Source organism: Eschscholzia californica, unplaced genomic scaffold (assembly GCF_041429995.1).
Source record: "Eschscholzia californica isolate CP2 unplaced genomic scaffold, dmEscCali1.0.p SCAF_3, whole genome shotgun sequence".
NCBI lineage: Eukaryota > Viridiplantae > Streptophyta > Magnoliopsida > Ranunculales > Papaveraceae > Eschscholzia > Eschscholzia californica.
In genome coordinates this window covers 33,409,681-33,537,158 of record NW_028238420.1, presented here as the reverse complement: position 1 = coordinate 33,537,158, position 127,478 = coordinate 33,409,681, and the positions used below count along the sequence as shown (strand labels likewise).

The window sequence follows — 127,478 nt, the reverse complement described above, 5'->3', positions numbered from 1 at the left end:
AAACGCCTTAGGATTATCTCTATGCAATATCACATGGTTTAGTATGAGACACAAATTGTCTTTTTTTCCCAATCGATGATAATTAGGAGGTGGAACACAATAATTAGAAGGAGGTGGAGACCGGTGTATGGAAGGCGGTGGAGACAGGTCGGTGGGCTCCCTCATGGTCGATGCATGTCCTTGGACGTGTGCATGGCCGCACCGTAACGGGTCGGGTCCAATACCTCTAATACTCCCCCTCAAGTTGGAGAGGGAAGGGGAACGACACCCAACTTGCAAGTAATCTTCTTAAAAGCATTTGTGCCAAGCGGTTTGGTGAATATGTCAGCAAGTTGTTCGTGGGATGGCGTGAAACAAGGTGCAATTAACTTGGTCCTAATCTTCTCGCGAACCAAATGACAGTTGATCTCAATATGTTTGGTGCGTTCATGAAACACAAGATTGTCAACAATATGGAGGGCAACACGATTATCGCAATTAACTGCCATAGGAGTATGGTGAAGGACACCGAAATCTTTAAGGAGATAGTGAAGCCGTTGGAGTTCACAAGTCAATGAAGCCAATGCTCTATATTCAGCTTCAGCGGAAGAACGAGCGACGGTAGTTTGTTTCTTGGATTTCCAAGAGAGAGAGATGGACCCTAGAAAAGTAATATAGCTCGTAGTGGAGCGACGGGAAGACGGGTAACCGACCCAATTAGTACCGAAAAAGTAATATCCGGTCGAGTCATCGTGAGATAGAGAAGACGACCGATAAGGCGGCGATAAATAGATGGATCAGGAATGGGGTCTCCAGTGGAATTGTGAAGGTTCAGCTTCTGTTTTATGGGAAATGGAGAGGGTTTGGAACCAATGAGGCCAGAATTGGCGATGATGTCAAAGGTATATTTTCGTTTACTTAAAAAAATTCCTTGAGAGGAGCGTGAAACTTCAATACCTACAAAATATTGTAGGCGACATAGATCTTTAAGGGAGAATGTCTTATGAAGAAAAGACTTTAATCTGGAAATAGCTAAATCATCAGTACCTGTGATGATTATGTCATCAACATACACAAGAACATAGAAAGACACATTGTTAGATGTGTAGGTGAATAAAGAATAATCTGCAAGGGATTGGATGAATCCATGTTGTATAAGTGTGGAAGAAAATTTCGCGAACCACTGACGGGAGGCTTGCTTTAGACCATAAAGGGATTTGTTTAACCGACAAACAAGTTGTTCCCTCTTTCGCGAAAATTCCGGAGGTTTCATAAGAACTTCTTCATCGAGATCGCCTTGGAGAAAGGCGTTGTTAACATCCAATTGATGTAGAGACCATCCCTTAATGGAGGCAAGAGAGAGAAGAACACGGACAATGACCAATTTAGCGACCGAAGCAAAAGTGTCATGATAATCAACCCCTCGACCTGACTGTACCCTTTGGCAACGAGGCGGGCTTTATAACGTTCAACAGATCTGTCGGAACAATACTTAATCTTATACACCCATTTGGAGCAAATGGGGCGTTTGCCTGGTGGTAAGGGAACGAGAGACTGTGTATTATTTGACTCCAAAGCCTAGATTTCGGCTTCCATGGCGTCACGCCAATGGGGAGATTCTATAGCCTTGGCGAAGGAGGATGGTACAGTATGAGAAATAACTGAACTAATGTAAGACCTATGAGTCGGAGAGAGACGATCCAGAGAAATGTAATCACAGAGAGGGAACCGGGCTGTGGAGTCAGTCGAAGAGGTGCAAATATAATCCGAAAGGTGTTTCAGAGGAAGGCGATTTTTGGTCCGACGACCTTGATGATTCGCAGTATGGTGACCGGCGTAGAAGAAGTGGGGTTGCCAGCAGAAAAGTCCGAACAACTAGTGTTGTTGTGCTCGTTAGGGGCACTCATGGATGGATGCTGTGAAGAAGCGAGGGTGCCCGCAGAAGATCCCGAACAGCTGGTGTTGTTGGGCTCGTTAGGGGCACTTACGGACGAATGTTCTAATCAACCAAGAGCAAGATGAGTATGAGAAACTGAAGCTAACCAAGAGGAGATATTAAGATACAATCAACTTTACTTATTTATATTGGTTTATAATGTGAGTATATATAGAAATACATGAGTCCTCAATATATTACAATTAGAAACTCAAATGCAAATAATTAGAAGGAGGTGGAATACAATAATTAGAAGGAGGTGGAGACCGGTGTATGGAAGGCGGTGGAGACCGGTCGGTGAGCTCCCTCATGGTCGGTGCATGGCCTTGGACGTGTGCATGGCCGGACCCTAACGGGTCGGGACCAATACCTTTAATACTTCCCTTCAAGTGGGAGAGGGAAGGGGAACGAGACCCAACTTGCAAGTAATCTTCTTAAAAGAATCTGCACCAAGCGGTTTGGTGAATGTCTCAGCAAGTTGTACGTCAGATGGCGTGAAACGAGACACAATTAACTTGGTCTTAATCTTCTCGCGAACCAAGTGATAGTCGATCTCAATATATTTGGTGTATTCATGAAACACCGGATTGTCAGCATATGGAGGGCAACACAATTATCACAATGAACTGCCATAGGAGTAGGGCGAGGGACACTGAAACCCTTAAGGAGATATTGAAGCCATTGGAGTTCACAAGTCAATGAAACCAATGCTCTATATTCAGCTTCAGCAGAAGAACGAGCGACGGTAGTTTTTTCTTGGATTTCCAAGAGATAGGGTTGGACCCTAAAAAAGTAATATAACTCGTAGTGGAACGACGAGAAGACGAGCAACCGGCCCAATCAGAATTGCAGAACCCAGCAACTACTGTCGGACTGTTGGTAGAGAGGAAAGACCATAGTCAAGGGAACCTTTGAGATAACGAAGGACCCTATGAGCAGCATTCAAATGCGAGGAAATTGGTGACTGTAAAAACTGGCTCAAATAATTTACCGAAAAAGTAATATCCGACCGAGTCATCGTGAGATAGAGAAGACGGCGATAAATAGATGGATCAAGAATGGGGTACCCAGTGGAATTGTGAAGGTTCATCTTCTGTTCCATGGGGGAAGGGCGAAGGTTTGGAACCAATGAGGCCAGGTTCAGCGATAATGTCAAGGGTAAATTTTCGTTAAAATTCCTTGAAAGGAGCGTGAATCTTCCATACTTAAAAATATTGTAGGCGACCTAGATATTTGAGGGAGAATGTCTTATGAAGAAAAGACTTTAATATGAAAATAGCTAAATCATCAGTACCTGTGATGATTATGTCATCAACATACACAAGAACATATAAAGACACATTGTTAGATGTATAGGTGAATAAAGCATAATCTGCAAGGGATTGGATGAATCCATGTTGTATAAGTGTGGAAGAAAATTTCGCGAACCACTGACGGGAGGCTTGCTTTAGGCCATAAAGGGATTTGTTTAACCGACAAACAAGTTGTTCCCCCTTTCGCGAAAATTCCGGAGGTTTCATAAGAACTTCTTCATCGAGATCGCCTTGGAGAAAGGCGTTGTTAACATCCAATTGATGTAGAGACCATCCCTTAATGGAGGCAAGAGAGAGAAGAACACGGACAATGACCAATTTAGCGACCGAAGCAAAAGTGTCATGATAATCAACCCCTCGACCTGACTGTACCCTTTAGCAACGAGGCGGGCTTTATAACGTTCAACAGATCTGTCGGAACAATACTTAATCTTATACACCCATTTGGAGCCAATGGGGCGTTTGCCTGGTGGTAAGGGAACGAGAGACTGTGTATTATTTGACTCCAAAGCCTAGATTTCGGCTTCCATGGCGTCACGCCAATGGGGAGATTCTATAGCCTTGGCGAAGGAGGATGGTACAGTATGAGAAATAACTGAACTAATGAAAGACCTATGAGTCGGAGAGAGACGATCCAGAGAAATGTAATCACAGAGAGGGAACCGGACTGTGGAGTCAGTCGAAGAGGTGCAAATATAATCCGAAAGGTGTTTCAGAGGAAGGCGATTTTTGGTCCGACGACCTTGATGATTCGCAGGTATGGTGACCGGCAAGAGAGAGAAGAACCATCCCTTAATGGAGGCAAGAGAGAGAAGAACACAGACAATGACCAATTTAGCGACCGGAGCAAAAGTGTCATGATAATCAACGCCTCGATCTGAGTGTACCCTTTGGCAACGAAGCGGACTTTATAACGTTCAACAGATCCGTCGGAACGATACTAAATCTTATACACCCATTGGAGCCAATGTGGCGTTTGCCTGGTGGTAAGGGAACAAGAGACCATGTATTATTTGACTCTAGAGCCTTGATTTTGGCTGCCACGACGTCACGCAAATGGGGAGATTCCATAGCCCCGGCGAAGGAGGAGGGTTCAGTATGAGAAAGAACTGAACCAATGAAAAACCTATAAGTCGGAGAGAGACGATCCAGAGAAATTTAATCATAGAGCGGGAACCTGACTGTGGAGTCAGTCGAAGAGGTGCAAATTTAATCCGAAAGGTGTTTCTGAGGCGATTTCTGGTCGGACGACCTTGATGATCCGCTGGTATGGTGACCGACGTAGAAGAAGCGAGGTTGCCCGCAGAAGAGTCCGAACAGCTGGTGTTGTTGGGCTCGTTAGGGGAACCCACAGATGGATGCTGTGAAGAAGCGCGGGCGCCTGTAGAAGATCTCCAACAACTGGTGTTGTTGGGCTCGTTAGGGGCACCTACGGAGAATATTCTAATCAACCAAGAGAAAGATGAGAACGAGATGTCTGAAACGAGGTCGATTTAGTAGAAGATGGAGCGGGAAAGAAATCAATGGGCTAGGGAAAGAAAGCAATTGGGTAGAGAACTTAATTTAGACTATACATTGATGGGTTAGGGAAATAAATCAATTGGGTAAGGAAAGAAATTTTTGATGGGTTAGGGAAAGAAATTTTTGATGGGCTAGAGAAAGAAATCACTTGGGTAGGGATAAAAATTTATTTAATCTAGACCGTTGGTCAAAACTTTTTACTTGCTTCAGTTTCATTAGGAATTATTGTATCTTTCGCGCTTTTATGGTGAACTCATCATCGGAAGGCATCACTGAATGTGTATCTTTAACAATGTAGACAAAGTTTTTCCTTATATTATTCCAAATCTCAGCATTTCCATCATCTGAGTAAACCAAATAAGAATTCAACGTTGCTAATAAAATATCTTTTTGCAATTGAAATTATCAGGAAATTGCATCTTGAATCATGATTAGCCTCACAAACATCATAATAAAAACCGAATAGAATTAGAAGATATTCGTCTATAATCGAATCAAGCAAAAAAGATAAACACAAAAAAGATATGCACTCTTACATAAGAATCTACAACTTCTGAACGATTAAGTTTTTTTGAGCTCTTTGTTTATTACGCCATGATTAAAATTTCATGATTAAAATATATAAATTATCCATCAATGAACTTGTAAGGTTAATGAATAACTAAATGGATATAATGATTTTGAAATAAGAAACAGAGATTGGGAGCATTCCAATGCAAATTAAAATATATAAATTGGCCTAACATATTGTTATGGTAAAAAAAATGTAGACACTAAGTAAACATATAATCTTAGAGAAAATGACGTCTGAAATGAAAATTAAATACATTGATAAGATTCATGTTATAATGAAGGTATAATTTTATCATGTATTCCGAAGGTAATGTAGAAGAAGAAGCTCAACGTAATCATTGTGCAAAAAACGTTTAATTTATTTTCCATGTCACATAGTTTAACAGTTTTGTCAAAAAAAAAAAAATGATTGCAGTTGCTGCAAGAAACGCACAACTTAATCCCTCAGAAGAGATAAAAATGGTGTAGATCGTATATCCTTTTTCAGTTTTTCTTTTTATTTTGAGTGACTCTACCCTGCAACAACGAAACCAAACAGAACCCATATTCAAAATTACGAAACTAATAATCATCAAACATCTTAAACGATATAAATACCTCTTTTGCTTATCAAATTGAAATTTCAACTCAAAAGAGAATGCAACTGACATCAACCATGTATTACCAAGAATTGCAACCATAGTTTTCTAGGAGTCAATATCTCCCATAGTATCCCATGTGTGGTTTATACCTGTTACTGGTTTAGGAAGTTCGGCATGCCCATATTCATCTCCTCCTTAACTTTCCATGTTTTACCGGGCAAGCGCCTTAAAGATATAGTTGGTTTGTCTCGGTCAAAAAATTATGAACACCCCCTAAATTTTCTTGAATTAAACAAATTCACAAAGAAACTAAATGAGAAAAGTGAAATCAAAACTTTTGGAAGATAACTTGAGAGAGATGATAACACATGGTCAAATTCATGCTAAGAACAAAAACAAACAAAATATTAACATTACAATGGAAAGAACAGAGAAAAGAGGAACTATCAAAAGGATTCTTAAAGATCCGACAAATTTATATATTTTAATCATCTAACATCCAAAATTAACTTATCAAACTTCATCACTAAATTGAAATCTTAGCTATAAAAGAAATTAAATATTAGATACGGAAGATTAGTGAGAAAAAACTTACGCAAGAAGAGAGATTGAAGAAAACTCTAAAATTTCAGATGAGAAAGAGAGTGTGCGAGTTCCTACAAAGAAGTTGAAGCAAAATAAGAAAGGGCAAGACGAATGAGAGAAAGCTGACTCCAAAGAAGATAGAAAGATTAAATAAAATCATAAGAGAGAGTATGTTACATGTAAAGATTGGGAGGAACATAAGAGAATTAGCCGAGAAAAAGGAACGGGGAAGATGAAATTTAAATGGCTAAGGAATTCCGAGAGGGTGGACAGAGAGAGGCATAATGGGCTAGAGGAACAATTGTTGGACAGTAGAAATTAAGAGGGGAAGATTAATTGCCTAATGACTTTCAAAAAAGATTAATTGCCTAAATTACACTTGTTGCCTAAAAAGATTTATTATATGCTTAATAAAGAACTTAAGAGGGAATGAGGGAAAGATTAATTGATATAATCTAATGACGACGAATAGATCTGACCCGAGACGAACATTCTAATTTGTATAATAGACATTCCAGATCGTTAAAATAAAAAGACTCCATTGTAAAAACCAAAGTACCTCTAGACAAAATCCCTAATTAAATAAAGAGGTTTGTCCCAGTCAGCATTTTCTCTTCTGTTTTATATAATAGATAATAGATGTTATGTTACATTAACATATTCAACAATAAATGAAAGTGAATCTTTGTTTTGGAGTTACAACTATGGATTATATTAACGAACCCAATAGAGTTGGCATTTGTCTTTTTGTAATAAGATTTTTTAAAAAAATCTTTTTAAAGCTCCGACACTTGAAAATTAGATCAAATTTTAAATTTAAATATTATATTTTGAACGAATAATTTATAGTTAGAAAAATTGAATCAAAATTTGAGATATGTATGTCACACATGTACATAACAAATAGAATTTGGATTAGGAGTACATCATTAGGGAGCCTATTTTGAAATTGAAAAATTTAGATACTCCCAAAACAAGATGAGAACCCATATGTAAGAGCCCCATGTCACTATTGAGTTTGTTGTAAAAGTATCACTATCTAATTTACCCCATTCATCTTCATATAAAATACTATTAAAAAAATGATCTACATAATTAAAAAAAATTAGAAAAGGGCAACAACTATTGTATATGACATTAAACCTAGAATGCAAATGTATAAAGAGAAAAGTTATTAAATTATTAATGGAAAGTACAATGAGAAGAAAGAGTTTTAGTGAGAGAAAAGAAAAAGTCTAGAGAGATGTAAAGAGAGGGAGAGAGAGAGAGAGTATGAAGTGACACTTTTCAACAAAAATATGAAGTGACGTTTTTAAGGAAATTAGAGGGAAAGGGATTCGAACACATGACGTGTATGTCCGACGTCAACCCCGTGAACGCTTCCCGAGAAAGCCAAATGTAGAAGCCACAAACTGTGTAAAGCTGCTTTTCCACAGCTTTTAAGCTAAACCAAACGCGACCTAAGGAGTTGCAGAAACAAGTTCAAGAGCTAATCGATCGAGGGTATGCAAGGGAGAACACGAGTCCATATTATGTTCCAGCTTTGCTTGTACCAAAGAAAGATGGTTCGCTGAGGGTATGTGTAGACAACCGAGCTATTAACAAGATAACCATCAAGTGTCGTTATCTTATACCCAGATTGGATGACATGTTAGATGAGTTGAATGGATCAACAATGCTAAATGGAAGACTACACTCAAAATGAATAGCGGATTGTTTGAATGGCTAGTCATGTCGTTTGGATTATCAAATGCACCCAACACTTTCATGAGACTTATCAATCAGGTTCTGCGTGGTTTCATAGGAAAATTTGTGGTGGTTTATTTTGATGATATTCTTATCCAAAACAAGAACGAAGAAGAACATGTTCCACACCTACAGGAATTTTTTAAGGCGTTAAGAAGAAACCAACTATATGTTAAATCAGAGAAGTGCGAGTTCTTCACTTTTAGCATTGTGTTTCTTGGTTATATCGTCTCAGATAAGGGAATTTCAGTTGATGAAAGCAAAGTTGAAGCTATAATGAGTTGGCCAGTTCCAACAACACAATCTGATGTAAGAAGCTTTCATGGACTTGCATCATTCTATAGACGCTTTGTGAAGAATTATAGCAATACCATGGCTCCAATAACTGAGTGCTCGAAGAAGGATACGTTTGAATAGAGCATGCACAAAAGGCGTTTGAAATGGTAAAACAGAAATTGTGTGAAACACCTTTTTTAACACTTCTAGATTTTAATCAGGTGCTTGAAGTTGAATGTGATGCTAGTGGAGTTGGGATAGGGGTTGTTCTTATCCAGGGACAACGTCCAATTGCTTATTTCAGTGAGAGACTTACAGGAGCACATAAACTCTACTCAACGTATGATAAAGAGTTTTATGCAATCGTGAGAGCTCTAACTCATTGGGAGCATTATTTGAGGCCAGGGCAGTTCATTTTGCATTCCAACCATGAGGCGCTGAAGTTCATAAATAACCAGCCCAAGTTGAACAACAAATATGCTAAAAAATTTCTACTATTTTTCTCATTTGTGTCAAAGTACATGGCTGAAAAACGAATATTGTTGCAGATGCACTCTCAAGGAGGTATGCTTTAATCTCTATTCAAGATTCTCGGATTATGGGATTTGATATGCTGAAGAATCTATATGATGGAGACTAAGAATTTCCTGAAGTAAATAATGAGTGAAAAAATGGAGTTACAAATCAGTACCAGTTGCAGGATGAATTTCTTTTTAAAGGAAACAAACTGTGTGTTTCAAGAAGTACATGGAGGAGGCCTATCTGGTCATTTTGGAATAAATAAAACGTTGGATATGCTTCAAGAGCATGCATTTCTTTTGGCCAAAGATGGGAAGAGATGTTCATACAATCGTAGAAAGATGTGCAACATGTCAAAGGATGAAAATTCATTTCCAAACAGGTCTTTACAATCCTTTACCTGTTCCAATACAACCATGGGATGATGTGGGCATGAATTTTATTGTGGGACTACCAAGAACTCAGAGGGGAAAATATTCTATCATGGTTGTAGTTGATAGATTCAGCAAAATGACACATTTTATTCCTTGCCTTAAGTCTGATGATGCTAGTATGGTTGCAGACTTGTATTTTAAGGAAGTTGTGCGCCTTCATGGGATTCCAAAAACCTTTGTGTCTGATCACGATCCAAAGTTTCTAACCTAATTCTGAAAAACTTTGTGGAGATTACTTGGTACTAAGCTCCTTTTTAGTACTTCTTGTCATCCACAAACTGATGGTCAAACAGAGGTAACAAATAGAACGTTGACTACTCTTTTGTGAGGGTTGATAAGGAAAAACTTGAAGGAATGGGATCTGAATCTAGCTCAGATTGAGTTTGGTTACAATCGATCAATAAGCTACACTACAAGACGTTCACCTTTTGAGGTAGTGTATGGTCTTAATCCACTTACTCCCATTGATCTGATTTCTTTACCTTTGGAGTTTAGAGGAGATTTCAAAGCAAAAGAAAGGGTAAACACAATGAAGAAGTTGCATGAGAATGTCTGGGCAGAGATTGAAAGGACGAATGAGAGGTACAAGAAAAAGGTTAACAAAAATAGACGTTCTAAGTCTTTTGAACCAGGGGACCTGGTCTGGTTACATCAGAGAAAGAAGAGGTTTCCAAGCAAGCACAAGTCAAAGCTGATGCCAAGGGCAGAGGGTCCTTATAAGATACTTGAGAAGTTTTGGTGATAACGCTTACAAACTTAAGCTTCCAAATGACTATAGTGTTTCAGGTACATTCTAAGTAGGTGATATTTCTCTATATATTGAAGATGAGGAGTTGGCAGATTTGAGGACAAATCCTTTCCAACCCGGAGAGTCTGATGCGGGAGCAAGGGTGTTGGAACAGGAAAACACTCCTACCAATTGGCTCAGTGTTACTTTTGAAGGAGATGTCCTTCGACCAAAGGTGCAATGCGAGCAATTTGTCGGATATGACAATTGATGAAGAAGATCATCAAGTCCGGACGATTTAGGAGTCGAAGTGTTTAGCTAGAAACCAACTACAATCGTCAAATTATGAAGTAATTCGCGGCTAATTTCGACCGAATCCTACATCGGGTTACACATAAGAATGTCTATTTGATTGGATGATATGACTAGTGGGATGAGACATATAATCATGGGAGAGCCCCATAAACATGTCTCATAGGTCTAAAAGAAGTTTAGGCAAAGATAATACAAAAGGCCCAATAGAAGGGATTTGGGGCCGGTGCACCAAAAGGGTGTTTTAGGCCAAGAGGAAGGCCGACCATGCATAATAGGGTGCCCATAAGGGGTCGGCCAGATATGAATAAGATCCCTTGCATGGGACGACCACAATAGATGAAATAAGGAAAATAGAAACTAGTTTTTATTTGCGACTATTTCCTTAATCTTATTCAAAAGAGACTTTTTAGGAATCTAATTAGGGTTGGACTCTAACTTAGAACTTGAATAAGGTGAGAAATTTCTCAAGAAGCTTTCTTACTCTACAACATCAAGTAGAGAAGAGAAAGTGAGCTTATTCCCAAACTATCTAACTAGTCAATAAAAAAAGGTGTTCTTCATATCAAACCACCATTGGAGTTCTAGCTACCTACAAGGTGGTCGGGTGTCTTGAGTAGAGGAACAACACGTGGTGCTCTTGGTCTTCGCATTCGATTGGAAAGGTTCAAGGGCAAACTAGCGATTAAGGTAATCTCTAACTCTTAGCTAATTATAGCTTATGCATGATGATCTTGGGCCCTACTAGTGTTAGACACGAGATGTCTGAGATCCCTCTTTAGAACACTAAGAGACACCACAACCCTACAGTGGCGTCAGAGCCTCTTGTAAATAGATAATTTTTGCTAAGTTTCAGACTAATCCATGATTGATTAGATAGATAGTTATGTCTAAAAGTGTTTTAGGCTTCAATTTGATGATTTTGAATGTGATTTAAAAGTTCTCAAATTGATTTTCAAAGTTGATGATTGAAAAGAGTTTTAAAAGATTCGATTTTGATTGATTTCGGTATGAAAAAGTGTTTTCAAAATAATTGTTCTTCATTGATTTTAGAAATTGTTGAAAAACAAGTTTTGGGGGTTTTAGAATTACTAAAAAAGGTTAGACAACAGCTTTAGAAGCAAAGAAAAAAAAACTTTTGGAAGTTGCATGGAGGAGCAACTTTTAGAAGTTGTTAAATCGGGATGGGACGCCTCGAGGACGCGTCCGGCCAGTCGCGTGCACGTCTCGACCGAGCTGGCAGAGGCCGCTCCAGATTTAGAGCGTGGAACGTGCAGACGCGGTTTCTTGTCGCGCCTGGGATGCGACCAGGTCAACCGAGACCGTCTCGGACTTGATGCGAGACCGTCTCGGACTTGATGCGAGACCGTCTCGGACTTGATCCGAGACGGTGAACACGCGCCCAGAATAACCGACAGACGCTTCTAGGTGCTTCTGGTAACTCGGGTATGTCTCACACTCGGTACGAGACACTTATAGCTTCCACCAGACGCATAAGAATGCGTCTGGGTACATTAGGCATCTCGGTCTAGGACCAAGATGGCCCAGGGGCTTCGGCCATAGGCCAGACACATTTAGGATGCGTGTGGGACGGCCTAGGGAGTCTCGGACTTAGTCTGAGACATCCCAAAGGCTCGTCCTTAGGCCAGAAGCGACTGGGCCATAGGCCAGCATCCTGACCCAGTGTCAGTATGCGCCCTTAGCATAGGCCGAGACCGAGATGCGTCTAGACGCGTCTAGCCTCGGCCAAAACGTGTTGGACTCGACCCAATGCACTCAACCTTGAGCCAAACCGAGCATGGGCCGGACCTAAGCACCACCCGAGTCTCTTTTGGGCCGGACCATCATGATTGGGCCTTGACCTTAGGGTCTTGGGGCTTGACCCATGGTTGTCCCGGGCTTTTCCGAATTTGACTTAGGTCCCTGGGCCGAAGTTTTACGGGTCTTGACCCGAGTGGGAGTTTTTCTAACGAAAGTCTAAATTTTTCTCCTGATCCCACCCAAATATTACCGAAATTATTTTGGTCCACCCGAAGGCCCAAAACTGTTTTTTCTTAAAATTGATTTTGGAAATCATTAAGAATCAAACCATATTTTTTCGAAATTGACCCGGGCTCTTCAAAAGCCCAAACAGAGTTTTTCTTGAACTTGATTTTGAAATCATAAAAAATAAAACCTTTGAATTACTTGATGTCCATAATGTGACATAGAGATGTCGACAAAAGTATCTCCCGAGTTATCATGCATATATAATTGTTAGTCTTGAATATTATATGAATGCAGGTGATGTGAATGCGAGAACTGGTATGGCCATAGAAAGTTATTTCTTTCATTCTCGTTTTAAGCACAGATGGGTGCAATTTGTAATAATTAATTTCAAGTTTATACGATCTGCGTCTAGGCGAGCCAAATGACGAAACAAGAAGAAAACCAAAGGAGATTAGATCTTCTAGGTTAGGGGCCATACTAGGATTCATGTGTGCTTGATTTATTTTCTCGCGCGCATTTACTGATTTATTTACGCTTTATGTCGTGGATGTTAGTTAGGCTTAGTACTTCACTATAACGCATACCAGGCTAAACGTAAAAGTCCCTAAAAGTAATTTTGAGAAAAATGCCTACCCAGGCTAAAACACCCTTTGCGCTCTTATTCGTGATGATAGGTCTGCCTCAGCAGGGTGCCATTTCTACATTAGGACAATGGGATAGACCTATGGCAGAGGTTTACGCGTCTAAATGGTTTTTCTCAACGAGATTAGCAAAAGAGTTTTGGATACTCGAGGCAAAAAGATAGATTAAGCATTCATTAATGCAATCTATCAACCATGAGTCATAAGAGTATGATCAGTGAAGTAGTTCGCTCACATAGGACGACGGAGTTGAGGGCATAACTTCGAAAAACTAAGATACTGGAATCACGTTATTTAATCAGGGACAGTTTTATGTCGAATAATGTGGGAAAACTGAATTTTTCCAAAAAACGATAAAGAGTTTTAAAAGTTTGCAATTCTTTCATGTAGTTTTAAGATGACGCAAAATAACGAATTCAACATTAGATCACACCTAAGGGAGGTGCTGAACAACTCTATCCATGACGGAAGGAATAAAGAGATACTTAACACACTGGATCACGGGTTTGGAAACGGGCTTGATGTCTCGGACAATCCAATTTTAGAATTGGACGCTATTTCGACTACTGAAGAAGTATAGCATGAAGAGTATAATCGCAAGAAGGCAGAACCAGAACCAGTAAAATCTTGGATTCAGGCAGCCATGGAGGCTACTCTTATGGAGAAACCCTCCAACATGGAGAGCCGCACCATTGGTCGAGAATCTGAGGAGTCACTCCGAAGAAAGTCGAGAACTGAAAGGTTTGAAATCACCAATAAATTACTGAGTCTGCGCCTTGAAGAAGGAAAACCAGTTGGCCCTCATGTTCGGCAAATGATTGAACTCATTGCGAAATTAGAAGAGTTAGGTTTTCCAATTAGCCTAGAAGCAGGTAACGATATCATCCTTTGTTCACTTCATAAAGGGTTCAATTTGCTCTAGATGAACTATGACATGAATGGATGGAATAAGCCCTTAGAGGAGCTTGATGCAATGCTTCAGGCAGCAAAGCGATTTGTAGTAGTGTTGGAGCCAGAGAATGAGATTCTTGTGGTTCAAGAGAATAAAAGACTGAAGAAGAAACCAATGTCCAAAGGGAAAGGAAAAAATGCTAAACCTAAAGACAAAGATTATGCTTCCAACGGTAGATGTTTCTACTGTGATGGCAAGAGCCATTGGAAGAGAAACTGCCCTAAGTTCTTGGAAGACACGAAGAATGAAACAGTAACTTCCACTTCAAGGATTGGCGATTCATTTATCAAATAATGAAAATTTCTCAAATTGGTATGAGATATCTAATGCCCTATCATTATGAATGTACAAGACCAGCTGGGAACTAAGTATTTTGCTAAAGGAGAAAAGATCCAAGAGGGAGCAGAAGCCAAGACGGCTAAGGATGCTGAAAGGGATCAGAATCTTCTTTAGGCACTAGTCTAGATTAAATTGTTTTTCTAGTTAGACATCATCTCTGTACTAAGTATTACGGAGAATTAATAAAAGAGTTAAATTCTCAATTTGAGATGTGTTAAAAGTGCTAAATTAACGATTTACACCGAAAGATTCTAAACTTGGTTATACCTGTAAAAGAGACGCATCAAGATGTGACTCATAAAAGCGGATCATCCCAACGATAAAGGGATGAGGAAAGAGTTTCTGACATAACCAAGAAAGCTTAAGAAGTGAAGAATCAAATTGAAAAGAAAGAAGGTCTTGAGTCAAAAATAGAAATTGATCGTCACTTCTAACCTATACGATTTGGAACGTCCAAAGGATATAAATTGAAGAGAACAAATCAAGCTTTGTCCTCCGATAAAACACTATGTCTAGACACAACTTCCCACACATAACCGAAATCCGTCTACAAACTAAAAGGGCCAAGTACAAGGAATATAAGGCATAAATTAGCAAATCTGACGCAATTTTTTTAGAAGAAATTTGGACTTCACACAACCAATCAAGAGAACAAAGTGTTTGTTGTTCATGATGGTATCTTCCTAATAATTATCTCCGAAAGGAATAATTAGTTATAGAGGATAAGTGGGAGGAAAAGTCCAATGGTTCGACCAAGAGCAACAAAACTATTATACAACAGTGGGGGGAAAAGATCTAAGCACCTACCTCGCCTAGACGAATAGAGATTCATCAAAGAACTATCAAGTAGTTGAAAGTTACTCAAAATGAGATATATCAAGTGTTGAGAAGTATCAAGTTGCTCATAAGCCCTGAAGGTTATTATTACTTATCTAAACAAGCTCAGAAGATTGAAATCTTACTGATAAAAGATATGAGCATAGACCTGCGCAGAGACGGAAACCAACTCTACTATTGGCTAAGAGTTAATAAATTATGGAATCCTTCTCATCAAGATCCAAAACTTGATAATCTAGTCAATGAAAGCGAAACCATTAGAGGAAAATTAGTTTTGAAGGAAGAAAACTGAAAAGGATGGAAATATTAGAGTTTCCCAAAACTAGATGAAGAAGATCGAGAATTCATACCAAGAGACTATGAACGAGAACTCACATCTGTCTATGTATAAGTCCATAACTAAAAACAAAAGAAGTCAGAACCGTAGCTGTTGCCGACTTTGGTTTAGTAAACTAGCATGCTTTGGAGATCCGTCATCGGAATGAAGCAAGCGAGAGTTGGAATCTTCGATTCAAAAGAGAAAATCAAAGACGTTTGATTCTTGAAGGAATGAAGAAAATCTTGAATCTAAGGATTTCAAGAAGGTTAGTGGGAGTAACACTTTTCAGGTCCGGTGCGCAGTGTACACACCAGATTGAGAACAACATAGAGATGTTGGAATCAGTTAATGATGGACTACAATGGATGAAATGCTTTGGGCATCATAAGGTTTATGAAAATAGATCAAAATGATGATAGGACTGGAAGGAAACTTGGGATTCTTAAAAGTCCAAATACAAAAGAGTCTGAAAGAGATATTCGACCCAAGCCTCATGACACATAGCTCGACAACACTCAGAGTCGGGGGACCCTGATGAGTAAGCACGCATGAGGAAGATGGTTATGCTATAGGCATAAGATCGATCACGTGGGACATGATTTAGCATTTGCCTAAGACATCTCGAATACTGGAGTATTGAGAAGTGTTTACATCCGAACTCAGACGAAACAATCTGAAACAACACTGACATCCTAAAAGGCTTGTAAAATCGCTAGGATGAGTTAGAACGGAGAAAGTTGAACATGGCAATGCAAACTTCCAGACATGAAAGGAAAGTAGGCTGAAAGTGTTTCGAGCTGGGAACTATTGCAGACCCTACAAACGAAGAAGGGAAGCCTTAGTTCTAGTAAAGGGTTACTAGGAAAACATCAAAAGAAAATCGATGGAAGCGACGTTCGTTGATATAGGAAAAATTTAATCGGACTACATCTGTAGTCAACTAAACTGTTACCTAAGACAAAGTATGAGAATCATACATAAGTCTAAGGCATAAGGTATATTCTGAGAATAACCTTGACTAGTAAATTGAGTATGTAAACGGAGTTTTACGGAAGATGCTCAAATTTTTAAACTCTCGTTATCGGAAATAAATTAGTTATTTCACAGTCGTCAAAATTTGGTCTAGTATTTAAACGACAGTCCATGGATAATAAAACATTCGAAATAGGTTTGTCAGATACGTGATCTGATGAATGAAACCCTATTAAGTGAACTTAGAATATTTCATTATCATCTCTCTAGTCCAGGTTATTACATGGACAACAATGACTCAGGAAGACTAGCACGTAGGTCGACGAGATAATGCAGTTTCATGGACTATAGGAATAGTGTATTCAATTCGACTATGTGAGTGTATAATAGGGATTATGTACTGGATAACCCTCAAATGAGAAGCACATCATTCGTGATGAAAGTCAAACGCTTCTCATTGACAAGATTGAAGAGGTTCCTCAAAACATGAGTGTTCCGCCCATCTTATGTAATGAATGTTCGACTTTGGTTCCGCAAAATGTCGCGCTGTATAAGGAGGTTACAAAAATAGATACTGAGAAAGACATGATAGAGATGAAGCTGAGTGGGAGTACAAAAATGGATTGTGACATCCTAATTACATTAAGAAAAAGTGTCTCAAGGCCGCTTGATGAGTAGCAACTGAAAATGCGTGGCCGCGCTCAAATGGATTAAAAGTTAATTATTTGTCTTTGACAGTTGAGCTCGGTATCAAGAAAGTCTAAATGACGTGACGTATCAAATGGGATACAAATTGACACGGGAATCGAGCATTGCACTTGTTCTAAGTACAATTGGGAGTCTGAAGGAGATGTCCTTCGACCAAAGATGCAATTCGAGCAATTTTTCGGATAGGATAATTGATGAAGAAGATCATCAAGTCCGGACGATTTAAGGGTCGTAGTGTTTAGCTAGAAACCAACTACGATCGTCAAATTACGAAGTAATTCGCGGCTAACTTCGATCGGATCCTACATCGGGTTACACATAGAAATGTCTATTTGATCGGATGATATGACTAGTGGGATGAGACATATAATCATGGGAGAGCCCTGTAAACATGTCTCATAGGCCTAAAAGAAGTTTAGGCAAAGATAGCACAAAAGACCCAAAAGAAGGGATTTTGGGTCGGGGCACCAAAAGGGTGTTTTGGGCCAAGAGGAGGCCGACCATGCATAATAAGGTGCCCACAAGGGTCGGCCAGATCTGAATAAGATCCCTTGCATGGGACGTCCACAATAGAGGAAATAAGGAAAATAGAAACTAGTTTCTATTTTCGACTATTTCCTTAATCTTATCCAAAATGGATTTTTTAGGAATCTAATTAGGGTTGGACTCTAACTTAGAACTCTATATAAGGTCTCTTAGGGACTTGAATAAGGTGTGAAATTTCTCAAGAAGATTTCTTACTCTACAACATCAAGTAGAGAAGAGAAAGTGAGTTAATTCCCAAGCTATCTAATTATTCAATAAAGAAGAAGGTGTTCTTCATATCAAACCATCATTAGAGTTCTAGCTAGCTACAAGGTGGGAGATTAAATTGATGATTCGGACGTCTTGAGTAGAGGATCAACACGTGGGGCTGTTGGTCTTCGCATTCGATTGGAAAGGTTTGAGGAAAAATTAGCGATTAAGGTAATCTCTAACTCTTAGATAATTATTAGCTTACGCATGATGATCTTGGGACCTACTAGTCTTAGACATGAGATGTCTGAGATTCCGCTTTAGAACACTAGGAGACACCACAACCCTACAACTTTGTTGAAGATAGATCAAATAAGTGAATAAATATGGGATATAGGTCTCTACAAAGTGGATTTTCATAAACCTGAAGACATGGGTTTTTTCATTAGGCCCAAAATTAAATAAGAAGTGAAGAGACATTTGGAGAGACTTGAAGAGTCATTATCGTTTTTTATTCAAAACTGCATTAAGTTTGGTCTTTTTTTCTACATTCATGCATTCAACTAAGTTATTTCCAATGTATCTAGTTGTTATGCATGTAGACTAGCTTTTATGACCCTTTTTATTGTATTTCTTTTATATAATGAGGCTTATTACCAATGGAATGATCAGAATTTGAGAAATTAAAGAGTCTTTTGTAACTTTGTGATCGGTTTAGATCTTTTCCTTTATCCTCTGGTTATGAGAAGCGTCATTGGTGGTGGATTCAAGCATCATTATCATCTGGTGGTGGCAACTTTATCAAAGTGTGGTGATCCGAATCTTCCTATCTATCTTGTTACGATCATTACATTCACTTCATACTCACGCTTCTGGTGTAACGCATCATCTCTGCCCTTTTTTTTTTCAATGTTTTGGCTTCCATTCTTTCACTCTCTCTAAAAATGACATAGACATTAATGAAAAGATTTGTTATTTATTCTTGTAATTTTTTTATCTCTTGTGAATGAAACTACCAAATAATTAAATGGTGTAGAAATCTCATGATGTTTTTAACAGTGAAGAAATCAGATATGTTTTTTGAGTAATGATAGGGAACAAGAAAAACTAGACAGACTCTGGACATACATCCTATGCGGCTTTCCGTGATTCGTTGTTTAGTAGATTAGAATCATCAAAAACACGAATCACATCAAGCCACATAGGATGTATGTTCAGAGTCTGTCTAGTTTTTCTTGTTCTCTATAATTTTTCATGTTTTTTTAATGGTGAAAAAATCATATCTGGTTTGTTTTTTTTTTTTTAATACGGTGAAACAATCAGATCTGGTGCAAAGAACACATGCATTTTATTAAAGATTCAAAAAAATTATGATATTTTAATAAAAATTTGAAAAAGTCTCAAAAATTGGAAAGAGAAAGCAGAAATTAGAGAGAATGTAGGTACTGAAGAGGAAAATTAGGAGTTGAAAGTGAAGGTAGAAAATGGAGTATGAAAAAATATTTTGAGGGAGAACGTAATAACTCTGGAAGATGAAAATAAAATAATTGAGCTATGAGAAAATAAAATTGAGAGGGAAGTGGAAATTGGAGAGAAGAAGTAGAAAATGAGGAAAAAAATCTATAATAATTGAGATAAAAGAAAGATCTAAAATTTCAAAAAACATTAGAAATTAGAAAGAATAAGTCGAAATTGAAGAAAAGGTAGACGTTGGAGAGAAAAAAAATCCTAAACATAATTTTAGAGAAAGAGAGTAATTCAGTTAGGAGAAAGGGGAAAAGGAAAGAGAAAGAAAATCACGTGTCATTATTCTAGTGAATGACACATATGTAATTTTTTAGCAAGCAACTTCTAGACGCTATTTTTTTTATTTGAACGAGTTTTTTTTCAATGACAAATCCGTAACATCGTGTAAAGTACACCCTAGATTTGTAATTTCCGTTTGTTTGCTGTTAGAAATTAACTTTGTGGATTTGCAACTTATTTATTTTTTTTGTAGGAGACTCAGGCCTTAATTCCCAAAAATGATTTGGTCTCTGGCCCAATCACTTTACCTGAAACCTAAAGCTAGTTTAGGTGAAACCTAACGCTTCAAACTGAAAGAACTATAAACTATATCTAAATAAAAGTTCTAAACCTATAACTTATACCTTAAATTCAAAACCTAGAAGCATCTCAAAAGTGCACCATCATAATTGACCTAATCCTACATATGGCATTTGAGGTTTGTGCTAAAAGGGACAAAAAAGTCATCTTTAAAATTCAGACTCAGTGAATTCTTTCTTTAAAATTAAAAGACACTTCACTTCCTTGAGCGCCAAACATCTTTTTTCTGTTTTGGAGGCTTGGTCACTTGAAATTTAACTGTAATTTGAGAAAGAGTTCATTACATGATCGGAAAGCTTCATCACCAGAAAGATAATCGAAGAAACTACTTTTCAACATCATCAGTAGTCGTGGTGCGAAAAAAAAAGAGGAAAGATAAATTAATGGAAGTTCACCGGCAATGACAAATCTAACTTTATAACCCTCCCCCGTTAGCCGGCGGCCGGCGCACATGGAAGAAGAGGGGTTGGGAGCATCCAAAATTTTCCTACCCAAATCTTGGATGATCGCAAGCCTGTCAATGGATATACGAATATTCGTCATTCGATCTGTAACCGTATTGAATTTTTAAGAAAATATTCGAAAGTTTAGATCTCGGATATGGTTTCGGATATTCCTTATCGGATATCGGATACGGTTATATCAATATCCGATCCGATAAATATCTGTATCCAGTAAGTAATATAAAAAAATAATAAAAATAAAATTTTATTATTAATAATATATAAAATGTATGGTTGAGATTTATTATTTAGATCTAATGTTTAAAAATTTAAACTTAACTAAAATTTTGTTTTTGTTTCAGATATTATCCGATATCAGTTAAAATTATCGAATTCGAATTCAGATTCAGATATTAATTTATAATATTCGTCAGATAAATATCGGATATAGGAATACATATATGCATACATCTGATCTGATAAACTACCGTTTAAAGGCCTAGATGATCGAGAGATTATTTTGGAAAAGGCCCAAACCGACGAAGGCGTGGGGCCTTTACAAAATCATTCGACCAAACGGAACCTAACGTTGTTTAACCCGTTACTACCATTTTGACTAGGAAGGAATGTTTTTCCTTTGTTCCGTAATCCCCACCTTTTGAAAACGTCTTTACGTAAATCCCCACTTTTTTTTAATACAGTAATAATAATTACATTTTTCACGACTTTCTGTTATTAGGTTAGTTCAAGTGTAAAGACAGATTTCCCCATTTGCTAAAGGGAAAATGACTTTTTGAGTTGAAAATATTATTATAATAACTAAAAAAGCCTGCATATTTCTCTATTAACTAAAAGTTCCCGGAATATCATGGGTAATGATATAGAAAGTTCAAAATAATATACATAATTATCAATCAGGTCATTTTTTAATTTTTTCCTTCCTAAATTACCCTTACCCATTAAACTTTCTCACTCTAGAAAAACCAGAAATATTAGGGCTTTTACAACTTTTTCTCTATTCTTCTTCTTCTTCGATGCATCTTCTTCTTCTTCTTCATCAATCATTGATTTTTTGTTTTTAAGATGAAAGTTATAATTTAGAAAGAAGATAATCAGAATCATGGACGTTTTTACCGATCATAACTCTTCAGTGAAATCGATTTATTGGGTTCCTCATCACCTCATGAACTCGTTCTCTGTTCACCATCAGTGAAATAAGTTTCTCTCTCTACTGCTCACCTTTCAGTTTCAATCTCCCCAGCTTCTCCTACATTCCCACTAGGTTAGTAAACTGTAGAGCACACCTTCTCTCTGGAAAAAAGCAAACATTTTGCCCTATTTACATATCAATTTTATGCTTGTTTCAGTTTTTGTGGTAGAGGTGATAATAGTTTAATGTGATCTTGATGGATCAAGAGACAAAGGCAACAAAGAAGAACAAGAAATAGACTTGCAGAAGTTATACTTACATATTTCACTGTTGTGCTACTACTGATGATAAAGGAAATTTTGAATTGTTACTTGTTAAAGATTTAGTTTTTTTGAAGTGAAATTGATGCTTTGTGATGATAGGGATTTTACTTTTTTTGGAAAAAATTCCTTTTATCTTGCTTGACTTATGGATTTATAGTTGGAGGGGAGGGTTCAGGGGAGTAGAATCCCCATTCTCACCATTATTGATTATACCACCTGTTTTCATTAAGTTGTTACCTTTATCACTCTTAGATATATCTTTGATCCTTGGGCTATGTTCCTTATTGTGGAATTCAGTTTTCAATTGAAGTATGTCTTTAGGAATTGAGATTTTCTTCTACGAAAGGTCGAATGAACGAGAGAAAATTTTATTAATAGAACACACTTTTTTTTTTTTCTGATTGTCTTTGATGTTCTACTTCTTAGTCTTCTTCGAATCTTCTTCTTATTCGATTTTTCTTCTTCTTCTCCAATAACATTTTAGAACCAGATCCAAATTGCAGTTATAAACTTGTGCAAGTTCAGTTTGCAAAACGCAAGTTGAAACTGAGTTCGCAATATTGCAATTGCAAATTCGGGTTGCAAAAGAAATAATGCAAACTCAGTTTGCAGAAGAAAAATTGCAAATTTAGTTTCCAGAACGCGAGTTCAGTTTGCAGAACGCAAGTTCAGTTTGCAAAATGCAAATTCGAGTTGCAGAAGAAATAATGCAAACTCAGTTTGCAGAAGAAAAATTGCAAATTTAGTTTACAGAAGAAAATTGCAAATTGTAATTGTAAAAAAAAGTGCAAACCCAATTTGCAGAAAAACGGTCAGAAAAAAGCGCCGATTTTTCTGATTTTTTTTCGAAAAAAGGTATCGAATGCGAATCTCGTTAGAAAGCGAATGAAAAATCCTTTCTAAATATATAAGTTTCATAGAAATCCGACATCTCAAGAAAAAGTTATATAAATTTAAAATTTAAAGAAAAAAAATAAAAAATTAGTCACACAAAATGACAACGGGGTATTTTTGACTGTATGTTTTTTGACTTCAATATTTTTGGACCTAAGTGTGGTAGGGAAAGATTAAGAAGATGATGAAATTCAAACCACGGGAAGACGAGGCAAGTGTGTTATAATGCCATGTCTCAAAAATTGGATATATCTAGATGTTCATTAAACATTTGATCTGAAAGTAGAAAACAATAAGAATTTTGAAGGTATGCTCTTAAAGTCGACCACATAATCTCTTCATGAGATTTATACGATGAATGATGAAATCAATTCTAAACTCAAGATTTCTTAAACACATACTCTTAGTTTTATATTTTCGATTTGCAAATCCAGTTTGCAAGATATGCAACTCAAGATTATATTCTACAAAACTTGGAAATTAAGTTTGGGAATATTGTCTGCAGTTTTACATTATGCAAATATATATTTGCAGATATACATTATGCAAACACATGTTTGCAGTTTACATTATGCAAACACATGTTTGCAGTTTACATTATGCAAACACATGTTTGCAGATCAGATTGATGCAAACACGTTTGCAGAATATATTGATGCAAACACGTTTGCAGAACATATTGTTGCAAACACGTTTGCAGAACAAATTGTTGCAAACACGTTTGCATAACAACTTGTTGCAAACACGTTTGCAGAAAAACGTAAAGGAAAAAAATACCGTTTTTTTTCTAGGTTTTTTAAAAAAAAAAAGTATTGAAAATGGATCTTGTTAGAAAGCCAATGAAAAATCATTTCTAAATATATAATTTTTTATAGAAATCCGACATCTCAAACAAAAGTTATATCGATTTAAAGTTTAAAGAAAAATAAAAGAATTTAGTTACACAAAATGACAAAAATGGTATTTTAGTATTTAGACACTTTTTGACCTGAATAATAATTTTCAAATGTTTTGTGCTTTTATACTCATTTTCAATATTATCTTTACCTTTTTAGAAATTACCCCTTTGCTAAATAAACATTTAAATCAGAAGTGTCCCACACCGGGCGCCTTGATGAGAAGGAGGGGCGTTTATAACCTCCTCCCTCCTCAAAATCGGATTATCAAAAGAACGAACAGAAATCTCCTATGGTTCCTCTTCCTCATCGTTCTATACTTTTGATTGTGTTCATGTCGTTCGAACTACATTAGGGTTTCTCTCTCTCTCTCTCTCTCGCCAGGTACTCTAGGGCTAATTTCTCTAATTTCTTCTGGTGTTAATTATCTGGTTCCGATTTATATAGTTCTGTTCTAATGCTATGGGAATCATCAGATCATCCTATGAATTCTCACTGGAATTTTTATTCTTGATAATAAGTCTTGTTTCAATGGGTGGATCTTGCTTGTTTCTGTTGGTTAAATGTGATCTCATGGCCTCACGGGTTGCAAATGAGATAGAATTATAAGGGGGTTTTGTGTGAGGATTGAAACCCTAGCAATTGTAGAACGAGAATGGTCGATTTGTTATGCATTTTGAAGTACGGGTTATTCTGTTCTTAGACCAATAAACTCTTGTTTACAGTTTATGTAGTGAATATGTGATTTCTTGCATTTTGGAGCACTAGACTTTCCCTTGTTATTTTTGTATCTTCACATGAGGCTGAACTTAACCCCGGAAATACGGGTATATTAAGTGCTAGATACAATTCTATGTGATTTTGAAATGATACTGAGGAATGTACGATTCCCTTTTTGGGTCAATTTTGCTTGTTACTTTTTGTGCATGAAACCCAACATTTTGTAGGGCCTAACATAGTAAGCTTCTTTCTGGACATGTAATCTCCCCTTGTGCAAATGTTGTAAAGTGGGAGTGAATGTATCCAAGAGCAAAAAATCAGAATTTTTGACAGGTAATGTAATACATATTCGGTAATTTTTGACACGAGGATAAATAAAGATGATGATCTTCTGGTTATTTGAATGTTAGAACATCTCTTGATCAACTACTCGTTTGTTTTATATGTTTTGACTGTCGAAATGTTAATTGCAGGAACTTGGGATTGTGACAAGTACTCATGGATAGACTTACCGCCCCTGCACGTCTAATGATAGTTTCTGATCTTGATCATACAATGGTACGTCTCGTAACAAACTCAATGTTTTAAAAAGCGGTCGAGGCGTACGCATCAAGGTGCGCTTCGCCTCGATGCGGACACACTTCGAGTCGATATGTATGCATTCTGAGTTGATGCATTACATTCATTTTTAAAGAGAAAAACTCTTGTGTTTTTTGGTTTTAGATGTTGGACAACATGGCTTTGGTTTACTTTACTTTTAAGTGTTAGGTTTTGAGAGTTGGACAACATGACTTTATATTATGGTAGTAAAACTATGTTATGTTATGTTATGTTATGTTATGTTATGTTATGTTTTTACACTCTTTAAAGTTATTTTTCTAAATATATATATATATATATATATATATATATATATATATATATATATATATATATATATATATATATATATTACGTATTTTACGCATCGAAGCATACGCCTCACTGCTTCGCTTTTTGAGACCCCACCGCCTCAAGGCTTAAAAACGTATTTTAAAATATTGACTGTTTTAAGTACTGATTCTAATCTTCAACCTGTTGTTTTTATTTGTAGGTTGATCACCATGATGAAGATAACATCTCGTTACTTAGATTTAATGCCTTGTGGGAATCCAATTACCGCCACGATTCTCTGCTAGTTTTCTCAACTGGGCGTTCGCCTACTCTTTACAAGCAATTGAGGAAAGAAAAACCAATGTTAACCCCAGATATAACCATAATGTCTGTAGGTAGCGAGATAACATATGGTGAAGAAATGGTGCCTGACAATGGTTGGGAACAATATCTGAACCAAAAGTGGGATAGGAACATCGTTACAGAGGAAACCGCCAAGTTTCCTCAATTGACCCTACAGGTATGCTTTTGTGGGTTCTAGACCTCTCTGTTGCTTGCTCTTTGTATTTGACGATGTTTGTCTGGTTGAAGGGAAGTGCCATAAAAAAATGCAAGTCCATTTTGTTTTCGTCTAATTTGGAGTCTGGGTGTCGTTCTAATTGCGTTTACTGCAGGCAGAGACAGAGCAACGACCACACAAAGTTAGCTTTTCTGTAGAGAAGGATAAGGCAAAGGAGGTGACAAACGAACTATCAGACCGTCTTGCAAAACGTGGGGTATGACGAAAACATGGACTAAAATTTTCCTGATCGAGAACCTAAATAGTCGGTGTAGATCTTTGTTATTCTTTTATTAAAGATAATCTAAACTATGAACAAAAATATCGCGCTTGGTATGGTCTATATTATCTCCTTACATTTTAGTTCTATTCTTATTTTTCTCTTTTTTGTTTACCAGATAGACGCAAAAATTATTTACAGTGGAGGTATGGATCTGGATATTTTAGCACAAGGTGCTGGCAAAGGACAAGCTCTTGCTTACTTGCTTAAGAAATTTAAAAGTGCTGGGAAACTACCGATTAACACTCTTGCATGTGGTGATTCTGGTAATGATGCTGAACTCTTCAGTATACCAGAAGTATATGGTGTCATGGTTAGTAGTTCAACCTCCTATGTTTTGATTATGCTTGTCGAATGTTCGCATTGTTCAAAATATTTTTAAATGTATAATTTTTTTTTTCTTTTACGCGTCTTTGTGATATTTAGGTCAGCAACGCCCAAGAAGAACTTTTGCAGTGGCATGCTGAAAATGCAAAAGACAACCCTAATGTAATCCATGCCACTGAGAGGTGTGCAGCTGGAATAATACAGGCCATTGGTCACTTCAAGCTAGGTCCAAATGTATCACCGAGAGATGTCACAGATTTCTCAAAATGCAGCCTTGAAAATGTTCATCCTGGTCATGAAGTAGTGAAGTTCTATTTGGCCTATGAGCGTTGGAGGCGTGGAGAAGTCGAAAACTCTGAGCAGTATATTTTAGATTTGAAAGCAGTCTTTGTAAGTCAAACGCTAGTTTTCAACTTCGTATTCTATATAGCTCCTTCTTTATAGCTGGTAGGACTGAAAACAGTTTTGGAATCTAATTTTAGTTGATAAGAAGTCAAAAGCGTCAATTTTATTGTGGGTCTAAACGCTGAAATCTCTAATAATTGCGTAACGTATTTATACAGCACCCATCTGGTACCATCGCCCATCCATTTGGTTTAGAAATCTCTCTTCACAAATGCTTGGATGCGATGAAAAAGTGTTATGGAGACAAACAAGGAAAGCAGTTCCGAATATGGGTTGATCAAGTTGCCGTTTCGGATACAGGTTCAGGCAATTGGGCAGTGAAGTTCAACAAGTTGGAATTATCTGGTACGATCTACTTTATAGAAAGTAATGGCTTTCTTAGTTTCCCTACATCCTTTCCATCATATGTTCTTTTCAAATGTCTAATTATGCTTCTTTATTTCACATAATTGTAATGGACCCCTGGCAAGCTGCCCTTACGTGAAAACACCGAGTTATACATATTTGACATTACTTTAGGACTTCCATGCAAGGTTTAAAGTCAGTTGTAGGCAGAAAACTTGGCCCGACCTTTACCCCAACTCCAATAATAGTAAGGTCATTGAACTCTATGAATCTCCTACTCCACATTCATTTTTTTTCCTATCATGGAGGATAGCTTTGTCTTCTCAGCTTTCCAGATAAAAATGACTAGCAAAATAATCTAATAGCTCTTTAACAATCTCGTCAGCGTTTCTTTACTCTTACTCTAACGGCCCGGCTATTTCCTTGTAGATGAAGGAACCAATAATTGTCAAGTGACGGCTTTTCTAAGTTCTAAGGTAAGAGTAAAATTCTAGTTCGTCTTTTGTATTTCATAATAGAATGAATCTTTTGTTGTTGGATTCGAATTTGTTTTTGGTTTTGAATGATTATTCAATGGTTTTTCAGCAGGATGGATCAGCGAAAGATGGGTATGTGTGGATGAAGGTGCACCAGACATGGATGGATTCTGAATCCGGAGGGAAGGTCGATCAGAGTTCGTGGTTATTCTAGATCATCAAGCCTTCAGCAACTTCTCTCTATCTCTTTCTCTCTGTCTCCCTGACATTCCAAAGAGTAATCTTTAATACTTCACTTGTTATTAGAATAAATAAACTGAAGGAGCTGTTTTTGTACAAGCCACAATCAGTAAAGCATTACTATTGCTTCTGATCGAATAAAATGTTTACCGAACATCCAAATATGATTTGACCCATCTAGGTTATTTTGTATTGGACACTTTTGTGTTAGGGGTATCCAAGGGTCAATTCGAGATTGGATATACTAGTATAGAACATAAATGTGTGTTCGTATATGTTCTATTCAATTGATTTAGAACCAAATTTTAATGTCAAATGTATAAAGAAGAAAGCTCTCTCTAGTGGTGTTTATCGTGCCGGGCTTCATCTAGGGCCTACAATGCTTCATCTAGGAACCCTTGTAAATGAATATTGAGTTACCAAGGCTTTTGGCTGACGGGTGCAAAATCTTCCCGCCGCGATTTGATGCTGGAAGTTATCGTATCAGATTTCATAATAATCTTGTATTCTGAACTGTGTGATTAGTTGATGATGCTGAGTTGATAAGAAACTTCTCCATTTCTGGATTTGCCCATTAATCATCATGTAAGCTTCTGACATTAGACTTATATTCTTCTCCTTTTATATTGAATGTATTTTACATGTTGAATTGAAAATTGAGTCAGGTTGAGGATTTCGTTTTTATTGAAGATAGTGGATGAATATACAGAGCTCACAGTAACCATGGCATCTTGCTTATCATATTGGCATGCTTCTATTGTTTATTTTTTTGCTGTTTTGTTACTGTTGTGTCTCGAGTGGTTCAATACTGTTGATGTAGATGGTCGGAAGTCGGCCAAACCTATAGGGATGTCAGAAACTAGAAACTATGAAAACCCTCAAATATTTGTCTAGAAAGCCATAGTCTGGTGTTTGCAGGACTCCTGTGATTTCTCTGTAAATTTCCATTAAACATATCTCCTTCATAGTTTGAAGACATCTTATTCCATTAGCAACTGTTTAGGAAAATTTTCCGTTCAGGAATTTGGTATGTGGTATGTGGTATGGGTAATGATACGCGATAAGCTACTGACTATCGGTTACACCGTACACTAGAGATATGCTCCTTCGCTAAGCTATCTTCTATTGCGATACACAGTGGAGTATTTTCCTATACAGTGTGTACTATCTGATGCATATCATGATATATGCACCTACTCTCAGATTTTCATGTCCTTAAAACTTAGTCTTAAAGTAAACTTGAAGTTAACCGTCCAACTAGTCAAGTTTATAGGTTTTTACGAAGGAAAATTAGTTAATTAAGACAGAAGATTTGGGTACGCCAAATTTGGAGTACCAAATCACGAACAACACGAAAAAGGTTACGTGTATCCTGTGAAAAAGATAGCCCTAGCCGACTACTGGTAGCCCTAGTCTGTTTTAACTTCATATGTTGATTTGCTTTTGGTCTTTTTTATGTTAAAAATGAATCAGTTTATCGAGCAGATTGAAATTTCTTAATTTGTTGATCTTCAAACATCATGACTTTCTTTTCTCTTCTGATTATCCTTCTCTTTATTTCTTTTTCTACTTGAAAACTTTTGAACAATATGATCACTTCTAGTAAAGACAGTCAATGTTTCTGCCCTAACTTTCACAAACACTCTAGTTTATATTTTGTTGTTCAACCTTTCTAATTTAGCACCTTCTTGAAAGGTGATATAAGCTATAAGCATTTTCTTAAAAGATGGAACATTTCCTTCATATTTCAATTGAGTCTACTAATTTTATCATATATAACGTATATCAAATAGCCATATTTATATAACATAAGGTGTATAACTAAATTATCGATATAACATACACGACCTCTTTTGCCACCCAAAGTCGGCCCATGACAGCAATTCAAACAAGCAGAACAAAAACAAAAATTCTTAAATCTTATTCGAGACAATTCAGATCTCGAGTCAGATTTCATGTCAACTTTTAAAGAAAAAACAAACAGAACCTACTTACAGCAAATAGAGAGATGAACAATTCCCTATCTCTTCTGGTATTAACCCACTCATGGAGTTACCATCAAGTTGCAGAATAGCTAGATTTTTAAATTCACACAACCCAGGGATAGACCCGTATATTTCATTGTACCGAAGATCCAATATTGATAAGTTCTGAAAGTAACCAAGTTCCATTGGCAACTCCGATCGAAGATTATTCCAAGACAAATTCAAGTACTGTAAATGAGAAGAAAGACCCATTTCAGCCGGAATTATCCCTGTGAGATTGTTTTCTGATAGATCCAGTTCTCGAATAGACTCGAACATTCTACTTGAAGCAGGTGGAATTGAACCAATAAATCCATTCAACGATAAGTCGAGTACCTCTAATCCCATATCGAACAAACTCTTCGGTATACTCCCATTAAAGTTATTCCCTTTCAACTGAATGAAGAACAACTTAGAACAGTAAACTAATGACATGGGTAATGTTCCACTCATTTGATTATCAGATAAACTCAAGAAATTTAGTGATTTAAGATCATCCAACGATTCGGGTAGGTTTCCAATGAATTCATTGCTAGAAAGATCCAGAGAACTGATTTCCTTGCAAATGAAGTTCTTTAAAGTAATGAAGAGAAGATAACCCTTTTGAAATCGGACCCTAAATTCATTATTTGAAAGATGTAATTTAGAGATAAACAATTTTGAAACAGAGAATCAGGGATTGGTCCAGAGATTAAATTATTAGAAAAATCAAGAACTTTAATTGAACTCAAATTAAAATCAATGGGTATAATTCCTGATAAATGATTATGACTAAGATTAAGACTTTTGAGATTCTTATTGAGAAAGAATTGAGGAATGATATTAACACTGAAATTGTTAGGGAGATTTGCTGTTTGGACCCCCTTTCGTATAATTGACTTGCCATTTGGACCCCTTTTTTCCAGTGTTGCAATTTGGACTCCCTTTTTCACAAAAAAAGTTAAATATAACAGTCCAAAAACAAATAAAAGATGAATATACTATTTTACCCTAACCAGAGCCCAGAAATGATCTAAACCCAAGTATTGACCCGCACCTGACCCGTGAGTGAATGAAATGGAGAACGATTCTTCTTCACTCTCAATGGCAGAAGAAATACAAGGACGATGAAGAGAGTTGGAAAAATTGTCCGAATGGAAAAAACAAAACTTGATTCTCTTCACTTCCAATGGTGGATGACCTAGAAGAAAGGTCATGAGGTTTGGAGAAGTTTTTTGAAAGAGAGGAGATGAAGATTGATTTACCTAATTTTGGAGAAGATGACTGTTATGATTATTTACCTGATTTTGAAGAAGATGATTGTTATGATCTTCTAGGTTAACTTATATTTTCAATCTTCTTCATCATTTACCTGAGTTTGAACTGTTATTTGATCTCACCTGATTTACCAACTTGTTCGTTTTCTAGGGTTACTCACAGTACTAATGCTTCCGAGATCAAGAAGCTTTATTTGAAACAGTAAATTTCAAATCAGGTGAGATCACGGAACATTTTTTTTGTAAAAATTGCCACTGCTTATGAGGTACAAATCTTGTCCTTAAACTGTTAATTCCTCAATTATTCCCTTTAAGACTGAAATTTTTGCTTAATTTGGTTTCTCTGAAACCAGTTAGCATATTAATTTGCATACATGTTCTTAGAAGGATTAGTTTTTGGGTGTTTCTTAGGAAAATATGTTAGTTTAGATTGGCAATACCATCAAGTTCTTTTAATGCTCCAACTAAAGTTCACTCATGGAGTCACCTCACAAATCATATAACTTTAAATCCTCTTTCATTTGTTGTTCTTGTTGTAACAAATAAACAACCTTTTCCTAATTGCAGATTCTGAGATGGAAGGAATGAAGGCTGATTTGACCTCTTCACATCCAGTTGAAGTAGTATTTCCCGTTGAAGATGTTATAGAGACTTTACTTGATTATCTTGTTGAGCCAATGCTACACCTCAATTCTGCATCTCCGATAGCTTGTGATGAGTTGCTTTTGATGAGTTGTTAAATGGGAGCAGGAGACGAGTTAAATATAATAAGAAGAAGATGATGAGTTAAATAGAAGAAGGCCCCCAAAATGCAATATTTTTTATATAAGGACAAAGTAGGAATTTTTTAAAATATAACTTTAGAAATGGAATATTCTCGTGTGATTCTGTCAAAAGGGAGTCCAAAATGCAACTTTGGAAAAAGGGAGTCCAAACAGCAAGTCAATTATACGAAAGGGAGTCCAAACAGCAAATCTCCCAAATTGTTATGAGCTAGGGGACAGAAACTGCAAATTCTGCAACTTTTATAAACCTCTATTCATCTTCCCTGATAAACCCAAACCTTGTAATGAAACTTGAGAGACCAATAAACCCATGAATATAGTGCCTTTATTGTTTCTGAGAAGAGTTTTGATTATTTTTTGTTTTGAAAAAATATGTAAGAGTGAGTGAGTGAGCCTTTTCAGATTGTTCATAATTTGTATAAAAAAACATACCTTTTCATTTGTTGTAGGCAGAAAACTATTAGACGAACTATATGTATGAATATTGTGAAAAGGAGGTTAAGGTCCTGACATAACACATACCTGCAAATGGTCACCAAAAAGCTTAAGCTGAGAAGTTGATTCGTTATCTCTGACTTCAATAAATGCTTCAAATGTAGCCTAGCAATATGTCGTGCAACAATTAAGTTCCATACTAAATAAATATGCACTCTAATCAGGTCAGAATGATTGAAACAACGGTAAAACGTTTGTAGCTAAAAAGACCGAAACGTTTGAAGCATGGAGATTTAAAGCCTTAAAACTTTAGCACTTTAAATAGCTATGTTACATCATCGGTTTCCAAGAGTAGAAAGTTCCTTAGATATTATTTTTCGTTTGTCAAAACCAAAAGAAGTAGTTGAAACTTATCATTTAGAACCAACATCTAAGATTAAGATTGTTTTAGTTTGAATGAACCTTCGTAACCTTACTTAGTATCATGTTTGTTGCAAAGAAAATAAACTTTGGTAAGAACTCTGTTTTGATCTCGGAATAACAGAGGGAGGTCTGCAGAAGTCATCTTAACACCATAAAACCTACTCTACGTAGAGGCAAGAGGGAGTGTGGATCGGAGTCAGCTTTGCAATTTGCGCCCTGTTTTGGTCAAGGACACAAATTAGAGAGACCAACTAGAGTAAGCTCGACCCATCATACTCAAATTGGGTTGGAAATAACAACATTGATGCAAGGGAATGAATAGAGCCAAAGATCCGCCTTTTTTGTACACGAACCTTTACGTGTCAAATGATCTGTCAGTATCAAAATATACACACTCATCAGATATTATCCTCCAAACGATCATGATCACGTGGTCATCATCATAATTGGTGCTTTACAACCGCATCATCTTCTCTATGCATTGCCACAATTTCTCAAACCTATATACCCATATCATGTTTGTTATAAAAATCTCAATTCATTTTCACCACTCTCAATCGTTAAATTCTTTCTTTGAACTGAAAAAGTATTCTAACAGCTCTGAACTCCGAAATTAGAGTTCCTTCTCCCATTTTTGCAGGTCGTTCTCCTACCAAAGTTCGACTAGAACGTGAAGAAAGTTTAATACTATGACCGAGAAAAATCACATTCCAACATCATCGATATTAATAATTACTCCATGTTTTTATATATTAACTATTTTTGAGGATTTTGCATTATTCTTTTTAGCTCAACGGTCTCCACATATTCTGTCGGAAAAGAAGCACCAACGAGTTTGGTCCCCCGTATCCGATCCCCCTCTTTTCAGATATATAGAGAGAGAACGAATATATGCTCTTACATTTTCTTCCTTTCGCCAGATTAACCTAATTCTAATAATTTGGGAGTTCTTTCATTTCGGTGTTACTTCATAATTCTCTTCTATCATTTGGTAAGTGGTAACCATAATTAAAAATTCTTTTTTTTTTTCCTGACATTTTTAAGTAATTCTTGTTAATTTGGTCAAAATCCAAATTGATGAAATTAGTTTATCTGATCTGAATGATTACTTTCTCTTTGTTACTTCTTTAGAGAAGGGAGTTTGAATCTAGAGCTAATTTCTCTGATTTCTTCTGGTGTTAATTATCTGGTTCCGATTTATATATTTCTGTTCAAATGCTATGGGAATCATCAGATCATCCTATGAATTCTCACTGGAATTTTTAATCTTGATAATAAGTCTTGTTTCAATGGGTGGATCTTGCTTGTTTCTGTTGTTTAAATGTAATCTCATGGCCTCACGGGTTGCAAATGAGATAGAATTATAGGGGGTTTTGTGTGAGGATTGAAACCCTACCAATTGTAGAACGAGAATGGTCGATTTGTTATGCATTTTGAAGTATGGGTTATTCTGTTCTTAGACCAATAAACTCTTGTTTATGTAGTCAATATGTGATTTCTTGCATTTTGGAGCACTAGAGTTTCCCTTGTTATTATTGTATCTTCACTTGAGGCTGAATTTAACCCCGGAAATACGGTTGTATTAAGTGCTAGATACAATTCTATGTGACTTTGAAATGATACTGAGGAATGTAGGATTCACTTTTTGGGTCAATTGCTTGTTACTTTTTGTGCATGAAACCCAACATTAAAATAGTAAGCTTCTTTCTGGACATGTAATCTCCCCTCGTGCAAATGTTGTAAGTTGGCAAGTGAATGTATCTAAGAGCAAAAAATCAGAATTTTTGTCAGGTAATGTAATACATGTTCGGTAATTTTTGACACGAGGATGAATAAAGATGATGATCTTCTGGGTATTTGAATGTTAGAACATCTCTTGATCAACTACTCGTTTGTTTTATATGTTTTGACTGTTGAAATGTTAATTGCAGGAATTTGGGATTGTGACAAGTACTCATGGATAGACTTACGGCCCCTGCACGTCTAATGATAGTTTCTGATCTTGATCATACAATGGTACGTCTCGTAACAAACTCATCTTAGTAACTGTTTTAAGTACTGATTCTAATCTTCAACCTGTTTTTATTTGTAGGTTGATCACCATGATGAAGACAACATCTCGTTGCTTAGATTTAATGCCTTGTGGGAATCCAATTACCGCCACGATTCTCTGCTAGTTTTCTCAACTGGGCGTTCGCCTACTCTTTACAAGCAATTGAGGAAAGAAAAACCAATGTTAACCCCAGATATAACCATAATGTCTGTAGGTAGCGAGATAACATATGGTGAAGAAATGGTGCCTGACAATGGTTGGGAACAATATCTGAACCAAAAGTGGGATAGGAACATCGTTACAGAGGAAACCGCCAAGTTTCCTCAATTGACCCTACAGGTGTGCTTTTGTGGGTTCTAGACCTCTGTTGCTTGCTCTTTGTATTTGACGATGTTTGTCGGGTTGAAGGGAAGTGCCATAACAAAATGCAAGTCCATTTTGTTTTCGTCTAATTTGGAGTCTGGGTGTCGTTCTAATTGCGTTTACTGCAGGCAGAGACAGAGCAACGACCACACAAAGTTAGCTTTTCTGTAGAGAAGGATAAGGCAAAGGAGGTGACAAAGGAACTATCAGACCGTCTTGCAAAACGTGGGGTATGACGAAAACATGGACTAAAATTTCCCTGATCGAGAACATAAATAGTCGGTGTAGATCTTTGTTATTCTTTTATTAAAGATAATCTAAACTATGAACAAAAATATCGCGCTTGGTATCGTCTATATTATCTCCTTACATTTTAGTTCTATTCTTATTTTTCTTTTTTTTGTTTACCAGATAGACGCAAAAATTATTTACAGTGGAGGTATGGATCTGGATATTTTAGCACAAGGTGCTGGCAAAGGACAGGCTCTTGCTTACTTGCTTAAGAAATTTAAAAGTGCTGGGAAACTACCAATTAATACTCTTGCATGTGGTGATTCTGGTAATGATGCTGAACTCTTCAGTATACCAGAAGTATATGGTGTCATGGTTAGTAGTTCAACCTCATATGTTTTGATTATGCTTGTTGAGCGTTCTCATTGTTCAAAATATTTATAAATGTCTAATTTTAATTGCGTCTTTGGGATATTTAGGTCAGCAATGCCCAAGAAGAACTTTTGCAGTGGCATGCTGAAAATGCAAAAGACAACCCTAATGTAATCCATGCAACTGAGAGGTGTGCAGCTGGAATAATACAGGCCATTGGTCACTTCAAGCTAGGTCCAAATGTATCACCGAGAGATATCACAGATTTCTCAAAATGCAGCCTTGAAAATGTTCATCCTGGTCATGAAGTGGTGAAGTTCTATTTGGCCTATGAGCGATGGAGGCGTGGAGAAGTCGAAAACTCTGAGCAGTATATTCTAGATTTGAAAGCAGTCTTTGTAAGTCAAACGCTAGTTTTTAACTTCGTATTCTATTTAGCTCCTTCTTCATAGCTGGTAGGACTGAATACAGTTTTGGAATCTAAGTTTAGTTGATAAGAAGTCAAAAGCATCAACTTTATTGTGGGTTTAAACGCTGAAATCTCTAAGAATTGCTTAACGTATTTATACAGCACCCATCTGGTACCATCGCCCATCCATCTGGTTTAGAAATCTCTCTTCACAAATGCTTGGATGAGATGAAAAGGTGTTATGGAGACAAACAAGGAAAGCAGTTTCGAATATGGGTTGATCAAGTTGCCGTTTCGGATACAGGTTCAGGCAATTGGGCAGTGAAGTTCAACAAGTTGGAATTATCTGGTACGATCTACTTTATACAAAATAATGGCTTTCTTAGTTTCCCTACATCCTTTCCATCATATGTTCTTTTCAAATGTCTAATTATGCTTCTTTATTTCGCATAATAGTAACGGACCCCTGGCGAGCTGCCCTTACATGAAAACACCGAATTATACATATTTGACAGTACTTTAGGACTTCCATGCAAGGTTTAAAGTCAGTTGTAGGCAGAAAACATGGCCCGACCTTTACCCCAACTCCAATAATATTAAGATCATTGAATTCTATGAATCTCCTACTCCACATCCATTTTTTTTCCTATCATGGAGGATAGCTTTGTCTTCTCAGCTTTACAGATAAAAATGACTAGCAAAATAATCTAATAGCTCTTTAACAATCTCGTTAGCGTTTCTTTTCTCTTACTCTAACGGCCTGGCTATTTCCTTGTAGATGAAGGAACCAATAATTGTCAGGTGACGGCTTTTCTAAGTTCTAAGGTAAGAGTAAAAATCTAGTTTCTTTTGCATTTCATAATAGTATGAACCTTTTGTTGTTGGATTCGAATTTTTGTTTTGGTTTTGAATGATTATTCCATGGTTTTTCAGCACGATGGATCAGCGAAAGATGGGTATGTGTGGATGAAGGTGCACCAGACATGGATGGATTCTGAATCCGGAGGGAAGGTCGATCAGAGTTCGTGGTTATTCTAGATCATCAAGCCTTCAGCAACTTCTCTCTCTCTCTCTCTCTCTCTCTCTCTCTCTCTCTCTCTCTCTCTCTCTCTCTCTCTTTCTCTCTCTGACATTCCAAAGACAAAGTAATCATTAATACTTCACATGTTATTAGAATAAATAAACTGAAGGAGCTGTTTTTGTACAAGCCACAATCAGTAAAGCATTACCATTGCTTCTGATCGAATAAAATGTTTACCTTAACATCTAGATATGTATTGATCCGTCTAGGTTATTTTGTATTGGACACTTTTGTGTTAGGGGTATCCAAGGGTCAATTCGAGATCGGATATACTAGTATAGAACATAAATATGTGTTCGTATATGTTCTATTCAATTGAGTTAGAACCAAATTTTAATGTCAAATGTATAAAGAAGAAAGCTCTCTCTTGGGTTGTTTATCGTGCCGGGCTTCATCTAGGGCCTACAATGCTTCATCTAGGAACCCTTGTAAATGCATATTGAATTACCAAGGCTGTTAGCTGACGGGAGCAAAATCTTTCAGCCGCAATTTGATGCTGGAAGTTATTGTATCAGATTTCATAATAATATTGTATTCTGAACTGCGTGATTAGTTGATTCTGCGAAGTACACAAGATGCTGAGTTGAGAAGAAACTTCTCCATCTCCAGATTTGCCCATTAATCATCATGTAAGCTTTTGACATTAGACTTATATTCTTCTCCTTTTATATTGAATGTATTTTACATGTTGATTTGAAAATTGAGTGGTTGAGGATTTCGTTTTTATTGAAGATAGTGTGATGAATATACAGAGCTCACAGTAACCATGGCATCTTGCTTATCATATTGTCATGCTTCTATTGTTTATTTTTTCGCTGTTCTCTTACTGTTGTGTATCGAGTGGTTCAATACTGTTGATGTAGAGTGGTCGGAAGTCGGCCAAACCTATAGGGAAGTCAGAAACTCGAAACTATGAAAACCTTCAAATATTTGTCTAGAAAGCCATAGTCTGGTGTTTGCAGGACTCCTGTGATTTCTCTTTAAATTTCCATTAAACAGATCCCCTTCACTGTTTGAAGACATCTTATTCCATTAGCAACTGTTTAGGAAAATTTTCCGTTCAGGAATTTGGTATGTGGTATGGGTAATGATACGCGATAAGCTACTGACTATCGTGTACACCGTACACTAGAGATATGCTCCTTTGGTAAGCTATCTTCTATTGCGATACACAGTGGACTATTTTCCTATACAGTGTGTACTATCTGATGCATATCATGATATATGCACCTACTCTCAGATCTCCATTGAGAGGTTTTATCACTTCATTGTTGTTATGATCATTTGCTGTGAGTTAGCTTATGTTTCTGATTATAACAAGGTCAATTTTATTATCAGTTTATGTGTGTATTAGGGTTTTACGAATGAGTTTGAGAACATAATTATCTGATTGGAGATTCAATTAAAGTAAAAACTTTCTCTCTTTGACATGCTAAATTGATAGTAGTATTCGCCAGTACTTAAAAAGTAATTTGAGCAGTTTTAGTCTGATGAGTTTAGTTTAATGAGTACAGATTAATTTGTCCAACTCTCTAAGCAATAGATCAATCATCACTTTATTATCAACAATAACCGAGCCAGACCTCGCCTTCCCAAATCCAGAAGATGACCTTGACTGAGTGATCCCAGCCAATGTTGGGTTTTAGTAGGATTGATTATAATCATCTCTATATATTATTGAATATTGACAATGGCCTGGTTAAAATGCTTAGAACTTTGCTAAATGGAACTTTTTTGTTTATTTAAAGGGTTGAATGCTAAGAAATCATTTAGCTTCCGATACAGTATGGTTTTTCTCTGCGCCATTCATGGTGGTGTATAGGTGAAGATAATGAGCATCCATCATATTCATAGCCCGTTTATAGGGTTCCCTCTGGAAAACTCAGTGAATAGTAGAATCAACAGGGGCTTGTCTTCTGTAGGTAAAACAAGAATTAGGGCTTTTCGCAAGTTTCAGTGTGCAAAGCAGGACCATGTAAGGCGTCAATTGCCTCCATGTTCACATTTTAGTGGCAGAGGTTTTGGGTTGTATCCGCGGGGTATATCAAGAAGTAGGGTGAAAATGAATTGTATTGAAGAAAGATTCTCCCGAAGCGAGGTTGTTGTAGATCTTTAGTTCCTCTGTGGAAGGAAGGGTTGCTGTTAGTTAGATGCTCCATTTTTGTTGCAGTAATTTCTGTAATTCGAATGTTTTTATGGGTTGGCCAAACAAAAGCTAGGAGCTTGATTGAAACAAGATTAGCTTCTGATTATAACAAGGTCAGGACTCAAGTTATATTCTAGAATAACAAGAGGTCCTTTAAGGTTTGGTTTCAAAAGGAAGAATCATGCTAAAGATATTTCCAGGGCTGCATTTCTGGCTAAATAGAGAAACCTTGAGAAGTAGTGCTATAGCTGCAGTCAAGTATTTTCAGGGATTAGGAGGTGGAAAATGCAGTGACTCTCCTCAATGGAGAAGTGGTGAAGTAGCCGAGATTGAAAATCTTGTGCGTGAAGGTCTGGACGCTAATAATATCAATAGAAATGAAACTAGTCTCGGTACGTTGAAAACTGCTGTTTAGTAATCCTGCAAGAATGGAAAGATAGGATCAGTTAACTATAAGCAGAATGCTCATGGATATATGGGATATACAGGAGTCCAACCAGCCTAGGATACAAAGAATGAGATTCGAGTTGATAACTTCAGCTGTTTACCTGAACCATCTCTCACAACTACTGAGAAACACAGTACATCAAGTGCATCTAATGTAGAATTTCCACCGAGTAGCAACATTACTGAAGCGGACAAAGTTATTATGTTAATGACAGGGAGTTGAAAGGAGACATAAGCAGTTCCAATAGCTCACTAAACGAGATAGTTGAGTCTGTCGCCGGAATTACTGGTAATGACAACAGTTATTCATCACCAGGTGCAACTTCAGTAAATCTAGGTCCGAGGTTGATGCACCATTCAATTCCAATTTGGCCCCTGAAGCTGAAATCAAGTTTTCCAGCTCTATCTAGGAGTTTCAGAGAACCATTATCTAATTATTTGGGTGGTCAGATTGAGAAGCTGAAGTCATATATGAATCCCAGACTCTGAAGATCTTGTTACCGAGCTTGTTGATGGTGTAGATGAAATCCAGCCCACTGGCATTGAGAAGATGCTTCCTGTTACACTGGATTCTGTTTACTTTTCAGGAGGAACATTATTGCTGCTAGGATATGGTGACCGAGAGCTAGGGCTGGGAAAAAGTCCGCAAACCCGAAACCCGTCACGGGTACCTGAGTTCATTAGAGCCCGCGGGTACCCGAAACCCGAAGGCGGGTTTAGACCGACCGACCCAATGATATCAACAGGTCGGGTACGGGTTTTGAGGTGCTACCCGGCATCCCGTCCGAGCCCGCCGATAATCATTACCCGACATAACTCACTTAATAATGTCACCCATTTATTCGATAATACCTATGCACATTATATGTATGCTTGCTTGCATGTATTTATGTATGCATGTATAACATATATAAATATATCTTTAAAGTATTTGAAGTGTATAATATAGATATACATACATATATTGTTGTCCAAGTGCGGAGTGTCCTTGACACAACATTGTTAAGAGAAACTTAATTAAATTTTAGTTTTGATAGAAATTTCGGTACCATCGAAATAGAAATATTTTGGTCATTTCGACCGAGATATTTTGAAACTTTGGTGAAAATCCGATACTCGACCGCCCGATACCCGAGAAATCCGATAAGTTTGACGGACTCGGACGGGTTTTGGACACTAGGATTTTTTAAATTACCCGCCCGATCAAATGCGAAAGCCCGAATGGATAGAGAGTTTAAAAGTCTGACCCGATGAATGACATGAACCCGACCGGCCCGACCCGGACCAATTCCCACCCCAACCGAGAGCCCAGGTAAGGCGGACCCGTATGATATTTAAAACTGTATAATTTATTCATATTATTCAGCAGTGTATTTTTTTTAATTGTATTACAAATATATTATATTTATATATTTTGAAACTTACATGTTGATTTATATATATCATAATGTGTCTAAAAATAGTTTGTAAACTCCATAATCACCTCTTTCTAACACAGTAGTTACACTACATGCAGGGACGAAACCAGGATTAAAGATATAGGGGGGCCAATGTAATACGAACTCGGTTGTTTTATTTGACAATCTATTTACATTTTATATTTGTATTTCGCCTATGAAAATGGTCCTTATATATATAATCTAAAATAAATTAGTACCTTGTAACTATGATTTTGTTTTACATCATTTTGCTTTCATTACTGAGAACGTCTTCTAAATAAAGATTTTTGAGACAAAATCGACAAAATTGTTCGTAAATGAGTAGCAATTTGTTTTTATTGTCCAGTCCATGTGAATGGTTGGTCTCTAGGTTTTCAAAAAAAAAAATGGTAATGTGTATTAAATTCAAGTTCCCTACTAAAAATATTTAACAAGACTAACTAATATCATTTATTTAAATTTGTAAGAGATTTTTTTTTGTTGAGAAATTGTAAGAGAACTTGGATGGTATATATTCCAAACACTCTTAGAAAAGTGAAAACAAACACATATTGCAAAAAGAAAAAGAAATTGCCATTCCTAGGGATTGAACCTAGGTCAGGTAGGTGATAAACAAGTAGTTCTACCAGCAAGCCATTTACACTTTGCTGTTGTAACTTGCTTATTACTTGAACTAATACCGTAACCACAGTGACTTGGGGTTACAACATGAACCACTACGGCTAGGTCGAGGGGGGCCATGGCCCCCTCTGGCCTAGCTGTAGTTCCGTCCCTGACTACATGTTGAATATGGCGATGAGGAGTAAAGTTATTTTGTTTAAGCATGAGGTGTCTACATTAAGCAATGGTGTCAACAACCCAAGTGAGGTGTCAACAATATGGAACACCCATTGTGAGTGAGACATCTCACCTTGGTGATAAGTCTCTTACCATTCGAAGTGGCTATCTCTCAAGAGGACACCATGAGCTTATGAGACACCTCATTTGTTGAGGTGTCCACACCATGTTTCTTCTCCAACACTATAAAAGGACATGGAGAACTTCAACTCAATATGATCCCATTCTCATCCCATTCAATCCATCTTCATAAACAAGCCAAGAGAAGAGAAAGTGAGTTAGTATTAGATAGAAAGTATAGTTTCTTCTAAATACTTGTCTTTCCTTTTGTAAGAGAGTTGATAGTATTTCTCCTAGTATAAGAGAGAGGTTGTTCATGATTGTTTTCTCCTTATTTAAAGAGAAAAAGAAGTTGTAATTAATTCATCTCTAAGTGTAAATCTATCTACAAAGTTGCTCATCTTGGTGGTGTTTGATATTCGACTTTAGTAGCAAATCGAGTGTCTAAGACTCACAACAATCCATGTGAGGTGTCAACAATATGAAACACCCATTGTGAGTGAGACATCTCACCTTGGTGATAAGTCTGTTACTATTTAAACTGGCTATCTCTCAAGAGGGCACCATGAGCTTATGAGACACCTCATTTGTTGAGGTGTCCACACCATGTTTCTTCTCCAACACTATAAAAGGAGATGGAGAACTTCAACTCAATATGATCCCATTCTCATCCCATCCATTCCATCTTCATAAACAAGCAAAGAGAAGAGAAAGTGAGTTAGTATTAGATAGAAAGTATAATTTCTTCTAAATACTTGTTTTTCCTTTTGTAAGAGAGAGTTGATAGTATTTCTCCTAGTATAAGAGAGAGGTTGTTCATGATTGTTCTCTCCTTATTTAGAGAGAAAAAGAGTTGTAATTAATTCATCTCTAAGTGTAAATCAATCTACAAAGTTGCTCATCTTCGCGGTGTTTGATATTCGGCTTTAGTACGTTGCAAATCGAGTGTCTAAGACTCACAACCTTTCTATAAATATACAATCCTCCGAGGACCTTTACTACGTTTAGCTCAATAGCTCCATCTATATTTGGACTTACGAACATCTCTTTATTTTTCTTTTTCCAAATAATAGAAGAAATATAACTGGTAAGATACTATAATCTTAACAAGAAAGCTTTGAAAACTATCGTTCTCTCGGGAAGAACCAGGAACCAATTTCACAATTTTTGTCTTCATAAGAATCCACGGGGACATCTGAAATAACTCCCATCTTTTAAGGCCTCACAAATCTGAGATTGCACTCAATGCATGACTATTAAGATCATAGAGCACTTTGTGCGAGCAACAACCGAAAATCGAGATTTGTCAGATTATTTTGGCGTGTGTTGTGGGAAAATCCAGATGCATCTAGTATGTACCTGGTAAAACTATTGAGACATCTAAGGTGTGCAAAAGTTATAACTTGCCGGGATTGAGTTTCAAATGTGCATTTGTCATGCTACCTAAAGTTTACTGCGTCCTCTCTACGATTGTATATTACAAGGTTGATTTTGCATTTATGTGTTGATTTGTACTAGTTATTTGTTTATCCCCACTTGTTTTTGGTGGCCAATACGCGGACAACCGTTATTCTTATATGGACAACTATCTTATGTGGACAACGCAAAAAAATTAAATTTTTATATGGATATCAGTTTCTAAGGGGACAACCCTCTGTTATTTTCACTCAAGTCCTCTTAGAATCAGATGTATTATTTGATGACCTCTCTCTTTCTCCATAAACCCTAGGTTAGTTTAGTCTTCATCTCTTCTATTACTTGTTCTTCATCATCACCCAAATTTCTAGAGAGAGAAACTCCTTGGAGAAGCATTGGTGGTTATGGCATCAAACAAAGGCAAGGGAGTTGTTGTAGAATCTCCCCAAAGACAAACGTTAGAACCCTAAAACTCTAAAACCAACCATTAAGAAGAAGATGGTACTGATGGTAGAGAAAATTAGAGAAGATGTGGAAGACGAAGATGGATTTGTTGGTTCCGACTCTGAAAACGATGGTGAAGAGGAAGATGAATCTGGTAATTCGAGTTGTGCAAAAATATGGCATAACAGAACATCACTTGCGACGAAAATCTGGCATAATCAGAAAACTTGCCAGATTTTCGTCGCAACTTAGCTTCTGTTATGCAATATTTTCGTCGGTTTTCTCCGAAAATACGCCATAACAGAAGCTAAGTTGCTACGAAAATCTGGAAAATTGTCCGATTTTGCCAGATGTTCGTCGCAAGTTATGTTCTGTTTTACCTCATCAATGTCATTAATGCCTATTATAGAAACGCCCGGAAAAACTTCTTCAGGTGCAGATTGAAGGATTTTGTCTTCTTCATCCATTTAATGTTTGATAAAAAAAATGGTAGAAACTACAGTTTACTTTTAGTAGAAGTGAAGAAAAAAGAATAAGACTAAGAAGAGATTTTGTCTTCTTCATCCATCTAGGGTTTGATAAAAAAAAAATGGTAGAAACTACAGTTTACTTTTAGTAGAAGTGGAGAAAGAAGAATAAGACTAAGAAGAAGGAAGAAGATGAAGAAGAAGAAGAAGACAGTTTAGGTTTTCAATCTTTAACTATTATTTTTGTTAGTAGTCCACAAGTTACTCATTATTAGTATTTAAGACTTTATGGAGTTGTCCCCTTATTAAATCAAAGTCAACTAAGTCAAACATAGTTGACTCGCATCGGGCCCGAAAATAATTGTCCATTTAAGAAAAACGGTTGTCCGCGTATTGGCCACTTTGTTTTCCACATCCTCATTGTCTTGTAACATCATTTAGCTATTGAAAGCATACTATAGTACTAAACCATGGAAGGGTAATGTGTGAAAAATATTGATAGATTTGAGTAAGGGAGGCTTATGCTTTGGAGCTGCCTTGAGTCTAATTATGGCGTTACTAAATTAACTAGATTTCAAGCCACACCATTTCCAATGAAGTGCCATCGACCTATTCAAAATGGCCAATTGAAAGAACGTAAAGTCTTGCAGGCAAACAAAGCCAATATGACATATTTTTTCTGTCCATGAAATTTTTTCAAATGTTTGTACTATCATGTTACGTGGTCCGATGTTTTAGATACAAACATTTTTCCTTTTCTACTTTCATGTACTTTGTGTTGTTTCGTATGGTTACATACTTCTTTTTTCACAACTTTTGTGTTATTATCAATGAATTACTTACGTTCTTTTTTCACCAATTTCTAGTTAAAACATTCTCTATTGTTCTGTAATCATTTACTATTAGTTGATTGATTTACTGTTTTAAGTTGTAGAATTGAAGAAATATAGAGGAATTGATCAATTATGAAACCAGGTACACATTAACATGTAAATATACATAAGAGAAAGAGAGAGAGGGTAGAGTTCTAAGACTAGAAAGAAACAACTTAAATAAGAACATAAAGACCAATCTATTATTATCAAAAGAAGTTAAAAACTGCAACAATAAAGTAAACACTAACTATCGAAAAAGTAAAACAAGCGTACTGTAATTTTCGAATGGAGAAACAGATGTTACGACTTACAAACTTAATTGGGCTAATTAATCACAAATAGATGAATCTGAGAAAGTGAAAACTTGATTTACTACTATAAACCACAAATAGATGAATCTGACTCAAAGTAGTATGTGTGTCCAACATTCCAAGCCATCGGTTCTGTAGCGTTACCATATGTGTTATTTGTACAATTATACCACACGAATCTATCACCATTCTTCATTATCATAATATCCTTTGAATGCATATGAGATGGGTAACAACTTCCAACAATTTTTGACCACGTATCAATGCTATACTTCTTCTTCCATATCTTCCCTTTCTTGAACCCACATTCATCCTCCAAAACCCATAGCTCATGGGTGCACTCCTTAGAAGGCACCCTACTGTTTTGGAACTCATCTCCCCATTCATATCCTTCATCATTAACAGTGATAAATAATGCGGTCTTTCCCTCATAATTCACCAACTTTATCTTGCTTATTGGATCGTTATTGGTATCTAAGCTTGTATATGGAAGATCAATAAATTTCCAACTCTCTTTGTCAATATTAAACACAAAAATACTTCCATTTGTTAAATATTGAATTTGTCCATCAACCGGAACACCGCACCCAGGGTCTAAGTATACGCCAGGAGGAAATTCAATATCATCTAATATCTTCCAAGAATATTTCTTGGAATCGAATATTTCACAACTATATCCATTATTTGATGAAGATAAGTGAAGTATTTTATAATGTACTCTATCAGGAGATGCTTTCACCACCATTGTCATTCTTCTTAGTGTACCATTTGTATTTCTTGGGTTAGGAATCTCCTCCCACTCTTGAGTTGTTGGTTTACATACATAATAACTTGAATCCCCATCGTAAGATCTACTTTCGCAACAAAGTATACCACAAGGTGTTGTGGCCACAATGTTTGTGCTCGTGGGCAGGAAGTCGAGTGAAGGAATTGGTGCTGAAAGTTGAGGGTGGTTGCCATAATTGATGACAGAAGGAAGAAACGTATGAGAATACTCTATCAAACCTTGAAAAGTCTGAATGAAATACCCGGAAATAACTTTGTTCGTTCGAGAATGAATTAACCTAAAGTTGGAATCATACGCTAGCTTTCGCCAGTCTTGACAAACCTCTGGACAAACTGAAACTAAAAAATCTAGTTGGGTTCTTTTTAAAATCTCATACACCACATTCGATGAAGAATGAAAGTAATCTTTTATTTGATCTGGTATTTTTTCTTCTTCTTCTAGTAATTCACCACTAGTACTACTCTTAGTAGTTAACTTGTTTTCAACTTTCTTATAAACCTTCAAGAACTCCATTGCTATGATGATGATGATATAACCTAACTTCAAGATTCTTCTCTTTCTCTGTAAGTTGAAGTGATCTCAAGAATATTGTTGTGGGAGAAATAGTTAAGACTAGTTAGGGTTTATATAAGACAAAAACAAATTCTAAGTCAGGCAGGATTAGGAAACTTTACTTGAGTATAATTCGGAAGTTCCTATTTGGAGAGTGAGAAAATCTAGAGAGAGAGAGAGAAGAGATGGCAATAACAAAGTTTCTAAATTTAGAAGTATAGCTTTGTAGATTTAGAAGTTTAGCTTTGTCTGATATGGAGAAAATTACTATGAAGACCAAATTAACCTCCATAATTAGGGTTCGGTCTAACAAAGTTCCTAAAATTCCTAGGGTAGTGACCGTTCCATTCAAAAACATGAAAAAAAGGAAAGGTCGTTTGATGAAAATAATGTTAAAAAAAGGAAACTAGCTTTCTGGGTGAAAATAAAAAGGCCGCGGCTTTGGGGAATAAAGAAAATTCTCCGGGGAATAAATTCTCGAGGGAATCTAGATTTTTTTTAAAATTCTCCAGGGAATAAATTTTTATGGGGAATACAGAATACATTTTTTTTTGAAAGTTCTCCTCCATCTCATCACCTCTCTCTGCCACTTCATCGACACCTCATCATCTTCTCCGGCGAAAGTCGCTGGTCGGCCAAGTTTCCGGCCGGCGACCTTCAAACATAATATTTTTTTAAAAAAAAATTTCTCTCTCCTCTCCCTCTCTCTAATTTTTTTTTTCTTTTTTTCTTTAACTCTCTCTCTCTAGAACTGTTCTAGAGAGAGAGGCCTGTTCGTGATGGAACACGAAGAGATCTGTTCGTGATGAACACGAACAGACCTCTCTCTCTAGATCTGTTCTAGAGAGAGAGAGAGGTAAAAAAAAAGAGGAGAGAGAAAAATAAAATTATGTTTTGAAGGTCGCCGGCCGGAAAAATTGGCCGGCCGGCGACTTTCGCCGGAGAAGATGATGAGGTGTCGATGAAGTGGCAGAGAGAGGTGATGAGATGGCGGAGCTTTTTTTATAGCATCTTTTAAAATTAGAAGCCCCTTAGCAATAAAAAGAAACATAAAAAGTCAATCTTATTTGACTAGTTTTAAGAAAAGTCTTTATTCTCCGGAGAATTTTCTTTATTCCCCAAAGCCGCGGCCAAATAAAAATAATTAAAGATAGTATGATTTTGGTCTTTGGTATATGAAGAGCGATATTTGGTATAGGCAGTGCGTTAGAAAGGTCAATTTATGTATTTGCTCTGGCTTTACCAAATTAATTTAAGGAGAGCGTATAAAGATCATTCAATAAATAATGCTAAAATATAAGGACGTGAATAAAAATTAACAACAAATCTATTATTATATACACTTATAGTTTTGTCTCACATAAGCAACTCAACCCTAATATCGATCACTACTATTAACATCACCATTAGTATTAAAAAGCTTGCAAAATAAATATGTTTATTGTCTTCGTTTACAAGCTGTTAATGATGCTTCAAGATCTCACTGATGAGGAACCACCACTAAGAAAAGAAAGAGGCAACTTACATCAAGAAAGAAGAGTCCCTTGACTTAAACGAAGACATCGACTTAAATGAAAACATCGACTTAAACGAGGACATTGACTTAAACAAAGACATATATAATGAAGATAATATGTCTCAGGTAAAGAAAAATCTTTTTTTTGTCTTCCTCGATGGTTGAACAAACAGTTTTAGGGTTTTAGGTCATTTTTGTTCCAATAATAAATGATTTCCGGCTGGGTCGATTGAAAAAAATAACAAATTTCGGTGGGCTCAGCTAAACTTTGTATCTTTTTTCATTCGCTCTGGAAGAAATTTGTCTGTTTTTTCATCCGTTGTGGGTGAAATTTTTCTGTTTTTTCATCCGCTCTGGACGAAATTTATTGAACTTTTCAGTGGTTCTGGATGAAAATTTTCACTATTTTCTTATTTATATTCTTCATTGCGATATTGATACTTGAAATCTTCCAAATTACTGTAATCAATGTTAAAACCCAATAATCTATGGAGAAATCAAGCAATAACAAGAGACACGAAACCTACTATGGGATGAGTGTTGTGTTAGTCCTCTAGGATTAGGGTGTCCATCTCTATCTCTATCTCTCTCTCTTTGATCCAAATAAACAGATTCAGGGACTTCTATCACTTTTGGTTGAATAGGTTTCAGAGCTTTCTCTTTTGAGTTTTGATTGGACATAATTTTAGGGAGGGACTAATTTCAATGTTGGGATACTTTGAAAAATAGTATTTATCTCCCCCTAACCTAAAAAACTTGTTCTCCCTATCTAAAGCAATGTCTTTACTAAACATTGCTCTTCCTATACCAAAGACCTTGATTTTTGTGTTATGTAAATAAGTAGAGGGAAGTTTTATAGGCCCTACAATATTGTTAAAGGGCCACTCCATGAACCTATTGCCTTGGTCGATTTGCATTGATCATGTTTGGTTAAAGGCGGCCCCCCTGTCATGGGTTAAAAAAACTCACTTTTAGTGTACGTATCATTCACGTTAGTTATCTTCCTATCTCAACCCTAAAATATTTCTTCAGAACTCAAATCTCTAAACGTCCATCTTCTTCCAGCATTCTTCTCTCTTTTGGGGAAATATAGAGGACTCTAAAAAAATCAATATGTGGACAAGATTTAGTTTTTAAAGAGGTGTATGAGCATTTCCTAGCACATTTTTACATGTTCGATGATCTATTTGTTGGTTATTCGAAGAAATTTTTTAGTGGAATATGAAGGTCAATTCGGTCTGGTTCCACCAAATTTCTAAAGATACCCTTGGTTTGAGGCTTCAAACATACCAAAAAAGGTCCAGTAACATCGGTAGTTAAAACCGGTAGGGGCGTACCGAAGTTGCAAAAGACCCATTAGTTCGAGCATATCGAAAACAACTCTAGTAACATAGGTTTTTGGGTTTGTATGCTCGTAGGGTTTTAGTATAAGGGTCTTCGGTGAGGTCGTTGTCTATGTGCACAGAATGGTATGGTGCGCACGAATGTATACTTTCAAAGTAAATAAATAAAAAATCCTAAATCTCATTCCATTACAAACTTCAAATTGAATACAAGCAATGTGTTTAGAAAATCAAAAAATTCTTCTTTCTTGTGTTGCTAATCAGTCGATTGAAGTGTTCAAGCAATGTGTTTCAAAAAATCTCAACCTAGAGCTTTCGGTTTCAATCACAAAGAGGCAGAGATAAAGCGTGAGAGAACGAAAAAAAACGAGAGAGTGAGATGTTTGACTTATCTGTGGTTTAATTTAGAGAAAGAGAGAGAAGATGAAATGAAAGGGATGATGAAAGGGACTGAGAAAGAGATGGAAAAGTTGTTTGGGATTTTTGTAGGGGAAAACTTTGACCTACGGAGTTAACTTTGTCGTTAAGTCAAGTATAAGAAGGGGAGTACTCATTTGTGGAGGGCCCTTTTAACCAAATGCTCGATTTGGGATGTCCTTTTAATGAAGGGGTCCGTTTAACAAAAATGTGGGCCCCCTATAAAACTTTTCATATGTTGATCCTCACCATTTTCGTAAAACCACCTAGATGTGTTATCACCATATGGGAGCTTCGTATGTGGTGTATCTTCTTAGTGACAACACATTATACCTCATGGGGTTATGTGTCACCATTCTACTACTCCTCCCACCCTATAAATAGATTTAAATATAATAGTGTTTGAAATATGGTAAGTAATAGAATCTTGTTATGTGAATCCTACAATGTGGGGGCCTATAGAACTTTTCATATGTGCATCCTCACCATTTTCCTAAAACCACCTAGATTTTTTTTTTGTTAACAGACAAAACCACCTAGATGTGTTGTCATCATATGGGAGCTTCATATGTGGTGTATCTTCTTTTATTTTTGTTGAACTTTGGTTCAAACAAGTAACATTGATATTAATATTTGATACTACGAAAAATATATTCTCGCATTGCGATTTTTCTTTGTAAAAGTTTGGACTGGTTTGATTGTTGTAGCAATAGAATCTATATGCTTAGGTTAAAGAATTCGCTCAAAGCTAAATATTTTCCTAAGAGCTCAAAACCTTCACCTGCTAAACCTTCTAACTCTTGGATCTGGAAATCTATTGTGGCGAACATGCCAAAGGTCACTAATCTCATTTTCTGGGATGTCAATAAAGGTACTAATATCAATATTTGGGAAGAATATTGGATCCCAAATCATAAACCTCCTATTCAGAATCGGTACAATTGTCCCTTTGACAGAGTTGCTGATCTCATTTTGGGCACTCACTGGAACATGAACATGTTAAATCGCTATTTTGATAGTGATGTTGGCAGAACTATTCTCAGTATCAACATTCAACCTACTGCAGAGGACACGATGATCTAGACCCTCACCAAATCAGGTAATTTTACTATTAAATCAATGTATAATCATTTAAGAACTGGTTCTAATGACTATGAACCCATGGAATGGAATTTCATTTGGAAGATCCCCACCATTCCGAGAATAAAACTATTTATGTGGAAATGTTGTACTAACAGTTTACCAGTTCGAGATAAAATTGACAGATATATAGGAAATATTTATAATTGTCTTTACTGTGATAATAAGGAAACGATTACTCATATTCTACTACATTGCCACTTCGCTCGTACGATTTGGCTTTACTTTGGTATCATACCATATAACTTTACTAATATCCTTGACTGGATAATTTATCGGAAAACCATGGATGTGGATAACATGACGATGATGGCTAAAATCATGTGGTTTATATGGAAGGTGAGATGCGAAAAATGTTTTTCTTCAAAAGAAACTAATCCTATGCAGGTTATCAAAATGATCCAACATTATACGACATCAATCAACATAACGACCCAAAGCAAGAAAGAGCACATTAACACCACCTGGCTACCACCAGAAGCTCCTTTTCTCAAATTCAATGTGGATGCCTCCTTCATAGCATGCACGGAACCAACAGGAATTGGATGGATACTACATGATGAAATGGGTGACTTCATTGCAGCACAGACGGACATAACCAGAGGACAAACAGCAGAGGAATGTGAATGCCTAGCAATTCTTAGTGCGGTTCAATGGGCCTCTGATTACAAAATCTCACACCTCCATATCGAAAGCGACAACCTCAACTTCATTAACTACCTCAATGACAATAGACAGGAGATTAAGTGGCAAACTAAAAAGCTTCTGGTCAACTTCGGAGCTCTTAAATCCAACTTCATGGAAACTAGATTCACCCATGTGCCGAGAACTCTTAATATGAAAGCAGACAAACTGGCGAAATGGGGACGACAACAACGTGCATGGCGACTATGGCACTCGAGGAACTCTATGAATCTAGATCTAGATAGTTAGTCTTGCATGTTGGCTTTCTCTTCAACAAAAAAAAAAGGTTAAAGAATTTATTCATGAAGGAAAATATTCATCTATTAACTTCACTTTGTTTTCCTACCACAGGTACGGTTTTATGGGTTGTATCTTGAATAGGATGCCAAGTTTGTAACCCAAACAAACACACCCTTATTAATTATGAGTTAATTCCTATATGGCCCCCTACTTTGTGACCAGCTTCCTTTATGGCCCCCTTTTTTTCGTAAATTCAAATATGGCCCCCTATTTTCATGGAAATGTCCTAACTACCCTTCCTTTAAATCTTTTTTCAAAATAAAATCAAAGAAACAAACATAATTCCACCTCACTTCCCTCTCCACCACTTATCTCTCTCCACCTCACCTCTCTTCCCAAATCATCTTTCTCTCTCTCCAACTCACCTCTCTCTCTCTCCACCTCACTCTATCTTCTCCGATGAAGGTCGCCGGCCGGAAAATTTTCCGGCCGGCGACCTTTAACCTAAAAAAAAAAAAAAATTTTTTTTAGAGAGAGAGACAGATGAGAGTAAAAGAAATTTTTTTTTTAGGTTGAAGGTCGTCGGCCGAAATTTTTTCCGGCCGGCGACCTTCATCAGAGAAGATAGAGTGAGGTGGAGAGAGAGAGAGGTGAGTAGAGAGAGAAAAAGGTGAGTTGGAGAGAGAGAAAGATGATTTGGGAAGAGAGGTGAGGTGGAGAGAGATAAGTGGTGGAGAGGGAAGTGAGGTGGAATTATGTTTGTTTTTTTGATTTTATTTTGAAAAAAGATTTAAAGGAAGGGTAGTTAGGACATTTCCATGAAAATAGGGGGTCATATTTGAATTTACGAAAAAAAGGGGGCCATAAAGGAAGCTGGTCACAAAGTAGGGGGCCATATAGGAATTAACTCTATAATGCCTAATTATTTACTACCGGAGAAAAGAAAAGAAATTGAACGGCTGATATTACTTCCCAAACTTATTCACCCGGGAACGAATCAACGGCTGATATTACCCCCCAATTTATTCACGCGGATTCAGTCCGAATTAATCAAGAACTACTCTTCAGAATTTCAAAATTAATCTCCCACTACCCTAACGGCAACTTATGCACGCGCGAATGGAATCAACGTCTGATATTGCTTCCCGAACATATTCAGGCGCCAACGGCTCAATATTCAAAATTCACCTCTCAGTCTAACGGTTACTTTTTCTAATTCATTAAATAGGAGGAGTATCCACCCACCACCACCACCACCACCAGTGCTTCTTCATAATCAAGAAACTGATATTCATCTCTCTCTCTTTCTAGAAATCCACCCAAGTGAACAACCCAATCTCTATTTCCTGATCAAGAACTTGATATTCATCTCTTGCCCCTTCACTCTTAACGGCTACTAACCCACTACCAAGATATCAACCCCTTCATTATCCATCAAGAACTTGATTAATCTCTTCCTCTCTCTCTCTACAATCATTAAAAATACTTTCTTCTCTCTTGATTCATCTCTATAACCAAACTAATATCTGCTAATTTGTCTCTCTTTTATTCAAGATCAGAAATTATGATGATGATGAACCCTAACCCTAATAAGAGAAAGAGGGCTGATAATGTTGAAGAGAAATCTGGTATGAAGAAATCTGGTATGAAGAAGAAGAGTTATGAATCAAAAACATGTAATTTGAAGAAAAAGGCATTTGAGTTATCTACTCTTTGTGGTATTGATGTTGCTTTCATCTCTTTTGCTCCTGATGGTTCTCTTAGTAGTACTTGGCCTCCAAATAAAAATCAACTTCTTCCCATCCTTCAAAGATACCAACAAAATACTCCTCACAATGATCGGAAGAAATACTCAAGTTCTGGGTCCTCATCTGATTCAAAACCTAATAAGAAAGCAGCAGGTCATCAATCCAAGAAGATGGATCAAATCATTGAAAAAAGTTGTGATTTTGTAAACCCCCCTAAACCTAAAAGTACAACAACAAGCAGTAGTAGTGAGGATGATGATGAAGTTGCTTTTTTGAAGTATTGTCATGGAACATTGGAGTCTAAGCTGAAACATATAGCCATGGATATGGATGAATATGATGAAATTTGGAAGGATATGGCTTCTGATTCCTTCTTAAACCCTTGTATTGAAGATGATGTTGATCCAGATTGGCAAGCAATTTTGAATAATGATCCACATTCATCTTCTTCACAAATTGAGAGTGATTTGGTTAATGGACACCCTTCATTTCTTGATCCTGATGCATTCTTATTTGAAGAATCTCATAACCGTGGCCAGTTTCTACCCGGATGGGAAGAGGAGTTCCTCAACACTTAGTACGATTTGAGGTTTTCAATTTTCTCTGTGTTCTTTTCCCAATTTTATAAAGAGATGAGGAATTGTAGTTTTGTTCTATTCTTTGTTTTCAATACAGATATGTTCTTTTTAATCTTCTTTTTCATTGATAACAAGTGTTTCTATTCTTTGTTCTTTTCCACGATTCCTTGTACTCAATGACACAGTAGTCTCTCATCTACTCTCTTGAAAGTACAATCCACTAAACCTTGGCAACATCACCATCCCTAATGTGGAAATTCGGGACACCATGAACAACAAACGAAGAAGACGTCTGAATAGGATGCCTCAATTTGAAGGACAGAGAGAGAGATCAATGAAATGCTACTTTTTTGACAAGCTCTTTATATTCATCTGAAACAAAAGACTTCACTCTTAAAGCATGTTTTTCTTTTTTGCTCCTTGCAGGAGACTCGGTACTTCAATCCTAGTACTGTTAAGTGGTCTGCAAAAAATAATACGACGCCGCTTATTAATTGTGTGACAAACTACAATCACTGCACTGACAGAGGAATAAAAATGATAAGATATAGGCTGTTGATTCAGCAGGGAATCACCAAAGGAAAGGAACTTATTGTAAGAGCCTTATTGGTCGCTGATACACGAAGTAATTTGTGATAACTTACGATAAGGAAACTATATAAAGAACCATAACTTTCATTTATTAAGCACTCATTTAAATGGGAAACGAAGAAAAGAGTTGTTGAGTGCAACATAGAGTGTCATCCATCGAAAACAAAGTAAATACTAAACAAAATAAGATGTGGAAAACTTAAATCACATCCGAGTAAGAAAAGGAAAACCTACTTCTATGTATTCGTCCAAATAAGAATCGCTCCCCTTTCCAGTATTCTAATGGTGTTGTCTTGATTCTGGTGCTTTTTTTCACCCCACATTCTACAACAGTCCCAGCATCTGAAAACGAGTCAATGTTAATCCAAAAGAACTAAAACTCAATCACCAGAAAAGTTATAATAACTATTCAAGATGCAGTTAATGCATGAGTAAGCACCTTGAAGACTTTCTCAGGAGAAACTTCTCTCCGTCTATTCCGGGATGATGCTTTCCTTTTTATTTGTTCTCTCGAAGGCAATGCTGAAAGTTCCTGATATGTCTGTTTCGGAGACCAATTAAGAATGCTGATTAATTAGAATACAATCACCCAAAAAGCAAAGGAATGAAAAAATCGATGGTTCTCACAAGGAGCAATGCTTGAACAGAGCAAGGTACAAATTAGGTGGCTCTTTTCTACTGCTCAACCTCATTATTTCGTTCAGGAAGGATGTTTGTAGCTTGTAAGTTTCTATTTCCTGGTCGGTGCTCAACCACATTCTACAAGGAATCGGTATCTGAGTCAGCCCAACTAATACGAGCAGACATAAAGCAAAGTTATCAAGGTTTTTATGGTCTGTTATATCTGCCAAGTCATGCAAAGATATCAAGGCTTTGATGAGATAAGAGGGGCTAGATCGAAAGCATTGAATTTCTCACGCGGAAAAATTGGTTTTTCTTTCCCGCGAGAAAATTTGTCCTTTTCACATTCAATTCAAATATATTTACACGAACCAAAAAGACTAAGACTTCATGTGACAGTTATATACTTATAATCTATGGTTCAAAACTTCAAATGATGTTTGAGAATATTTTTTTACCAGATAAAACAAACTAAAAAAAACAAGGATAAAGAAAACAATAAGCATGTACAAAAATAAAAGAGTGACAAAATAGTTGAACAGAAAAGGATAAAACAAAAATAGTAAGAAAACTCCAAAAGAAATGTAACAGAAAACCTAAGAATAGAAAACTCATGGTAGCGCAAATAACCTTTTAAGCTAACAGCAACTCGTACCAATTATTAAATAATAAGCAACAATCTGGAAGACTCCAAATGAGACATAGTATGTAATCGCGTATAACTAATGAAGAGAGAACCTAACTTACCCAGTGTGCTTCCACAGCAACCTGTATCTCCTAGAGGTAAACTTTCAATGACAAGCTCTTGCTGTTCCGAAGCTACTTTCTCCTGATGAGTATCTTCAATCTACAGATCAAGTCAATTTATCACAGTCTATCAATGAGTGAAAAAACCCAAGAAAAACGGTTAAAATTTAATTCACCAAATATGGGAGATTCAATCAAGAGGGAAAAATGCTACAGAATGTGGCCAACCTCATTATTCTGTTCAGGAGCGCTATCTTCAGTTTGTGAGTGTCCATACTCCATGATCTTGTCTAAGCTGACCAGCAGGAGAATTTAATTCATGTATTATGGAATCAGAAGGAATGCCTAATGAGCCAATAGAATAAGTAGAGTCAGGGCCACATAAAGTCCACAATAAACAAAATAAACAAAAATGAAAGGTGATCTATTTCAGCATTAAGTTTAGTTTTTGATATATGGTATTACGGTTTATGAAGTTTTATTCATACTTTTTAGAGCAGAACTGGACTTTTATATAGTTCAAAAGCCCTGAGCAAGTGATACCATTAAATTCAAGAATAGAAACCTCAGATGAGGGAGGAACTGATATGCTTTCCTTACTGAATTTTAAAGTTGTGAATGTAGACCAAGTTAGTGAGTATAGATAAAGAAAACTACCCTACCAAACTGACTCCCATTACAATCCATATTTTCCATGGGCAAACCTTCCAGACCAACCTCCTGTTGTTCAGAAGATTTTTTTTCCTGCTGCATATCTTCAACCTGTGGCCCGCATCAGAAAATTGGAATCAGTAAGAGAATCCACAAAACAAAGTCATTGATGAAAGTTTCAGGCAAAATACCTTGTCCTCGGAGACACAGTCAGGTGCATTGATCCCATTATCCATGTCATCTTTAAATTTATTTAGGTTCTCATCCGTGGGCATGCAAAGTGGACTTATCAAATTTTCCATCACAGGATTCTTTGTAACCATATCACTGCCTGCCGTGTTATTTCCTTCAAGTATTGAGGACTGGGTCTCTCTCCACCTTCAACAGTAGAAACATCCGGCGATATCTCAATACCACGAAATGAGAATGGACTGGTTTGTGAAACTATCTGTGAGCTTGATGAATCCCCTTGATACATGGAGCTCCAGTTGACCTGGTATCTATCTTGGTATAATCTACTTACTACTCTTCTAATGTTATTATCTATATCGAATAACGCTTTCCTTCGCTTATGCAATTTCTCAACGGATGCCTTAACATTTCTTTCTCGGGGATTCACCAAGTCTGGAAGACATAAGTTGTCCAAACTTATTGGTTTTATCCGTAAACAATCTCGCAAGATACTGAAGCTCCATCTCCATCTAGTTCAGTACAAGTAGTGGACAGAAGTTCATTTAGCAGACTCACATTCATATTCCCTGTTTCAGGTGCTAAATCTGGTCAAAAAATTAGACTAATGTCACGAAAGTTGCATTGAAAAGAACAAGGTGCTTGTAGATGGATTATACAACCTTCTCTAGTAGCATACATAAGTTCCTGACTAGATGTTCACTTTTCCTCTGTCTTCCTTTGCTCATCTCTGGATTTATTGTTTTGTATCTCACTAGATTGGTTAGGGTTGTCTTTTTCAGGAATGTCTTGTAAAGAAATAACCTCATCACTATCAGAAAATACTGATGAATAACGATGTTTATAGCCAGCAGTCTTTCTGACATGAATCACAAGGACGCACTCAAAACATTGAAAAAGAAAATGTATCTGTCTGTATACTTGTATAATGATCTAGAAAGACAAAAATAAAAATCATACCCCAAAATACTGATAAATGAAGCTTTCTAGAATCCTTCATGTGTCAAATACTTGGATACATGCTCATATAGTAATTGAAACATTCTCATATAGTCATATGCAATAGTTCAGTTACTCACTCGACCTAATAACTAAGACTAGGAAAGGAATGAGGTAACTGTTCCAAGTTTTATTTCACACATAGAGCGACAATAACTTTAATGAATAACAAAAGATCAAAATATTTCATACCGTTATACCATAAGAACAATTTTACAATGGAGCAGATTCGCAAGCTTCAGAGTGATCTATATTCTATACTTGGTAATGACTTTTCGGAGTTGCCTAGCAGCCAATCACCAGACCCCAAAACATGGCTCATCATGAGCTCGGATCCGCTGGTGACTCAGCCCAATTAGACTTACTGCTACTGCATGATAAAACAAGACTCTAGAATTCTCATTCATAAATGAGTTGTACCTTTGGAAGATGTGGCAGACGCTATGGTATCTGAAGTTGCAGCAATTGTTTGAGGAGGTAAGGCCTTTGGAGCTGCATGATTACTTTCCGAGAAGGTGAATTTGTTGGGGTTGCTGATGCTGGTGCAGTGGATACTCCTACCATAAAACCAAATATCGATGAGAAAAAGTAAAAAACAAGTAACAATGATAAAGATTGCCATTAACTACCCAATAGCAAATATGGCAAGGGTCTTACCATCTTGTATTGTTTAGTATTTTAGAGATCTGCACCAATATTATAGATGAATGAAGCGAGAAATTGCCAACAACCCTTGCTTGGAGTGGTAAGAGGTATAATCTTCCACCTAGTGGTCAAGGGCTTCGAGGCACACGCTGAACAATTCAAAAAAAAAAAAAAGAATGAAGCGAGAAATTTCATCTCCTTAGACTGAACCAGTGACCAGTCTTGTTGACGCGACATTGTCAATGCAGCAAATTATTATTTCTGATGAGAGAGACAACAAAAGATGCTATTGCAGCATAAAGTAGTGTTATGCGGCTCTCCTAATGTTTATCTTTCTCTACTGCTTCAGATGTATGACTTTGCTAGTACGAACATCCATAATAACAGATAAACGCATATGCTGGCGATTCTAAGAAAACGGTACCTAATAAACAGCGCAATGTTGATAGTAACATAAGATCCTAACAAAAAATACTAAAGAGTTACCTAAAAATGGGAAAAGCGACATCGCACAAATGACGGAACACATCCTTGCATAAACATAAGAAGCACCCAAAGTTATACACAAATATAAGTTAACTCAGAGGTTGGTGTGAGGTGCATCTTAATTGATAGTATTCTCGCTGTACTAATTCTAGAAGTTAATACTATGTCAAAACTCACTCAACCACCCCAAATATTATTGTTAGATTGGTATCATATTCACAACAACCCAAAAAATATAAGGAAAGAAAATCAGGTGTATTCATAAAAGTGAAGATGGAATTGATGACCACTATTAGGTTTGATTCTTGCATTAACGGCTTCTCTGTCCCTAGATCTCTTTCTCTCCTTCTGGAACTTTCAAATGAACAAACTTAGAGCATCTCCAATGGGACACTCAATCTCTAACACTTAGATTGCCACATATGATTTTTTGGAAGTTTTGTTAAAAACCCATCTCCAATGGAACACTTTGTTAGAAACTCTATTATGAGGTGGACACATTTATTATAGAGTGTCTAGAGAGAGAAACTCTAAAATTAGAGTGTCTCTTTGAGACTCTCTAAGTGTCACTTTAAAATTTAAACCAATAGAAACCTTTTCTTTTCAACTACTTTTTCCATATTCAATTTAAAAGTGACATGTGTATTAAGTAGAGAGATTTTAGAGATCTCCATCGGAGACCAAACAAATTTAGAGTGTCTTTATATTGACACTAGGAAAGAAAATCTTTATTTGACACTTGACAACTAGACTTTTAAAGTGTTTATTAGAGTGTCCCATTGGAGATGCTCTTACAAAAATCATAAGGAGGGAAAACTCGAAACTCGATTATTACCTTTTTCAGATGGAATTCGAGCCTTTATCTTCTCGTTTGAAGACAAATCAAGTGCTAAACGAGAAGAGTAGAGGCTAATAATATCTTACTCACTCTTACTTGGGTATCGAGTAAGAAATGGTATAGTGTTCGGCGTGGTTTGCACCATGTAGACCGTGCACGAGGGCGAACAGGCGATTATGGCGCTTTAGAGACGCGCTTCACATCGTCACGGGGGGGCGTTGAAGCCAAGGAATGAAATGTCGAAATATTTCGACCGAAATGGTCGAAATATTTCGGATTTTCAAATTAGGTAGACGAAACTCCACTTACAGATGTTTCGAGCAGGATATCGTCCGACATTTACCGAAATTTCGGTTGAAACTTCAAAATATTCAAAATCAGACCGAAAACTACCAAATCGATTCAACAAAAGTAACATTTTTGATCAATTTCTTCTCCATCTGGTTTACCGAAACTATAATTGTGAATCTCCTTGATTGGAACTTAAAGAAAATTGAAGAGATTCGTATTCTTCATCTGCAGAAGTCTTAGAGAGAGAAACAGCGGCGGAGAAGAAGGAAGAAGCTATGAAACCCTAATGGCCTAATGTTATATTTTGTGGAGGAGTTTTAAAAGCACCCATTTGATGTGTTAAAAGCACCCCATCAAGGCAAAATTCGTGGAATAGGAAAGAGGTGCTTTTAACACTTACGAGAAGCGCCTATAAAATTACCATTTTGTGTATTCTGGTCCATCATTTTTATTTTTAAGTCAACATAATTGTTTGGTGTAGTAATATACCCCCTCAAATAACTGTGGAAGTTAAAATAGTTCAACTAAACCCCCCGATCTAAGTGTGAGATTGCAGATAACTTCCCCAACTAACAAAGTATTTTACAAATCCACTAATTTTTTTTATTTTTGACCGATATGGGCTTCATAGTGGTTAAAGAGTCTTGTTATAAACAACTAAATCTTATTTTTATCGTTTCCAAAGATTTGTAAAACTTCCACACTGACCGAAATGTTTCCACGAAACGTTTCCACTTTTGGACCAACCGAAGTTTCCACCGAAACCGAAGTTTCATTCCTTGGTTGAAGCCTTTCCTATTTGTAGATTGAATGTCATCCAACGGACGGGATCCGATCTGACCGAGATCCTCTCCCATGTTGGAGCACTGGAGTCTTTCCTTGTTGTAGACTGAATATTAATTGAAAGACGAGATCTGGTCCAACCGTTGAGATCCTCTCCCATGTTGGAGTGCTGGGCCTTTCCTTTTTCTAGATTGAATATCATCCCATGGACGAGTTCTGATCCGATCACTGAGATCCTGACCCACGTTGATCACGCGGACCACCATCCTACGGACTAGGATGGTGCCACGGACTGGCTCAATGACCTTTGAAGTGTAATTTGTAAAGGCTGATACAAACTTACTCATACTTTGGTATTGAGTAAGAAGTGATACAGTGTTTTGCGTGGTCTGCACCACTTTAATTATTCTTTTATCATAACCATCTTGTACTGATTCCTATTCGTCGAAGCATTTCTTTGACTCCATCCAAATCATTCAATCTACTTAGTGTTTGAAGGTGAGATAACTTGCATTGGTGATCTTCGGATATAAAGATTTTAGAGACTCCCAAGTCCTATTAAACTTGACTCTGCTACCCATACTTGCATATAAGCTAAGAAGAAAATGGAAGGCCTCTCGTTCCCGAAGCATCTTTCTTCTCTCGATGTCTTTAAGAATCGAATCGGCCTTCTCAAAGAGACCCGCACGAACATATTCAGGCGGCAACGGCTCAATATTCAAAATTCACCCCTCAGTCTAACGGATACTTTTTCTAATTCCATAAATAGGTGTATCCACCAGTGCTTCTTCATAATCAAGAACCTGATATTCATCTCTCTTTCTCTTTCTCTTTCTAGAAATTCACCCAAGTGAACAACCCAATCTCTATTTCCTGATCAAGAACTTGATTAATCTCATCTTAATCTCTTCCTCTCTCTACAATCATTAAAAATACTTTCTTCTCTCTTGATTCATCTCTATATCCAACCAACAAAACCAATATCTGCTAATTTGTCTCTGTTTTATTCAAGATCAGAAATGATGATGATGATGAACCCTAAACCTAATAAGAGAAAGAGGGCTGATAATGTTGAAGAGAAATCTGGTACGAAGAAATCTGGTATGAAGAAGAAGAGTTATGAATCAAAAACATGTAATTTGAAGAAAAAGACATTTGAGTTATCTACTCTTTGTGGTGTTGATGTTGCTTTCATCTCTTTTGCTCCTGATGGTTCTCTTAGTAGTACTTGGCCTCCAAATAAAAATCAACTTCTTCCCATCCTTCAAAGATACCAACAAAATACTCCTCCTAATGATGATCGGAGGAAGAAATACATCAAGTCTTCTGGGTTCTCATCTGATTTAAAACCTCCTAATAAGAAAGCAGCAGCTCATCAATCCAAAAAGATGGATCAACCACCACAAGTCTTTGGAAAATCAAGTTGTGATTTTGTAAACTCCCCTAAACCTAAAACTACAACAGGAAGAAGCAGCAGCAGTGAGGATGACGATGAAGTTTCTTTTTTGAAGTATTGTCATGGAACATTGGAGTGTAAGTTGAAAGAATTTGAAGAATTTTATAATAATGGGGATGATGAGATTGAATGGGATTGGGAAGAGGAGTTCCTAAATTTTGGCCCCTACATTTATCTATCAATCAAATTTGGCCCCAAATCATAATTCTTTTAATTAACTTTAACTCTCAATTTATTAATTTTCCTTCTTTTTTTTTACCTTTTCTATTTGAACAAGTTTCTTCCTTGTCTTTTTACTCTAAACATCTCTTTGTCTAAAACAACTCTACAAAAAATTGGTTCAACCATTTACTTGCCAGTGACACACACAAACTCTCTCTCTCTGGGACTTTCAATTATATTTGCTCCAAAGAATTGCAAAATCATCAGTTAGATTTCAAAGACTTCATGGTTCATAAGAATTATGTAAGATTTTTCACACAAGTTTAGTAAAAATAATATACATATTTATAATTTGTTATACTATTTGTATCCACAAAATTGATTCGAATTTCTTGTCCGTCGTGGCTAAAAGCGTATATGGATAGTTTCCAAGCCTTGTCTTATTGAGCAAACGTGTGCATCTATAAGTGAACTCGGGTAGGGTCTGAATCTTACATTATATGTGTGAACTTGTGTAAAATTTACTATGTGCAAACCTGTATGGACCACAAATAGTCGGAGTTTAAGAAATTGATCAATAATTTGTTACAAAGAATTGGCTTAGGAAGTTTTGAAAAATTAAACCTCATACTCACCCATACAAAGTATAGCGCCACATATGCTTAACTCGCTTGGGGCCTCAAAAAAATCATGATCGACCCTGATCATCTTAAATTAAAATTAAATAATTTTCATTTTATGATCAATTGGAAATGGAGCAGATTTAACTGCATTACCAAATAACTTATTAGATAGTTAATCTAGTATGATGGGTAACACTTTGAATCTTGACAATCACCAGCTATTAATACAGTTTTTGAAATATCTATGTTTCGTTCTCCCGACGAAGGATAATTCTTTCACCGGTTCCTCTTTTTCTTTCCTTTGTTGTTAATTCTCCTCCATTAATAATCTTTTGGGTCAGATTCATAGCCTTCCTTTTCCTTCCACCCCAAAATATCAATTGTTATCTGTCTTTTTCCCTGTCTTTATCTCAATCCAAGCAGTGAAGAACAACCATCTTTCCCTGTCTTCATCTAAAAATAACAACTTACTCCAAACCAATGTTCATTTAAAGAGAGAGTTTGAAGTTGGGTTCTCTCCCTTAGATTATGAAGTTCTCAAAGTGATAAGTTCAACTGAAATTTGAAAGGGTTTTTTAATCTACTTGGGTAATAATCATATCAATAATGCAAGTTTTCTGGAACAAAATTAGGGTTGTTGATAGTAATTTGAAGTTTCAGATCTGTTTGAAGGTTGTTTTTATTGATTTGTTTTCTATGGCAAGATCGGGTGGTGCTTCGTGAAGGTGGTGTGGTGGTAATGTGATTTCTATGGTGGTGTGATGGTGACGATTCTCCGGTGACGGAGGCGGTTTTCTGGCGACAACGGCGGTTTTCCGGTGACGGTTTTCCGGCAACAAGGCGGTGGTTCTTTTATAAATTTTACTGTGATATTTTGTCGACCTTTAGGGTCTTTTCATTCACGATCTTTAGGATCTTTTGTCGACATTTAGAGTCTTTTGTTTGAGTCAGTGTCTAGTCCCATTTCTTTCTCTTCATGAGGCACTTTGCATTTAAAGGTATGTAACTCTCATGAAGTTTTCAGATGAGAGAAATAAGAATGATGTATCATCCATATAAATAATGTGATTTTATCACTTATTAATGGAAATGGTTCCCTTGGCTTCAAAAAGAAAAATACAGTTTTTGAAATATTTTAACCAGTTTGACTTGATCTGTGTAAAGAGTTAAAGTTTTCCTCCATCCTGGAACATATGGTGAAGAAGTAGAAAGATGATAAAATGAGATTGATAGTACAAAATCTTTGATTAAAAGTTTTTGTGTTTTTTTGTTGAACTAAGAGTTTTTGTGTCGGTTTCCATTTCCCATACTAGATTATGTAAGTATTGATTCGAGATGACAGAACTGAACCATATGGTAAAGAATAGAAACATAAAAGAACTTTAAATTTGAGAAGAAAAAATAATAATTTTTTGAGAATTTTCATCACTAGAGAGAAACCAATAGAGAGAGAAATAAGATGAAGTTTTTTTTGATGAAGTTGGATATGAAAAATTAGAAGAAATCCATAAAGAAAAAAATAATAAGGATAAATTGGGAAAGATTTTGTATGATTTATTAGTAAGTATATTGAAAATATAATGAAAAATATAAAAAGAGGGTTATCTAAACATTTTGCATAAATTAAGAAGATCGATAGCAAACTAGTTATAAAGAAGGGGCAATTTGGATAATATCCTATTTCTAATTTTGAGAAAGAAAACAAACGGTCATATTTTTGAAGTTTCTATTTTCCTTTTATATTTGAAGTTTCTATTTTCCTTTTATTTGACAAGTTTCTATTTTCTATTTGTACAAATTTGAAAGTAACCGCAAAAATCCCTAATTATAAATAGAGACTCCCACCAGCAAATAACATTCATCTTTCTCTCTGATCATCATCTTCTTGAAAATTCCTCCTCCTTCCTTCCACATCTTTCTCTCTCTTGTGTTCTTCTTTTCTAAGATGTCGATGATAAACGATACCCTTTCTTTCAAGCTTGAATATCAAAATCTTGCTTATCGAATTTGGTTTGAGAAACAAACAGATGAGCAATTAACCCAGACTAGTACTACTAGTAGTTCATCATCTAATTTCAAGTTCGATATTCGACTGAAAAAGGGTACTAAATGGTTGGTCAGATCAGCAGAAAATCAAGAAGAAACGTTTCTTCTTGGATCAAGATTGGAACCAAACGCAACTGTTACTAAATTTTGTCTTAACCCAGATATCTTCAAGTTTAATTCACTCTTTTCTTATGTTATTAGTACTAATCTCTCTTCATTCCAAGTCAATAATCAAGAAATTGAACTGAAAATAGTAAAGTCAATCACTAGCTATGCAACTCGATTGGCCAACAAAGAATCCAAGAATGACAGAATTAAGAATAATAAGTATATGATTCGTATGAATTTGGTGATATCTGATATCTATGTTCATGAAGAAATGTCTGAGATAGAGAGGGCTTTGATCGAATCATTTAACCACATAAATATGGTTCCAACTTCTCAATCCTCAATCGACAAATTAGATAAAATCAAATTTCATGGTGATTCCACAACAAATACTAGTACTAGTTGTAGCGTCTGTTTGGAGGAATACGAAAGGGGTTCATTATTGACGAAGATGCCATGTTCACATATGTTCCATACTGATTGTATAACTCATTGGCTCCAAATGAGTCATTACTGTCCTATTTGTCGCTTTCAAATGCCCACTTAAGTTTTAATTTCAATACTTGTTTTGAATTGTACAATTAGTGATCTTTCTGAAACTTGAAATTCATACTTTTGTTAATAAAATTTCATTCTTTTATTTTCATCTCTTGTTCTTCCTCTGTTTTATTTTTTATTGTCTTTGTTTGGATAATACTCATCGAGGCAGTAAGTTTGTATATTGAGGGATTGCTACTAATACCCAGGAGATTCATCAAACTTTTGATTTGTTGATGTTAGTTTAGGGTTTCGTTTAAATGGAAGATGCATGTTTATTAAGAACAATACCACTAACTTCTCTTTAATTCATTGAATCATCATATGTACGACCAGAATTTTGCTCCGGGTTTTTAAAGGATGGGAAAAATCCCATCAAACTCGAAAACAATTACGAGATCACAATCTCCACGGGCTATACAATGAAAAGACAATGAGAAAACTAGTTACATAAGCTACAAAATGCTAGCGAATTAAGGATGTAAAGTTGTTACTGTGAGAAACCTCTGACTCGTCTTTGACGAAAAAGGAGAAGGAAGACATCTTAGAATACAGGAGATGGCTGAGTGTGATAATGTGGACCCCAACTCACATTAGCGGTGTCCGATCTTCACTGATCCACTATGTATATCGCGTCTTGTTTGTAATCCTACACGTCTTCACTGATCGACTCGTTCAAGTATTATTCAACCTTTCGTTGTACCATTTGCACCAATCTTTCTTCATTCCATATTGATGATCGACTCATTGAATTAAAGATAATCGAGACTATTTTAGACCTAGCAACCCATGTTGCCAACGAAGAAACCAAAACCGCTTATCTAATTTTTATGGATTTTTTGATGTCTAATGTCTGTGTTCACGAAGAAACGACAGAGATTGAAAGGGCTTTGATGGAATCAACTAACCAGATAAAGATAGTTCCGACTTCTCAATCCCTCAGTCGACAAATTAAAGAAAATTGAATTTGATGGTGATTCTAAATTGACTACGAATACTAGTTGCAGGCTCTATTTGGAGGAGTTTTAGAGATGTCATGTTCGCATATATTCTATGTTGATTGTATACCTCAATGGCTCCAAACGAGTAATTACTGTCTTATTTGCCGGGTTCAAATGCCCATTTAGTAGTAATTTACTTTCAATAGAATTACAACTAGATAAAAAGTGCTCGTAGATTACGAATTACAACTGCAGTCTTACCAAATACTCATAAATGAAGCTTTCTAGAATCCTTCATGTGTAAAATACTTGGATACATGCTCATATAGTTTTTGAAACATTCTCATATGCAATAGTTCAGTCACTTACTCGACCTAATAACTAAGACTAGGAAAGGAATGATGTAACTTCTCCAAGTTTTATTTCACACATAGAGCGACAATAACTTTAATGAATATCAAAAGATCAAAATACTTTATACAGTTATACCATAAGAACAATTTTACAGTAGAGCAGAATTACAAGCTTCAGAGTGATCTATACTCAGTAATGACTTTTCGCAGTCGCCTAGCAGCCAATCACCAGACCCCAAAACATGGCTTATCATGAGCTCGGCTATGATCAGCCGGTGACTCAGCCCAAATAGACTTACTGCTATTGCATGATAAAATAAGACTCTAGAATTCTCATTCATAAATGAGTTGTACCATTGGGAGATGTGGCAGACGCTATGGAATCTGAAGTTGCAGCAGTTGTTCGAGGAGGTAAGGCCTTTGGAGCTGCATGATTACTTTTTGAGAAGGTGAATTTGTCGGCGTTGCTGATGCTGATGCATTTGATACTCCTACCATAAAACCAAATATCAATGAGAAAAAGTAAAAAAGAAGTAACAATGATAAAAATTTCCATTAACTACCCAATAGCAAATATTGTAGAGATCTGCACCAATATTAAAGATGGACGAAGCGAGAAATTTCATCTCCTTAGACTGAACCAGTGACCAGTCCTATTGACGCAATGACGCGACATTGTCAATGCAATCCATACTTTGCTGAAGTACAAATAGTGAATCAGAAGAAAAGTTGTTCCTTCCAGCAGCAAAGTGTTATTTCTAATGAGATTGAGAGAGACAATAAAGATGCTATTGCAGCATAAAATAGTGTTATGCGGTTCTCCTAATGTCTATCTTTCTCTAAGAAAACGCAATTAGCTGGCGATTCTAAGAAAACGGTACCTAATAAACAGCGCAATGTTGATAGTAACATAAGATCCTAACAAAAAATACTAAAGAGTTACCTAAAAATGGGAAAAGCGACATCGCACAAATGACGGAACACATCCTGCATATACATAAGAAGCACCCAAAGTTATACACAAATATAGGTTAACTCAGAGGTTGGTGTGAGGTGCATCTTAATTGATAGTATTCTCACTGTACTAATTCTAGAAGTTAATACTATGTCACTCAAAACTCACTCAACCACCCCAAATATTATTGTTAGATTGGTATCATATTCACAACAACCCAAAAAATATAAGGAAAGAAAATCAGGTGTATTCATAAAAGTGAAGATGAATTGATGACCACTATTAGGTTCGATCCTTGCATTAACGGCTTCTCTGTCCCTAGATCTCTTTCTCTCCTTCTGGAACTTTCAAATGAACAAACTTAGAGCATCTCCAATGGGACACTCAATCTCTAACACTTAGAGTGCCACATATGATTTTTTGGAGTTTTTTTTAAAAACCCATCTCCAATGGAACACTTAGTTAGACATTCTATTATGAGGTGGACACTGGACACATTTATTATAGAGTGTCTAGAGAGAGAAACTCTAAAATTAGAGTGTCTCTTTGAGACTCTTTAAGTGTCACTTTAAAATTTAAACCAATAGAAACCTTTTCTTTTCAACTACTTTTTCCATATTCAATTTAAAAGTGACATGTGTATTAAGTAGAGAGATTTTAGAGATCTCCATTGGAGACCAAACAAATTTAGAGTGTCTTTATATTGACAATAGGAAAGAAAATCTTTATTTGACACTTGACAACTAGACTTTTGAAGTGTTTATTAGAGTGTCCCATTGGAGATGCTCTTGCAAAAATCATAAGGAGGGAAAACTCGAAACTCGATTATTACCTTTTCAGATGGAATTCAAGCCTTTATCTTCTCGTTTGAAGACAAATCAAGTACTAAACGAGAAGAGTAGAGGCTAATAATATCTTACTCACTCTTACTTGGGTATCGAGTAAGAAATGATATAGTGTTCGGCGTGGTTTGCACCATGTAGACCGTGCACGAGGGCGAACAGGCGATTATGGCGCTTTAGAGACGCGCTTCACATCGTCACGGGGGGCGTTGAAGCCTTTCCTATTTGTAGATTGGATGTCATCCAACGGACAGGATCCGTTCTGACCGAGATCCTCTCCCATGTTGGAGCACTGGAGCCTTTCCTTGTTGTAGACTGAATATTAATTGAAAGACGAGATCTGGTCCAACCGTTGAGATCCTCTCCCATGTTGGAGTGCTGGGCCTTTCCTTTTTCTAGATTGAATATCTTCCGATGGACGAGTTCTGATCCGATCGCTGAGATCACGTTGATCACGTGGACCACCATCCTACGGACTAGGATGGTACCAGGGACTGACTCAATGACCTTTGAAGTGTAATTTGTAAAGGCTTATAAAAACTTACTCATACTTTAGTATTGAGTAAGAAGTGATATAGTGTTTTGCGTGGTCTGCACCACATTAACTATTCTTTTATCATAACCATCTTGTACTGATTCCTATTCGTCGAGGCATTTCTTTGACTCCATCCAAATCATTCAATCTACTTAGTGTTTGAAGCATTGTGAGATAACTTGCATTGGTGATCTTCGGATATAAAGATTTTAGAGACTCCCAAGTCCTATTAACCTTGACTTTGCTACCCATACTTGCATATAAGCTAAGAAGAAAATGGAAGGCCTCTCGTTCCCGAAGCATCTTTCTTCTCTCGATATCTTTAAAAATCGAATCGGCCTTCTCAAAGAGACCCGCACGAACATATATTCCAACTAGGTTGCAATAAAAGGATCAGTCAGGCATATTTTGACTTGCCCCCTCCACCTCCTTGTGAATTCTTTCTACTCCTTCAATATCTACTTTCTCGGCTTCATCTAACTTTATATGTAGAACGATTAGGCTATTCTGTGCAAAAGCATTTGACTCAATGTTCAGTTTCTTCATGTGTTGTAGGAGCTTTGTTGCCTTATCTTTAAATTTCTCGTTGCAAAAACAGTTTAAAAGCGACCCGTAGGTCAATTTGTTCTTTGCAAGTTTCGGAATCTCCATAAAATATTCTCGGCTTCTACAATTCCCTCGGTTTCTCATAGAAGATCGACTCGTTTTTGCATGGTCACCGTACGATAAGACCCCAAAAATAAGAAACCAAAACCAGGAGTACACATTAGAGTCCAATCCTTGTTAGACCCATGGACGGGCTTTCGTTACGTAGAATGTTTTGAGATTTTGGAATAAGTGATTGCTAACACACAAATGAATGAAACTCATTCCAAGTGTTATATACAGATAGACAGTGTTTGATTGGAACCCTATTTCAAACTAAAATAAAGCTAGAAAATGAACACAACCCACATAATTAATTGACTACAATTACAAAAATCAGAAAAAATAAATGAGAATTTGAAACTGACGAGAGAGGAATCACCTGAAGGGCAGCTTTAAAATGCTTGAATTTGCTGAAGGACAGAACCGCTGATCTCAAATATATTGAGAGGATTCAAGATCCATTCTTCATGACCTAATTGGACTGTAATCAGCCACACTTCCTTTGGTTGGGTTCAACTTAGATGATACAGTGGAGAGAGAAATCAATGGATTCTCTAGCAGCTAGTGTGCACAAAAACCTAATAAGAAGTTGACGACTTGGTTTTTTTTTCTCAGTTCATCTCTCTCTCTCTCTCTTGGTTTTTTTTTCTCAGTTCATCTCTCTCTCTCTCTCTCTCTGTCTCTCGCTCGGGAGGACAATAGAATCCCAATTATTAACCCTAGCTGGATTTTGATAGGGTTACTTGTTCCAAACACCCCAAGAAACTCAACCGCTGATATTAAACTTATTCGTGATTATTGAATCGACGGCTGATATTACTTCCCCAACATATTGTACTCGGTTACTTTTTCCATAATATCTACCCACAACTTGATTTCAAGAACTAATGCACGCGCGAATGTAATCAACGGCTGATATTGCTTCCCGAACATATTCAGGCGCCAACGTCTCAATATTCAAAATTAACCTCTCAGTCTAACGGTTACTTTTTCTAATTCCATAAATAGGGTATCCACCCCACCACCACCACCACCACCACCACCACCAGTGCTTCTTCATAATCAAGAACTTGATATTGAATTTGTTAAGATAATCATAACTTAGATTGTTAGGAGGTTTTCAATTTTCTGGTTTCATTTAGTTAGGAATTGAGAGAATGTTTCCAATTTTGTAAAGAGATGAGAGATTTAGTAGTTTTGCTTTTCAATAAAAACATTTTTAGGGTTTCTTTTTTTTCTTTTTGTTGAACTAGGTTTCTTTTCTCATTGATAAGAACTGATTATTATATTCTTTATTCTTTTCCATCATTCCTTGTATTCAAGTGGAAGGACAACCATGAATTGAGCTGTCATTAGACAAAGAGAAGATATGACTCCATCTTTATATAACCTCAACTTCAAGTATAATATTGTTTTGTCCAACAAAAAAACATCATATTTATGAACCTACAAAATTACACTGAAAATATTACCAAACTCGGAACCCAAAAAAGGGCCTTCACATTTGTTTAGAAAAAACAAAAACAGAAGATAAATAAAAATAAACACACTACTTTAGTGAAGTACCCTCAAACGATCTATGAAGAAAGAATACACATTCAACAAAATCGATATACCACGAGTTCTGCAGATATCTCAATGCTAGTCATTACGGTGATTTGGTATGAACTTATGGATTCTCGTTTTCCTTTCCACGATTTCTAGCCGGATACTGAAGGCTCCGGTGAGTTGCAAGGGTTAAACAGATTTTTGTTCTAGTTGTAGATTTTTACTGGCTTCTCATATGTATGACGATTCTGCACAATTTAAAAATCAAATCATCAGATAAGCTGATGGATTACAGAGAAGTTTCATTGGGAGAGACAAAGAGTTCATCATTCATATGACACGAGAGAAGTGCTATAGTTGGCAAGAAAATATATCACGGACTTCATGGAAGGAACATTTTCATGTTTCTGAATGGGCGACACCGAAGGGGTATTGGATGGCCCTTGTTAGGGTTCTGGTTAGGGCTATTAAGACAACAGTTTGGGGGTCATTACAATTAGGGTTTTAGAAGAGTTTAATCCACTATAAACTGCTATAGTATACCAGACCATCAGTGTTAGCGCGGCCTACGAATAGGGTCTCTAACCGCTTATTTTACTCATTCTCTGATCAATGAAAACCCAAGTTGCTGGCATGTCTTTCTCTATGTCATTGATGAAAGTTTACCTGATTAGTTGTATGAGCTCTTTTCGGGCCATTGTCAGGGTGCTCCAGACCAAGATACTGCTCCCACGCTCCATAAACATCTCTTCTCTGAAATGAGAAGTATTGGTAAGTCGTTGCTTCAAGATAAATCTTGGAAGATAAAAGTTTGATACTGAAGATGCAGTTAATGCATGAGTAAGCACCTTGAAGACTTTTCTCCGGAGAAACTTCTCTCCATCTATTTCGGGATGATGCTTTCCTTTTTATTTGTTCTCTCGAAAGCAATGCTGAAGGTTCCTGATATGTCTGTTTCTAAGACCAATTAAGAATGCTGATTAAAATACGATCAACAAAAAAGCAAAGGAATGTCACGAAAGTTGCATTGAAAATAACAAGGTGCTTGTAGATGGATTATACAACCTTCTCTAGTAGCATCCATAAGTTCCTGACTAGGTGTTTCCTTTTCGTCTGTCTTCATGTGCTCATCTCTGGATTTATAGCTTAGTATCTCACTAGATTGGCTAGGGTTGTCTTTTTCAGGAATGTCTTGTAAAGAGAGAGCCTCATCACTATCAGAAAATACTGATGAATAACGATGTTTATAGCTAGCAGTCTTTCTGACATGAATCACAAGGACACACTCATAATAACATTGAAAAATAAAATGTTTCTGTCGTATACTTGTATAATGATCTAGAAAGACAGAAATAAAACTCATACCCCAGAATTCCAGGTCGACGACTTCGAGCTTCCACGGACAGATTAGATCATTAGAATTAGTTGAATCTTTTCAAAACTCACCCCTTTGTTTCTGTAATTCTTTTCTGGCATCTACGGCCCAATCATGAAGCAGAGTATAAGAAAAACCTAACATAACCGCTAGAAATTATTGAAAGTAAAAAAAAAAAAAAGAGAAAGAAACTGCGGAGGAGAAGTACTTTCAAGCTTTTCAAAGGCGGTGAAGAAATCTTTCAATTGGTCAATGTTTAAATTCACATTGTCATTTAAATCTGTCTGACTGATACACGAAGATAATACAACCATCAACTAAGTATCAAATTAACAAGCCTTCACCAAATAAAAATAACTACTTATCCGAGTTAATAGATCGAATTCATTTACCTAGCTTTAGGCTTCAAAGAGAACTTAGCCCTTTTACGACATAGACCAGGACGTCGCTCTTGAGGATGATCCATCGCCTTTCCACCAATCACTTTATCCTCGTCGTCTAGTGGCACAATATTTGGAAACTCTGACTTTTGTAGCACCGGATTACCATTCAAAATTGTCTCTGCTTGTTCTAAAAGCTTCCCTGTATTATCAGTTGCCTGCTATTAAGAGCACAGATCGTTAATGAGCTCGAGTAGAAAGAGTTTCAATTACCCATAAACAAAAACATCTTATATTTCAAAACTAACACATACATCTCTTAAATAGTACTTTGAACAGACTGATGATCAACCATTGATTTTTCAGATCAACACTTGAGAGAGGTTCTCCTAAAACAGAAAACGTAAGCACGATCAACCCTAAAAATCAGTAGAAGAAAGCCCTCACATATTCTCAGTTTGATTACCATGAAGCTAAAATCACAATGTGCATGCCTACGATCTGTGAGGTAAAATGAACTTCAATATAGTCCAGATTGCTCAAATTTAAGACCTAAAAGTAATCTTAGATTATGGAAGAAGAGGATAATTGATTCTAGGGCAAATGGGAGTGGTGGAAAGTAAAGTACCATGATTATGCATTTGAGATGACTCTCGATAATCTCCATCTGGCCTTTGGAAACTATTTGCGCAGAGCGATTATAATAAGTGAATGAGCTTCAAACCAAAATTCAAGCGGCAAATTGTGGAAGATGTTACTTCCCAAAGTTTTTATTGTTACTTTTATTTTTATTATAACTAGGGTATAGCATGTGCCTTCGGCATGGAACTCTTCATGAACGACAAGTATTTTCTTACATCGATTATTACTTCCCGAGTGACTGGGCTCTTAATATCTCTCCATGAATTAGTTCCTAATGTAAAGACCATAATAAATACACAAACACTTGGTGCAAAGATAAAATCATACTAATTAATAAACAAACTAAATGATAATAAAACTCAAATAAATAGATAGGAACAAATTCAAAATAATAATAATAGAGAGAAAACAATGGAGATTAATAGTAAAATTAGAAAACCCTAAATTTATCAATGGGAATCAGAAAACAAACAATGGAGATGCTCTGCTGTAGCAGTAAAGCCAGAAAACCTTAACAACGGAAGATTTTAGGAAACAGAAATAGAGTTTCAGTAAAACCAGAAAACCCTAAGTTAAAACAATGGAAATTAAAATCAGAAACGCACCTTTTTAATGGTAAAATTATCAAACCCTAATCTTAACAATGGAAGATTTTGGGAACCCGAAAGATGGTTAAAGTAGAAAACCTTGTTGATTAAATGAAGAAAACGAGATAACCCTAAGCTTAACAATGAAAGATTTTGGGAACCTGAAAGAAGGATACAGTTTGTAACCCAAACAAACACACCCTTATAATTATTTACTACCAGAGAAGAGAAATTGGACGGCTGATATTTACTTCCCAAACTTATTCACGCGCGAAGGGATCAACGGCTGATATTATTTCCCAAATTTATTCACGCGGATTTCAGTCGGAGGCAATCAAGAACTACTGCTGCTAACTGCTCTTAAACTAATCCACGCGCGAATGGAAATATGGAAGGAATCAACGTCTGATATTGCTTCCCGAACATATTCAGGCGCCAACGGCTCAATATTCAAAATTCACCTATGTGTCTAACGGTTACTTTTTCTAATTCATTAAATAGGAGGAGTATCCATCCACTCCACCACCACCACCACCAGTGCTTCTTCATAATCAAGAAACTGATATTCATCTCTTTAGAATTCATCTCTGTTTCTCTCTCTCTCTATTTCCTGATCAAGAACTTGATATTCATCTCTTGCCCTCTCACTCTAACGGTTACTAACCCACTACCAAGATATCAACCCCTTCATTATCCATCAAGAACTTGATTAATCTCATCTTAAAAACACTTTCTTCTCTCTCTCTCTGCAATCATTAAAAATACTTTCTTCTCTGCTAATTTGTCTCTATTTTATTCAAGATCAGAAATTATGATGATGATGAACACTAACCCTAACCCTAACCCTAATAATAAGAGAAAGAGGGCTGATGGTGATCATAAAGAGAAATCTGGTATGAAGAAGAAGAAGAGTTATGAATCAAAAACATGTAATTTGAAGAAAAAGGCATTTGAGTTATCTACTCTTTGTGGTGTTGATGTTGCTTTCATCTCTTTTGCTCCTACTGATGGTTCTCTTCTTCATACTTGGCCTCCAAATAAAAATCAACTTCTTCCCATCCTTCAAAGATACCAAAATACTGATGATAGGAAGAAATACATGTCATCTGGGTCCTCATCTGATTTAAAACCTAATAAGAAAGCAGCAGCTCATCAATCCAAGAAGAAGATGGATCAAATCATTGAAAAATCAAGTTGTGATTTTGTAAACCCCCCTAAACCTAAAAGTACAACAACAAGCAGTAGTAGTGAGGATGATGATGAAGTTGCTTTTTTGAAGTATTGTCATGGAACATTGGAGTCTAAGCTGAAACATATAGCCATGGATATGGATGAATATGATGAAATTTGGAAGGATATGGCTTCTGATTCCTTCTTAAACCCTCCTAATTCTAATTCTATTACTGCTGATTTCTTCTTAAACCCTTGTATTGAAGATGATGTTGATCCAGATTGGCAAGCAATTTTGAATAATGATCCACATTCATCTTCTTCACAAATTGAGAGTGATTTGGTTAATGGACACCCTTCATTTCTTGATCCTGATGCATTCTCATTTGAAGAATCTCGTAACCGTGATCAGTTTCTACCAGGATGGGAAGAGGAGTTCCTCAACACTTAGTACGATTTGAGGTTTTCAATTTTCTGTGTTCTATTCTTTGTTCTTTTCCCAATTTTGTAAAAAGAGATGAGGAATTGTAGAGTATTTGTTTTCAATACAGATATTTTTTCTTTTATAGTGTTTCTATTCTTTGTTCTTTTCCACAATTCCTTGTACTCAAAGTCACAAGGACACTTTAGTCTCTTATCTACTTCTTGAAAGTACAATCCACTAAACCTTAGCAACATCACCATCCCTAACCTCTCTCTCTCTTATATTCTTTGACAACCAATGGGGAATTTCAGGAGACCATGAACAACAAACGAAGAAGACGTCCGAATAGGATGCCTCAATTTGAAGGACAGAGAGAGAGAGAGAGATCAATGAAATGCTACTTTTTTGACAAGCTCTTTATATTCGTCCGAAACAAAAGACTTCACTCTCAAAGCAGGTTGTTCTTTTTTGCTCCTTGCTGAAGACTCGTACTTGAATCCAAGTACTGTTAAGTGGTCTGCAGAAAATAATACGACGCTTATTAATTGTGGTATGCAGGAATAAAAATAATAAGGTGAAAGAGATGAATAAAAAGGGCTTCTCTAACTAAAATAGTTAAGCAATAGTTGTTGTGATCCCTGCAGAAAGAACAAAATATAAATGTGTAGAAGAAATAGGATATTCATTGTTGATTCAGCAGCAGGAATCACAGAAGAAAAGGACCTTACTGCAAGAGGGTTAGTGGTCGCTGATACACGAAGTAATTTGTGATAATTTACGATAAAGAAACTATATAAAGAATCATAATTTTCATTTTTTTAAGCACTCATTTGAATGGGAAATGAAGAAAGCAGTTGTTGAGTGCAATGTAGAGGTGTCATTAATCGAAGAGCTAAAAACAAAGTAAATAACTAAAAAAAGTAAGATATGGAAAACTTAAATCATATCCGAGTAAGAGAAGGAAAATCTACTTTTATGTATTCGTCCAAATCACAGTCTTCACATCACCTTCAATTATACATTCGTACTCCTGGAGGTTTAATGCCAAGTATGTCACCAATTTTGCAGCTCGTGCTTCTGCTTCCATGGTTGAAGTCGCTGACCAGGTTTGGACCATAGCCATTACGAATACCCCATCACTATTTCGACATATTGCTGCCCCACTGTCCGTCCATGAAGTAATGAAGCATCAAAATTAATCTTCAGTTTGTCCTCCTGTGGTGCTGCCCAGAATCGAGACTTCACAATAGGATTTAGGATTTCGGTATTATTTGCAGTGTGTTCAATACCCGAAAAATCTTGTTGTAGTAATTGTGCTTCTTGGATAATCCTATATATATTTGGTTGAACATTATTGAATGTACAGTTAATTCTCGCCTTCCACAAGCACCAAGAAACATAGACTCTTACTTCAGTAACCTCATGTTCTTCATCACCTGCCAACCATTTACAAATGGTAATCAACTTAAAATCTTCATCCCCATCTACTCTTTGCTATTGAGGTATATAAGGATTTTGCAGTAAATAAAAATTTCAAAATTTCGTAAAAGACTATACTTGTTCTTTTGCAAAATAGAAACAAAAATAAGACATAAAATTATCCCTGTTGACATCTCACAAGGTGATCAAAATATCATCATGGATATAGATAACCGAAATATCATCATGGATATAGATAACCGTTCGGACAAACATAAACTAAAAATTATCAATTAGAACACATTCAACATCTGCGGCTAAATTAGAGTAGACTAAAAAACCAACAAAAAACACAAATCATTGTAGTCTAATGGCAATACTAAGCCAACAATATTAATAGAGAAAGATGACTAAATGTTCATCTAAAATTTAACAAACCACCTCCAATATCCAACTGAAATAAAATAAAAGACCCTCATGGTTCTCTTGCAGCTAAAACTTCAAGCTACTAACTCATTCTCCTCTCATCCCATGCATCCATCCATTAGGATTTCTACTGTCCTTCTGTATCCATACATGAAACTTATTTGCAGATCAAGATGGTTGATGCAGAAACCTCCTTGATACCAGCAGTACCATGCTGATCCTGATTAAGTCAATACAAGAAAATTAGAATTTAACGAAAGATTATGCTTTAAAGCTCCGAGAGCAAAACTAATAAGGATGAACTTTTTGTTTTGAGATTCCGATCTGAAATTTGACTCAAGATCTTTATTGACTCGTGTCAGATTATATGGCATGTTGGTTGTCGTATATCTCGTCTCTTCATGACTAATTAGGGCTACTTATTGTGAAATAATGACTCAGACGTAGAACAAGTCCGAATGGAGAGTCCAATTCAAACTCCGACTACTCGTATTCAAACAATTCTGACTTAAACGGATCTGTTTTGGAGAACAGATGAAAACAAACACACCCTCAGATACCAACAGTTGAAGATAGAAATAAATAAGCAGCAAACCTTATCTTCATTGAAATCTTTGGCAGCAAACTTGGTGCAGCAAGCGGCAAACTCGCCCAACCGGAGCAGAAAGCACCTCATCCTGGACCGACATTGAGATTTGTTGATTGATAGCTATTCATAATCATCATCAAATTCACCATCAGACAACTCGTCGAATGCCCTCATATCGAGCTGGTACCGAAGAATTCCTCCAATACCACCAAATCCTCTGCAAAACTGAGAACCCTCTGGTGATTTGTTAGTGACATATTCAAGAGTACAACCAAATTGCCTATACTCATTAGCAAACCATTCCAAAAGAGATAGTTTTTCCTGAACTTCCCATTCTGCGTTGTTAGACGGATCACGGAAGTTGCTTTGAGTGGTTTCCTGATCTTTGTTGTAGTGCTTTATTACAACTTCACCTGTCACACTGTTTTTCAGCACATATCTGTTAAGATCCAGATTTTCCCATACAATTAGGGTTTCAACAGAACCCACCTCTAATGCTTTCAGTGTGTCATCTACCCCAGATACGTACTTTCCTGTGTCCTGGCTTATCTCGTCTAAGTACTTCGTAATTAAACGTTTCTCTTGGACAAATTTCACATTTGAGAGAATATCCGCAGAGAGCTCGATTGCCTGGTTGAACCCGTTTTCACCACCATAAGAAACATCCACAACATTCAATATTTTGGTCTGAAGACGAGAATCAAACATATCAGATTGGCTTAACTCCGTCTTAAAATCAGCAGATCCAGCAAGGATGAGTCCTGAAACATTGGGCTGATTAGTAGCTGGATTAATGTAGAATTGTGTTGCTAGCTCAGCTGTCTTTCTCACATAATTGTGACGCTTCTCCATTCGAAGACGAGCAAAACGCAAAGCTGATTGACCTCCTCGTCCATGCTTCTTTGGGAGATCAACACTGAATTTGTGAAGGATTTCACGAGTATTACCACTTAAAGTTCCAAAAAGAGTTCCATTTCCATCCATCACGATGAACCCAAACTTATCGTCGGATTCAAGAAGTTCGTTCAGAGCCTCTGTGTGGAACTTGTTATCACATAGATAAAGAGATGCATTGATAGGCTTAAAAGGTTCAAAGTCAATGGTTACCTTCTTCTCCTTCCCATCATCAGTAACAATGGTTCCTGTGTACAGAACCAAACCATTCGGAGGAACCTTGTTGTAAAGCTTCAGCCTCTGCTGGGCAGAAGTAATAGCACCCAAAACAGACTGACGGTTAATCCTACTTTTGATGTTAGATGCAGTACCAAATTCATCACCCAACATCTTAGTGACCCGCGCAATCTGATCACGGGGAGGCATGATAAGCGAAATCATGCTTGTTCCATTTCCTCTAGCAGCTTCCAATGCCTTGATCCGTTTCTTGATCTTCCAGATCTCAATGTCCTTGTCAGTTTCGTGGCTATCCGACATTGTAAGACTCGTAAAAAGCAACTAGTCCGTAAAAGAAGAATAAGTATCACAGATCTAGCAATCAAATATACACCAAATTCACGCTATTAATGTTAAGTGATACAAAACAAATACTTTAATTTATCCGACAATAACCCATAAAAGGAACATGTTAACATACTGAAATAACGATACGAAGCACCTTTCAGACTTGAACAATGAATAATTATAGTACTAGAAACTGAAACGGACGTAATGAAATAAAAAAAATCGGGTTATCATGTACGTACTATGAAAAAATTCAATCAAAAAGTAGGATAATTTACCTTTTCTATAATTGGGGTTCATTAAAATATACTAATAAACAGATTAAAATCCTAAAGGTAACTTTTGTGTTAATACTAGTTATTAATGTGTGATGCCTTAACAAATCACTTATCTAAGCAAATTCAGTGAGCCTTTCCAATTAGCTTAACAATAACTATCCTAATCTTAAAAGCAAAATCAAGAACTTGTGAATTTTAAAGGATCTACAAAAACTTCATGTGTTAATATGAATCTCCCCTTAGGATTTAGTACTCATATTGTTCAGTTTGATTTCTTCATTATTACATCTCTTGGTAATATGTATTTATGACAACTTAATGTTCGTTTGTAATTTGGTTGAACGTTGATTGATATAACTGGCTATATCCTAGTTATAGATCAATAAACAAGATTAAGAATCGAAGAAGAGTAAATTAGGTTACCTCTCCCCTTGTCGCTCGCTCCTCTTCGTGATTTTTTCCGCCGAGGCAAGGCTTGTAGGGTAGTGTATATATTCTTAAGAATCAAAGAAGAGTAAATTAGGGTTTTTTTGTGCACAATTTTGAGAGTACTAATAACCGTTATATTAAAGGAATAGTATATTGTTCAGGGATGTTGAGGGAAGATGCTGACTGGGACAAACACCTTTTTTCAATTATGTATATTGTTAAAGGAAGTTTCTGTTTGAGTAAGTTTCTATCTTAAAAAAAAAGAAACTTATAATTGATGGAAAGTGTATATCTTCCTTTTAACTTTTAATTTATAATTGATGGCAAGGAAGTTTCTCTCAAGTAAGTTTCCGATCTTTCCTCAGTCAGAAAGGTGGAGCCTCCGACAAGAGGTATAACTTTCTCTCTGTACTTTCTCTTTTGTAGGGATTTTGCAGTGAAATATTGGCCTTTTAGGGTTCTTGTTTATATGAATTTATTCAATTTCTGCCCGAATTTAGTACCTTATGGTTCGTAACTTGAATATGGTGTCAAAAGAAAATTATCCTTCTGCCCTAATGTTATTTTTTGTTTGATTAGGTTCTGATGAAATATCTTATTTGTAGGGTTGGATGATCTTCATCATTTACTGACCTAAAAAACGTATCCTCTAATTTGTTGCCTGACCCAGCATAGAGTTAGAGACGTATTTTGGAGAGCTTCCCAGCCCTGTACCTATGTCACAACTTCTGTGTTAGGGTTTGATTAAGCCAACTCAGAGTGCTCCATTATAACTGTCAATCAATTCTTTGATTTTCATCGGTCTTTTGGTTTCTGAACAGAAACCTGACTTACATCACAGTAGCTCTCAAACAACCTACAGTAGTTGAATGGCAAGTGAAAGACCGCTATACCTTTAACCGCCTAAATTCCTCGTGTATAACCGGATCGAGTAATAACCTCCTTGCGTGTTCATAAGATCAGTTTAGCCACCTTCTCAAATAAACATTGCAGCAACTAGCACTAATGTTGATTAAATATGATTATTGGAAAACAAAGACAGAACAATTACTAGCAGAGGCAGAATATCAAATTATGTAAAGCATAAGTGGAACAAAGACAGTGTTTTTTCATATTCAACCAGTGGGCTTTAGAAAAGAAAGCTTAAGTGACAACATCGAGGTAGTCTTATGTTTTTATCGGTGACTGTTAGTTGTGACTTCCGGAGACAAAATTACACCAGTATATATCATATGAAACAACTTCTCCCATTAAAGAAGTTCAAACACAGCAACATACTATGTTTATAAAGCTATTAAGTAAGCACACTTTGAGCAACAACACATATGATACCCCTATCCAGCAGACCCGATGTCTCTTTGATTTTTTCTCAGGAGTTACATTCCCATGTAGTGACCCCTTCATAATAGTTTTAGAAAAAAACTCTCTATAGAAATATAATTTAACCCCTTAATAGAATATTCATATTAGATCAGATTTCATATAAGATGCCATATTGTTCAAAGGTCATTGTGATATCGATCTCTTATTTATTTATTTATTCCTTGAGGTAAAAGATCTCATATCATTCTGACAACATCCGACCATTCTATATTATAGACTCTTTGATTGCATGAGAATATTTTTCCGACAACGTTCTACTGTAGTCTTTAAGCTATCCTTTTTAGTTGATTCTGAAATTCCTATATTTGTTATATATGTTGATGATGTAGTTTCCCAAGCTTTGTGGGATGAGTGGAACTGCAACAACTGAAAGTAATAATTGTTCTTACAAACAATCCCGTAATAAAGGAGGTATGATTTAGACTTCTTCTTTCCTTCTCTTACGGACTAGAAAAGTTGTTAAGGATCTTTCTAGCATAGTTAAGTGGTCGTTTTTATTCAACATTCTGTGATATAACATACGTCGTATTTTTACTCCATATTAGGATGAGTCTAACGTTCTAGGATGAATAAACAAAGTAATCTTAAGCACAATGAATTGTTGTCGAAGTTCTCGAAGGAAGATGGGATTCCCTATGAGGTAAGATTACATCTCTTAATGCAGAGCTGGTTAATGCAGTACCTAATGATCACAAGAAATTTCTCAGAGATTTGGTTTGGGTAACTGAAGAGAGGTATATGAATGATATTATTGAGTTCATACCCTGGTTGTGATTTTTCTTATATTCACATCTAAAACCTGAATTTAATGGAACTTATATTTCATAGTAATATTTTCTTTTTCATTTGTATTATCATGTTTATGGCTATGTCCCCACCCGCATACAGATGATTAATACCACACATCACCCAGGCCAAAATTTATCTAAGTTTTAGCTTCCAAAGCCCCAGCCTATGCAGTGTCATGTACCTGACGATTGTGAACATATTCCAGAAAAGAAGGAACATCAGGATATTGGCATTGTGGCCGCTTTTCATCGGGAAGGGATTTCTGGAAACATATTATGTCCCCATCTTGAAGCTGCAAGACAAATCACAAAAGGGAAGGCAAAGACAAGTTACAAATAAACAGTAAATAGATAGAGAAGTTATCCACAAAGAGAATGGAAGTATGGAACTGCAATGGCATATCACTTGCTACATTCACATTACCTGGCTAGAGCGAAAAGTGACTTTCTTGTCAATGGGGTCACACATGACTGAGGGCTCAAACATTATCTCCTGCAGTCAGAAGATAACGCCATCAGATGCTATCAACGTAAACAAGATATGGTGCTTGTAAAAATGAGTATTTTCATTATCATGAACGACATAACAAATCAAATATTAAAGAAGACTGACCTCATACAAGTCTATTTCATCATCCAGATCGAATCCAACCATTTCATTAAGCTTTTTGACGATTTCTAAGGGCTTACTACTACCCTTCAGGAAGAGCCTCCCCACAAACCTGATACCAAAGAAATGCTTCATAACACTAGTGCAAGTAAATTTAATCCAAGAAAAAGTATGGAAAGTTAAAACTCATTGCAAACCTGAGTTCTTCTTTTTCAGGGTCATAAATTTTAAAGAAAAGCAGAGTATCTTCTTTTGTCCTATCAGTCGGAGGAATGGGTTGCAAATCCCGCGATTTGTAATGAAGGCAGTAAAATTAACGGAAGACAAATCCCAATCTAGGGACTAGAAATGAGAAAGATCATCTAAAGAAACCAATGTTGTAATGAACTTTCAAGGTGTACGCATCGATGCACGAGGCGGTCACATGATGCCTCCAGGCGTACGTATATGAACTCGAGAATAAAACATGTGCATACGAAGTCACATGTTATTTTCGAGATGTTGGGTATTAATTAAACACTTGGGACATTATATTATGGTTGTAAAGTAGAAATACTACATCAAGTGTTGTGTTTACATAGTTGATATCCTATTTCCATACAAAAAGATAGTTTATGCCCTTTACGCATCGAGGCGTACGCCCTAGCCTTGTGAGAGCAAACTGCCTTGAGGTATAAAAACGTACTTTAAAACATTGAAATAAACGATATATTAGCATTAGATTCTTAAACAATAATTACCGGCCCAAGCTCTAGTTCGAGAAACAATCTTAGTTCTGCATTGTGAGCCTTACTAGATCCGTCCCTCAATTGTCCAACCTACAATGCCACACTGAAATACTATAAGCTCTATGTGCATTTTCTACCAGATCCACCAACTCTAAAAACCAGTCACTCCTTTCCTTTTGAAGTAGCACGCCACAGAAAAGACATTTTCGGAAGAGCATTTTGCACAAATATCAGAACGATACGTATGTTTGCAGGGTATTTACAGATAGTGTTTCCTCCTGAGGCATGAGTGGACGATCAGGACGATACGTATGATTTTGACGCTTTGTCCATAACCAAAAACGCTGAAGTTGGACAGGTACACCAAATTCTTTTGCCACCTCCTCCTGCCCAAAACTTCCAATATGAGAACAAATGTGTTTTTCTTTGAACAAATGTGAAGTTGTTTTTGCTAATCCGATCAAACTCAATTACTTGAAAGGAATTTACTGGTACAAGAATAGATCGCATCCCCATACTACATACTAGGGTAAGGATTACATCTAACAACATCACGAGATATTTACCTTGAAAAGGTTGAAAGGCAACTGTTTCTGGATTCGAAAACTGCGGAGTTTGTCTTGATCAACAAGATCAAAATAAATGTTATTCCCTATCTGTTCAAGAAGATCCTCATTCCGTGTAACCTAGAGGTATTGGTTCAAATCAAATCGGTATTAGTATTTGTTTTGTCAAACGATTTAAACCTACTAATACTACTGTAAAGAGGTAGTAACCTTTATAATAGTGTACAGCTGATCTTCTTCTTCTTCTTCATCTTCTTCTTCTTCATCTTCTTCTTCATCTTCTTCTTCTTCTTCTTCTTCTTCTTCATCTTCTTCTTCTTTCTTCAATCTAATCTGTAACATCGCAGACATTGAGGCTTTGAGCGTAAGAAATAGGGACGTTGCTATTTGCTCGGACACAGGTAGGGTTTTATGCTAAGGGATGTTTCTTGAATAGGAAGCCAAGTTTGTAACCCAAACAAACACACCCTTATAATTATTTACTACCAGAGAAAAGAAAAGAGAAGAAATTGAACGGCCGATTTTAGTTCCCAAACTTATTCACCCGGGAACGAATCAACGGCTGATATTACTTCCCCAATTTATTCACGCGGATTCAGTCCGAATTAATCAAGAACTACTCTTCAGAATTTCAAAAATTAACCCTCTCACTACTCTAACGGTAACTTATGCACGCGCGAATGGAATCGACCGGCTGATATTGCTTCCCGAACATATTCAGGCGGCAACGGCTCAATATTCAAAATTAACCTCTCTGTCTAACGGTTACTTTTTCTAATTCCATAAATAGGGGTATCCACCCCACCACCACCACCACCACCAGTGCTTCTTCATAATCAAGAACCTGATATTCATCTTTCTCTTTCTCTTTCTAGAAATCCACCCAAGTGAACAACCCAATCTCTATTTCCTGATCAAGAACTTGATTCATCTCTTGCCCCTTCACTCTTAACGGCTACTAACCCACACTACCAAGATATCAACTGCTTCATTATCCATCAAGAACTTGATTAATCTCTTCTTAAAAATACTTTCTTCTCTCTCTCTACAATCATTAAAAATACTTTCTTCTCTGCTTATTTGTCTCTGTTTTATTCAAGATCAGATATGATGATGATGAACCCTTACCCTAACCCTAACCCTAATAAGAGAAAGAGGGCTGATAATGTTGATGAGAAGTCTGGTACAAAGAAAATGAAGAAGAAGAGTTATGAATCAAAAACATGTAATTTGAAGAAAAAGACATTTGAGTTATCAACTCTTTGTGGTGTTGATGTTGCTTTCATCTCTTTTGCTCCTGATGGTTCTCTTCTTCATACTTGGCCTCCAAATAAAACTCAGCTTCTTCCCATCCTTCAAAGATTCCAAAATACTCCTCGTAATGATCAGAGGAAGAAATACATCAAGTCTTCTGGGTCCTCATCTGATTTAAAACCTAATAGGAAAGCAGGTCAATCCAAGAAGATGGATCAAATCATTGAAAAAAGTTGTGATTTTGTAAACCCCCCTAAAACTACAACAACAAGCAGCAGCAGTGAGGATGATGATGAAATTGCTTATTTGAAATATTGTTTTGGAACATTGGAGTCAAAGTTGAAAGATATTGCTACGGATATGGATGAATATGATGAAATTTGGAAGGATATGGGTTCTGATTCCTTCTTAAACCCTCCTAATTCTAATTCTATTACTGTTGATGATTATGTTGATCTTGTTGGTCTAGAGAATGATGTGGATTCTGATTTCTTCTTAAACCCTTGTATTGAAGACGACGTTGATCCAGATTGGCTAGCAATTTTGAATAATGATCCACATTCATCTTCTTCCCAAATTGAGAGTGATTTGGTTAATGGACACCCTTCATTTCTTGATCCCCGATGCATTCTTATTTGAAGAATCTCATAACGGAGATCAGTTTCTACCCGGATAGGAAGAGGAGTTCCTCGACACTTAGTACGATTTATTTTGATCTTTCTGTGTTCGAATTTCATCTTTCTGTGTTCAAATTTCATCATTCTGTGTAACCTAGAGGTATTGGTTCAAATCAATTCTGTAACATCGCTGACATTGAGGTATTGGTTCAAATCAATTCTGTAACATCGCAGATCAATTTTCTGTGTTATATTCTTTGTTCTTTTCTCAATTTTGTAAAAAGAGATGAGGAATTGTAGTTTTGTAATTTGTTTTCAATACAGATACTCTTTTTTTATGTTCTGTTTCATTGATAAGAAGTGTTTCTATTCTTTCTTCTTTTCTTTGTACTTTAAGTCACAAGGACACAGTAGTCTCTCATCTACTCTCTTGAAAGGAATGACGTAACTGCTCCAAGTTTTATTTCACACATAGAGCGACAATAACTTTAATGAATAATAAAAGATCAAAATACTTCATACAGTTATACCATAAGAACAATTTTACAGTAGAGCAGATTTACAAGCTTCAGAGTGATCTATACTTAGTAATGACTTTTCGCAGTCGCCTAGCAGCCAATCACAGAACCCCAAGGCTTATCATGAGCTCGGCTATGATCAGCCGGGGACTCAGCCCAAATAGACTTACTGCTACTGCATGATGAAACAAGACTCTCTAGAATTCTCATTCATAAATGAGGTGTACCATTGGAAGATGTGGCAGAAGCTATGGAATCTGAAGTTGCAGCAATTGTTTGAGGAGGTAAGGCCTTTGGAGCTGCATGATTACTTTCCGAGAAGGTGAATTTGTTGGGGTTGCTGATGCTGGTGCATTGGATACTCCTACCATAAAACCAAATTTCAATGAGAAAAAGTAAAAAACAAGTAACAATGATAAAAATTGTCATTAACTACCCAATAGCTAATACGGTAAGGGTCTTACCAGTTTGTATTGTTTAGTATTGTAGAGATCTGCACAAATGATAAAAATTGTCAATAAAGATGGACAAAGTGAGAAATTTCATCTCCTTAGACTGAACCAGTGACCAGTCCTATTGACGCGATATTGTCAATGCAATCCATACTTGGCTGAAATACAAATAGTGAATCAGAAGAAAAGTTGTTTCTTCCAACAGCAAATTATTATTTCTGATGAGAGAGACAATAAAAGATGCTATTGCAGCATAAAGTAGTGTTATGCGGCTCTTGTAATGTCTATCTCTCTCTACTGCTTCAGATGTACAGACATCCATAATAACAGATAAACCCAATTAGCTGGTGATTCTAAAAAAAATGGTACCTAATAAACAGTGCAATGTTGATACTTGATAGTAATATAAGATCCTAACAAAAAATACTAAAGAGTTACCTGAAAATGGGAAAAGCGACATCGGACAAATGACGGAACACATCCTGCATATACATAAAAAGCACCCAAAGTTATGCTCAAATATAGGTGTCTAAGATCAGCAACTATATTGTATTGAATTCGTGTTCATACCATGCTATGAATCTTAACTCAGAGATTGGTGTGAGGTGCATCTTAATCGATAGTATTCTCGCTGTTATAATTCTAGAAGTTAACTATGTCAAAACTCTCTCAACCACCCCAAATATTATTGTTAGATTGGTACCCATACCATATTCACAACAACCCAAAAAATATAAGGAAATAAAATCAGGTGTATTCATAAAAGTGAAGATGGAATTGATGACCACTATTAGGTTCGATTCTTGCATTAATGAGTTCTCTGTCTCTAGATCTCTTTCTCTCTCCTTCTGGAACTTCCGCATGAACAAACTTACAGAAATCGTAAGGAGAGAAAACTCGGAACTCAATTATTACCTTTTGAGATGGAATTCAAGCCTTTATCTTCTCGTTTGAAGACAAATCAAGTACTAAACGAGAAGAGTAGAGGCTTATAATATCTTACTCTTACTTGGGTATCGAGTAAGAAATGATTTAGTGTTCGGTGTGGTTTGCACCATGTAGTCCGTGCACGAGGGCGAACAGGCGATTATGGTGCTTTAGAGACGCACTTCACATCGTCACGACTCACGAGGGGCGTTGAAGCCTTTCTTTTTTGTAGATCGAATGTCATCCAACGGACGGGATCCGATCTGACTGAGATCCTCTCCCATGTTGGACCACTGGAGTCTTTCCTTGTTGTAGATTGAATATCATCCGACAGACGAGATCTGATCCAACCGTTGAGATCCTCTCCCATGTTGCAGTGCTGGAGCCTTTCCTTTTTCTAGATCGAATATCATCCGATGAACGAGATCTGATCCGACCACTGAGATCCTGACCCACGTTGATCACGCGGACCACCATCCTACAGACTAGGATGGTGCCACGGACTGGCTCAATGACCTTTGAAGTGTAAAAGCTTATACAAATTTACTCATACTTTGGTATAGAGTAAGAAGTGATATAGTGTTTTGCGTTGTGTGCACCACGCAAACCATGTTGTGTCTGAGTGAGCAGTGATAACAACATCAATTATTCTTATATCGTAACCATCTTGTACTGGTTCCCATTCGTCGAAGCATTGACTCCATCCAAATCGTTCAATCTACTTAGTGTTTGAAGCATTGTGAGATAACTTGCATTGGTGATTTTTGGATATAAAGATTTTAGAGACTCCCAACTCCTATTAACCTCGACTCTGCTACCCATACTTGCACATAAGCTAAGAAGAAAATGGAAGGCCTCTCGTTCCCGAAGCATCTTTCTTATGGACTCTGCACTCATACCCGCACGAACATATATTCCAACTAGGTTGCAATAAAAGGATCAGTCAGGCATATTTGACTTGCCCACTCCACCTCTTTGGCTCTTTGTGAATTCTTTCTACTCCTTCAATATCTTCGAATGACCCATAATTACTCATCAACAAATTATAAGTAAAAATGTGATGGGGCTATATATCTTACCCTCATTTCTTGTTCTAGAGCTGATACTTTCTCGGCTTCATCTAACTTTATATGTAGAACGATTAGGCTATTTTGCGCAAAAGCATTTGACTCGATGTTCAGTTTCTTCATCTCTTGTAGGAGCTTTGTTGCCTTATCTTTAAATTTCTCGTTGCCAAAATAGTTTAAAAGCGAGCCGTAGGTGAATTTGTTCTTTGCAGGTTTCGGAATCTCCATAAAATATTTCTCGGCTGCTACAATTTCTTCAGTTTTCCATAGAAGATCGACTTGTTTTGCATGGTCACGGTACCATAAGACATCAAAAACAAGATAAAAAATTTCTAACCAAAACCAGGAGTACACATTAGAGTCCAATCCTTGTTATATATACAGATAGACAGTGTTTGATTGGAACCCTATTTCAAACTAAAACAAAGCTAGAAAATGAACACAACCCACATAATTAATTGACTACAATTTGAACTGAGGAGAGAGGAATCACCTGAAGGGCAGTTATAAAATGCTTGAATTTGCGGAGTTGATTGACAGAACCGCTGCCGATCTCAAATTTATTGAGAGGATGGATTCAAGATCCATTCTTTCATGACCTAATCAGTGGATAGAAAAATCAATGGATTCTCTAGCAGCTAGTGTGCACAAAAACCTAATCAGCCCCAAATGGATTCTCTCTCTCTCTCTCTCTCGGGAGAACAATAGAATCCCAATTATTAACCCTAGCTGGCCTGGATTTTGATAGGGTTACGTGTTCCAGACACCCCAAGAAACTCAACCGCTGATATTTTTAAACTTATTCGTGATTATTGAATCAACGGCTGATATTACTTCCCCAACATACTGTACTCGGTTACTTTTTCCTGTTATCAAGAACTAATGCACGCGCGAATGTAATCAACGACTGATATTGCTTCCCGAACATATTCAGGCGGCAACGGCTCAAAATTCAAAATTCACCCCTCAGTCTAACGGATACTTTTTCTAATTCCATAAATAGGAGTATCCACCAATGTTTCTTCATAAGCAAGAACCTGATATTCATCTCTCTTTCTAGAAATCCACCCAAGTGAACAACCCAATCTCTATTTCCTGATCAAGAACTTGATATTCATCTCTTGCCCCTTCACTCTTAACGGTTACTAACCCACACTACCAAGATATCAACCCCTTCATTATCCATCAAGAACTTGATTAATCTCATCTCAATCTCTTCCTCTCTCTTTACAACCATTAAAAATACTTTCTTCAAGATCAGATATGATGATGATGAACCCTAACCCTAACCCTAACCCTAATAAGAGAAAGAGGGCTGATAATGTTGATGAGAAGTCTGGTACAAAGAAAATGAAGAAGAAGAGTTATGAATCAAAAACATGTAATTTGAAGAAAAAGACATTTGAGTTATCAACTCTTTGTGGTGTTGATGTTGCTTTCATCTCTTTTGCTCCTGATGGTTCTCTTAGTAGTACTTGGCCTCCAAATAAAAATCAACTTCTTCCCATCGCGCAAAGATACCAAAATACTCTTTCTAATGATGATAAGAAGAAATACATCAAGTCTTCTGGGTCCTCATTTGATTCAAAACCTCCTAATAAGAAAGCAACAGCTCATCAATCCAAGAAGATGGATCAAATCATTGAAAAAAGTTGTGATTTTGTAAACCCACCTAAACCTAAAAGTACAACAACAAGCAGTAGTAGTGAGGATGATGAAGTTGCTTTTTTGAAGTATTGTCATGGAACATTGGAGTGTAAGTTGAAAGAATTTGAAGAATTTTATAATAATGGGGATGATGAGATTGAATGGGAATGGGAAGAGGAGTTCCTAAACTTGTACTCCTCTGGTTTGCTTTGAAGATCATGATATCAATGAGGGGGGGGAATGGAACAAGTTCAAGTTTTTTTTGTGTGTTAAATTCTTTTAGATTTGATTATTTGGAGGTTTTCAACTTTTGGTTTTTCAATTTTTGGTTAGGAATTGGGAGGAGGAGGATGTCTCCAATTCAATTTTGTAAAGAGAGGAGAGGGATTGTAGTAGTTTTGCAGAATATTTGTTTTCAATACTATAAAAAGACTACTGTTATACATTATAGTTCTTCATTTCCAAGAAATTCTCTCCAACTGAACCAGACTCTAAGTCTGTACAAGAAGTTACTATTGTCAACTAATCCCAACAATAGAGAGTAGTTGAAAATCCAACAAAACTTTGGCACTATATATGAGCTTCTGTTTTTTTTTCAGCTGCACTATATATGCCAAGCATAAAATTATAAAACGTCGTGATCTTTTTCTTCCTCAAAATACTTGAGCAAAATATTAGCCCTCTCTCAGTAAATAGGCGTGTCTTTCTTCTTTAAGTTGGAAGAAGCAATTTTCATGTACTTCAAATCTAAATCCATGAAGGTTCTGCTACTATAATTCCCTGAGTTTTCCAAAGAAGATCAATTCGTTTTGCATGGTCACCCTACGATAAGTGCATATCCCTCATTTCCTTCCATTCCAGAATCTGTGTTGGTACAAGATATCAAAAAGAAGTTAATAAATTCTCTAAACAAAACCATAATTACATATTAGAGTCCAATCCTTGTTGGACCTACAGGCTTTCATTACAGAGAATGTTTGAGATTGTGGAATAAGTGATTGCTAACGCAGTATTTCAATCGAAAGATACATTCATCTCTCGTCTTCTCTCTAAAAAGTACAATCCACTAAACCTTAACAACATCATCATTCCTTACCCTTTCTCCCTTTAAATACTTGAAGTGCCAAAGCAAACAACAATGGCACATTAAAACCTTAGAAGTGCAAAAGAACAACAACATTTTATGGTCCTAGAAGTGGCAAAGAATACAACAATAAAAACCTCATACAACCTGCAATTCATAATGAGAGGCACAAACCAACGAGACAAACATGAATTGAGCATGTGACCAAGACATTCCATTAGAATAGTGCCGAATCTGTCATAAGAACAAGAAAAACAGAGCAATTTTGCTTCACATTACAAAGAAAAAATGACTCCATTGTAAAAATATATCACACAACTTTCAAACCATACGGACTGAAAGCATCATCTACTTTACCGTCTTGGGCAAAAAAAAAACATCATTCCAAATAGGATGCCTCAATTTAGGAGACTATGAACAATAGACGAAGAAGACGTCCAAATAGGATGCCTTAATTTGAAGGACAACATCATAGATCACAGAGAGAGAGATCAATGAAAAGCTACTTTTTGGACAAGCTCTTTATATTCGTCTGAAACAAAAGACTTCACCCTGAAAACAGGTTTTTCTTTTTTGCTCTTTGCAGGAGACTCGTACTTCAATCCAAGTACTGTCAAGTGGTCTGCAAAAAATATACGACGATTATTAATTGTGTGACAAACTACTATCACCGAAAAACTGACAGAGCAATAAAAATAATAAGGTGAAAGAGATGAATAACAAGTGTTTCTCTAACTAAAATAGTTAAGCAATAGTTGTTGTGATCCCTGCAGAAAGAACAAAATATACATATATAGAGGAAACAAGATATTCCCTGTTGATTCAGCAACAGGAATCACAGAAGAAAAGGACCTTACGGCAAGAGCGTTATTGGTCGCTAATACACGAAGTAATTTGTGATAACTTACGATAAAGAAACTATACAAAGAATCATGACTTTCATTTATTAAGCACTCATTATTTGAATGGAAATGAAGAAAAAAGTTGTTGAGTGCAACTTAGAGGTGTCATCAGCGGAAGAGCTCAACACAAAGTAAATACTAAAAAAAATAAGATGTGGAAAACTTAAATCATATCCCAGTAAGAGAAGGAAAACCTACTTTTATGTATTCGTGCAAACAAGAAACGCTCCCCTTTCCAGTATTCTAATGGTGTTGTCTTGATTCTGGTGCTTTTTCTCACCCCACATTCTACAACAGTCCCAGCATCTGAAAAACGAGTCAATGTTAATCCAATAGAACTAAAACTCAATCACCAGAAAAGTTATAATAACTATTCAAGTGGTACATAAAAGTTTGATAGTGAAGATGCAGTTAATGCATGAGTAAGCACCTTGAAGACTTTTCTCTGGAGAAACTTCTCTCCATCTATTTCGGGATGATGCTTTCCTTTTTATTTGTTCTTTCGAAGGAAATGCAGAAAGTTCCTGATACGTCTATTTGTAAGACCAATTAAGAATGATGATTAACTGAAATACAATTAACCAAAATGCAAAGGAATGAAAAATCGATGGTTCTCACAAGATTATTAGCAAATAAAAACTTAGGCATAGAAAATAACTGAAAACCTTGCTAATTGAAGCGAAGTGGAAATTAAATGAGCATAATATAAGCAATGCTCGAACAGAGTAAGGTGCAAATTAGGTGGCTCTTTTCTAGTGCTCAACCTCATTATTTTGTTCAGGAAGGATGTCTGTAGCTTGTGAATTTATATTCCCAGGTCGGTGCTTGTTCGCAGTAGAATTTGATTCATCTGCCATAGAATAACAAGGATCTATAAGCCATACAACAAGTAAAGTTTAGACATCGTAAAAGAAGAATAACAAACAGATACGCTGAAATGAAATTGAGGGCATTTCCTGTTTGATTTAATTTTTACAATATTTGGCCCTTCAGGCAGTTGCTTAGTTCCCATAATCCCATTTATATGTAAAAGTGACTTTCTGTTCGAAAAGTAAGGATTCCAAAGAAATGGTAGAGCGTTTACTTCAACAAATAATAAAAGTTCTTATAAAACTCCATTATATTTCAAAAGAGAATATGTAAAAAACTGGTGTGTTATTTGTCTTGCCAGTTAAACTTTATGAATTGCAAATTCAGGTAATAAATAGCTCCAGGGTCCACAGTTTTGCAACTGTCATGATTCATCTTCTACCGACTGAAAATTGTTTTCAACCATATATTTGTTAGCAGTGATCCTTGAATTGTATAGATTTTTGTAGCATGAAGTGCAGGTAATGTGTTTCACCAAAAGCACAAACTAGTATGTGGAAGCCTAAAGCAAGGTACCTAGAAAAACTGTAATATACAGATAAGTCTAATATACCCAGAAATTCTGCAAATCTCGTGAAGATATAACCATATACCTGAGACCCAAAAGGGCAGCTAAAATTGGAGTGAAGAACAATGCATGAACAGATCATCCTAAGTAGGAAAATTGCTAAGTTCAAGTTTAGAGCATCAAATTTGGTGGGCGGCAAGAAACACGGATTACTAAAGAAGTGGATGTCTCTAAAACAAACTAGCTACAAAGATAATCATAAAATATCTGCATAACATGAACAAAAGTACAAGGAATCGGCATCTGAGACTGGAAGGTGGTGTCGGATATCGTGAATAGAAAAAGTTTGGTACGAGAATACATTTTCCCATACATACACATCACAGACACAGCCCCGTGGATAGGGCAGTGCGGCTCGGGCGCCCACACTGGCCCCCCACCACAAGGGGCCTACCTTTTTTTGAGTCCTTTACTGTAATGTCTCTTGCATATATTTAGTTGGAGGTTGAATTATAAATGATAGATAGTAGTAGTCTAGCTGGTTGATTCTTTGGATTATATATGAGAGATCATGGGTTCGAGTGTCATATATAGTTGATTTTTAATATAATAAGCAACAATCTGGAAAACTCATGGTACCGCAAAGGCGCAAATAACCTTTTAGCTAACAGCAACTCGTACCGATTATTAATATAATAAGCAACAATCTGGAAGACTCCAAATGAGACACTATATAATTGCGTATAAGTATGTATAGAGAACCTAACGTACCCAGTGTGCTTTCACAGCAACCTGTATCTCCTAGGGGTAAACTTTCAATGACAAGCTCCTGCTGTTCGGAAACTACTTTCTCCTGATGAATATCTTCAACCTATAGATTAAGTTGAATCATCACAGTCTATCAATGAGAGTGAAAAAGCCTAAAAAAACAGTTAAAAAAGCTCTAAATTTAATTCACCAAATATGGGACATTCAATCAAGATGGAAAAATGCTATAGAATGTGGCCAACCTCATTATTCTGTTCAGGAGCGCTATCTTCAGTTTGTGGATGTCCATCATCTTGTCTAAGATGACCAGCAAAAGAATTTAATTCATTGACTATGGAATCAGAAGGAATGCCTGATGAGCCAATAGAACAAGTAGAGTCAGGGTCACATAAAGTCCACAATAAACAGTTTAAGCTAAAAGAGGAAGGTGATTCATTTCAGCATCATGTTTAGTTTTTGATATCTGGTTTATGAAGTTTTATTCGTACATTTTAGAGTGGAACTGGACTTTTAGTTAGTTCCAAAACCCTGAGCAAGTGATGCCGTAAAATTCAAGAATAGAAACCTCAAATGAGAGAGGAACTGATATGCTTTCTTTTTTGAATTTTAAAGTTGCGAGTATAGATAAAGAAAACTACCCTACCCAACTGACTCCCATTACAATCCATATTTTCCATGGGCAAACCTTCAAGACCAACCTCCTGTTGTTCAGAAGCTTTTCTTTCCTGCTGCATATCTTCAACCTGTGGCCCGCATCAGAAAATTAGAATCAGTAAGAGAATCCACAAAACAAAGTCATCGATGAAAGTTTGAGGCGAAATACCTTGTCCTCGGAGACACAGTCAGGTGCATTGATCCCATTATCCATGTCATCATTAAATTCATTTGGGTTCTCATCAGTGGGCATGCAAAGTGGACTTATCAAATTTTCCATCACAGGCTTCTTTGAAACCATATCCCTGCCTGCTGTGGTATTTCCTTCAAGTATTGAGGACTGGGACTTGGCAGATGCATTGAACTCCTTCCTTGATAGCTCTGCGAGTGATGTAATATCAGGTGAAAGGTCCTGTCTCTCTCCACCTTCAACAGTAGAAACATCCGGTGATATCTCAATACCACGAAATGAGAATGGACTATTTTGTGAAACTATCTGTGAGCTTGATGAATCCCCTTGATACATGGAGCTCTCATTGACCTGGTACCTATCTTTATATGATCTACTTACTACTCTTCTAATGTTATTATCTATATCGAATAACGCTTTCCTTCGCTTATGCAACTTCTCAACGGATGCCTTAACATTTCTTTTTCGGGGATTCTCCAAGTCTGGAAGACATGACTTGTCCAAACTTATTGGTTTTATCCGTAAACGATCTCGCAAGAAACTGACAGCTCCATCTCCATCTAGTATAGTACAAGTAGTGGACAGAAGTTCATTTAGCAGACTCACATTCATATTCCCTGGTTCAGGTGCTAAATCTGTTCAAAATATTAGACTAATGTCACGAAAGTTGCATTGAAAAGAACAAGGTGCTTGTAGATGGATTATACAACCTTCTCTAGTAGCATCCATAAGTTCCTGACTAGGTGTTTCCTTTTCCTCTGTCTTCCTGTGCTCATCTCTGGATTTATTGTTTAGTACCTCACTAGATTGGCTAGGGCTATCTTTTTCAGGAATGTCTTGTAAAGAGAGAGCCTCATCACTATCAGAAAATACTGATGAATAACGATGTTTATAGCCAGCAGTCTTTCTGACAGGTATCACAAGGACACACTCAAAATATTGAAAAAAGAAAATGTATCCGTCGTATACTTGTATAATGATCTAAAAAGACAAAAATAAAAATCATACCTCAAAATTCCAGGTCGACGACTTCGAGCTTCCATGGACAGATTAGAATTAGTTAAATCTTTTGAAAACTCACCCCTTTGTTTCTGTAATTCTTTTCTGGCATCTACGGCCCAATCATGCAGCAGGGTATAAGAAAAACCTTACATAACTGCTAGAAATTATGGAAAGTAAAAAAAGGGAAAGAAACTGCAGGAGGAGAAGTACTTTCAAGCTTTTCAAAGGAAGTGAAGAAATCTTCTGGATCTTCCAATTGGTCAATGTTTAAGTTCACATTGTCATTTAAATCTGTCTGACTGATACATGAAGATAATACAGCCATCAACTAAGTATCAAATTAACAAGCCATCACCAAATAAAAATAACTATTTATCCGAGTTAACAGATCGAATTAATTTACCTCGCTTTAGGCTTCAAAGAGAACTTAGCTCTTTTACGACATAGACCAGGACGTCGCTCTTGAGGACGATCCATCGTGTTTCCACTAATCACTTTATCCTCATCGTCAAGTGGCACGATATTTGGAAACTCTGACTTTTGTAGCACCGGATTACCATTCAAAATTGTCTCTGCTTGTTCTAAGAGCTTCCCTGTATTATCAGTTGGTTGCTATTAAGAGCACAGATCATTAATGAGCTCGAGAAGAAAGAATTTCAGTTACCTACAACCAAAAACATCTTAAATTTCAAAAATAACACATGAATCTTTTAAATAGTACTTTGAACAGACTGTGAAGATCAACCACTGATTATTCAGATCAACACTTGAGAAAAGAGGTTCTCCTAAAACATAATAAGCACAATCAACCCTAAAAATCAGTAAAACAAAACCCTAACGTATTCTCAGTTTGATTAAGATGAAGCTAAAATCACAATGTGCATGCCTATGATCTGTGAGGTCAAACGAACTTCTATATAACTCCAGATTAGTCAAAATTTCTAATAGTATTCATGATCTTTGAGGTGAAATGAACTTCATATAAAATATAAGTCGAGATTGCTCAAATTTAAGACCTAAAAGTAATGTTAGATTATGGAAGAAGAGGATAATTGATTCTAGGGCAAATGGGAGTGGTGGAAAGTAGAGTACCATGATTATGCATTTGAGATGACTCTGGATAATCTCCATCTCGCCTTTTTCTGTATTTTCCTTCAATTCTTTAAGAGTTCGAGGAAGCAAAGATAATAGAGAGGAGGAGGATCCATTAAATGGATCGTCGAGGTTGAAATTCAGTAAGTCATTGAATTACTTGGAAATGAAAATCAATATGTCATTCTAGAAAGAGAAAATTAAAAACCCTTTGGGAAAGAAACAGAGAGCGTTCTTCGACTGTCAAATTTGGAAATTATGTGCGTAGAGCGATTATAATAAAGAGAATGAGTTTCAAACCAAAATTCAAGCGGCAAATTGTGGAAGATGTTACTTCCCAAAGTTTTTATTGTTTCTTTTATTTTCATTATAATTCCCCAACTGCCCAACGTTATTTTGTTTAAATAAAAAACATGGCGTTCTGCGGAAACAAAAAAAAATCTGGAAAAAAGGTGGGGAACTAAAAAAGAGGTCACCGAACGCACCTTAAAGTCGTCGGCGGGAGATGACGGGCGACGGCAATCTCGCTCTATCTCTTTTCTCTATTTCTTCTCTTTCTCTCTTTAAGTTCCGGTAAAAGAAACGGTCCCTTTGTCGTAACACTTATTAGTCTGAAAAACCAGAAGAAGGAAGGATTCCTTCGTCTGGACTTGAACTCCAAATCCAGATGAGTTTTGCATGAATCCAGACTCCAAATCTAGGAGAAGCGTCTGGTTTTACCATACGAGGGTTCCGGCGAAGGGGAGGAATAGAAAGAGAGGAAAGAGAGAGAGAGAAGAATAAGAAGAGAGAGTGATGAAGAAAGAGAGAGATAAAGAGAGAAGAGAGAAATTAAGAGAAAGGAAAATGAACGAAGTTGTTGTCGTCGGAATTAATGGTAGTCCGAGTTGATGGTGGTGAGTATGAAGATGGAAGAAGAGGAAAATAAAATCATCAAATATGGATAGTATTTGAAGGAAACAAAAAAAATTTGTTTACACCCAAAACTTTCTTTCCCGGAAAATATTCTTATTTCCCCAAAGTATCGACCAAGAATTAACAATTCGGCACTGGAAGGTTCCAAGTGTACAAGTTGTAAGTTTTCACGTCTTTATTTCATTTGGTGATTGGATATCCGACAAAACCGAAATATATAAGGTTCTCACTGCTCACTTATCCGATATCTCTCTACATTGCACTCACAAGGATCCCTCCCGTTGAGGAAATTGACGGGTTCATACGTTGGCTTACGCCTGGCTTGGGTGGACACTAACTCTTTTTTTTTCAAACTAACTGGGATACTGTTCAAGTCTTGGTTATGCCCTAAGCCCCTAACAAATTTTGGGAGCCCAACCCCCAGCCCTCATGGTCCAACCCGGGAGGCCCAGGGCTGGGCTCCCTGTGGAGCTGGGAGCCCCATGCTCTTAACAAATGTTGCTCTAAGCAACATTTGTAATGTCGTCAAACCACAGTCACAGGAAAAACATACAACTAAAATTGTTGAAGTAGAAAGATTGGCTGAGTTCGTCTCCTGTTTCTCTCTCTAGGAAATTCTTCACATTCATAAACCCTAACCAATTAAATCATAACTGTCTCTGATCTAGACAAGAAGAAGATGGTGAGTAATTTTTATTATTATCATTTTTATTTGTTTAATAACAGCTCCCAATTACTATTTATTATTCATACCCTTTGAAACTCCATCTTCTCATCAACTTTGACTTATCATCTTCTTTAACAATCACAACTTTATACCTTTGATTCAATTGAAACAATAAGGAATGCTTTCATTTGTTATATCTCTACTGTCTACTAGGGCTTCAAAATCTTGTTGCTGTATACTCTGAAATTGAATAATTTGTTATCTTAATTTGTTACAACTTTAGATTATATAATATGAACTTTCAGTTCTGCTGTTTGAATTTTGCCTCAGAAATCATATACATTTTATATTGCAAACCTAGCTATGAATCAAACAATAGAAAAACATGGAAATGTTTTTCCAAATTAAAATTACCTCATTTGATGTAATTCCCAAATTAAAATCACCTCATTTGATGCTTCCTGCATTCTGGTTCTGATTCTCTCTCTCTCTTGGAATTTGGTCTAGATTGCTTTTATTTCTCTATAAACCCTAATAGTTTTTATAGTTGTGATATTTGAAGAAAGCAAATAGATTGATCTTTAACAATGATGGAGGTCAATTTGATTGTTACTTTTTTCATGTCTATTTTTGAGTTTTAGGTTTCATCTGTAGTAAACTGTTCTTCGCGTTCATAATCCGATGTGTTCAAATTGAGGTTCTTTGAAGAAATAAGGTCAATACAAAAGATCTTAAAACCATGTCTAACTCAAGCAATCCGAATGTTGGTGGTGGTGATAAAAATTCGAAGAGAAATCTTCCATCTTGGATGAGTTCTAGACAAGCTAGCAATAAATCTGATAGCAACGAAGCAGAAAATAGCAGTTCTCGATCAAAAGAAGTTCAAAACCGTAACAAATCTGCAAATTTATCAACTTCTTCGAAACTTATGGTATGAAAAAGAAGTAAAATTTGAAATAATGAGTTTTAACTTTCTTGTGTTTTTCTATCTTTTGATTTTTTTTTTCCAGCACGTAACAGTAACTTAGAAAAGAATGTTGAATTGGGCAGGAAGGAGTGGTGTTTGTGCTGTCAGGATTTGTTAATCCTGAAAGAGGCACGTTAAGGTCATATGCATTAGAGATGGGAGCTGAATATCAACAAGATTGGAATTCAGAGTGCACTCTTCTGATTTGTGCATTCCCTAACACTCCCAAGTTTCGGCAAGTTCAGGCAGATTGTGGAACTATTGTTTCAAAGGTTGTTAGATGCTACTATTTTAATTTTTGACATATTTTTATCTATTCTTCTTGTTTCTTCATTCTTATACTACTTTTCGAGCTTGTTACATGTATCGTGAAATCTTTTATAGTCTCTAAAGGGGTTAAAATGGATATCAATCATTTTCCTATGTACTTGTTTCTGTTAATATTTGCTTGCGACATATAGTATTTGAAGATTCTGTACGTAATGTCATTTGTAGTACAGATTGCGCACGATTGTCATTTCATCGAGGACATATGGTAAACCTTTAGTTTATCATCTGATTCAGCTATACAATATATTGACTTCTTCTACTAGAAGTAACAACGATAAGGAGATACTGTTGCATGCCTTTATTGTATAATGTAAATACTGCTTTGTTCAATTGTGGAATTTTGTTGGGTATGAGAAAGACCATTCAGTCCTCATTATACAACTATTTAATTTCTCGGAAGCTATTTGATTAAAGCAAAAAAAAATGGGGACAAGTTTTCCACCAATCACATGTTACTCTTAATTCGACATAAATCCTCTAGACTTTAGAGCACAAGGGTTAGGGACTTCTCGTGTACTTCTCAGGTGAAATAGATGGTCTTGCCTCGCAAGAACTATAACCTTTAACTTTTGTTACATACTTTACCAACATGGATCTATTAATGTTGTAAGCTTTGCTAATTATCTTGAAACTTAATCTTGGAGATATACGAAAATTAGCTTGCTAACTATTTTCAAATGAATATTTGTCTATGGTCTGATGTTTCTGGGTGTTGCTTCCTTTTCTTACTTAGGACTGGATATTGGAATGTCACAAGCAGAAAAAGCTTGTGGACATCGAACCGTTCCTAATGCATGCTGGAAAACCATGGCGGAAAAGCTTATCAAATGAGGCTAACAGAGGTAGTATTCTACATGGAGACAAAAATATTCATTGGGTAACGAACAAATCGTGTTCAACGCACATTTGTTTACCTTTCTAGCCATCTTCTCCTACTAAGCAACTCTAATGTTTCTCTGCACTTCTGCAGACCATGAAATTAGCCCCCCTAGTCAACCTCAGAAGCAAGCTAAAAGCTCAAATTCAAAACCAAGTGACTCTGTCTCTTTAAAGGTATCTGTATGAACATTCCAGTTCCAGTGCTCCTCTCCCTGTAGCAAGTATTGTGTAAATTGAACTCCACTCCCTTAGAACTACGTATATTTGCCAGTTCTGAACAGTTATTATGTATTTGTACAGTTACTATGACGTTATTCTTGTTGGTTTACTTTTTCTGTTACATGTCAAGCAGGAGAAAAATTCGAATCCTGTTAAGGAACGACTTTCTCCGTCTAAAGTGAAAAGATGGGCCATGGATGATGTGAAGAAGACCATTTCATGGTTGGAGAGCCAAGAAGAAACTGTAAGTTGCACAAGTTGGCATTGATGATGGTTGGATACCTATCACATATTCTCTAGATAGTTCTGCATTTCTCTGATAGATGTATGAGGTTCTCTCCATACACACATAATATTAGTTTGTCCGTTGTATTTTGTCAGCCAGAGCCTAGTGAAGTAAAGAAAATAGCCGTGGAAGGAATTCTTACATGTTTGCAAGATGCAATTGAATCTCTTGAGCAAAACCAGGTATCCTATTTTCCCACTGAGATTGTTACTCTGCTACTCTTTGAACGTACCTTTAGGTTCTTTTATCTTATCTTTAATCTTTCTTTTATGCCGTGTTCGGCAGTGCTGACATTTATAGTCATAAAATTGGCCGTGGAAATTTTTTATAAACTCCCAACTTTTCCTTTCCTTTGCCGCCCTAATTTAAATCCGTGAAATTAGATTTATGTCCAGTGCCAACCTCTTTGGGGCAAGCAGCAGACAAGCTACTTCGGAGCCAAGTGTCAGGAAACTAGCAAACCTATTTTCCTATAAATATCTGCTGAAGCACATTAATTATTGGCCTATTAGGGTGCTCTTCGAAATAAATGTAGGGCGATTTTGCGAATAAGAAAATGAGGAGTTTAGTGAAGGGTCAGTTGGATTTGGAGGATAGTTTTTATTAATAAATACTACGTATTGACTATTGACCCTGAGAGTAATGTAAGTGCTGATTCTCTGTTAGGATGTTCTCTTACTAAGTATTTCATCTGTAAACAAAATCTTATTATTGGTTATTTTTACTATTAAATTTGTAAACCTCTTATTTGAGTTGCCTTAAACCTAATGATAAGATATTAGATGGATATCTCATATTTGACACAACCATTACAAGGTTAGATATTTCCTAACATAGAATTTTTCGAGGACGGTCATCCTCACACCAAAAAACTGACGTTTAAGTCAAAGGCTATTATTTAGATCTTTTGTTTAAGTAGTATACTTTCGATTTATTTTTCACTCGAAGTGATTCTTGATTTAGAGATTGTCGAGGATTTCTTTTTTCCTGTTCAGTGTGTTTCTTGGAATAACTCATTTCTCTATCACCCTGTCCCCTTTCTCTCTTCCAGCTTTACGCTAAAAAGTCAAAATCTTCTCTCTTATATTTAGTTGTTGTTTCTAATTCTCTCTTCTGTCAAATATCTGCCCCCATCTATACTAAAAATAAAATAAATTGAGCTTATAACTTTTGTAGTCCGCAAGGAAATGCAATTCCTCATGTTTTATGATATAATACCGAGAAAGGTGCTTCATAATTAATCTTATTCATTATGTTATAATTTCCCTTTATATTAGTTATTGAATAACTAATTCTTAAATAGAGTACTTGGTTGATAAATTGTACATCTCAACTTATTTCGATCTCGAAATAAGAAATTGGAGGGTAACTATTTTCTTATATCGAGATTGTTACTTGTAATTTTCATTTATTGCCTTGTTTATACTTCAAAATTCAAATAACGTTTTTTTTTCAGGATATCAAACAAGTGACAGAGCAATGGAGATTCATTCCTCGTGTAGTTGAAGAATTGGTTGAGCTTGAAGGTACAAGAAATAGCAGTCACTCATTCTCTAGGAAAGATCTTGGTGTACAGGCTAGAACCTGCAAACGTATTTATGAGGCGGAATTTGATATTTTCCTTGATGATTCTACCACTGAAAGGAAGAAAAAACAAAAGATCGCAGAAGGGCCAAGGAACAACAAGAAAACTGATACCAAGTCAATCGGTGCAGCGGCTTATGATAGTGACGACACAATCGAAATGACAGAGGAAGAAATTGATATTGCTTACAAAACCATAGCTTCCAAGGTTTATAAATGGTAAGGGATTGAATCACATTATGTTACTGCTTCACAATTTACAGAGCGGAGAGTTTCAAAGTTAACAAAATCACTTCTTAAAGATAGAATTATATTTCTTTGACACTTATCTCTGAAGTTACTAAGGTTTACTTCAGTGCTGAAAAGTTTGTGTTTGTTCTCCGAGTACCATACATCATTTTGACTCTAAACTTTCTAATGTCTATGAAAACAGATTGGATCCGATCTCAAACTGGTTCGCACAAGGTGTTCCGCAACCTCAAGATTGGTGTAATATCTTCGCTTTTGATTGAAGGATATACCTGACAGTAAGGGTTCCTTATGAGGTTGCTTTTCCACAAAAATCTTTGAATAGTTCAATTTTCCGTGGATAATCTTAGATATAAAAATTCCCGTTCATGTTACTAAGTAGTTGGCCTCAGGGCAGTGTTTTCACTTCTCGGTCTTGTTTTTGTTTTCTTCTTTCATATAAATCCGTCAGTCAGGCTCCCGAGCTTGACCCAAGTTGTCTTGTGGTGTATGTATGCTTCTTTTTTTTTTTGTTGAAAGACCTCTGGAACTAACTAACCCAAATAAGATACAAGAGGTGCAAACTCAAATAGCAATGCTGATATCATCACATAGTGGGATTGGAAGTGTTACTAGCAATGTGAAAATGAGTAAGAAAACAGTCGTCCATTATGTAAAGAATGATTAAAAAAAAGTGGTTTGCTAGCACCAAATAGTTTTTTTTTTTGTTGAGAAACTAGCACCAAATAGTTGATCATTGATAACACAACCTGAATTTGTCTCATTTTGTTTCCCCCTGAGGGACCATTGTGGCTTCTCCCTTGAGGCCCATTCTTGTTTCCCCTAAGCCTAAGAGCATCTCTAATGCAAAACTCAAAAGAAACTCAATTTGTCCTATGTGTCAAGGCTCAATTGAGTTTCTCTTTTCTAGATGTCATAATTCAAAAGACATCTCCAATGCAACACTCAAAAAACTTAAAAATAACTTAGGTGTCATTTTCTAGATGGGTAAATTTGCTTTTAATAACTTAGGTGTCGTCCACCACCCTTTGGTGTGACGGTTGAACACCCCTCTTAAGCACATGAGGTTGTGGGATCAAGTCTCAGTGGAAGCAGTTTGCCATCAAGATTTATCCCATGTAATTTAGACTATAAATAATGTAATAATTTGTCGGGCTTTAGGCCTCTTTGTTGTCGGGCTTTTGGCCTCTTTCATTCTCGGTTTAAAATAGGCGGTTATCGTGCTTATTCCATCTTTATGAAGTATCAATGCCTTGTAACGACTAACGTAGATCGTAGTCGAATTCTAAAAAAAAAAAAATAACTTAGGAGATGGGTAAATTCGCTTTTAATATCGAGTGGCCAATTGAGATTCTCAAAAGAAATCTCAAATATTGAGTTTGTTCTTGAGATATCTCAACATTAAATGATGCCACGTCATTTTGAGATCCAAATTTAGTGTTGTAAGTTTTTACAAAAAACTCAAAAAATCTTAGTGGCACTTTATGTTTTTCAATTTGAGTGCATCGAAGATGCTCTAAGACCATCTTTTAAGGATATAATAGCAATTTTACTCTATCATGGTACTTGATACGTGGGAATGCAGGAATTCACAACCCGGAGATGTTATTCTCTCTCTTTGGAGTCGTTAATAAAATAATTTACCAACAAAATCAATTGTTATTTTTTCTAACCAAACGAAATATTAAGTATTTCAACAAAAAAGTAGTAAAGCAGGATACTCTCATTCTCAGATCACAAAATTGATGTTCTTTCTTAATTTCATTATTTTTACGCGCTCCAAACAGTTGGTACATTTAAAAAAGTACCTTTTTGTCATTCGTTATGACCTTTTTACTAGACTTTTAAAGTGATGGACCTCTAAAAATCTCAAAACTTTTAAGTAGCGCATAAATGTTTAAAACTTTAAATATTCAAAAACTTTTAACGAGTTCTAGCACATTAATGTTTGGAACTTTAAATGTTCAGAAACATAAAAGTTCTAAAACTTTTAAATTTCTGGGACGTTAAAAGTCCTAGATCCTTAAGTTTTGGAATTTTATCGAAACTTTGAAGATCCAGAACTTTCTGTCAAAACTTTAATTAAAGGGTTCGTTTTAAATCTAAGTTGTTCAAACCAATGGTTAAGATTAAAACAAAAGTTATATTATTTTAAGAGCTAAATTTTAAATATTAGTTGTTTACTCATCTTCTTCGTTTTCCCTTTATCTTCACCTTGACACCACCGTTCACTTTCACGCACTCAATTGCTCTTATCCTCTTTCTCTCTCTTTATCTCACTCTTATGTAAACATGAGACGATAGAAAAATGTATAAATTTTTTTCTCTCTCTCTCTATCTTTATATATTACTAGATATACCTGTACCATCCACTTAAAAATTAATTTTCTTCTAAATAATATTTCATAATTTAAATAATTTTCATCTAATTTTTATGTTGCATAAAACTAAATTAAATCCTTTGATTGATTGTCGATCAATTGAATTATGAAATGTCTCTTACAAAGTAATAACTAAGGTTTTGGCAAATGGGTTGAGACCATAATTTTTAAGAACATATCTATATTAAAGAAATTTTACTTTGTCCTCAAAATAGATGTGTCTAACTCTTATGATTGAATGAATTGCAAATTCTTAGATTGTATTCTTATATTTTTGTTTAAGACACAAGCAGTTTTATCAATCAATGCACGACATTGCTCAAAAATACAATTAATAAACTAAATGGAATCTAAAAATTGCTTCCATGTCAAAATAATACCTTCATCAATGGTCTAAGTAATCAACTTTTAACATTTGTTACGGGCTTAAAGAAAGAGGTAATTACACTGAGTAATCCATTTAATAAAATGCTTTCTCCAAGTAATCAAATTTTCACGCAACAAAATTTAGCAATGTATCCGAGGCAACCATTACATTCTTCATAATGAAAGCTATCTACTGAAACATTACGAATGATTTATCTATCGCTCCTCGTAACAATCTTCACAAAATGTTTTAACAGCTAACTCTACTTCTTCATCCAAATTTATCTTAGCTTTAGAAACTTCTTATAGGATAAGTTATCCTTACTTAACCTGAAATTCAATGAAAGTAATAGGTCGAGAATCATCAATTAAAAAATTTAAACTAATTAGTCGGTATAGAGTACACCAAGATTAAATGCAAAACTTCTTTTAGGAAGCTGGAAAAACTAATCCTCATAGTTCAACCCATTTCCAGCTTCACTTTAGTTGAAATTCATCATATTCTTACACCAAATAGAACTAACTTTTTAGTAATTTTTGGAATATACCAAGAGACTGCAACCAACGATAAATCTGTAAGAAACTCCGGTTATTGAAACATTAACCTTCCTACCCATGTTTACATATTTTACATAAGAGTGACTAAGACATTCGTATTATCGGAATTCTGATGACAGTTGCTATATTTAGTAAGAGACAAAAAAATTACCAAGACGAATATCTCACCTTATACTAACCTGGTCTGCTAAACTGAAATCCTAAAATATAAAAAAAACCTAAGCTATGCTTTCTCTTGGAGTACTGTTACTCACTACTCCAACTGCCTACATTCGAACAAAGAGGAATACTTTATATCAAATACATACTTTTTTCAAATGAAGTAGAAGAATATGAGAGATTAGTATAAATGATATAAGTAAGTAACTGATTTGATGTAAAAAAGTGAAGAGATACATACAACTATGAGACTGTTAGGACTAAAAATCGCGGAAGCTATCGAACCTATCCTAGAAATTGATCCGACTATGAAAATTAATCGAAAAGCTATGCCAAAAACTAAATATGTAAACAGAAATTAACGAGGTTCGGCCTAAAGCCTACGTCCTCGGGCGAACAAGAAATCTTTATTGAAGGATAGATGAAGACGACTCACACAACCCGCAAGTTCGTCCCAAGATTGTACCGTATAAAAAATTAACCTTCTATACTAGATCTTCGACGACCGAAAAATTAAACACCGCTCAAAATTATGAACAAAATTTCTCTCTCACTTGCTCACACTAGCTCTCTCTAAAGAAGAGGTGTTGTTGAGTGTTGTGTTGGTGATGTGTATAACAAAACACTCAAACCCCCTATTTAAATAATAATATAAGTCGATGGATCCCAATTGCCGACTTCAATTGTGGATCCAATTTTGAAAACCAATTCCAATTTAGAATTGGAAATCGCTACAAGCCACAAAAAACCGCCATTGCAACTTACAGAGACAACTTTTGAAACTAATTAATCTTTCATCTTCTTCTGCCTTCTTCATTTATACTTATTTTCTCTCTAAAACTACAGTCCGTCGATTCTTTTATCGTTTTGGGCCCTTTCACATCTTTGGTTGCCTTTCCCGATAGGACAGTTTCAATAACTGAATGGTTTAAAAGAGTGAAAAGAAGAAAAAGAGTGGGCAGAGATAGTAAAGAGTGTATAATAAGGGTAAATGAAAGGGTGTAATAGAAAAATTAATGGAGGAATAAGAAAAATTACAGAGGGAAGACCGTGTTAATAGAAGGGAGCGAAAGTAAGGGAATGTCGATGACTACTTGATGTAGCACCCTCACTTTAGAGGGGTGCCACCAACAAATATTAGGGGCCCAAATAGCATTATCCCTTTTAATTCCCAAAACCCTTAATCCCTCACAATTCTTTTCTTTCCTTCCTTGTGCAGCCCGTGATTGTGAGAAGGGATTCTAGAGTGAGAAAGTAAAGGAGGAAAAAGGAGGATCTTGAAAGGGTTTGCTAAAGGGTTTAGTTTCTTCTTCTTGGTACTACATTATCAGGTAGGTTTCTTCTTCCCTAGGGTTTACATAGCCCTCTTTAATTTTTAACCTAGTTTTGGATAGTAGGACTATAATAGCTTTGAACCATTGTTGTTTACTAGGTTATCATCAACTTAGAACCAATTAGTAATACAATAGATATCCATCATGATTAGAAACTATTTACAACAACAATATATTAACCCTAGACGATTATAGTTATATTAATGGGGTATGTATATACCCGGACAACAACCTAGGCTATTAGGATTATATAAACATAGTAGAAAATACATCCGGGCAGCAGCCTAGACGCTAATGATTATTCGTGTTTATGTTATTGTTATTGATAATTGATTGTATGAGATTATTTGTGTGATATTGGAGCATGAGTGCTACCAATAGTTGTGTGTGATATATTGCTTTAGGTTGTTAACCTAGAAAGCATAGGCTAGTCGGAACCAAGACTGATTGGCTCGACATGTAAGTCGATTGCAAACACTAGTTATTTATGTGATATTAGATAACTCGGTGGACCATGATCTTGAGTTCCATAAATGGAATGAACTAAGACTGGTTGGCTCGACATGTGGATCGATTGCAAACACAGGTTTGTCAATGTGATATTGGACAACCCAGTGGACCAGGGGTTTGAGTTCAAATATGGATTGACGATTGTAATCCATAAGTAATCGGTGGTTGGCTCGCTTCCTGCTCATATGTGCTCGTGTTGCACGGATCCCCTTTTTAGGAGGTATCCATAGTTTATGAAGAAGTCTAAGTCGATGCAAACACAAGATCATTCTTGTGGACCACATACTTCTAGTTTGAGAAGTAATTACCAACTAGAGGTTGGCTCGCCTCCTGCTCATATTAAAGTACTCGTGTTGCACTGTGCTCGTGTTGCACTGTGCTCGTGTTGCACGGATCCCCTTTTTGGGTGGTATCCTTTGTCTATTGAGAGGTTTAAGTCGATGCAAACACGAATGGCAAGTGACGCTATCTTGTGGACCTCAAAATTTGGTTATGCCCCTCCAAAAGGAAAGTTGTATTGTATGAATCTCTTCAACCGTGTAACAGGTTGACTTCAATTGTGTTGGTACGAAAGGTGTAACATAATGGACTTTTATTATTGTTCTGTTGTTCGATACTTGGTTTTGTGTTGAATTGGTCTATTTATTACCAGAGTCAGTAGCAGAAAAAAAAATGAAAAAAAAAGAAAGAAAAAAGTGTTTGTATAGTTTTGTTTGAGTGTTTATCCCTTGAAATAGTTCTTGAAGATTTGAAGACGTTGAGTTCTCAGGAGTTTTAGTCACATCATCATCATTAGTGTCTATCGACCTCTAGGAAGCATTGTTAGATAGTAGATTAGGTGAGAAGAGTTGGTTAGCTTCCCCATTCCATATTAGTGGTTGTTTCCTTCTTTGAGATCAGTCGTCCATAAAATTATTGTCCGTCTTTTTCATGTGTTGAGTTTTCCTTCATATTTATACTAACACATAGAGTGAACCATTCTTGAGTGACTTTGATTTTTGAGTGTATGACCGTGAGGCAGTAGTCGAGGCGAAATGTATCGGGACGGTAATCGAGGTCTTGTCTTTTCAGAACCGAAATGATACTCACATTGGCTGGTCACGTGCACTTCGAGTCTTGATTACTGATGAAAAGATTTTTAGCGTTTATATGGTTCGATTGATTTGGATTTCATTTCTATTAACTTTCGAAAATCTACCGGATGAACATTTTTAGTCCACATCATATTTAGACCCTTTTGCATTTTTGATTTTTGAATTTTGTGAGTATATTCACTGCAAACCCTCACGTGACAAAACTCGTCCTCTTGGGTAACCTAGAGGTTTAACGGCTTGTTGCACAGGCTAAGTGCAATCGTGATTCCCTACGAAAGTGGTGAATTAGGTTTAGTTGTATTTTTCTGTTTTGCTCGAGGACTAGCAAAATCTAAGTTTGGGGATGTTTGATGAGACATGAAAATGTCCCATCTGAATCTCTTAACTCGGTTTAGTTAGTCAATTTCGAGCAGTTACTCTCACGAATTACTTGTTTCTTTTGTCCAGGTGTCTTTTACGGAGTTCAGTGTGAAAGACGGATAATATCGAGAGAAAGACATACTTGAGGGCATTTTGGTCATTTGAAGGTTACAGTGTTCTGGAATTTTTAGTACCCAGTTGAAAAGAAGAGTCCGAGAAGAATCCAGTGGCGAAAACAAAAGTCAAATCGGAGTCCGGACGGGCAATTTAGGTGAAGTCAAAGTTTGATTCAAAATCTGTCGGGCAAAAGGTCAACACAAATCTACCAGTGACAGGTGGCGTCGATCCAACATGCCTGGTGATATTTCGGTATACTGGTGGGACACGAGAGGGTCACTATCGGGATCAAGTCCGAGCTCTAATTTAGTGCAACGCGGTACACAAAAATACGGTACTCCCACCAAGATCTAACGACGACTGATATGCAAACGCGTTGATTAGTCCATCCGACGGCTTCTCCACTCAATACCAGTACTCCCTGACCCGAAACTGAATATTGGCACAGTTCTCTCCTACTTTCTCTTATCTTCTCCAACAAATTAGGAAATAAGGAGAGTTTTGAAAACTAGAAATCTAGAGAGAGAAGCAACCATCACGTAACAACCAATATAGAGAGAGAGAAGCCGAGAAAGCTGGTTAAAACAGAAGAAGAAAGAGATAAAACCGAGAGAGAGAAACAGATACTCTCGGCTAAAGGATATGAAAATCTTGGAGTGAATCAAAACGGAAGGAGGATCGAGAGAAGTTCGGCGAGTTGGTTTTTTAGGACAGATTTAATTTATTTCTCGGGTCTATATAAGATAGCAGAAACAGAGAGCTAGAAAAAAAAAGAAGTATCTGAAGAGAACAGTATAGAGGAGATAGAACAGTAGAGAGAGAGAGAGAGGTTTCGGGAGAACAACAGAGAGTTGATTCTTGGTTTTTAATTGATTTGTTTTCTTTCCTTTTTCTTTTTGTTTCTTCTTCTTTGTGAGAGAGAGGGAGATTACAGGGGAAGAGAGAGAGATTGTTGAGAGAGAGACAGAGAGATTCAGTTATTGAAAATAACCGATTACCTTTATTTTGTTTTCGATTTTCCTTTTATATTCTGTTTTCTTGGTGAGAGAGAGATAGAATAGATAAAGATAAGGAGATTACAGAGAGTTATAAGTAGAAAGAGAGAGAGAAACAGGGAGCTTAGAGAGAAAATACAGTGGGAAAATAGTTTTCTCTCTGAGAATCCATTTTCGGGAAGACGAGAAAATCGTTTTCCCGGAAGGTGCGTTTGGCAGAATTCTTGGAAAACAGAAGGAAATGAATTCCTTAAGGCTCTGTTTGGCTGCAAAATCAGTAAGAAATCCGACTTTTTCTACTTTTCTCCCATAATTTATTTATTTAAACTTCCATCTATCATCATGAGAAACTAATTTTTCCATCTAGAGTTTAGATTAAGTCTATAACGAGAATTTTATCAATTCGATTTATATGCAAGTCAATTTTTAGATTAAATCTTCATATCTTTTAAAGTTCTTATTGCTTTTAATGACAACATCTTCTGGATTCTAGAGCGTTCATGTGATAGAACTTGAGTAAAACAAAGAACTTAGTTGACTAAGGCAAATACATCGTCTTTAGGATTATCATGTGGACGGATTCGAAAACCTAGGTTCCCCTTTTCTGAATATCAACTTATTTGTTTTCTTTTGAGTTATATTTACTATTCTTTTTATTTGAATCATATTACCAATCAAGCCACTTTTGAAAATCACAATAGTTTTAAGATTAAATTGAGTTTGACTTAGTCTCTGAGGAACGAACCAGTCTTACCGAGAAATTACAACTTGACACCCGTGCACTTGCGGGTGTAGACCTATTTAGGGTAACCTTTTAGGCCCATCAACTAACATAGTTTTTCTTTCTCAAAATTAATGGTTTAGTCTTGGCATTCAAAAAGATAGACAAAAGATTGGAGAACAAAAACAATGTCCGAAGTTATATGTGATTTAACGCAATCAATTTAGGAGAAATTAAGGGCAGTTAATGAGAGAAGCATTGCATTAGGAGGTGATCATATAAGCATTTATCCAGTAGAGAAGAAGCTTAGAGATAGTTACAAAAATCCATTCAAACCTATTTTTGTCTCGATTGAACCTATTCATCATAAAATGAAAGCTTAAAACTAAACAATTTGAATAAGTTATATGTTGTATAGAACTTGTTAGTTAGCACAGATAGAGCATCACACCCGGTATTCTTGAATGATTTAGTAGAGCGGGTTAGATCAGTCGAACGACAATGTAGAAAGTGGCACTTTCAGTCTTTAAACGACCTATCTAGTGATGAATTTGTTGAAATTTTACTTATTGATGATGGAACAACTTTAAAAATTTTGAATCTAGTTTTAAATATACCAAATATTCTTTCTACCACTGTTCTTAGAGAAGAATGACGAAGATTAGATAATTTTTTTTTTAGTTTTCGTACTTCGAATACTCTCAAACTCTCTTAAATGGTATCGAACACCCCGATATGGTATTAACTATTGAGGATGATAAAGATATCTTGTATTTGCCAAGTAAAATTTACCTATAACATAAATCATTGAGATGTAATTTATATTTCCGTATACTAGGTAAATATATAAAAGGGTTAATTAGTGATTAGACCCCGTTTATTTATCAATATTATGGGTTCACCCCCAAAACGATAATGTTTCAGGGGTTAACCCCCATTTCCTTTTTTTCCGTCAGAAGCTCGTTAGGTAGCGCGTGTGCCACTCACGTGTGTTTTTCTGACGAAATTGCCCTCTTCAGAACCGTTGGGTTATTTAGTGATTAGGCCCCATTTATTTATCAATATTAGGGGGTTCACCCCCAATCAATATCTATCATGTCGCGGGGCAGCTCAATCCCCCAAAAGAGCAACTTTAGATCATCATCGACCTTCATTGGTACTCTCGGATCGTTTGGATATGTGACATCTTCTTGAGAGTCAAAATTCGATAGCAGCCAGACATGGCTAGGGTTGGGAATTTGGTCCAAAAACCTGGATCCGCCCACGTCCGCAAAGGACCGTGACCGCCCGTGACCTAATCGGGCAAGACCCGTCCGACCGAGAAGGCTTTAGCGGATGGTCACGGACAAAAGAGCCTACCCGGAGGTTCGCCCGTGACCGACCGCTTAAGTGAAGGTCCGTCCGCCCGTCCGGATTACCCGCCTCTAGCCCGAAAGATTACCGCCCGCCCGGATTACCCGCATCTAGCCCGAAAGATTACTTCAACCCCTATTGTATACTGACCCTTAGAAACGTTCAGAGCCTGCATATGATGACAATAGAATGCTAAGACTAGAAGACATTAGCAGATATCTTCAGTTTTCACTTCCAAGTGTTTCTCATTTTCGGCATATCAAGTACAGAAGATTCAAATGCATCACAAGTTACGGTAGTATGAACAATGATATAGGTATAAGTTTCTGAGTTGCTATTTTGTTTCCTTTTTTTATCCTTATAAGTTAAACTTAAATGATAGCATTGATAGGTATGAACAGTTCATGAATACCTTCTTGGAGGATGTACACTTAATATCTACCTTGCACGCATATAATATAGGCGTTAGTGCGTACCTTTTCTTGGTGGAACCAAATCGATTGATTTGAGTTATGTGGATTGATCGAGAAACCCGTTAGAAGATCTATGTGAGTTTTGAGTGATTTCGCCAAACCCTAGTTTGGAACAAAATTTTGTTCCAATTGTACTTCACTCTGGAATCTATGCATATGAGTTGGCACGGTAAATCCGTCCCAATACACAAGTCTTATACATACACAAGTAAAGTTTGAATGTATGCAAGTAAAGTTTGAATGTATGATTATATTTCTGTTCCATTTTGTTACGATGGAGATCTAAAGAGTCTTAAAAACAATTATGAAAGTAAACAATCACACAAACAACAAAGAATAAGGGAGTTATGCTATTTAGTCATCGAACATATTCCTTGGCGAATAATGACATGATAATTTTTATTTGGGGGTGAACCCCTAATATTGATAAATAAAGGAGGTCTAATCACTAAATAATCCATCAGTTTTGAGGGAAATTTTGTCAGAAAAAATACATGCGAGTGGCACACGCGCTACTTAACGAGCTTCTGACGGAAAAAGAGGAAATGGGGGATAACCCCTGAAACATTATCGTTCTGAGGGTGAACCCCTAATATTGATAAATAAATGGGGTCTAATTACTAAATAATAACTATCTTACAATGAGGAATTTCAAATCCAAGGATCTATTTAAGCCTCAAAGAATATCGGAATAGGACTAGAAGGACCATCTACAATATAATCATCAATTGTTAACGCAGTGTCGCTGAAAGTAGTAGTACCACCTATTACAAGACAAAGACAATCATTTTCAAACAATCTCATAAAACAAAACTATAATGAAATTGGAGAACGGGGACAAAATCGATTACTTGGTGGTGGTGGGGGTGTTTCACCCATTCGTTTACGAGTACCCTTACCCCTAATTGGGTTTCTGTTAGTCAAGTATGTTAATAAACATCCTCTCACATGAACAAACTCACATCACAAATAAAAAAAAACTTACATTTTATTTATCGAGCTCATAATGTCGCCGCGAAACTTTATCTGAAATTCTATCAAATGCAGGCGCGTGCGGTGCCCAGTGTGGGCAGGGCGCCCGCACTGGCCCCCCACCCATGTCGGGCCCAAAATTTTTGGTTTCCTACTTTCTGGCAGTATGTCGGTTTGGTTTGGTTACTAAATATTAGAGTGTTTACAATTGAACAAGTTTGAGAAAATCAAATTAAAAAAAGGAATTGAGGGTATATATATTTAAGGGAAGTATGGGCCCACTCTCAATGTGCATTGTTCTTTCTCTCTCTAGTTTTCTTTGGGCGATTGGTAAGGGGAGCTGGAAATTGTTGTTGGGGAGCTGGAAATTGTTGTTGGGGAGCTGTAGTACATAACCCGTTTTTTGTACTACAGCTCCCCATACCAATTTAGTATTAGGAGCTATTTTTTCGGATTTGAAATTAAATAATGAAATAAAGAAGGATTAAAAAAATAGTTACAATTAAAAAGTTGTAATAGTAATTTTTCTTTTCTTTCCTATTTTTTCTTATACCTTAAATATTTCAACAACAATACCTCTCTTTTCTTCTCCACAATCAAGTTACAAAACAACCATTACCAATATCGCAAGATATTTATGATGTTGCTTCTTTAATGGAGGAAAAATATATTTTTCAGTCGAATCAACAACCACCAACCCAATCAAACAGTGTTAGTATAGATGAAGATCTCTCTTAGGATGTAAGGAGTTCGCAAGACAAATATTTTCGGTTAAATTTTATTTCTCTTTTTTCCTTCAACTTTACAAACTTGCCCAAAAAGAGGCAAACTATTTCTGTTCATTCAACAATTTCCCTAGGGAAATTTTTGTAAAATTCCCCCCCATGTCAAATAGTTTCTCTATTTGTGAAATTTCTCTATTTAGAAAAAAGTAAAATAGTTTCTCGATTTTGGTTGATGTCTTCTTCATTGGGGAAAATACTTGAGTAGAAGTCGCCGTAAATTTGTAGTTGATGAAGGAAAAAGATTGCAAGAGGGATATTTAGGATATTCGAATTCAGAAGAGAGAACTAGTGAAATAGGAAGAAAGCGTTTTTCTTTTTGTTATTTCAGAGATATTTGACTATATTACACTTGAGTCCTTCAAATTATGAGTTTCACATTTAAAATCCGTAACATTAAAGGTCTTTAAAATAATAACCCAAAAGTCTTATCTCCCCTTACTAATCTTTATAGCTCCCCAACCATAATAGCTCCCCAACAACAATTTCCAGCTCCCTTTACCAATCGCCTTTCTTTGTCTCTACGTCCTAGAATATTAGCCTATTATTCTTTCTCTCTCTACTTTCCTTTCTTATTACTTTTTTTAGGTTCTTTTTTTCACTTTTTTTTTATTCTTCTCGCCTTTCCTTATAAGGAAATCACTTTCGTAGTTCATTTTTCTCCATAAATTATAAGTGTAACAATTTTTTCATTATCCTACCCAAGTCTTCTTCCAAATCCTTTCAACAAAAAAGTCTTCTTTCAAATTACTACTAGTGTCTTGGTAGTGTGTTCTTTATGAATGCATTATTCTATAAATTTATATTGAAGTTGTAATAATTGCATCAATATCACCGGGTAATATATATTTTTTTCTATTTTTATTTCTCTTCATGTTGTTATTTAGTTGTATAATTTATTTTTGATGAAACTAGGCAAACGCCTTAACTTATTAGCTACTAGAGCAATAATTCATTGCGGTTACATCATTCACTTTAATTTAGTCGTTATAATTTCTCTATCAGATTAAGTTTTTATTATTTTTTTTTTAAGAAATATCCAAATAGAGTTACGATTTTATATTTCAATAATTATATTCTTTTATTATTGATAAGCTATTTTATTCATGTAGTTACAATATATGGCACAAAAAAAAATACAAATCTGAAAATTTCAAGAAGCAAGAAAAAAAAAAGAAAAGAAAAATTGATTCAATCAGAAAGAGGAGCTCTTGATAAATTCATTATAAGAGAACAACAACCGATTTTGACTGAAGAGGTAGTAGCAGAGTAAAATAATGAAGATTCAACTAGAGTCCGCGTTGAAGACGAAAATAATGGCGATCATAATATGGTTCACGGGGAGAGTTCCAAAAATGTGGATGTTGATGAATAATTTGACGGTGGTATTCCTAATTATGATTTGAATAAGTCAGTTGACGAACCAACTGATGAATTTCTAGATAATATTTATGATCCGAAAATTTGGGATTGATTTGCTGGGAAATGGAGAGATTTATTAGTTGAAAAAGGTCCAATTAGAGACCTATCAGTAAAGAAAGGTCCTAAAGATAAGACAAATAAATGTTTTTCCTCAAAATTTTACACTAAACAATTACCAACTGGAGAAAAACATGATAGAATTTGCTAGTGTACTCAAAAGATGACGATAAAGTTTTCTTCTTTTGTTGCAAAATGTTCAAGAAAAAACTCTCAAAAAATCAGTTAGCAAATGATGGTTACGGAGACTAAAGACATCTTAGTGAGAGGCTTAGAGAACATGAGCTTAGCAGCGATCATATATCTAACATGGCCACCTGGATTGCAGCTTCGATTTCAAAATAAGCATACCATTCATCAAACTATACAAGACTCAATTCAAAAAGAAAAAGATCATTGGAGATTCTTGTTACAAAGGTTGATTTCAATAGTAAAATATCTGTCGAAGTATAATCTCGCATTTCGTGGAACTAACCACAAGATTGGTCAAGAATGCAACGGAAACTTCGTGGGTGTTGTTGAGATGTTGGCAGAGCATGATCCATTGATGAAAGAACATCTTCGTCGAATTCAATACAATGAAATTTGACATCATTATCTTAGTAATCGTATTCAAAACAAATTGATTCAATTATTATCTTTTAAAGTTAGAGATGCGATTCTTAAAAAGATGAGAGAAGCAAAATATTATTCCGTTATACTTGATTGCACTCCTGATATCAATCACCAACAACATATGACTTTGGTTTTGAGGTGTGTTGATATGTCTGCAAGTCCTGTGAAAATAGAAGAATACTTTGTACAATATTTTTTATTGTCAACGATACATCTGGATCGGGACTTTTGAAAAGTTACAAACAACATTAAAGACTTTAGATATTAAGATTGATGATGTGCGAGGTCAAGGATATGACAATGGATCAAATATGAAAGGGTGCAAACACGGTGTACAAAGAAGACTTCTAGATATAAATCCGCGAGCATTCTATACTGCATGGGGTTGTCATAGTCTGAACTTAACTCTTTGTGACATAGCTAATTGTCATGGTAAAGCGAAAGACTTATTCGGAGTAGTGCAACGAATTTATTCTTTGTTCGCAAATTCTACAAAGCTTTGACAAATTTTAAAAGATAATCTGAAAGGCGTTACTCTGAAATCATTGTCGACTACACGTCGGGAGAGTCGTGTTGACAGTATTAAGACAATCATAACACAACATCTACAAATTAGAGAAGCTTTACTTCAACATGCAGAAAGTGACACTGACCTAAAACAAGTAGTGAGGCAAGATCAATAGCAAGATTTGAATTTGATAATTTTGAGTTTTTACTAAGTCTAACAATTTCGTACAACTTATTGGTAGCAGTTAATAAGGTACGCAAACGTTTGCAGACAATAGACATACATATTGACGTTGCTATAGAGTTAATAAAAGGTTTGATTGATTATCTGAAGATGTATAGAGAAACTGGATTTGGAGAGGCCATGTTGATGCTAAGAAAATGGCTATTGAAATGCAAGTTGACCCAGTTTTTTCTGCGAGGCGTGAAATTCGTCAAAAAAGATATTTTGATGAAACTGGTGATGGATCAACAAAATTAGTTCCACCATCAGGTGAAGAAAATTTTAGAGTTCATTATTTCATCTTATTAGTGGATCGAGCTATTGGTTCATTAGAGTGAAGATTCGAACAATATCAAGAATATGAGAAAATTTTTGGCTTTTTGTTGAGACCGAAAAAGTTAAGTGGGTATGGTGTTGAAGACTTTAAATCTTGTTTTCATAATCTTTCGAATAGTTTGAAGAAAGACCAACAGTTTGATGTTGAAGCAGATGACTTGTTTGTGGAGTTGAAACTCTTGCAAACTATTTTGCCAGGAGAGATTACGAAATCTACTGATGTATTAGATTTTTTGAAGAAGATGAATTGTTTTCCAGCTAGTAGCATTACTTACAGAATTTTCCAGCTAGTAGCATTACTTGAGATCAAGCATGTCGCAAGACAGACTAAATGTATTAGCGTTGCTCAGCATTGAAAGTGGGTTCTTAGAAAAGATTGATTACGAACATTTAATTTATGATTTTGCTTCAAAAAATGCAGGGAGAAAAAATTTGAAGTAATATTTTTTTGCTTCAAATGCTTTTTAAATACATTTTGAGTTGATGAATAAACGATCAATTATCTTTGTAGTCATATTATTTTGAATTCGTTGTCATTCTGTATAATTTTTTTATATTTTGATTATACGAAGGGCCCAAACTAAATTTTTGCACTGGGCCCCCAAATTCTCAGGCACGACCCTGACCAAATGGATCAAATTTAATGCTATATTTACTGATATGCTATAGGGATAATTGAAACAAATTTCAACAAAATTTACCCTAGCTTATCAATGAAATTTTAGCAAAATCAAATAAATTGCATTCAATAGATTTTTGTTGAAGCAATTTCATTTGAAAACCCTTAATTCCATCTAAAGAAATGGTAGATCCAAATACATTACTTCATTATACAAATGTTCTTGATGCCATGATTGATTCTGCATATTTTTCAATGAAGAATTTAAACATAGAATCATATTAGTCTTATGAACTTGCATAGATACATTAGAAGAAAAAAGGAAAAGCTAACGCAATAGAATGTTTAAAAAACGTCTATTACATTGTAAACTTGGAATGACGCAATAAAATATCTAAGTCATTTATGTACCTAAAAGATTAAAACAACCTCGATCGAAATGTTGGTAGAGGCTATGTTCCTTCCTTTACGATTTGACTATATATTATTTTGACTTGTTATGTCAAACGGCCATGTGAGGATGACGAGTTCGAGTTGACGAACTTTCATCTAAATCAATCTATGTTTAAACCATTGATATTATTAAACTAGCCATTTGGATGTGTTACTTAGGTTAAGTTCTATTTCATTTGACAAAAGTTTGATTTGTTTTTAGACCAAGTCTTAGACAATTTGATATGTTATTTAGGTTGTAAGCTGCTTAGGTCAAATATGAAAATCTGATAGTTCTTAGACTAAACAAGAGATAAATTGATACGTTATTTAGGTTATATGTTGTTTAGGTTAAATATGTTTGTTTGATCTGTACAAAGATTTTTATCTAAGACAATTTCATAAAATTTTGCATAAAAAATTTATATTTTTAGGTTCGTAAAATGTAAATTTTGGTAATTGTAATTGAGTTTTTTTGGGGTTACAATGTATGTGCAAATAGAGTTAAGAATATTTTTGTTAGCTTTAGAAATTGCTTAAGTTCTATTAATTTGCACAAAAAATTTTAGGTCAAACATGAAAGTATGATTATGTTCTTAAATTGGGTCAGATAATTGTGGTTTCGGTGTTTGAAGTGTTTTCACCAAATAAATCATGAATACTCCTTGGTGAAAAACAATCTTGAAACTCTATTCAAGGTGAGTAGAACAGGGTTTGATATGTTATCCCCCTCCCCCTCTGGATATCTCACGCATAGTTTCTCTCAATCTCTCAAGGAGGTATCTCCCCTCTCTCCTATCTCATCGCAGGTTTAATATATTATTTAGGTTATATGTTTTTATTATGTTATTTTAGGTTGATGTTTGATGATGAGCAATGGTGATTTAGGACTTTGATTTACTCTCAATCTGATTCTTCTATTTTAGGGCAATAGACTTAGGTTTCTTTATTTAGTTTGTCTCAGTTGTTTTTGGTACAAACCGAATCTTAATCGTGTGTATCTATAATCTTCATATTCATTCTCTTTCGCTTATTTTCAGTAATTTTCGGTCTTCATTTTCATGTGATGGGGATAATGGAGAAGAAAAGTTCGAGTGTAGAACTGATTTTTAGGAGTTGTTCGCGTCAAGAACCCATTTGGTAATCTCTCTCTCTCTCTCATCTTTTTTTTTCTCTTACAATTGGCTTTTCCCCACAAGAGTGGACCTTTAAATCTGCTTTGATTTGGTAGTAGATGTGTATTAATTGTGTGTACCTATAATCAACAGTAGTTAAATATTTGAATTTCTCTTATATCTAACATTTGTTCTGTTAATCAAGTTAATTTCGTTAGGTTATTGTTTATGTTGTTGTTAATTTTTGCTATTACATATACTTGGATATTAGGATTATTCGTTTAACTAAAACTCATCCTTGATGGACCCTCTTTAGGTCTTCATTCTTCTTCGAGACATAGCAATTGAATTTCTTCGCCAAAAGATAGTCCACAATTTGCTTTAAAGCTTCAACCAAGTTTAGTTTTTCTCGGTAGTTTCTTTATCAAAAAGTTTAATGTTCATGTCGGTTGGTCTTTGAATCATAATTGGACTCAGTCGTTCCCACCTATATATTAAATGCCTCAATAATGTCGGCTAATCATCTTTTTTTACTACTGAAACTGTGCAAAGATCTCCAAAGTTGGGTGCTTTTTCGATGTTTCAGTTCTTACAAGAATCAAAATCGTCGAAAACGAAGGGCAAACAGAGTCGAACGCAGAGCTCAAGTAAGTCCTCTCTACTAGCTCAATCATTTATCATTTCCTAATCTGTCTCAAAGTTTGTTCACTCTAATTTGCTCACTGTAGTTTTATCTTTTACTTTAACTTCTATCCAATGAAACTGAATATAAGTCGTAGTTTGCTCACTGTAGTTTTATCTTCATAAAACCTATAGGTTAAATGCAATGGAAACAATACAGGAAATCTTCTATCTGTTTTAATGCAATGCAACAATCTATAAAGCCTATACGACTTCATGTTTATAACTTCATTGAACAACCCCAATGCTAAAACTTGCAAAGTTGATGTCTGCATTGGAGCTAAAGGTGCTTAAGGCGCTTAAGGTGTTTGAAGTTAAAAAATAATTCACTTCCTCCAAGTTTTGTAGTTCCATCTAGAATAGCTTTTCATACTCCATTTATTTGTTTGAATTAAATGAGCTTGAGGTGATCAATGGAGAGCTTTTTTTTGTTGTTGAAAGGATCAAATGAGAACTTAGATAATAATATATTGTAACCGATGTGAAATGTGCTTGAAAGAGTTGTTGTAATCTATTGGATGTTGATCTTGCTTAATATTTGTTGTTGTCCATCATGCTAATTAGATTATGCTCACAGAATCTTGCATTTTCTTTCTTAGGGTTCTTTGGATTTGTGATTAGGTGTTGTTTGGACAAACCTTAAGCTTACGTTTTGTTCGAAGAAATCCTAAGCTTAAGGTTTGTAAAACAAACCCTAAATAAACCCCTTTAACTTACTGAATCTTGCTTTTGTGATCGGGTTCCAATGCTCAGCAACTCAACTTGGGTTCAGTTCGAACAATTACGAATGGATATATCAAAGAAGACACATCCTACAAAAGTACTCCTACGCATTTCATTTAACGCACATGATAAACCTATATGTGTCTGGCGGGCACAGGCTATATCCTGGTTTAATGATAAGATAGACACCAGGCCGGCGTCTTAGGGTGTTTCTTGACAAAATACATATAGAAATAAGTAAGATGTGTTGGACCGATCCATACTAATTTTCCAAAACCTTCTCCTTCAAACATTTGAGTAGAGCTGAAAACTTCTCCTTTAAAGCTTCAATGGTGAATCAGGAAACAAATCAAACTAATATAACATTATTAAGTTCCACTCTCTCTTCCTCCTTCCTTCTCTCTTATTCCAACTTTGGCACTCTCTATGTTTCTCTTTTTCCACCCTCTCTTCCTCTCTATGTATGCTAGAAGACTATGTATTCATATTTTACACCTTTGAGTTTCAAAACTCAAATAACTCTGTAAACAAAAGGACTTGACCGTCTTCCAAATAGCTTCAATGTGACATATGGTATAAATATTGAATTTGGAAAAGAATAGCTATCCTAATTAAACTATAACTAATGGCCTAGAGACCTCCCCATTTTATATCATCAAATGAGACTGAAAAACGATATAGAAGTGGATCTAACAACACATCAAAGTAAATTAGAATAGTGTGTAGTCCAAGATACATATAGAATTTGAAATAAGTGAGAGGTGAATCAATGATACTAGTTTTTCAAAAACATTTCCCTCAAACCTTTGAAATGAGCTAATATCTTAGGCATATTCCTGCAGCTAGTTCTTCCATAATTTGTAACACTTCTCTGTTGCTTATATATATAATTGATAATAATCCAAGAAACTTCAAACTGAGTATAATGTTTGTTTTGGTCATGCACTAGCCACTAATTCAATATCCAACGAATACATAAATAAAAGAGTCCTAAATTTAATGATAAGTTCGTAACCAAATTTTGATTGCCCCTCTAAACCTCCGTAAGAGTGCTTGTAATAGGAACACACAGCAAAGTGCTTGCAAAACATGAACTACCTTTGGAAGGTAAATGTTTTGAAACACCAGTTTGGACATCATGTTCTATCCGTAACTGTGCCCTGTACCCAGACTTGTAGTAGCTGTTGGTTGTCATGCTTAACAAAAATCTCTGACCATCAAAGAACAATGGTCTAATATAAACTACCGAAAATTTCCCAGGATTTATCACATCTTTTCTCTTGATTTTCCACTTGTTGTTTTCATAATCATGGAGTACCCAAGTTACTAATTCATGTTTAGGGGTAGCCACGACAAGAATAACTTCATCTTCTAAAACTCCAAACCAAGTACAATCCCACCAATCTGCGTCCACTTCAATCGCCATTACGCTCCTTGGTATTTCAATCATCCTACTCTCTTCTTTATCTAAATCGAATGCAACAATATATCCCTCACGAGTTAACCAATGTATAATCCGTCGATTACAAACAGGAAGAATTTCTGTACATAGAGAAGATCTTTTCAACCCGTAAATACCATAGCTTATGCCCGAAGACTTGTTGGAGTCTCTCCAACGGCTTTTCTTTGGCAAAAAGATCATGAATTTAAAACCCTTGCATGCTTGAAGCAAACAAACCAGAGTGTAGTGATTACAGTCATACTGGCCGGAGGAAGTTGACCCACCAAAGATTATTCCATAATTAGGAGATAACTTTTTGTAGGGAAATGGAATACATTTATATTTCTTGGTTAAAGGGTTGTATATGTAACTGTTGTGTCCAGTCGCAACAAGAAGAAGGCCACGACCACTAGCATAAAATAATGGTTGAGGCATCATGACTGGTGGACCGTAGCTTTCAGCTGGTAAGCTTAGGGTAAAGGTAGTTTCAGTAAAGAGATTGGGTGAAGGGCAATCAAGAGATAACAGAGTGCAAAGACGTTCAAATGATTGCGAAATAAAAGTAGAATGACCTCCTCGAGCTGCTGTTTGAAGAAGACTAGTAGTGTGTTTGGCGACAAAGGAAGGATGAGAAATGAAGGAGTACCATCTTTTGTTGATAACTTTTAGTCCACCTAATGTTTTTGCAGGTAGTCTTATGAGGATTTTACAAAGGAGATCGTCGTTGTCCATGACCAGTCCTGTCATTGATGGGATACGGCAGTAATATTCTGCAAAGAGAAAGAGAGAGAAAAACTTCAAAACTAGTTATAGATAATCAATCAATTATGGGAGAAGAAAAAAGTATAATTGAATAGGATAATAAATGAACCCTAGTACCTTCTTGTCCTTCTGCTATTCTCCTTCTTAAATTCCTCATGGTTGTTTGGTTACTACTACTACTAGTAATATTGTTGTTGTTGTTGTTGTTGAAGTTGAAGATGAGCATTGTATCATGGTGTGTGGGGAAGTCAGAAAAAAACTGCTTCTGGAGGCCGAGAGGAGCCTGATGAACACTTAGGCATTTTCCACCTGCGTTTTCGATCCTTGCTCTTGCGGCGTTACTGAAACTCAAAGCCATGACCTTTATTGGTGGAATTACCCCATCATAAACCCTAGTACTGTCATCATCATCCATGACTGTTCCAAAATAAATTATATGATCCCCCTTGTCCTATTATTGAGTATCAATAATCAAACACCAAATTAATCATCATAATCAGCAACTTATTATTATTAGAGAGACAGAGACAGAGAGAGAGAGAGAGAAAGAGGTGTGGAATTCGTAAGTGTAACAAGCAAAGTGGGAAGAAATTAGATTTAATTTTACCCGTTCCTTTACGGAGGTTATCAATCTGGAAACAGACGTTGTCGTCATTGGATCGATCCTTCTTTGCTTTGCTCAAAAAACCTCTAGATGCTCCTTCCTGATAGAAAGAGGATGAATAGTAGTAATATTTGTTACTTGTAACCTCCAATGGTTTCGGTTTTAACTGAGAAGAGAGGGAAAGATCGATTTTTTAGGGAGACGGAGAAAAGATCGGTTTTTTTTAAGGTGGCCAATACGCGGACAACCGTTTTTCTTATATGGACAACTATCTTATTTGGACAATGCAAAAAAATTAAATTTTTATATGGACATCAGTTTTTAAGGGGACAGCTCTCTATTATTTTCACTCAAGTCCTCT

The 127,478-nt window shown here is 36.1% G+C and overlaps 10 protein-coding genes, 1 long non-coding RNA gene and 1 pseudogene across 73 annotated transcripts; 5 read left to right on the top strand and 7 right to left on the bottom strand.

The window, feature by feature from the left end:
• The first annotated feature begins 23,993 nt into the window (after positions 1-23,993).
• On the top strand, positions 23,994-28,687 carry LOC147549699 (sucrose-phosphatase 2-like). Of its 6 annotated transcripts, none has more exons than XM_086665892.1 (10): positions 23,994-24,190; positions 24,754-24,859; positions 25,000-25,084; positions 25,620-25,919; positions 26,074-26,175; positions 26,357-26,551; positions 26,665-26,955; positions 27,129-27,315; positions 27,745-27,791; positions 27,901-28,687. In XM_086665892.1, the coding sequence occupies exons 3-10, from the start codon at positions 25,025-25,027 to the stop codon at positions 28,003-28,005; spliced, it is 1,287 nt and encodes a 428-aa protein (XP_086522018.1). In that variant the 5' UTR covers positions 23,994-24,190; positions 24,754-24,859; positions 25,000-25,024; the 3' UTR covers positions 28,006-28,687. The 6 variants fall into 6 exon arrangements, with proteins under 6 accessions (XP_086522018.1, XP_086522016.1, XP_086522017.1 ...); XM_086665891.1 differs by having other exon boundaries at positions 24,024-24,190; positions 24,815-24,859; XM_086665893.1 differs by having other exon boundaries at positions 24,024-24,190; positions 27,904-28,687.
• Positions 28,688-31,098: 2,411 nt separating this feature from the next.
• On the top strand, positions 31,099-32,565 carry LOC147549698 (uncharacterized). Its single transcript, XR_015236892.1, has 3 exons — positions 31,099-31,371; positions 31,463-31,529; positions 31,879-32,565. It is a non-coding gene; the product is annotated as an uncharacterized LOC147549698 (long non-coding RNA).
• Positions 32,566-33,732: 1,167 nt separating this feature from the next.
• On the top strand, positions 33,733-37,651 carry LOC147549697 (sucrose-phosphatase 2-like). Of its 3 annotated transcripts, none has more exons than XM_086665886.1 (9): positions 33,733-33,945; positions 34,886-34,970; positions 35,047-35,346; positions 35,499-35,600; positions 35,782-35,976; positions 36,081-36,371; positions 36,545-36,731; positions 37,161-37,207; positions 37,316-37,651. In XM_086665886.1, exons 2-9 carry the CDS (start codon positions 34,911-34,913, stop codon positions 37,418-37,420), a joined length of 1,287 nt encoding a protein of 428 aa, XP_086522012.1. In that variant the 5' UTR covers positions 33,733-33,945; positions 34,886-34,910; the 3' UTR covers positions 37,421-37,651. The 3 variants fall into 3 exon arrangements, with proteins under 3 accessions (XP_086522012.1, XP_086522014.1, XP_086522013.1); XM_086665888.1 differs by having other exon boundaries at positions 33,747-34,392; positions 34,467-34,970; XM_086665887.1 differs by having other exon boundaries at positions 33,769-33,952.
• Positions 37,652-51,945: 14,294 nt separating this feature from the next.
• LOC147549696 (uncharacterized) lies at positions 51,946-52,593 on the top strand. Its single transcript, XM_086668369.1, has one exon. The coding sequence runs from the start codon at positions 51,946-51,948 to the stop codon at positions 52,591-52,593; it is 648 nt and encodes a 215-aa protein (XP_086524495.1).
• A 2,419-nt stretch (positions 52,594-55,012) lies between these two features.
• On the bottom strand, positions 55,013-71,786 carry LOC147549695 (uncharacterized). Of its 30 annotated transcripts, XR_015236640.1 has the most exons (13): positions 71,337-71,777; positions 59,366-59,502; positions 59,129-59,265; positions 58,901-59,046; positions 58,372-58,564; positions 57,712-58,290; positions 57,527-57,631; positions 57,098-57,164; positions 56,870-56,969; positions 56,129-56,260; positions 55,941-56,042; positions 55,736-55,843; positions 55,013-55,373 (listed from the first exon to the last, which is right to left on the bottom strand). XR_015236640.1 is itself a non-coding variant. In XM_086665095.1 (10 exons), exons 5-9 carry the CDS (start codon positions 57,841-57,843, stop codon positions 55,975-55,977), a joined length of 462 nt encoding a protein of 153 aa, XP_086521221.1. In that variant the 5' UTR covers positions 57,844-58,221; positions 58,901-59,046; positions 59,129-59,265; positions 59,366-59,502; positions 71,337-71,777; the 3' UTR covers positions 55,570-55,843; positions 55,941-55,974. The 30 variants fall into 30 exon arrangements, 4 of the variants coding, with proteins under 4 accessions (XP_086521221.1, XP_086521222.1, XP_086521223.1 ...); XR_015236635.1 differs by having other exon boundaries at positions 57,098-57,159; positions 57,532-57,631; positions 57,712-58,568; XR_015236637.1 differs by lacking the exon at positions 58,372-58,564 and having other exon boundaries at positions 57,098-57,159; positions 57,532-57,631; positions 57,712-58,221.
• Positions 71,787-72,309: 523 nt separating this feature from the next.
• On the bottom strand, positions 72,310-86,684 carry LOC147549692 (uncharacterized). Its single transcript, XM_086665093.1, has 8 exons — positions 86,563-86,684; positions 75,508-76,006; positions 74,889-75,412; positions 74,273-74,481; positions 73,571-73,719; positions 73,354-73,462; positions 73,172-73,258; positions 72,310-72,753 (listed from the first exon to the last, which is right to left on the bottom strand). The coding sequence occupies exons 3-6, from the start codon at positions 74,925-74,927 to the stop codon at positions 73,389-73,391; spliced, it is 471 nt and encodes a 156-aa protein (XP_086521219.1). The 5' UTR covers positions 74,928-75,412; positions 75,508-76,006; positions 86,563-86,684; the 3' UTR covers positions 72,310-72,753; positions 73,172-73,258; positions 73,354-73,388.
• On the bottom strand, positions 78,706-81,746 carry LOC147549694 (eukaryotic peptide chain release factor subunit 1-3 pseudogene; annotated as a pseudogene). Its single transcript, XR_015236627.1, has 3 exons — positions 81,677-81,746; positions 79,524-80,969; positions 78,706-79,148 (listed from the first exon to the last, which is right to left on the bottom strand). The product of XR_015236627.1 is annotated as a eukaryotic peptide chain release factor subunit 1-3 pseudogene (transcript).
• On the bottom strand, positions 82,594-86,425 carry LOC147549693 (ubiquitin C-terminal hydrolase 13-like). Of its 2 annotated transcripts, XM_086665092.1 has the most exons (9): positions 85,968-86,425; positions 85,758-85,877; positions 85,455-85,577; positions 85,205-85,281; positions 84,661-84,750; positions 84,467-84,575; positions 84,278-84,346; positions 84,036-84,146; positions 82,594-82,684 (listed from the first exon to the last, which is right to left on the bottom strand). In XM_086665092.1, the coding sequence occupies exons 1-9, from the start codon at positions 86,106-86,108 to the stop codon at positions 82,679-82,681; spliced, it is 846 nt and encodes a 281-aa protein (XP_086521218.1). In that variant the 5' UTR covers positions 86,109-86,425; the 3' UTR covers positions 82,594-82,678. The 2 variants fall into 2 exon arrangements, with proteins under 2 accessions (XP_086521218.1, XP_086521217.1); XM_086665091.1 differs by lacking the exon at positions 82,594-82,684 and having other exon boundaries at positions 83,710-84,146.
• A 1,384-nt stretch (positions 86,685-88,068) lies between the features above and the next one.
• Positions 88,069-91,980, bottom strand: LOC147549691 (pentatricopeptide repeat-containing protein At4g01990, mitochondrial-like). The gene is made up of 5 exons (XM_086665098.1): positions 91,519-91,980; positions 90,605-91,438; positions 89,037-89,080; positions 88,611-88,639; positions 88,069-88,510 (listed from the first exon to the last, which is right to left on the bottom strand). The coding sequence occupies exons 2-4, from the start codon at positions 90,818-90,820 to the stop codon at positions 88,624-88,626; spliced, it is 276 nt and encodes a 91-aa protein (XP_086521224.1). The 5' UTR covers positions 90,821-91,438; positions 91,519-91,980; the 3' UTR covers positions 88,069-88,510; positions 88,611-88,623.
• Positions 91,981-93,515: 1,535 nt separating this feature from the next.
• LOC147549690 (centromere protein C-like) lies at positions 93,516-100,291 on the bottom strand. 25 transcript variants are annotated; one of them, XM_086665078.1, is made up of 14 exons: positions 99,310-100,056; positions 98,621-98,810; positions 98,428-98,516; positions 98,224-98,326; positions 97,926-98,122; positions 97,195-97,850; positions 97,015-97,069; positions 96,614-96,723; positions 96,375-96,474; positions 94,990-95,075; positions 94,656-94,758; positions 94,424-94,531; positions 93,789-93,945; positions 93,516-93,734 (listed from the first exon to the last, which is right to left on the bottom strand). In XM_086665078.1, exons 1-13 carry the CDS (start codon positions 99,320-99,322, stop codon positions 93,815-93,817), a joined length of 1,941 nt encoding a protein of 646 aa, XP_086521204.1. In that variant the 5' UTR covers positions 99,323-100,056; the 3' UTR covers positions 93,516-93,734; positions 93,789-93,814. The 25 variants fall into 25 exon arrangements, 21 of the variants coding, with proteins under 21 accessions (XP_086521204.1, XP_086521209.1, XP_086521216.1 ...); XM_086665083.1 differs by having other exon boundaries at positions 97,926-98,074; XM_086665090.1 differs by having other exon boundaries at positions 97,926-98,074; positions 98,621-98,881; positions 99,310-99,770.
• Positions 100,292-100,789: 498 nt separating this feature from the next.
• ATXRCC1 (BRCT domain-containing DNA repair protein) lies at positions 100,790-106,043 on the top strand. Its single transcript, XM_086665068.1, has 9 exons — positions 100,790-100,906; positions 101,533-101,822; positions 101,942-102,130; positions 102,922-103,030; positions 103,159-103,241; positions 103,420-103,530; positions 103,668-103,754; positions 105,029-105,375; positions 105,590-106,043. Coding segments are annotated over exons 2-9 (1,119 nt in total). The 5' UTR covers positions 100,790-100,906; positions 101,533-101,630; the 3' UTR covers positions 105,591-106,043.
• Positions 106,044-125,343: 19,300 nt separating this feature from the next.
• LOC147549688 (F-box protein At1g20360-like) lies at positions 125,344-126,498 on the bottom strand. The gene has a single exon (XM_086668368.1). It carries the CDS (start codon positions 126,496-126,498, stop codon positions 125,344-125,346), a length of 1,155 nt encoding a protein of 384 aa, XP_086524494.1.
• Positions 126,499-127,478: the final 980 nt, after the last annotated feature.

Excerpts from the sequence above, each read along its gene's own strand:
- LOC147549693 (XM_086665091.1), bottom strand. The coding sequence starts at position 86,108 with ATGTCTGCGATGTTACAGATTAGATTGAAGAAAGAAGAAGAAGATGAA. Across the intron at positions 85,878-85,967 it reads AGCTGTACACTATTATAAAG|GTTACACGGAATGAGGATCT; the intron begins GTTACTACCTCT and ends CAATACCTCTAG. Across the intron at positions 84,147-84,277 it reads TCACTTTTCGCTCTAGCCAG|CTTCAAGATGGGGACATAAT; the intron begins GTAATGTGAATG and ends TTTGTCTTGCAG.
- LOC147549688 (XM_086668368.1), bottom strand. The coding sequence starts at position 126,498 with ATGACAGGACTGGTCATGGACAACGACGATCTCCTTTGTAAAATCCTC.
- LOC147549692 (XM_086665093.1), bottom strand. The coding sequence starts at position 74,927 with ATGGAGATTATCGAGAGTCATCTCAAATGCATAATCATG. Across the intron at positions 74,482-74,888 it reads ATCTCAAATGCATAATCATG|CAGGCAACTGATAATACAGG; the intron begins GTACTTTACTTT and ends TGCTCTTAATAG. Across the intron at positions 73,463-73,570 it reads TATGGATGCTACTAGAGAAG|AAACAGACATATCAGGAACC; the intron begins GTTGTATAATCC and ends AATTGGTCTTAG.
- LOC147549691 (XM_086665098.1), bottom strand. The coding sequence starts at position 90,820 with ATGGAGATTCCGAAACCTGCAAAGAACAAATTCACCTACGGCTCGCTT. Across the intron at positions 89,081-90,604 it reads CTCTAGAACAAGAAATGAGG|GATGTGTTCCGTCATTTGTC; the intron begins GTAAGATATATA and ends ATGTATATGCAG.
- LOC147549695 (XM_086665094.1), bottom strand. The coding sequence starts at position 57,843 with ATGGTTACAAAGAATCCTGTGATGGAAAATTTGATAAGTCCACTTTGC. Across the intron at positions 57,632-57,711 it reads ACTGTGTCTCCGAGGACAAG|GTTGAAGATATGCAGCAGGA; the intron begins GTATTTTGCCTG and ends TGCGGGCCACAG. Across the intron at positions 56,043-56,869 it reads TTGCTGTGGAAGCACACTGG|ACATATCAGGAACTTTCAGC; the intron begins GTAAGTTAGGTT and ends TCTCCGAAACAG.
- LOC147549696 (XM_086668369.1), top strand. The coding sequence starts at position 51,946 with ATGGATGTGGATAACATGACGATGATGGCTAAAATCATGTGGTTTATA.
- LOC147549697 (XM_086665886.1), top strand. The coding sequence starts at position 34,911 with ATGGATAGACTTACGGCCCCTGCACGTCTAATGATAGTTTCTGATCTT. Across the intron at positions 34,971-35,046 it reads CTGATCTTGATCATACAATG|GTTGATCACCATGATGAAGA; the intron begins GTACGTCTCGTA and ends TTTTATTTGTAG. Across the intron at positions 36,372-36,544 it reads TAGATTTGAAAGCAGTCTTT|CACCCATCTGGTACCATCGC; the intron begins GTAAGTCAAACG and ends GTATTTATACAG.
- ATXRCC1 (XM_086665068.1), top strand. The coding sequence starts at position 101,631 with ATGTCTAACTCAAGCAATCCGAATGTTGGTGGTGGTGATAAAAATTCG. Across the intron at positions 103,242-103,419 it reads GTGACTCTGTCTCTTTAAAG|GAGAAAAATTCGAATCCTGT; the intron begins GTATCTGTATGA and ends CATGTCAAGCAG. Across the intron at positions 103,755-105,028 it reads AATCTCTTGAGCAAAACCAG|GATATCAAACAAGTGACAGA; the intron begins GTATCCTATTTT and ends TTTTTTTTTCAG.
- LOC147549690 (XM_086665069.1), bottom strand. The coding sequence starts at position 99,348 with ATGGAGATTATCCAGAGTCATCTCAAATGCATAATCATG. Across the intron at positions 98,327-98,427 it reads TTCCTTTGAAAAGCTTGAAA|ATGCCAGAAAAGAATTACAG; the intron begins GTACTTCTCCTC and ends ATTGGGCCGTAG. Across the intron at positions 94,532-94,655 it reads TCCAGAGAAAAGTCTTCAAG|ATGCTGGGACTGTTGTAGAA; the intron begins GTGCTTACTCAT and ends CTCGTTTTTCAG.
- LOC147549699 (XM_086665892.1), top strand. The coding sequence starts at position 25,025 with ATGGATAGACTTACCGCCCCTGCACGTCTAATGATAGTTTCTGATCTT. Across the intron at positions 26,552-26,664 it reads CAGAAGTATATGGTGTCATG|GTCAGCAACGCCCAAGAAGA; the intron begins GTTAGTAGTTCA and ends TGTGATATTTAG. Across the intron at positions 26,956-27,128 it reads TAGATTTGAAAGCAGTCTTT|CACCCATCTGGTACCATCGC; the intron begins GTAAGTCAAACG and ends GTATTTATACAG.